Source organism: Oncorhynchus keta, chromosome 1 (genome assembly GCF_023373465.1).
Source record: "Oncorhynchus keta strain PuntledgeMale-10-30-2019 chromosome 1, Oket_V2, whole genome shotgun sequence".
Classification (NCBI taxonomy): Eukaryota; Metazoa; Chordata; class Actinopteri; order Salmoniformes; family Salmonidae; genus Oncorhynchus; species Oncorhynchus keta.
In genome coordinates this window covers 96,077,283-96,221,461 of record NC_068421.1, presented here as the reverse complement: position 1 = coordinate 96,221,461, position 144,179 = coordinate 96,077,283, and the positions used below count along the sequence as shown (strand labels likewise).

General features: G+C 46.1%; 3 protein-coding genes and 3 long non-coding RNA genes across 58 annotated transcripts; 5 read left to right on the top strand and 1 right to left on the bottom strand.

Moving 5' to 3' along the window:
* Positions 1–26,621: 26,621 nt before the first annotated feature.
* LOC118396078 (protein XRP2-like) lies at positions 26,622–54,704 on the top strand. Of its 5 annotated transcripts, none has more exons than XM_052467713.1 (7): positions 26,622–26,957; positions 30,654–31,322; positions 46,241–46,355; positions 53,398–53,483; positions 53,618–53,796; positions 54,343–54,381; positions 54,655–54,704. In XM_052467713.1, exons 1-5 carry the CDS (start codon positions 26,802–26,804, stop codon positions 53,699–53,701), a joined length of 1,110 nt encoding a protein of 369 aa, XP_052323673.1. In that variant the 5' UTR covers positions 26,622–26,801; the 3' UTR covers positions 53,702–53,796; positions 54,343–54,381; positions 54,655–54,704. The 5 variants fall into 5 exon arrangements, with proteins under 5 accessions (XP_052323673.1, XP_052323684.1, XP_052323662.1 ...); XM_052467724.1 differs by lacking the exons at positions 54,343–54,381; positions 54,655–54,704 and adding exons at positions 54,187–54,241; positions 54,593–54,631; XM_052467702.1 differs by lacking the exon at positions 54,655–54,704 and adding an exon at positions 54,499–54,625.
* A 10,799-nt stretch (positions 54,705–65,503) lies between these two features.
* On the top strand, positions 65,504–118,574 carry LOC118387411 (protein Jade-3-like). Its single transcript, XM_052525609.1, has 12 exons — positions 65,504–65,733; positions 82,022–82,080; positions 83,727–83,786; positions 86,237–86,319; positions 87,485–87,642; positions 90,142–90,332; positions 91,680–91,891; positions 95,686–95,853; positions 108,555–108,671; positions 110,227–110,763; positions 114,696–114,813; positions 116,954–118,574. The coding sequence occupies exons 3-12, from the start codon at positions 83,738–83,740 to the stop codon at positions 117,826–117,828; spliced, it is 2,508 nt and encodes an 835-aa protein (XP_052381569.1). The 5' UTR covers positions 65,504–65,733; positions 82,022–82,080; positions 83,727–83,737; the 3' UTR covers positions 117,829–118,574.
* Positions 74,699–77,071, top strand: LOC127931831 (uncharacterized protein pXO2-14/BXB0013/GBAA_pXO2_0013-like). The gene is made up of 3 exons (XM_052525673.1): positions 74,699–75,308; positions 76,248–76,328; positions 76,735–77,071. Exons 1-3 carry the CDS (start codon positions 74,725–74,727, stop codon positions 77,069–77,071), a joined length of 1,002 nt encoding a protein of 333 aa, XP_052381633.1. The 5' UTR covers positions 74,699–74,724.
* Positions 112,323–114,332, top strand: LOC127908693 (uncharacterized). Of its 5 annotated transcripts, none has more exons than XR_008068087.1 (5): positions 112,349–112,417; positions 112,834–112,896; positions 113,013–113,196; positions 113,800–113,904; positions 114,205–114,332. It is a non-coding gene; the product is annotated as an uncharacterized LOC127908693 (long non-coding RNA). The 5 variants fall into 5 exon arrangements; XR_008068085.1 differs by lacking the exon at positions 112,349–112,417 and adding an exon at positions 112,654–112,722; XR_008068086.1 differs by lacking the exons at positions 112,349–112,417; positions 113,013–113,196 and adding an exon at positions 112,654–112,722 and having other exon boundaries at positions 112,834–112,954.
* A 6,651-nt stretch (positions 118,575–125,225) lies between the features above and the next one.
* On the bottom strand, positions 125,226–132,814 carry LOC127908692 (uncharacterized). 3 transcript variants are annotated; one of them, XR_008068083.1, is made up of 5 exons: positions 132,032–132,208; positions 131,032–131,415; positions 130,383–130,445; positions 129,876–130,131; positions 125,226–126,106 (listed from the first exon to the last, which is right to left on the bottom strand). It is a non-coding gene; the product is annotated as an uncharacterized LOC127908692 (long non-coding RNA). The 3 variants fall into 3 exon arrangements; XR_008068082.1 differs by lacking the exons at positions 130,383–130,445; positions 131,032–131,415; positions 132,032–132,208 and adding an exon at positions 132,733–132,814 and having other exon boundaries at positions 129,876–130,191; XR_008068084.1 differs by lacking the exons at positions 130,383–130,445; positions 131,032–131,415; positions 132,032–132,208 and adding an exon at positions 131,797–131,867 and having other exon boundaries at positions 129,876–130,191.
* Positions 132,815–132,860: 46 nt separating this feature from the next.
* LOC127908681 (uncharacterized) lies at positions 132,861–137,918 on the top strand. 43 transcript variants are annotated; one of them, XR_008068043.1, is made up of 6 exons: positions 132,862–133,513; positions 133,712–133,759; positions 133,808–133,905; positions 134,009–134,906; positions 135,857–136,256; positions 136,454–137,543. It is a non-coding gene; the product is annotated as an uncharacterized LOC127908681 (long non-coding RNA). The 43 variants fall into 43 exon arrangements; XR_008068026.1 differs by lacking the exon at positions 133,712–133,759 and adding an exon at positions 133,664–133,711; XR_008068040.1 differs by adding exons at positions 137,550–137,699; positions 137,800–137,918 and having other exon boundaries at positions 132,863–133,905; positions 136,454–136,999.
* The last annotated feature ends 6,261 nt before the right edge of the window (positions 137,919–144,179 follow it).

Genomic DNA, 144,179 nt, shown 5'->3' with positions numbered 1-144,179 from the left:
GCCAGTGATAACCACATTGAGCTTCCTCCTATAGATGGTTATGCCAGTGATAACCACATTGAGCTCCCTCCTATAGGTGGTTATGCCAGTGATAACCACATTGAGCCTCCTCCTATAGATGGTTATGCCAGTGATAACCACATTGAGCTCCTCCTATAGATGGTTATGCCAGTGATAACCACATTGAGCTCCCTCCTATAGGTGGTTATGCCAGTGATAACCACATTGAGCTCCCTCCTATAGATGGTTATGCCAGTGATAACCACATTGAGCTTCTTCCTGTAGGTGGTTATGCCATTGATAACCACATTGAGCTCCCTCCTATAGATGGTTATGCCAGTGATAACCACATTGAGCTCCCTCCTATAGGTGGTTATGCCAGTGATAACCACATTGAGCTCCCTCCTATAGGTGGTTATGCCAGTGATAACCACATTGAGCTCCCTCCTATAGGTGGTTATGCCAGTGATAACCACATTGAGCTCCCTCCTATAGATGGTTATGCCAGTGATAACTGAGCTTCCTCCTATAGATGGTTATGCCAGTGATAGCCACATTGAGCTCCCTCCTATAAATGGTTATGCCAGTGATAACCACATTGAGCCTCCTCCTATAGATGGTTATGCCAGTGATAACCACATTGAGCCTCCTCCAATAGATGGTTATGCCAGTGATAACCACATTGAGCTCCTTCCTATAGGTGGTTATGCCAGTGATAACCACATTGAGCTCCCTCCTATAGATGGTTATGCCAGTGATAACTGAGCTTCCTCCTATAGATGGTTATGCCAGTGATAGCCACATTGAGCTCCCTCCTATAAATGGTTATGCCAGTGATAACCACATTGAGCTCCCTCCTATAGGTGGTTATGCCAGTGATAGCCACATTGAGCTTCCTCCTATAGGTGGTTATGCAAGTGATAACCACATTGAGCTCCCTCCTATAGGTGGTTATGCCAGTAATAACCACATTTATCTCCCTCCTTTAGGTGGTTATGCCAGTGATAACCACATTGAGCTCCCTCCTATAGGTGGTTATGCCAGTGATAACCACATTGAGGTCCCTCCTATAGGTGGTTATGCCAGTGATAACCACATTGAGCCTCCTCATATAGGTGGTTATGCCAGTGATAACTACATTGAGCTCCCTCCTATAGATGGTTATGCCAGTGATAACCACATTGAACTCCCTCCTATAGGTGGTTATGCCAGTGATAACCACATTGAGCCTCCTCCTATAGATGGTTATGCCAGTGATAACCACATTGAGCTCCCTCCTATAGATGGTTATGCCAGTGATAACTGAGCTTCCTCCTATAGGTGGTTATGCCAGTGATAACCACATTGAGCTTCCTCCTATAGATGGTTATGCCAGTGATAACCACATTGAGCTCCCTCCTATAGGTGGTTATGCCAGTGATAACCACATTGAGCTCCCTCCTATAGATGGTTATGCCAGTGATAACCACATTGAGCTCCCTCCTATAGATGGTTATGCCAGTGATAACCACATTGAGCTCCAGTGATAACCACATTGAGCTCCTCCTATAGATGGTTATGCCAGTGATAACCACATTGAGCTCCTCCTATAGATGGTTATGGTTATGCCAGTGATAACCACATTGAGCTCCCTCCTATAGATGGTTATGCCAGTGATAACCACATTGAGCTTCTTCCTATAGGTGGTTATGCCAGTGATAACCACATTGAGCTCCCTCCTATAGATGGTTATGCCAGTGATAACCACATTGAGCTCCCTGCCAGGTGGTTATGCCAGTGATAACCACATTGAGCTCCCTCCTATAGGTGGTTATGCCAGTGATAACCACATTGAGCTCCCTCCTATAGGTGGTTATGCCAGTGATAACCACATTGAGCTCCCTCCTATAGATGGTTATGCCAGTGATAACTGAGCTCCTATAGGTGGTTATGCCAGTGATAACCACATTGAGCTCCCTCCTATAGGTGGTTATGCCAGTGATAACCACATTGAGCTCTCCTCCTATAGATGGTTATGCCAGTGATAACCACATTGAGCTCCTCCTATAGATGGTTATGCCAGTGATAACCACATTGAGCTGGTGGTTATGCCAGTGATAACCACATTGAGCTCCCTCCTATAGATGGTTATGCCAGTGATAACTGAGCTGATGGTTATGCCAGTGATAACCACATTGAGCTCCCTCCTATAAATGGTTATGCCAGTGATAACCACATTGAGCTCCCTCCTATAGGTGGTTATGCCAGTGATAACCACATTGAGCTTCCTCCTATAGGTGGTTATGCCAGTGATAACCACATTGAGCTCCCTCCTATAGGTGGTTATGCCAGTAATAACCACATTTATCTCCCCTCCTTTAGGTGGTTATGCCAGTGATAACCACATTGAGCTCCCTCCTATAGGTGGTTATGCCAGTGATAACCACATTGAGCTCCCTCCTATAGATGGTTATGCCAGTGGAGCCTCCTATATAGCCAGTGATAACTACATTGAGCTCCCTCCTATAGATGGTTATGCCAGTGATAACCACATTGAGCTCCCTCCTATAGGTGGTTATGCCAGTGATAACCACATTGAGCCTCCTCCTATAGATGGTTATGCCAGTGATAACCACATTGAGCTCCCTCCTATAGATGGTTATGCCAGTGATAACCACATTGAGCTCCCTCCTATAGGTGGTTATGCCAGTGATAACCACATTGAGCTCCTCCTATAGGTGGTTATGCCAGTGATAACCACATTGAGCTCCCTCCTATAGGTGGTTATGCCAGTGATAACCACATTGAGCTCCCTCCTATAGGTGGTTATGCCAGTGATAACCACATTGAGCCTCCTCCTATAGATGGTTATGCCAGTGATAACCACATTGAGCTCCCTCCTATAGGTGGTTATGCCAGTGATAACCACATTGAGCTTCCTCCTATAGATGGTTATGCCAGTGATAACTGAGCTCCTCCTATAGATGGTTATGCCAGTGATAACCACATTGAGCTCCCTCCTATAGGTGGTTATGCCAGTGATAACCACATTGAGCTTCCTCCTATAGATGGTTATGCCAGTGATAACCACATTGAGCTTCCTCCTATAGGTGGTTATGCCAGTGATAACCACATTGAGCTCCCTCCTATAAGTGGTTATGCCAGTGATAACCACATTGAGCTCCCTCCTATAGGTGGTTATGCCAGTGATAACCACATTGAACTCCCTCCTATAGGTGGTTATGCCAGTGATAACCACATTGAGCCTCCTCCTATAGATGGTTATGCCAGTGATAACCACATTGAACTTCCTCCTATAGATGGTTATGCCAGTGATAACCACATTGAACTCCCTCCTATAGGTGGTTATGCCAGTGATAACCACATTGAGCCTCCTCCTATAGATGGTTATGCCAGTGATAACCACATTGAGCCTCCTCCTATAGATGGTTATGCCAGTGATAACCACATTGAGCTCCTTCCTATAGGTGGTTATGCCAGTGATAACCACATTGAGCTCCCTCCTATAGATGGTTATGCCAGTGATAACTGAGCTTCCTCCTATAGATGGTTATGCCAGTGATAGCCACATTGAGCTCCCTCCTATAAATGGTTATGCCAGTGATAACCAAATCAAATCAAATCAAATCAAATTTATTTATATAGCCCTTCGTACATCAGCTGATATCTCAAAGTGCTGTACAGAAACCCAGCCTAAAACCCCAAACAGCAAACAATGCAGGTGTATAACCACATTGAGCTCCCTCCTATAGGTGGTTATGCCAGTGATAGCCACATTGAGCTTCCTCCTATAGGTGGTTATGCAAGTGATAACCACATTGAGCTCCCTCCTATAGGTGGTTATGCCAGTGATAACCACATTGAGCTCCCTCCTATAGATGGTTATGCCAGTGATAACTGAGCTTCATCCTATAGATGGTTATGCCAGTGATAGCCACATTGAGCTCCCTCCTATAAGTGGTTATGCCAGTGATAACCACATTGAGCTCCCTCCTATAGGTGGTTATGCCAGTGATAACCACATTGAACTCCCTCCTATAGGTGGTTATGCCAGTGATAACCACATTGAGCCTCCTCCTATAGATGGTTATGCCAGTGATAACCACATTGAACTTCCTCCTATAGAAGGTTATGCCAGTGATAACCACATTGAACACCCTCCTATAGATGGTTATGCCAGTGATAACCACATTGAGCTCCTTCCTATAGGTGGTTATGCCAGTGATAACCACATTGAGCTCCCTCCTATAGATGGTTATGCCAGTGATAACTGAGCTTCCTCCTATAGATGGTTATGCCAGTGATAGCCACATTGAGCTCCCTCCTATAAATGGTTATGCCAGTGATAACCAAATCAAATCAAATCAAATTTATTTATATAGCCCTTCGTACATCAGCTGATATCTCAAAGTGCTGTACAGAAACCCAGCCTAAAACCCCAAACAGCAAACAATGCAGGTGTATAACCACATTGAGCTCCCTCCTATAGGTGGTTATGCCAGTGATAGCCACATTGAGCTTCCTCCTATAGGTGGTTATGCAAGTGATAACCACATTGAGCTCCCTCCTATAGGTGGTTATGCCAGTAATAACCACATTTATCTCCCTCCTTTAGGTGGTTATGCCAGTGATAACCACATTGAGCCTCCTCATAAAGGTGGTTATGCCAGTGATAACTACATTGAGCTCCCTCCTATAGATGGTTATGCCAGTGATAGCCACATTGAACTCCCTCCTATAAATGGTTATGCCAGTGATAACCACATTGAGCTCCCTCCTATAGGTGGTTATGCCAGTGATAACCACATTGAGCTTCCTCCTATAGGTGGTTATGCCAGTGATAACCACATTCAGCTCCTCCTACAGGTGGTTATGCCAGTAATAACCACATTTATCTCCTCCTTTAGGTGGTTATGCCAGTGATAACCACATTGAGCTCCCTCCTATAGGTGGTTATGCCAGTGATAACCACATTGAGGTCCCTCCTATAGGTGGTTATGCCAGTGATAACCACATTGAGCCTCCTCATATAGGTGGTTATGCCAGTGATAACTACATTGAGCTCCCTCCTATAGATGGTTATGCCAGTGATAACCACATTGAACTCCCCTATAGGTGGTTATGCCAGTGATAACCACATTGAGCCTCCTCCTATAGATGGTTATGCCAGTGATAACCACATTGAGCCTCCTCCTATAGATGGTTATGCCAGTGATAACCACATTGAGCTCCCTCCTATAGGTGGTTATGCCAGTGGAAACCACATTGAGCTCCCTCCTATAGATGGTTATGCCAGTGATAACCACATTGAGCTCCCTCCTATAGGTGGTTATGCCAGTGATAACCACATTGAGCTCCCTCCTATAGGTGGTTATGCCAGTGATAACCACATTGAGCTCCCACCTATAGATGGTTATGCCAGTGATAACCACATTGAGCCTCCTCATATAGATGGTTATGCCAGTGATAACCACATTGAACTCCCCCCTATAGGTGGTTATGCCAGTGATAACCACATTGAGCCTCCTCCTATAGATGGTTATGCCAGTGATAACCACATTGAGCTCCCTCCTATAGGTGGTTATGCCAGTGATAACCACATTGAGCCTCCTCCTATAGATGGTTATGCCAGTGATAACCACATTGAGCCTCCTCCTATAGATGGTTATGCCAGTGATAACCACATTGAGCTCCCTCCTATAGGTGGTTATGCCAGTGATAACCACATTGAGCTCCCTCCTATAGATGGTTATGCCAGTGATAACCACATTGAGCTTCTTCCTGTAGGTGGTTATGCCATTGATAACCACATTGAGCTTCCTCCTATAGATGGTTATGCCAGTGATAACCACATTGAGCTCCCTCCTATAGGTGGTTATGCCAGTGATAACCACATTGAGCTCCCTCCTATAGGTGGTTATGCCAGTGATAACCACATTGAGCTCCCTCCTATAGGTGGTTATGCCAGTGATAACCACATTGAGCTCCCTCCTATAGATGGTTATGCCAGTGATAACTGAGCTTCCTCCTATAGATGGTTATGCCAGTGATAGCCACATTGAGCTCCCTCCTATAAATGGTTATGCCAGTGATAACCACATTGAGCCTCCTCCTATAGACGGTTATGCCAGTGATAACCACATTGAGCCTCCTCCAATAGATGGTTATGCCAGTGATAACCACATTGAGCTCCTTCCTATAGGTGGTTATGCCAGTGATAACCACATTGAGCTCCCTCCTATAGATGGTTATGCCAGTGATAACTGAGCTTCCTCCTATAGATGGTTATGCCAGTGATAGCCACATTGAGCTCCCTCCTATAAATGGTTATGCCAGTGATAACCACATTGAGCTCCCTCCTATAGGTGGTTATGCCAGTGATAGCCACATTGAGCTTCCTCCTATAGGTGGTTATGCAAGTGATAACCACATTGAGCTCCCTCCTATAGGTGGTTATGCCAGTAATAACCACATTTATCTCCCTCCTTTAGGTGGTTATGCCAGTGATAACCACATTGAGCTCCCTCCTATAGGTGGTTATGCCAGTGATAACCACATTGAGGTCCCTCCTATAGGTGGTTATGCCAGTGATAACCACATTGAGCCTCCTCATATAGGTTGTTATGCCAGTGATAACTACATTGAGCTCCCTCCTATAGATGGTTATGCCAGTGATAACCACATTGAACTCCCTCCTATAGGTGGTTATGCCAGTGATAACCACATTGAGCCTCCTCCTATAGATGGTTATGCCAGTGATAACCACATTGCGCTCCCTCCTATAGATGGTTATGCCAGTGATAACCACATTGAGCTTCCTCCTATAGATGGTTATGCCAGTGATAACCACATTGAGCCTCCTCCTATAGATGGTTATGCCAGTGATAACCACATTGAGCTCCCTCCTATAGGTGGTTATGCCAGTGATAACCACATTGAGCTCCCTCCTATAGGTGGTTATGCCAGTGATAACCACATTGAGCTCCCTCCTATAGGTGGTTATGCCAGTGATAACCACATTGAGCCTCCTCAATAGGTGGTTATGCCAGTGATAACTACATTGAGCTCCCTCCTATAGATGGTTATGCCAGTCATAACCACATTGAGCCTCCTCCTATAGATGGTTATGCCAGTGATAACCACATTGAGCTCCTCCTATAGGTGGTTATGCCAGTGATAACCACATTGAGCTCCCTCCTATAGATGGTTATGCCAGTGATAACCACATTGAGCTTCTCCTGTAGGTGGTTATGCCATATAACCACATTGAGCTGATGGTTATGCCAGTGATAACCACATTGAGCTCCCTCCTATAGGTGGTTATGCCAGTGATAACCACATTGAGCTCCCTCCTATAGGTGGTTATGCCAGTGATAACCACATTGAGCTCCCTCCTATAGGTGGTTATGCCAGTGATAACCACATTGAGCTCCCTCCTATAGATGGTTATGCCAGTGATAACTGAGCTTCCTCCTATAGATGGTTATGCCAGTGATAGCCACATTGAGCTCCCTCCTATAAATGGTTATGCCAGTGATAACCACATTGAGCCTCCTCCTATAGACGGTTATGCCAGTGATAACCACATTGAGCCTCCTCCAATAGATGGTTATGCCAGTGATAACCACATTGAGCTCCTCCTATAGGTGGTTATGCCAGTGATAACCACATTGAGCTCCCTCCTATAGATGGTTATGCCAGTGATAACTGAGCTTCCTCCTATAGATGGTTATGCCAGTGATAGCCACATTGAGCTCCCTCCTATAAATGGTTATGCCAGTGATAACCACATTGAGCTCCCTCCTATAGGTGGTTATGCCAGTGATAGCCACATTGAGCTTCCTCCTATAGGTGGTTATGCAAGTGATAACCACATTGAGCTCCCTCCTATAGGTGGTTATGCCAGTAATAACCACATTTATCTCCCTCCTTTAGGTGGTTATGCCAGTGATAACCACATTGAGCTCCCTCCTATAGGTGGTTATGCCAGTGATAACCACATTGAGGTCCCTCCTATAGGTGGTTATGCCAGTGATAACCACATTGAGCCTCCTCATATAGGTTGTTATGCCAGTGATAACTACATTGAGCTCCCTCCTATAGATGGTTATGCCAGTGATAACCACATTGAACTCCCCCCTATAGGTGGTTATGCCAGTGATAACCACATTGAGCCTCCTCCTATAGATGGTTATGCCAGTGATAACCACATTGCGCTCCCTCCTATAGATGGTTATGCCAGTGATAACCACATTGAGCTTCTTCCTGTAGATGGTTATGCCAGTGATAACCACATTGAGCTCCCTCCTATAGGTGGTTATGCCAGTAATAACCACATTGAGCTCCCTCCTATAGGTGGTTATGCCAGTGATAACCACATTGAGCTTCCTCCTATAGGTGGTTATGCCAGTGATAACCACATTGAGCTCCCTCCTATAGGTGGTTATGCCAGTGATAACCACATTGAGCCTCCTCATATAGGTGGTTATGCCAGTGATAACTACATTGAGCTCCCTCCTATAGATGGTTATGCCAGTCATAACCACATTGAGCTCCCTCCTATAGGTGGTTATGCCAGTGATAACCACATTGAGCCTCCTCCTATAGATGGTTCCTCCTATAGGTGTATGCCAGTGATAACCACATTGAGCCTCCTCCTATAGGTGGTTATGCCAGTGATAACTACATTGAGCTCCCTCCTATAGGTGGTTATGCCAGTGATAACCACATTGAGCTCCTCCTATAGGTGGTTATGCCAGTGATAACCACATTGAGCTCCCTCCTATAGATGGTTATGCCAGTGATAACCACATTGAGCTTCCTCCTATAGGTGGTTATGCCAGTGATAACCACATTGAGCTCCTCCTATAGATGGTTATGCCAGTGATAACCACATTGAGCTCCCTCCTATAGGTGGTTATGCCAGTGATAACCACATTGAGCTCTCCTCCTATAGATGGTTATGCCAGTGATAACCACATTGAGCTCCTCCTATAGATGGTTATGCCAGTGATAACTGAGCTTCCTCCTATAGGTGGTTATGCCAGTGATAACCACATTGAGCTCTCTCCTATAGATGGTTATGCCAGTGATAACTGAGCTTCCTCCTATAGATGGTTATGCCAGTGATAGCCACATTGAGCTCCCTCCTATAAGTGGTTATGCCAGTGATAACCACATTGAGCTCCCTCCTATAGGTGGTTATGCCAGTGATAACCACATTGAACTCCCTCCTAGGTGGTTATGCCAGTGATAACCACATTGAGCTCCTCCTATAGATGGTTATGCCAGTGATAACCACATTGCGCCTCCTCCTATAGATGGTTATGCCAGTGATAACCACATTGAGCTCCCTCCTATAGGTGGTTATGCCAGTGATAACCACATTGAGCCTCCTCCTATAGATGGTTATGCCAGTGATAACCACATTGAGCCTCCTCCTATAGATGGTTATGCCAGTGATAACCACATTGAGCTCCTTCCTATAGGTGGTTATGCCAGTGATAACCACATTGAGCTCCCTCCTATAGATGGTTATGCCAGTGATAACTGAGCTTCCTCCTATAGATGGTTATGCCAGTGATAGCCACATTGAGCTCCCTCCTATAAATGGTTATGCCAGTGATAACCACATTGAGCTCCCTCCTATAGGTGGTTATGCCAGTGATAGCCACATTGAGCTCCTCCTATAGGTGGTTATGCAAGTGATAACCACATTGAGCTCCCTCCTATAGGTGGTTATGCCAGTAATAACCACATTTATCTCCCTCCTATAGGTGGTTATGCCAGTGATAACCACATTGAGCTCCCTCCTATAGTGGTTATGCCAGTGATAACCACATTGAGCTTCCTCCTATAGGTGGTTATGCCCACATTGAGCTCCCTCCTATAGGTGGTTATGCCAGTGATAACCACATTTATCTCCCTCCTTTAGGTGGTTATGCCAGTGATAACCACATTGAGCTCCCTCCTATAGGTGGTTATGCCAGTGATAACCACATTGAGGTCCCTCCTATAGGTGGTTATGCCAGTGAAAACCACATTGAGCCTCCTCATATAGGTGGTTATGCCAGTGATAACTACATTGAGCTCCCTCCTATAGATGGTTATGCCAGTGATAACCACATTGAACTCCCTCCTATAGATGGTTATGCTAGTGATAACCACATTGAGCTCCCTCCTATAGGTGGTTATGCCAGTGATAACCACATTGAGCCTCCTCCTATAGATGGTTATGCCAGTGATAACCACATTGAGCTCCCTCCTATAGGTGGTTATGCCAGTGATAACCACATTGAGCTCCCTCCTATAGGTGGTTATGCCAGTGATAACCACATTGAGCTCCCTCCTATAGGTGGTTATGCCAGTGATAACCACATTGAGCTCCCTCCTATAGGTGGTTATGCCAGTGATAACCACATTGAGCTCCCACCTATAGATGGTTATGCCAGTGATAACCACATTGAGCCTCCTCATATAGATGGTTATGCCAGTGATAACCACATTGAACTCCCCTATAGGTGGTTATGCCAGTGATAACCACATTGAGCCTCCTCCTATAGATGGTTATGCCAGTGATAACCACATTGCGCTCCCTCCTATAGGTGGTTATGCCAGTGATAACCACATTGAGCCTCCTCCTATAGATGGTTATGCCAGTGATAACCACATTGAGCCTCCTCCTATAGATGGTTATGCCAGTGATAACCACATTGAGCTCCCTCCTATAGGTGGTTATGCCAGTGATAACCACATTGAGCTCCCTCCTATAGATGGTTATGCCAGTGATAACCACATTGAGCTTCTTCCTGTAGGTGGTTATGCCATTGATAACCACATTGAGCTTCCTCCTATAGATGGTTATGCCAGTGATAACCACATTGAGCTCCCTCCTATAGGTGGTTATGCCAGTGATAACCACATTGAGCTCCCTCCTATAGGTGGTTATGCCAGTGATAACCACATTGAGCTCCCTCCTATAGGTGGTTATGCCAGTGATAACCACATTGAGCTCCCTCCTATAGATGGTTATGCCAGTGATAACTGAGCTTCCTCCTATAGATGGTTATGCCAGTGATAGCCACATTGAGCTCCCTCCTATAAATGGTTATGCCAGTGATAACCACATTGAGCCTCCTCCTATAGACGGTTATGCCAGTGATAACCACATTGAGCCTCCTCCAATAGATGGTTATGCCAGTGATAACCACATTGAGCTCCTTCCTATAGGTGGTTATGCCAGTGATAACCACATTGAGCTCCCTCCTATAGATGGTTATGCCAGTGATAACTGAGCTTCCTCCTATAGATGGTTATGCCAGTGATAGCCACATTGAGCTCCCTCCTATAAATGGTTATGCCAGTGATAACCACATTGAGCTCCCTCCTATAGGTGGTTATGCCAGTGATAGCCACATTGAGCTTCCTCCTATAGGTGGTTATGCAAGTGATAACCACATTGAGCTCCCTCCTATAGGTGGTTATGCCAGTAATAACCACATTTATCTCCCTCCTTTAGGTGGTTATGCCAGTGATAACCACATTGAGCTCCCTCCTATAGGTGGTTATGCCAGTGATAACCACATTGAGGTCCCTCCTATAGGTGGTTATGCCAGTGATAACCACATTGAGCCTCCTCATATAGGTTGTTATGCCAGTGATAACTACATTGAGCTCCCTCCTATAGATGGTTATGCCAGTGATAACCACATTGAACTCCCCCTATAGGTGGTTATGCCAGTGATAACCACATTGAGCCTCCTCCTATAGATGGTTATGCCAGTGATAACCACATTGCGCTCCCTCCTATAGATGGTTATGCCAGTGATAACCACATTGAGCTTCTTCCTGTAGGTGGTTATGCCAGTGATAACCACATTGAGCTTCCTCCTATAGATGGTTATGCCAGTGATAACCACATTGAGCTCCCTCCTATAGGTGGTTATGCCAGTGATAACCACATTGAGCTCCCTCCTATAGGTGTTTATGCCAGTGATAACCACATTGAGCTCCCTCCTATAGATGGTTATGCCAGTGATAACCACATTGAGCCTCCTCATATAGGTGGTTATGCCAGTGATAACTACATTGAGCTCCCTCCTATAGATGGTTATGCCAGTCATAACCACATTGAGCTCCCTCCTATAGGTGGTTATGCCAGTGATAACCACATTGAGCCTCCTCCTATAGATGGTTATGCCAGTGATAACCACATTGAGCCTCCTCATATAGGTGGTTATGCCAGTGATAACTACATTGAGCTCCCTCCTATAGGTGGTTATGCCAGTGATAACCACATTGAACTCCCTCCTATAGGTGGTTATGCCAGTGATAACCACATTGAGCCTCCTCCTATAGATGGTTATGCCAGTGATAACCACATTGAGCCTCCTCCTATAGATGGTTATGCCAGTGATAACCACATTGAGCTCCCTCCTATAGGTGGTTATGCCAGTGATAACCACATTGAGCTCCCTCCTATAAGTGGTTATGCCAGTGATAACTGAGCTGATGGTTATGCCAGTGATAGCCACATTGAGCTCCTCCTATAGATGGTTATGCCAGTGATAGCCACATTGAGCTTCCTCCTATAAGTGGTTATGCCAGTGATAACCACATTGAGCTCCCTCCTATAGGTGGTTATGCCAGTGATAACCACATTGAGCTCCCTCCTATAGGTGGTTATGCCAGTGATAACCCCATTTATCTCCCTCCTTTAGGTGGTTATGCCAGTGATAACCACATTGAGCTCCCTCCTATAGGTGGTTATGCCAGTGATAACCACATTGAGGTCCCTCCTATAGGTGGTTATGCCAGTGATAACCACATTGAGCCTCCTCCTATAGATGGTTATGCCAGTGATAACCACATTGAGCTCCCTCCTATAGATGGTTATGCCAGTGATAACCACATTGAACTCCCTCCTATAGATGGTTATGCCAGTGATAACCACATTGCGCCTCCTCCTATAGATGGTTATGCCAGTGATAACCACATTGCGCTCCCTCCTATAGGTGGTTATGCCAGTGATAACCACATTGAGCCTCCTCCTATAGATGGTTATGCCAGTGATAACCACATTGAGCCTCCTCCTATAGATGGTTATGCCAGTGATAACCACATTGAGCTCCTTCCTATAGGTGGTTATGCCAGTGATAACCACATTGAGCTCCCTCCTATAGATGGTTATGCCAGTGATAACTGAGCTTCATAGATGGTTATGCCAGTGATAGCCACATTGAGCTCCCTCCTATAAATGGTTATGCCAGTGATAACCACATTGAGCTCCCTCCTATAGGTGGTTATGCCAGTGATAGCCACATTGAGCTTCCTCCTATAGGTGGTTATGCAAGTGATAACCACATTGAGCTCCCTCCTATAGGTGGTTATGCCAGTAATAACCACATTTATCTCCCTCCTTTAGGTGGTTATGCCAGTGATAACCACATTGAGCTCCCTCCTATAGGTGGTTATGCCAGTGATAACCACATTGAGGTCCCTCCTATAGGTGGTTATGCCAGTGATAACCACATTGAGCCTCCTCATATAGGTGGTTATGCCAGTGATAACTACATTGAGCTCCCTCCTATAGATGGTTATGCCAGTGATAACCACATTGAACTCCCCCCTATAGGTGGTTATGCCAGTGATAACCACATTGAGCCTCCTCCTATAGATGGTTATGCCAGTGATAACCACATTGCGCTCCCTCCTATAGATGGTTATGCCAGTGATAACCACATTGAGCTTCTTCCTGTAGGTGGTTATGCCAGTGATAACCACATTGAGCTTCCTCCTATAGATGGTTATGCCAGTGATAACCACATTGAGCTCCCTCCTATAGGTGGTTATGCCAGTGATAACCACATTGAGCTCCCTCCTATAGGTGGTTATGCCAGTGATAACCACATTGAGCTCCCTCCTATAGATGGTTATGCCAGTGATAACCACATTGAGCCTCCTCATATAGGTGGTTATGCCAGTGATAACTACATTGAGCTCCCTCCTATAGATGGTTATGCCAGTCATAACCACATTGAGCTCCCTCCTATAGGTGGTTATGCCAGTGATAACCACATTGAGCCTCCTCCTATAGATGGTTATGCCAGTGATAACCACATTGAGCCTCCTCATATAGGTGGTTATGCCAGTGATAACTACATTGAGCTCCCTCCTATAGGTGGTTATGCCAGTGATAACCACATTGAGCTCCCTCCTATAGGTGGTTATGCCAGTGATAACCACATTGAGCCTCCTCCTATAGATGGTTATGCCAGTGATAACCACATTGAGCCTCCTCCTATAGATGGTTATGCCAGTGATAACCACATTGAGCTCCCTCCTATAGGTGGTTATGCCAGTGATAACCACATTGAGCTCCCTCCTATAGATGGTTATGCCAGTGATAACTGAGCTTCCTCCTATAGATGGTTATGCCAGTGATAGCCACATTGAGCTCCCTCCTATAAGTGGTTATGCCAGTGATAACCACATTGAGCTCCCTCCTACAGGTGGTTATGCCAGTGATAGCCACATTGAGCTTCCTCCTACAGGTGGTTATGCCAGTGATAACCACATTGAGCTCCCTCCTATAGGTGGTTATGCCAGTGATAACCACATTGAGCTCCCTCCTATAGATGGTTATGCCAGTGATAACTGAGCTTCCTCCTATAGATGGTTATGCCAGTGATAGCCACATTGAGCCTCCTCCTATAGATGGTTATGCCAGTGATAACCACATTGAGCTCCCTCCTATAGGTGGTTATGCCAGTGATAACCACATTGAGCTCTCTCCTATAGATGGTTATGCCAGTGATAACTGAGCTTCCTCCTATAGATGGTTATGCCAGTGATAGCCACATTGAGCCTCCTCCTATAGATGGTTATGCCAGTGATAACCACATTGCGCTCCCTCCTATAGATGGTTATGCCAGTGATAGCCACATTGAGCTCCCTCCTATAAGTGGTTATGCCAGTGATAACCACATTGAGCTCCCTCCTACAGGTGGTTATGCCAGTGATAGCCACATTGAGCTTCCTCCTACAGGTGGTTATGCCAGTGATAACCACATTGAGCTCCCTCCTATAGGTGGTTATGCCAGTGATAACCACATTGAGGTCCCTCCTATAGGTGGTTATGCCAGTGAAAACCACATTGAGCCTCCTCATATAGGTGGTTATGCCAGTGATAACTACATTGAGCTCCCTCCTATAGATGGTTATGCCAGTGATAACCACATTGAACTCCCTCCTATAGATGGTTATGCTAGTGATAACCACATTGCGCCTCCTCCTATAGATGGTTATGCCAGTGATAACCACATTGCGCTCCCTCCTATAGGTGGTTATGCCAGTGATAACCACATTGAGCTCCCTCCTATAGGTGGTTATGCCAGTGATAACCACATTGAGCCTCCTCCTATAGATGGTTATGCCAGTGATAACCACATTGAGCTCCCTCCTATAGGTGGTTATGCCAGTGATAACCACATTGAGCTCCCTCCTATAGGTGGTTATGCCAGTGATAACCACATTGAGCTTCCTCCCTATAGATGGTTATGCCAGTGACCACATTGAGCTTCCTCCTATAGGTGGTTATGCCAGTGATAACCACATTGAGCTTCCTCCTATAGATGGTTATGCCAGTGATAACTGAGCTTCCTCCTATAGGTGGTTATGCCAGTGATAACCACATTGAGCTCCCTCCTATAGATGGTTATGCCAGTGATAACTGGGCTTCCTCCTATAGGTGGTTATGCCAGTGATAACCACATTGAGCTCCCTCCTATAGATGGTTATGCCAGTGATAACCACATTGAGCTCCCTCCTATAGGTGGTTATGCCAGTGATAACCACATTGAGCTCCCTCCTATAGGTGGTTATGCCAGTGATAACCACATTGAGCTCCCTCCTACAGGTGGTTATGCCAGTGATAACCACATTGAGCTCCCTCCTATAGGTGGTTATGCCAGTGATAACCACATTGAGCCTCCTCCTATAGATGGTTATGCCAGTGATAACCACATTGAGCTCCCTCCTATAGATGGTTATGCCAGTGATAACCACATTGAGCTCCCTCCTATAGGTGGTTATGCCAGTGATAGCCACATTGAGCTTCCTCCTATAGGTGGTTATGCAAGTGATAACCACATTGAGCTCCCTCCTATAGGTGGTTATGCCAGTAATAACCACATTTATCTCCCTCCTTTAGGTGGTTATGCCAGTGATAACCACATTGCGCTCCCTCCTATAGGTGGTTATGCCAGTGATAACCACATTGAGCTCCCTCCTATAGGTGGTTATGCCAGTGATAACCACATTGAGCCTCCTCCTATAGATGGTTATGCCAGTGATAACCACATTGAGCTCCCTCCTATAGGTGGTTATGCCAGTGATAACCACATTGAGCTCCCTCCTATAGGTGGTTATGCCAGTGATAACCACATTGAGCTTCCTCCCTATAGATGGTTATGTCAGTGACAACTGAGCTTCCTCCTATAGGTGGTTATGCCAGTGATAACCACATTGAGCTTCCTCCTATAGATGGTTATGCCAGTGATAACTGAGCTTCCTCCTATAGGTGGTTATGCCAGTGATAACCACATTGAGCTCCCTCCTATAGATGGTTATGCCAGTGATAACTGGGCTTCCTCCTCCTATAGATGGTTATGCCAGTGATAATCCACATTGAGCTCCCTCCTATAGATGGTTATGCCAGTGATAACCACATTGAGCTCCCTCCTATAGGTGGTTATGCCAGTGATAACCACATTGAGCTCCCTCCTACAGGTGATTATGCCAGAGATAACTACATTGAGCTTCCTCCTATAGGTGGTTATGCCAGTGATAACCACATTGGCTCCCTCCTATAGATGGTTATGCCAGTGATAACCACATTGAGCTTCCTCCCTATAGATGGTTATGTCAGTGACAACTGAGCTTCCTCCTATAGGTGGTTATGCCAGTGATAACCACATTGAGCTTCCTCCTATAGATGGTTATGCCAGTGATAACATTGAGCTTCCTCCTATAGGTGGTTATGCCAGTGATAACCACATTGAGCTCCCTCCTATAGGTGGTTATGCCAGTGATAACCACATTGAGCTCCCTCCTATAGGTGGTTATGCCAGTGATAACCACATTGAGCTCCCTCCTACAGGTGGTTATGCCAGAGATAACCACATTGAGCTCCCTCCTATAGGTGGTTATGCCAGTGATAACCACATTGAGCCTCCTCCTATAGATGGTTATGCCAGTGATAACCACATTGAGCCTCCTCATATAGGTGGTTATGCCAGTGATAACTACATTGAGCTCCCTCCTATAGATGGTTATGCCAGTGATAACCACATTGAGCTCCCTCCTATAGGTGGTTATGCCAGTGATAACCACATTGAGCTCCCTCCTATAGATGGTTATGCCAGTGATAACTGAGCTTCCTCCTATAGATGGTTATGCCAGTGATAGCCACATTGAGCTCCCTCCTATAAGTGGTTATGCCAGTGATAACCACATTGAGCTCCCTCCTATAGGTGGTTATGCCAGTGATAGCCACATTGAGCTTCCTCCTATAGGTGGTTATGCAAGTGATAACCACATTGAGCTCCCTCCTATAGGTGGTTATGCCAGTAATAACCACATTTATCTCCCTCCTTTAGGTGGTTATGCCAGTGATAACCACATTGAGCTCCCTCCTATAGGTGGTTATGCCAGTGATAACCACATTGAGCCTCCTCATATAGGTGGTTATGCCAGTGATAACTACATTGAGCTCCCTCCTATAGATGGTTATGCCAGTGATAACCACATTGAACTCCCCCCTATAGATGGTTATGCCAGTGACAACTGAGCTTCCTCCTATAGGTGGTTATGCCAGTGATAACCACATTGAGCTTCCTCCTATAGATGGTTATGCCAGTGATAACTGATAGGTGGTTATGCCAGTGATAACCACATTGAGCTCCCTCCTATAGATGGTTATGCCAGTGATAACTGGGCTTCCTCCTATAGGTGGTTATGCCAGTGATAATCACATTGAGCTCCCTCCTATAGATGGTTATGCCAGTGATAATCACATTGAGCTCCCTCCTATAGGTGGTTATGCCAGTGATAACCACATTGAGCTCCCTCCTACAGGTGGTTATGCCAGTGATAACCACATTGAGCTTCCTCCTATAGGTGGTTATGCCAGTGATAACCACATTGAGCTCCCTCCTATAGATGGTTATGCCAGTGATAACCACATTGAGCTTCCTCCCTATAGATGGTTATGTCAGTGACAACTGAGCTTCCTCCTATAGGTGGTTATGCCAGTGATAACCACATTGAGCTTCCTCCTATAGATGGTTATGCCAGTGATAACTGAGCTTCCTCCTATAGGTGGTTATGCCAGTGATAACCACATTGAGCTCCCTCCTATAGATGGTTATGCCAGTGATAACTGGGCTTCCTCCTATAGGTGGTTATGCCAGTGATAACCACATTGAGCTTCCTCCTATAGATGGTTATGCCAGTGATAACCACATTGAGCTCCCTCCTATAGGTGGTTATGCCAGTGATAACCACATTGAGCTCCCTCCTATAGATGGTTATGCCAGTGGTAACTGGGCCAGGTGGTTATGCCAGTGATAACCACATTGAGCTCCCTCCTATAGATGGTTATGCCAGTGATAACCACATTGAGCTTCTTCCTGTAGGTGGTTATGCCAGTGATAACCACATTGAGCTCCCTCCTATAGGTGGTTATGCCAGTGATAACCACATTGAGCTTCCTCCCTATAGATGGTTATGTCAGTGACAACTGAGCTTCCTCCTATAGGTGGTTATGCCAGTGATAACCACATTAAGCTTCCTCCTATAGATGGTTATGCCAGTGATAACCACATGAGCTCCTCCTATAGGTGGTTATGCCAGTGATAACCACATTGAGCTCCCTCCTATAGATGGTTATGCCAGTGATAACTGGGCTTCCTCCTATAGGTGGTTATGCCAGTGATAATCACATTGAGCTCCCTCCTATAGATGGTTATGCCAGTGATAACCACATTGAGCTCCCTCCTATAGGTGGTTATGCCAGTGATAACCACATTGAGCTCCCTCCTATAGGTGATTATGCCAGAGATAACCACATTGAGCTTCCTCCTATAGATGGTTATGTCAGTGACAACTGAGCTTCCTCCTATAGGTGGTTATGCCAGTGATAACCACATTGAGCTTCCTCCTATAGATGGTTATGCCAGTGATAACTGAGCTTCCTCCTATAGGTGGTTATGCCAGTGATAACCACATTGAGCTCCCTCCTATAGATGGTTATGCCAGTGATAACTGGGCTTCCTCCTATAGGTGGTTATGCCAGTGATAACCACATTGAGCTCCCTCCTATAGGTGGTTATGCCAGTGATAACCACATTGAGCTCCCTCCTATAGGTGGTTATGCCAGTGATAACCACATTGAGCCTCCTCCTATAGATGGTTATGCCAGTGATAACCACATTGAGCCTCCTCATATAGGTGGTTATGCCAGTGATAACTACATTGAGCTCCCTCCTATAGATGGTTATGCCAGTGATAACCACATTGAGCTCCCTCCTATAGGTGGTTATGCCAGTGATAACCACATTGAGCTCCCTCCTATAGATGGTTATGCCAGTGATAACTGAGCTTCCTCCTATAGATGGTTATGCCAGTGATAGCCACATTGAGCTCCCTCCTATAAGTGGTTATGCCAGTGATAACCACATTGAGCTCCCTCCTATAGGTGGTTATGCCAGTGATAGCCACATTGAGCTTCCTCCTATAGGTGGTTATGCAAGTGATAACCACATTGAGCTCCCTCCTATAGGTGGTTATGCCAGTAATAACCACATGTATCTCCCTCCTTTAGGTGGTTATGCCAGTGATAACCACATTGAGCTCCCTCCTATAGGTGGTTATGCCAGTGATAACCACATTGAGCCTCCTCATATAGGTGGTTATGCCAGTGATAACTACATTGAGCTCCCTCCTATAGATGGTTATGCCAGTGATAACCACATTGAACTCCCCCCTATAGGTGGTTATTCCAGTGATAACCACATTGCGCCTACTCCTATAGATGGTTATGCCAGTGATAACCACATTGCGCTCCCTCCTATAGGTGGTTATGCCAGTGATAACCACATTGAGCCTCCTCCTATAGATGGTTATGCCAGTGATAACCACATTGAGCTCCCTCCTATAGGTGGTTATGCCAGTGATAACCACATTGAGCTCCCTCCTATAGGTGGTTATGCCAGTGATAACCACATTGAGCTTCCTCCCTATAGATGGTTATGTCAGTGACAACTGAGCTTCCTCCTATAGGTGGTTATGCCAGTGATAACCACATTAAGCTTCCTCCTATAGATGGTTATGCCAGTGATAACTGAGCTTCCTCCTATAGGTGGTTATGCCAGTGATAACCACATTGAGCTCCCTCCTATAGATGGTTATGCCAGTGATAACTGGGCTTCCTCCTATAGGTGGTTATGCCAGTGATAATCACATTGAGCTCCCTCCTATAGATGGTTATGCCAGTGATAATCACATTGAGCTCCCTCCTATAGGTGGTTATGCCAGTGATAACCACATTGAGCTCCCTCCTACAGGTGATTATGCCAGAGATAACCACATTGAGCTTCCTCCTATAGGTGGTTATGCCAGTGATAACCACATTGAGCTCCCTCCTATAGATGGTTATGCCAGTGATAACCACATTGAGCTTCCTCCCTATAGATGGTTATGTCAGTGACAACTGAGCTTCCTCCTATAGGTGGTTATGCCAGTGATAACCACATTGAGCTTCCTCCTATAGATGGTTATGCCAGTGATAACTGCCTCCTAGTGGTTATGCCAGTGATAACATTGAGCTCCCTCCTATAGATGGTTATGCCAGTGATAACTGGGCTTCCTCCTATAGGTGGTTATGCCAGTGATAACCACATTGAGCTTCCTCCTATAGATGGTTATGCCAGTGATAACTGAGCTTCCTCCTATAGGTGGTTATGCCAGTGATAACCACATTGAGCTCCCTCCTATAGATGGTTATGCCAGTGGTAACTGGGCTTCCTCCTATAGGTGGTTATGCCAGTGATAACCACATTGAGCTCCCTCCTATAGATGGTTATGCCAGTGATAACCACATTGAGCTTCTTCCTGTAGGTGGTTATGAAAGTGATAACCACATTGAGCTTCCTCCTATAGGTGGTTATGCCAGTGATAACCACATTGAGCTCCCTCCTATAGGTGGTTATGCCAGTGATAACCACATTGAGCTCCCTCCTATAGATGGTTATGTCAGTGACAACTGAGCTTCCTCCTATAGGTGGTTATGCCAGTGATAACCACATTGAGCTTCCTCCTATAGATGGTTATGCCAGTGATAACTGAGCTTCCTCATATAGGTGGTTATGCCAGTGATAACCACATTGAGATCCCTCCTATAGATGGTTATGCCAGTGGTAACTGGGCTTCCTCCTATAGGTGGTTATGCCAGTGATAACCACATTGAGCTTCCTCCTATAGATGGTTATGCCAGTGATAACTGAGCTTCCTCCTATAGGTGGTTATGCCAGTGATAACCACATTGAGCTCCCTCCTATAGATGGTTATGCCAGTGGTAACTGGGCTTCCTCCTATAGGTGGTTATGCCAGTGATAACCACATTGAGCTCCCTCCTATAGATGGTTATGCCAGTGATAACCACATTGAGCTTCTTCCTGTAGGTGGTTATGCCAGTGATAACCACATTGAGCTCCCTCCTATAGGTGGTTATGCCAGTGATAACCACATTGAGCTCCCTCCTATAAATGGTTATGCCAGTGATAACCACATTGAACTCCCCCCTATAGGTGGTTATGCCAGTGATAACCACATTGAGCCTCCTCCTATAGATGGTTATGCCAGTGATAACCACATTGAGCTCCCTCCTATAGGTGGTTATGCCAGTGATAACCACATTGAGCTCCCTCCTATAGATGGTTATGCCAGTGATAACCACATTGAGCTTCCTCCCTATAGATGGTTATGTCAGTGACAACTGAGCTTCCTCCTATAGGTGGTTATGCCAGTGATAACCACATTGAGCTTCCTCCTATAGATGGTTATGCCAGTGATAACTGAGCTTCCTCCTATAGGTGGTTATGCCAGTGATAACCACATTGAGCTCCCTCCTATAGATGGTTATGCCAGTGGTAACTGGGCTTCCTCCTATAGGTGGTTATGCCAGTGATAACCACATTGAGCTTCCTCCTATAGATGGTTATGCCAGTGATAACTGAGCTTCCTCCTATAGGTGGTTATGCCAGTGATAACCACATTGAGCTCCCTCCTATAGATGGTTATGCCAGTGGTAACTGGGCTTCCTCCTATAGGTGGTTATGCCAGTGATAACCACATTGAGCTCCCTCCTATAGATGGTTATGCCAGTGATAACTGGGCTTCCTCCTATAGGTGGTTATGCCAGTGATAACCACATTGAGCTTCCTCCTATAGGTGGTTATGCCAGTGATAACCACATTGAGCTCCCTCCTATAGATGGTTATGCCAGTGATAACCACATTGAGCTTCCTCCCTATAGATGGTTATGTCAGTGACAACTGAGCTTCCTCCTATAGGTGGTTATGCCAGTGATAACCACATTGAGCTCCCTCCTATAAATGGTTATGCCAGTGATAACCACATTGAACTCCCCCCTATAGGTGGTTATGCCAGTGATAACCACATTGAGCTCCCTCCTATAGATGGTTATGCCAGTGGTAACTGGGCTTCCTCCTATAGGTGGTTATGCCAGTGATAACCACATTGAGCTTCCTCCTATAGATGGTTATGCCAGTGATAACTGAGCTTCCTCCTATAGGTGGTTATGCCAGTGATAACCACATTGAGCTCCCTCCTATAGATGGTTATGCCAGTGGTAACTGGGCTTCCTCCTATAGGTGGTTATGCCAGTGATAACCACATTGAGCTCCCTCCTATAGATGGTTATGCCAGTGATAACCACATTGAGCTTCTTCCTGTAGGTGGTTATGCCAGTGATAACCACATTGAGCTCCCTCCTATAGGTGGTTATGCCAGTGATAACCACATTGAGCTCCCTCCTATAGATGGTTATGCCAGAGATAACCACATTGAACTCCCTCCTATAGGTGGTTATGCCAGTGATAACCACATTGAGCCTCCTCCTATAGATGGTTATGCCAGTGATAACCACATTGAGCCTCCTCCTATAGATGGTTATGCCAGTGATAACCACATTGAGCTCCCTCCTATAGGTGGTTATGCCAGTGATAACCACATTGAGCTTCCTCCTATAGATGGTTATGCCAGTGATAACTGAGCTTCCTCCTATAGATGGTTATGCCAGTGATAGCCACATTGAGCTTCCTCCTATAAGTGGTTATGCCAGTGATAACCACATTGAGCTCCCTCCTATAGGTGGTTATGCCAGTGATAACCACATTGAACTCCCTCCTATAGGTGGTTATGCCAGTGATAACCACATTGAGCCTCCTCCTATAGATGGTTATGCCAGTGATAACCACATTGAACTTCCTCCTATAGATGGTTATGCCAGTGATAACCACATTGAACTCCCTCCTATAGGTGGTTATGCCAGTGATAACCACATTGAGCCTCCTCCTATAGATGGTTATGCCAGTGATAACCACATTGAGCCTCCTCCTATAGATGGTTATGCCAGTGATAACCACATTGAGCTCCCTCCTATAGGTGGTTATGCCAGTGATAACCACATTGAGCTCCCTCCTATAGATGGTTATGCCAGTGATAACTGAGCTTCCTCCTATAGATGGTTATGCCAGTGATAGCCACATTGAGCTCCCTCCTATAAGTGGTTATGCCAGTGATAACCACATTGAGCTCCCTCCTATAGGTGGTTATGCCAGTGATAGCCACATTGAGCTTCCTCCTATAGGTGGTTATGCAAGTGATAACCACATTGAGCTCCCTCCTATAAGTGGTTATGCCAGTAATAACCACATGTATCTCCCTCCTTTAGGTGGTTATGCCAGTGATAACCACATTGAGCTCCCTCCTATAGGTGGTTATGCCAGTGATAACCACATTGAGGTCCCTCCTATAGGTGGTTATGCCAGTGATAACCACATTGAGCCTCCTCATATAGGTGGTTATGCCAGTGATAACTACATTGAGCTCCCTCCTATAGATGGTTATGCCAGTGATAACCACATTGAACTCCCCCCTATAGGTGGTTATGCCAGTGATAACCACATTGAGCCTCCTCCTATAGATGGTTATGCCAGTGATAACCACATTGCGCTCCCTCCTATAGGTGGTTATGCCAGTGATAACCACATTGAGCCTCCTCCTATAGATGGTTATGCCAGTGATAACCACATTGCGCTCCCTCCTATAGGTGGTTATGCCAGTGATAACCACATTGAGCTTCCTCCTATAGATGGTTATGCCAGTGATAACTGAGCTTCCTCCTATAGGTGGTTATGCCAGTGATAACCACATTGAGCTCCCTCCTATAGATGGTTATGCCAGTGATAACTGGGCTTCCTCCTATAGGTGGTTATGCCAGTGATAACCACATTGAGCTCCCTCCTATAGATGATTATGCCAGTGATAACCACATTGAGCATCTTCCTGTAGGTGGTTATGCCAGTGATAACCACATTGAGCTTCCTCCTATAGATGGTTATGCCAGTGATAACCACATTGAGCTTCCTCCTATAGGTGGTTATGCCAGTGATAACCACATTGAGCTCCCTCCTATAGGTGGTTATGCCAGTGATAACCACATTGAGCTCCCTCCTACAGGTGGTTATGCCAGAGATAACCACATTGAGCTTCCTCCTATAGGTGGTTATGCCAGTGATAACCACATTGAGCTCCCTCCTATAGATGGTTATGCCAGTGATAACCACATTGAGCTTCCTCCCTATAGATGGTTATGTCAGTGACAACTGAGCTTCCTCCTATAGGTGGTTATGCCAGTGATAACCACATTGAGCTCCCTCCTATAGATGGTTATGCCAGTGATAACCACATTGAGCTTCTTCCTGTAGGTGGTTATGCCAGTGATAACCACATTGAGCTTCCTCCTATAGGTGGTTATGCCAGTGATAACCACATTGAGCTCCCTCCTATAGGTGGTTATGCCAGTGATAACCACATTGAGCTCCCTCCTACAGGTGGTTATGCCAGAGATAACCACATTGAGCTTCCTCCTATAGGTGGTTATGCCAGTGATAACTGAGCTCCCTCCTACAGGTGGTTATGCCAGTGATAACCACATTGAGCTCCCTCCTATAGATGGTTATGACAGTGATAACCACATTGAGCTCCCTCCTATAGATGGTTATGCCAGTGATAACCACATTGAGCTTCCTCCTATAGGTGGTTATCATACCAAAACATAACCCACAGACATGGACCTTAATGTAAATTGTAATTAGATTTTTTATTTTTTATTTCACCTTTATTTAACCAGGTAGGCTAGTTGAGAACAAGTCCTCATTTACAACTGCGACCTGGCCAAGATAAAGCATAGCAGTGAGAACAGACAGCACAGAGTTACACATGGAGTAAACAATTAACAAGTCAATAACATAGTAGAAAAAATGGGCAGTCTATTTACAATGTGTGCAAAAGGCATGAGGAGGTAGGCGAATAATACAATTTTGCAGATTAACACTGGAGTGATAAATGATCAGATGGTCATGTACAGGTAGAGATATTGGTGTGCAAAAGAGCAGAAAAGTAAATAAATAAAAACAGTATGGGGATGAGGTAGGTGAAAATGGGTGGGCTATTTACCGATAGACTATGTACAGCTGCAGCGATCGGTTAGCTGCTCGGATAGCTGATGTTTGAAGTTGGCGAGGGAGATAAAAGTCTCCAACTTCAGCGATTTTTGCAATTCGTTCCAGTCACAGGCAGCAGAGTACTGGAACGAAAGGCGGCCAAATGAGGTGTTGGCTTTAGGGATGATCAGTGAGATACACCTGCTGGAGCGCGTGCTACGGATGGGTGTTGCCATCGTGACCAGTGAACTGAGATAAGGCGGAGCTTTACCTAGCATGGACTTTCCCACCAAAGTGGGAAAATGTGTGAAATGTGTCCCTCTGGGCCATGGACTCATGTGGGATGCATACTGTGTCTTTAATCATTGTGTAATCCATATTTGGCTCTTAATGTGTGTTTTTTTTATGTTAATTCAGAATGTATTATTGTAACTCCAAAACGCCATTCCTTCCCCAACAGGCTGAACAGGTTTAATGAACATGTGTAAAAGTGTGCAAGCGTTCTAATCACACACTGGACAGGTGAAAAAAAATCACGTGTACAAAAATGATATTTGACACTTGAAAAAAGCAAGTGAAAAATGATAATTACAAGTGTTCAGAAGAGTCCGGGTAAAAGACGATTTTGAGACTTTGTGACTGTGCTAACTAGTGTCGAGCACCAAAACGAGCACGGCACTGATTTGATTGGCTGCTATTGACCACGTTGCCCCATTCACGCCTGCCTGTTAGGTTACGCCCTCGCAAACCTTTTCTGTTCTGTGATTCGCTGTTACTAAGTAACGGATTGCAAAGTATCGATTGGTTGTTGACTGGGTAAGGAAACGGGAAGCTCAACTGCAGGTTTCGTGCGTGATAAGCCCGAAACTGAGGTGTCTCGAAGACAGAAATACCTGTATATTTCTTACAAAGTAGGCAAGGTAACTTCTCGGGACAGACTCTTAGTCATATATTACTATTCACCTTTGGTGGTTTTGTCGTTAATAGGACAAAATGGGTTGCTGGTTTTCCAAAAAATCTAAAAGAAAATCACCCGAAAAAGAACCGACGACGACGGTAGAAGAGAACACGACCAGCAACAACATTGCCGTCAGCAGCAATGCAACTGAGGATCCACCTAAACAATACAGCTGGGACAAACGTGAAAAGGTTTGAAGGAGATGCATGCATGGCCAGGGAGACTAACTAGCGACATGGTTGTAACTGTAGTTAACATGTCAAAGACTTTTCAAGGCAGGGATTTTCTCAGGTGCTTGTGAACCAATTATCTGGGTTTGTAATTACATTATTGTTGCTAACAGACTGCCTTGAAAACAGATTGTAGCAAACAAGGTTAGGGTGATACACGGGTATATTTTGTCTACCTAGCTAGCCTGGTAGCTCGATAGATAGAGCTCATTATCGGCTTAAAGTCAGTCCAAGACACGTAACAATTTTGTTTGGCAGCTAGTTGGTCATGTACCAGAATACACCGGATTTGCATATAAACAGTTACAACCGATATTCGCGCTTACAAACCTCAATAGCTGTGAAACTACTTGAGCTACAAACTCCAAATAAGTGTCATGATATTGGAAAAATTGTGCACAACAATGCATAGGTCTTATTTTCAAGATTTGGACATTAATATTCTTTCCAAAGCTAATAAACATGTGGAAATGTGAGCAGCATTTTGTATTCCTAGTTGAATTATTTAGGGAGCGTAAACAAAGTACACACTTTTTTTTTACATTAGAATTTCAGAAGCTCCTTGGTCATGTGACCTACTCAAATCAAATGCATTTATATAGCCCTTCGAACATCAGCTGATATCTCAAAGTGCTGTACAGAAACGCAGCCTAAAACCCTAAACAGCAAGCAATGCAGGTGTAGAAGCACGGTGGCTAGGAAAAACTCCCTAGAAAGGCCGAAACCTAGAGAGGAACCAGGCTATGTGGGGTGGCCAGTCCTCTTCTGGCTGTGCCGGGTGGAGATTATAACAGAACATGGCCAAGATGTTAAAATGTTCATAAATGATCAGCATGGTCGAATAATAATAAGGCAGAACAGTTGAAACTGGAGCAGCAGCACAGTCAGGTGGACTGGGGACAGCAAGGAGTCATCATGTCAGGTAGTCCTGGGGCACGGTCCTAGGGCTCAGGTCCTCCGAGAGAGATAGAAAGAGAGAATTAGAGAACGCACACTTAGATTCACACAGGACACCGAATAGGACAGGAGAAGTACTCCAGATATAACAAACAAACCTACTGACCTCAAACAAGGTTCAGAATGTCCACTCAGTGGCCCTACATGTTGCGCACCCTTTAGTTTGTCCATTTTCATCTCACACGATTTTACATTCATTTTGTAATCATGAGAATTTGAATAGCTCCTTGGTCATGTGACCTACTGACCTCCAACTACTTCGTAGCCTAGTGGTTAGAGCGTTGGACTAGTAACCGGAAGGTTGCAAGTTCAAACCCCCGAGCTGACAAGGTACAAATCTGTCGTTCTGCCCCTGAACAGGCAGTTAACCCACTGTTCCCAGGCTGTCATTGAAAATAAGAATATGTTCTTAACTGGTTAAATAAAGGTAAAATAAAAAAATATATTAAAAAAACTACTCCATGGACTGGCGGAGACGGGCGCCGCGAGGAGTCCAGCGCGATAAAGTGACCGATCCTGGAGAAGCGAGTTCTCTTTTCATTGTGAAGGGCGCCCTGGAATGGGTTCGCCCCGAGGGACCCTGGAAAGCTTTGTGGTTTCGGCGGCGTCTGGTGAGCTCTCGCTGGCCCTTGAAAATCCGGGAGAGAGGTTGTAAATCTCGCGCTGGGCCGTACCCATATCTGCAGCAGGTCTCCAAGGTGAACAGCCTCTAGCAGGTGGGGAGTTTGACTGGGGCGGTACACCTGTCAAACGGTAAGGCAGGTCTCAAGGTGAACAGCCTCTAGCAGGTGGGGAGTTTGACTGGGGGCGGTACACCTGTCAAACGGTAAGGCAGGTCTCAAGGTGAACAGCCTCTAGCAGGTGGGGAGTTTGACTGGGGCGGTACACCTGTCAAACGGTAAGGCAGGTCTCCAAGGTGAACAGCCTCTAGCAGGTGGGGAGTTTGACTGGGGTGGTACACCTGTCAAACGGTAAGGCAGGTCTCAAGGTGAACAGCCTCTAGCAGGTGGGGAGTTTGACTGGGGCGGTACACCTGTCAAGCGGTAAGGCAGGTCTCAAGGTGAACAGCCTCTAGCAGGTGGGGAGTTTGACTGGGGTGGTACACCTGTCAAACGGTAAGGCAGGTCTCAAGGTGAACAGCCTCTAGCAGGTGGGGAGTTTGACTGGGGTGGTACACCTGTCAAACGGTAACGCAGGTGTCCAAGGTGAACAGCCTCTAGCAGGTGGGGAGTTTGACTGGGGTGGTACACCTGTCAAACGGTAAGGCAGGTCTCAAGGTGAACAGCCTCTAGCAGGTGGGGAGTTTGACTGGGGTGGTACACCTGTCAAGCGGTAAGGCAGGTCTCAAGGGGAACAGCCTCTAGCAGGTGGGGAGTTTGACTGGGGCGGTACACCTGTCAAACGGTAAGGCAGGTCTCAAGGTGAACAGCCTCTAGCAGGTGGGGAGTTTGACTGGGGCGGTACACCTGTCAAGCGGTAAGGCAGGTCTCAAGGTGAACAGCCTCTAGCAGGTGGGGAGTTTGACTGGGGTGGTACACCTGTCAAGCGGTAAGGCAGGTCTCAAGGTGAACAGCCTCTAGCAGGTGGGGAGTTTGACTGGGGTGGTACACCTGTCAAACGGTAAGGCAGGTCTCAAGGTGAACAGCCTCTAGCAGGTGGGGAGTTTGACTGGGGCGGTACACCTGTCAAGCGGTAAGGCAGGTCTCCAAGGTGAACAGCCTCTAGCAGGTGGGGAGTTTGACTGGGGTGGTACACCTGTCAAACGGTAATGGTGTCCAAGGTGAACAGCCTCTGGCTGTAGATGTAGACAAGGGAAGTTGTCAAATCCTGTAACCGGGATAAGGATTGGCACTAAGGGCTGGGGTGCGAAGTGGGGCTCGAGCCGCGTCTGGGGAAGCAGTCACTCCGTCGTCCCTTTATATAATGTTTACATACCCTACATTACTCATCTCATATGTATATACTGTACTCTATACCATCTACTGCATCTTGTTTACATACCCTACATTACTCATCTCATATGTATATACTGTACTCTATACCATCTACTGCATCTTGTTTACATACCCTACATTACTCATCTCATATGTATATACTGTACTCTATATCATCTACTGCATCTTGTTTACATACCCTACATTACTCATCTCATATGTATATACTGTACTCTATACCATCTACTGCATCTTGTTTACATACCCTACATTACTCATCTCATATGTATATACTGTACTCTATATCATCTACTGCATCTTGTTTACATACCCTACATTACTCATCTCATATGTATATACTGTACTCTATACCATCTACTGCATCTTGTTTACATACCCTACATTACTCATCTCATATGTATATACTGTACTCTATACCATCTACTGCATCTTGTTTACATACCCTACATTACTCATCTCATATGTATATACTGTACTCTATATCATCTACTGCATCTTGCCTATGCTGTTCTATACCATCACTCATTCATATATGTTTATGTACATATTCTTATTCATTCCTTTACACTTGTGTGTATAAGGTAGTTGTTGTGAAATTGTTAGGTTAGATTACTTGTTAGATATTACTGCACTGTCGGAACTATAAGCACAAGCATTTAGCTACACTAGCATTAACATCTGCTAACCAGGTGTATGTGACAAATAAAAATGGCTTTGATTTGATTCTTGTCCTGTCCCCCTGCAGGTTGACCCGAAGGACTTCATGCTAACGGGGCTGAAGGATGCCACGGTGGGCCGTCTGCCAGGCAAGCTGAACGGACAGCAGTTTGTCATTCAGGACTGTGACAACTGTAAGATCTTCGTGTTGGACCACTCCGCCACCATCACCATCGACGACTGCACTAACTGCTGCATCGTTATGGGGCCAGTGAAGGGCAGTGTGTTCTTCAGGGACTGTAAGGACATCAAGTGTGTGGTGGCCTGCCAGCAGTTCAGGACCAGGGACTGTAAGAAGATGGAGGTGTTCCTGTGTTGCGCCACTCAGCCCATCATCGAGGCGTCCACGGGGATGAAGTTCGGCTGCTTCCAGTACTACTACCCCGAGCTGGCCTTCCACTTCAAGGACGCAGGCCTCAGCATCTTCAACAACAACTGGAGCAACGTCCATGACTTCACGCCCGTCTCAGGGGAGACCAACTGGAGCCTGCTGCCTGAGGACACTGTGGTGTTGGACCATGTTCCAGCCCCTGATCCGGAGTCAGAGTTTAAATCAGTCCGGATCTCAGCTGAGGCATCCCGCAGCATCGTACCCATGACCAAAGGAGGCAGACGCAAGGAGAGTGATGAGTCCTGTCTGTTTGTGTTCTTCTCTGGGGACTACACCACTGCTAACGCCCGGAAACTCATTGATGAGGTGAGGAGGAGGTAGAGGGGAGGAAGTCACTACAGGGTCGTTCCACCTCCAAAAAGAATCCCGTTGAATCCCACCATCTCAGATTTTTCTGGAATCGTTTCTGTTAGAAATAAGATTACTGTTCCTGCAATATTATTTAGGTGAAATATGTTCTCTGAGAAATTAAGATAATTGATTGCACCCAAATTAGCCATTTTTTTATTGATAAGATGAATCTAATATTTAATAAATATAGTACCGAACATCTGATTTGGACCAACATGTCTTCCCAACAATGAGTTAGACACGGGGTCAGACACGGGGTCAGACACGGGGTCCGACACAGGGTCATACACGGGGTCAGACACGGGGTTAGACAGGGTGTCAGACACAGGGTCAGACACGGGGTTACACAGGGTGTCAGACACAGGGTGTCAGACACGGGGTTAGACAGGGGTCAGACAAGGGGTCAGACGGGGTCAGACGGGGTCAGACGAGGGGTCAGACGAGGGGTCAGACGAGGGGTCAGAAACAGGGTCAGGCAAGGGGTCAAACACGGGGTCAGACAAGGGGTCAGACACGGGGTCAGACACGGGGTCAGACACAGGGTCAGACACGGGGTCAGACACGGGGTTAGACACGGGGTTAGACAGGGTGTCAGACACAGGGTCAGACACGGGGTTACACAGGGTGTCAGACACGGGGTGTTAGACAGGGGTTAGACAGGGGTTAGACAGGGTGTCAGACAGGGGGTTAGACAGGGGTTAGACACGGGTTAGACAGGGTGTCAGACAGGGGGTCAGACAGGGGGTCAGACAGGGTGTCAGACACGGGGTTAGACACGGGGTTAGACAGGGTGTCAGACAGGGGGTCAGACAGGGGGTTAGACAGGGGGTCAGACAGGGGGTCAGACATGGGGTCAGACACAGGGTCAGACACGGGGTTAGACAGGGTGTCAGACACAGGGTTAGACAGGGTGTCAGACACAGGGTTAGACAGGGGGTTAGACACGGGGTCAGACACAGGGTTAAACACAGACCCCCTACGCCCCGACACACGGACCCCCACGCCCGACACATGGACCCCCCACACCCCGACACATGGGACCCCCACGCCAGACACACGGATCCCCCGACACATGGACCCACCCCACGCCCGACACACGGACCCCCTCCGACACGTGGACCCACCCCACGCCCGACACATGGACCCACCCACGCCCGACACATGGACCCCGACACACGGACCCCCCGACACATGGACCCACCCCACGCCCCGACACATGGGACCCCCCCGCCAGACACACGGACCCCCTCCGACACGTGGACCCACCCCACGCCCGACACATGGACCCACCCACACCCGACACATGGACCCCCCACGCCCGACACACGGACCCCCCCACGCCCGACACACGGACCCCCTCACGCCCGACACACGGACCCCCACGCCCGACACACGGACCCCCTCCCCCACGCCTTGACACATGGACGACCCCCCACGCCCGACACATGGACTTCGCCCGACACATGGACCCCCACGCCCGACACATGGACCCCCACGCCCGAAACATGGACTTCACCCCACGCCCGACACATGGGACCCCCACGCCCGACACATGGACCCCCCACGCCCGACATATGGAGCCCCCACGCCCGACACGTGGACCCACCCCACGCCCGACACATGGACCCCCTCCCCCACGCCTTGACACATGGACCCCCACGCCCCGACACATGGACCCCCCACGCCCGACACATGGGACCCCCTCAGGCCCGACATGGACCCCCCACGCCCGACACATGGGACCCCCACGCCCGACACATGGGACCCCCCACGACAGACACATGGACCCCCCACACCCGACACATGGACACGCCCGACACATGGACCCCCCCACGCCCCAAAACATGGACCCCCCCACGCCCGACACATGGACCCCCACGCCAGACACATGGACCCCCCATGCCCGACACATGGACCCCCCAACACATGGACCCCCCAACACATGGACCCCCCAACACATGGAACCCCCCACGACAGACACATGGACCCCCCCACGACAGACACATGGACACCCCCACGCCCGACACATGGACCCTCCCCACGCCCGACACATGGAGCCCCCACGCCCGACACATGGAGCCCCCACGCCCGACACGTGGACCCACCCCACGCCCGACACATGGACCCTCCCCACGCCCGACACATGGAGCCCCCCACGCCCGACACATGGAGCCCCCACGCCCCGACACGTGGACCCACCCCACGACTGACACATGGACCCCCCCACGCCCGACACATGGACCCCCCACGCCCGACACATGGACCCCCAACACATGGACCCCCACGCCCGACACGTGGACCCACCCCACGCCCGACACATGAACCCCCTCCCCCACGCCTTGACACATGGACCCCCCACGCCCCGACACATGGACCCCCACGCCCGACACATGGGACCCCCCACGCCCGACACATGGACCCCCCACGCCCCAAAACATGGACCCCCACGCCCGACACATGGACACGCCCTACACATGGACCCCCCACGCCCCAAAACATGGACCCCCCACGCCCGACACATGGACCCCCCACGCCCGACACACATGGACCCCCCACGCCAGACACATGGACCCCCCCCACGCCCGACACATGGACACGCCCCGACACATGGACCCCCCCACGCCCGACACATGGACCCCCCAACACATGGACCCCCCACGCCCGACACATGGACCCCCCCACGCCAGACACATGGACCCCCCACGCCCTGACACATGGACCCCCCAACACATGGACCCCCACGCCCTGACACATGGACCCCCCAACACATGGACCCCCTCCACGCCCCAACACATGAACCCCCCTCCACGCCCCAACACATGGACCCCCCTCCACGCCCCAACACATGGACCCCCCCACGCCCCAAAACATGGACCCCCCACGCCAGACACTTGGACCCCCCACGCCCGACACATGGACACGCCCCGACACATGGACCCCCCACGCCCGACACATGGAACCCCCCAACACATGGGACCCCCACGACTGACACATGGACCCCCCCGCCCGACACATGGACCCCCAACACATGGACCCCCACGCCCGACACATGGACCCCCCACGCCAGACACATGGACCCCCCACGCCCTGACACATGGACCCCCCCCAACACATGGACCCCCCAACACATGGACCCCCCTCCACGCCCCAACACATGAACCCCCCTCCACGCCCCAACACATGGACCCCCCTCCACGCCCCAACACATGAACCCCCCTCCACGCCCCAACACATGAACCCCCCTCCACGCCCCAACACATGAACCCCCCTCCACGCCCCAACACATGGACTCCCCCTCCACGCCCCAACACATGAACCCCCTCCACGCCCCAACACATGGACCCCCCCCATCCACGCCCCAACACATGGACCCCCCATCCACGCCCCAACACATGAATCCACGCCCCAACACATGAACCCCCCTCCACGCCCCAACACATGGACCCCCATCCACGCCCCAACACATGGACCCCCCCATCCACGCCCCAACACATGAACCCCCCTCCACGCCCCAACACATGGACCCCCATCCACGCCCCAACACATGAACCCCCCATCCACGCCCCAACACATGGACCCCCCACGCCCTGACACATGGACCCACCCCAACACATGGACCCCCCTCCACGCCCCAACACATGAACCCCCGCCTCCACGCCCCAACACATGGACCCCCCACGCCCGACACATGGACCCCCACGCCAGACACATGGACCCCCCCACGCCCTGACACATGGACCCCCAACACATGGACCCCCTCCACGCCCCAACACATGAACCCCCCTCCACGCCCCAACACATGGACCCCCTCCACGCCCCAACACATGAACCCCCCCCTCCACGCCCCAACACATGAACCCCCCTCCACGCCCCAACACATGAACCCCCCTCCACGCCCCAACACATGAACCCCCCTCCACGCCCCAACACATGGACCCCCATCCACGCCCCAACACATGGACCCCCCATCCACGCCCCAACACATGGACCCCCCTCCACGCCCCAACACATGGACCCCCCCATCCACGCCCCAACACATGAACCCCCATCCACGCCCCAACACATGGACCCCCCCACGCCCCAACACATGAACCCCCGCCTCCACGCCCCAACACATGGACCCCCCCACGCCCCAACACATGAACCCCCGCCTCCACGCCCCAACACATGGACCCCCTCCACGCCCCAACACATGAACCCCCGCCTCCACGCCCCAACACATGGACCCCCCATCCACGCCCCAACACATTTTTCCAGAACGTTATCGACCGAATTAAGAAGGAATATCGCCGTAACTTGTAATGACATTAGAAGTTTGTCAAAATAATTATTATTTTGAGCTATGAGAATATGAATATGTTGCAAGTGAAAAGATCATTTGCCTTCATTAAACTCGCCAGATCATTTGCCTTCATTAAACTCGCCAGATCATTTTCCATCAATGGATGTCGATTTAACTCTTTTGACTACTATGATTAAGCAATAAGGCATGAGCGGTATGTTATATGGCCGGGTGGTGCCAGAATAACAACCCATGCCTCAACGTAACTAAGACTAAGGAGATCATTTTGGACTACAGGAGGACCGAGCACACCCCCATTCTAATTGACGGGGCTGTAGTGGAGCAGGTTGAGAGCTTCAAGTTCCTTGGTGTCCACATCACCAACAAACTAAAGTGGTCCAAACACAGTAGTGGCCCCAAGGCTCGGTCCCTCTCGGCCCCAAGGCTTCCCCCTCAGGAAACTAAAGATTTCGCATGGGTCCTAAGATCCTCAAAAGGTTCTACAGCTGCAACATCGAGAAGCCCAAACAGATATGTTTGACTAAAAACATAATAATTTCAACTCTTGCTTACATTTGCACACGTCACGTCTTATCTATTATTAAGCGTGGGAATCCTTGGGAACAGGAAATCAGCTCCAAGTGATTTTAATTGAAGAATTCTGTTCCCAAGGATTAATAGAGAGGTACAACGTGATCGTGTGCAAATGTAAGCAAGAGTTGAAATTATTATGTTTTTAGTCAAACATATCTGTTTGGGCTTCTTGCAGTCCATTTGCAGTCCACAAATTATTTGTAATTATGTTCCGGCCCCCAGGCCGCCCTCGGCCCCTCGACCCCAGGCCCCCTCGGCCTCAGGCCCCCCTCGGCCCTCGACCCCAGGCCCCCCTCGACCCCAGGCCCCCCTCGGCCCCTCGACCCCAGGCCCCCCTCGACCCCCTACCTACAACAGGTAAACAGGAGTCTCCATAATGACATGTTAAATAGTCCTACCTACAACAGGTAAACAGGAGTCTCCATAATGACATGTTAAATAGTCCCCCTACCTACAACAGGTAAACAGGAGTCTCCATAATGACATGTTAAATAGTCCCCCTACCTACAACAGGTAAACAGGTGTCTCCATAATGACACGTTAAATAGTCCCCCTACCTACAACAGGTAAACAGGAGTCTCCATAATGACATGTTAAATAGTCCTACCTACAACAGGTAAACAGGAGTCTCCATAATGACATGTTAAATAGTCCTACCTACAACAGGTAAACAGGAGTCTCCATAATGACATGTTAAATAGTCCCCCTACCTACAACAGGTAAACAGGTGTCTCCATAATGACATGTTAAATAGTCCCCCTACCTACAACAGGTAAACAGGAGTCTCCATAATGACATGTTAAATAGTCCCCTACCTACAACAGGTAAACAGGAGTCTCCATAATGACATGTTAAATAGCCCCCCTACCTACAACAGGTAAACAGGAGTCTCCATAATGACATGTTAAATAGTCCCCCTACCTACAACAGGTAAACAGGAGTCTCCATAATGACATGTTAAATAGTCCCCTACCTACAACAGGTAAACAGGAGTCTCCATAATGACATGTTAAATAGTCCCCTACCTACAACAGGTAAACAGGGTCTCCATAATGACATGTTAAATAGCCCCCCTACCTACAACAGGTAAACAGGAGTCTCCATAATGACATGTTAAATAGTCCTACCTACAACAGGTAAACAGGTGTCTCCATAATGACATGTTAAATAGTCCCCCTACCTACAACAGGTAAACAGGTGTCTCCATAATGACATGTTAAATAGTCCCCCTACCTACAACAGGTAAACAGGTGTCTCCATAATGACATGTTAAATAGTCCCCCTACCTACAACAGGTAAACAGGAGTCTCCATAATGACATGTTAAATAGTCCCCCTACCTACAACAGGTAAACAGGTGTCTCCATAATGACATGTTAAATAGTCCCCCTACCTACAACAGGTAAACAGGAGTCTCCATAATGACATGTTAAATAGTCCTACCTACAACAGGTAAACAGGTGTCTCCATAATGACATGTTAAATAGTCCCCCTACCTACAACAGGTAAACAGGAGTCTCCATAATGACATGTTAAATAGTCCCCCTACCTACAACAGGTAAACAGGAGTCTCCATAATGACATGTTAAATAGTCCCCCTACCTACAACAGGTAAACAGGAGTCTCCATAATGACATGTTAAATAGTCCTACCTACAACAGGTAAACAGGTGTCTCCATAATGACATGTTAAATAGTCCCCCTACCTACAACAGGTAAACAGGAGTCTCCATAATGACATGTTAAATAGTCCCCCTACCTACAACAGGTAAACAGGAGTCTCCATAATGACATGTTAAATAGTCCCCCTACCTACAACAGGTAAACAGGAGTCTCCATAATGACATGTTAAATAGTCCCCCTACCTACAACAGGTAAACAGGAGTCTCCATAATGACATGTTAAATAGCCCCCCTACCTACAACAGGTAAACAGGTGTCTCCATAATGACATGTTAAATAGTCCCCCTACCTACAACAGGTAAACAGGAGTCTCCATAATGACATGTTAAATAGTCCTACCTACAACAGGTAAACAGGTGTCTCCATAATGACATGTTAAATAGTCCCCCTACCTACAACAGGTAAACAGGTGTCTCCATAATGACATGTTAAATAGTCCCCCTACCTACAACAGGTAAACAGGAGTCTCCATAATGACATGTTAAATAGTCCCCCTACCTACAACAGGTAAACAGGAGTCTCCATAATGACATGTTAAATAGTCCCCCTACCTACAACAGGTAAACAGGAGTCTCCATAATGACATGTTAAATAGTCCCCCTACCTACAACAGGTAAACAGGAGTCTCCATAATGACATGTTAAATAGTCCCCCTACCTACAACAGGTAAACAGGAGTCTCCATAATGACATGTTAAATAGCCCCCCTACCTACAACAGGTAAACAGGAGTCTCCATAATGACATGTTAAATAGCCCCCCTACCTACAACAGGTAAACAGGAGTCTCCATAATGACATGTTAAATAGTCCCCCTACCTACAACAGGTAAACAGGAGTCTCCATAATGACATGTTAAATAGTCCCCCTACCTACAACAGGTAAACAGGAGTCTCCATAATGACATGTTAAATAGTCCCCCTACCTACAACAGGTAAACAGGAGTCTCCATAATGACATGTTAAATAGTCCTACCTACAACAGGTAAACAGGAGTCTCCATAATGATATGTTAAATAGTCCTACCTACAACAGGTAAACAGGAGTCTCCATAATGACATGTTAAATAGTCCTACCTACAACAGGTAAACAGGAGTCTCCATAATGACATGTTAAATAGTCCTACCTACAACAGGTAAACAGGAGTCTCCATAATGACATGTTAAATAGTCCTACCTACAACAGGTAAACAGGAGTCTCCATAATGACATGTTAAATAGTCCCCCTACCTACAACAGGTAAACAGGAGTCTCCATAATGACATGTTAAATAGTCCTACCTACAACAGGTAAACAGGAGTCTCCATAATGACATGTTAAATAGTCCCCCTACCTACAACAGGTAAACAGGAGTCTCCATAATGACATGTTAAATAGTCCTACCTACAACAGGTAAACAGGAGTCTCCATAATGACATGTTAAATAGTCCCCCTACCTACAACAGGTAAACAGGAGTCTCCATAATGACATGTTAAATAGTCCTACCTACAACAGGTAAACAGGAGTCTCCATAATGACATGTTAAATAGTCCTACCTACAACAGGTAAACAGGAGTCTCCATAATGATATGTTAAATAGTCCCCCTACCTACAACAGGTAAACAGGAGTCTCCATAATGACATGTTAAATAGTCCTACCTACAACAGGTAAACAGGAGTCTCCATAATGATATGTTAAATAGTCCTACCTACAACAGGTAAACAGGAGTCTCCATAATGACATGTTAAATAGTCCTACCTACAACAGGTAAACAGGAGTCTCCATAATGACATGTTAAATAGTCCTACCTACAACAGGTAAACAGGAGTCTCCATAATGACATGTTAAATAGTCCCCCTACCTACAACAGGTAAACAGGAGTCTCCATAATGACATGTTAAATAGTCCCCCTACCTACAACAGGTAAACAGGAGTCTCCATAATGACATGTTAAATAGTCCTACCTACAACAGGTAAACAGGAGTCTCCATAATGACATGTTAAATAGTCCCCCTACCTACAACAGGTAAACAGGAGTCTCCATAATGACATGTTAAATAGTCCCCCTACCTACAACAGGTAAACAGGAGTCTCCATAATGACATGTTAAATAGTCCCCCTACCTACAACAGGTAAACAGGTGTCTCCATAATGACATGTTAAATAGTCCCCCTACCTACAACAGGTAAACAGGAGTCTCCATAATGACATGTTAAATAGTCCCCCTACCTACAACAGGTAAACAGGAGTCTCCATAATGACATGTTAAATAGTCCCCCTACCTACAACAGGTAAACAGGTGTCTCCATAATGACATGTTAAATAGTCCCCCTACCTACAACAGGTAAACAGGAGTCTCCATAATGACATGTTAAATAGCCCCCTACCTACAACAGGTAAACAGGAGTCTCCATAATGACATGTTAAATAGTCCCCCTACCTACAACAGGTAAACAGGTGTCTCCATAATGACATGTTAAATAGTCCCCCTACCTACAACAGGTAAACAGGAGTCTCCATAATGACATGTTAAATAGTCCCCTACCTACAACAGGTAAACAGGAGTCTCCATAATGACATGTTAAATAGTCCCCCTACCTACAACAGGTAAACAGGTGTCTCCATAATGACATGTTAAATAGTCCCCCTACCTACAACAGGTAAACAGGAGTCTCCATAATGACATGTTAAATAGTCCCCCTACCTACAACAGGTAAACAGGAGTCTCCATAATGACATGTTAAATAGTCCCCCTACCTACAACAGGTAAACAGGAGTCTCCATAATGACATGTTAAATAGTCCCCCTACCTACAACAGGTAAACAGGAGTCTCCATAATGACATGTTAAATAGTCCTACCTACAACAGGTAAACAGGAGTCTCCATAATGACATGTTAAATAGTCCCCCTACCTACAACAGGTAAACAGGAGTCTCCATAATGACATGTTAAATAGTCCTACCTACAACAGGTAAACAGGAGTCTCCATAATGACATGTTAAATAGTCCCCCTACCTACAACAGGTAAACAGGAGTCTCCATAATGACATGTTAAATAGTCCCCCTACCTACAACAGGTAAACAGGTGTCTCCATAATGACATGTTAAATAGTCCCCCTACCTACAACAGGTAAACAGGAGTCTCCATAATGACATGTTAAATAGTCCCCCTACCTACAACAGGTAAACAGGAGTCTCCATAATGACATGTTAAATAGCCCCCCTACCTACAACAGGTAAACAGGAGTCTCCATAATGACATGTTAAATAGTCCTACCTACAACAGGTAAACAGGAGTCTCCATAATGACATGTTAAATAGTCCCCCTACCTACAACAGGTAAACAGGTGTCTCCATAATGACATGTTAAATAGTCCCCCTACCTACAACAGGTAAACAGGAGTCTCCATAATGACATGTTAAATAGTCCCCCTACCTACAACAGGTAAACAGGAGTCTCCATAATGACATGTTAAATAGTCCCCCTACCTACAACAGGTAAACAGGAGTCTCCATAATGACATGTTAAATAGTCCCCCTACCTAAAACAGGTAAACAGGAGTCTCCATAATGACATGTTAAATAGTCCCCCTACCTACAACAGGTAAACAGGAGTCTCCATAATGACATGTTAAATAGTCCCCCTACCTACAACAGGTAAACAGGTGTCTCCATAATGACATGTTAAATAGTCCCCCTACCTACAACAGGTAAACAGGAGTCTCCATAATGACATGTTAAATAGTCCCCCTACCTACAACAGGTAAACAGGAGTCTCCATAATGACATGTTAAATAGTCCTACCTACAACAGGTAAACAGGAGTCTCCATAATGACATGTTAAATAGTCCCCCTACCTACAACAGGTAAACAGGAGTCTCCATAATGACATGTTAAATAGTCCCCCTACCTACAACAGGTAAACAGGAGTCTCCATAATGACATGTTAAATAGTCCTACCTACAACAGGTAAACAGGAGTCTCCATAATGATATGTTAAATAGTCCTACCTACAACAGGTAAACAGGAGTCTCCATAATGACATGTTAAATAGTCCCCCTACCTTTTATTTATTTTTTATTTTTGTACCTTTATTTAACTCGGCAAGTCAGTTAAGAACAAATTCTTATTTTCAATGACGGCCTAGGAACAGTGGGTTACACGACAGATTTGTACCTTGTCAGGTCGGGGATTCGAACTTGCAACCTTTCGGTTACTAGTCCAACACTCTAACCACTAGGCTACCTGCTGGTTACTAGTACAACACTCTAACCACTAGGCTACCTGCTGGTTACTAGTCCAACACGCTAACCACTAGGCTACCTGCTGGTTACTGGTCCAACACTCTAACCACTAGGCTACCTGCTGGTTACTGGCCCAACACTCTAACCACTAGGCTACCTGCTGGTTACTGGCCCAACACTCTAACCACTAGGCTACCTGCTGGTTACTGGCCCAACACTCTAACCACTAGGCTACCTGCTGGTTACTGGCCCAACACTCTAACCACTAGGCTACCTGCTGGTTACTAGTCCAACACTCTAACCACTAGGCTACCTGCTGGTTACTAGTCCAACACTCTAACCACTAGGCTACCTGCTGGTTACTAGTCCAACGCGCTAACCACTAGGCTACCTGCTGGTTACTAGTCCAACACTCTAACCACTAGGCTACCTGCTGGTTACTGGCCCAACACTCTAACCACTAGGCTACCTGCTGGTTACTGGCCCAACACTCTAACCACTAGGCTACCTGCTGGTTACTGGCCCAACACTCTAACCACTAGGCTACCTGCTGGTTACTGGCCCAACACTCTAACCACTAGGCTACCTGCTGGTTACTGGCCCAACACTCTAACCACTAGGCTACCTGCTGGTTACTAGTCCAACACTCTAACCACTAGGCTACCTGCTGGTTACTGGCCCAACACTCTAACCACTAGGCTACCTGCTGGTTACTGGCCCAACACTCTAACCACTAGGCTACCTGCTGGTTACTAGTCCAACACTCTAACCACTAGGCTACCTGCTGGTTACTGGCCCAACACTCTAACCACTAGGCTACCTGCTGGTTACTGGCCCAACACTCTAACCACTAGGCTACCTGCTGGTTACTAGTCCAACACTCTAACCACTAGGCTACCTGCTGGTTACTAGTCCAACACTCTAACCACTAGGCTACCTGCTGGTTACTAGTCCAACACTCTAACCACTAGGCTACCTGCTGGTTACTAGACCAACACTCTAACCACTAGGCTACCTGCTGGTTACTAGTCCAACACTCTAACCACTAGGCTACCTGCTGGTTACTAGTCCAATACTCTAACCACTAGGCTACCTGCTGGTTACTAGTCCAACACTCTAACCACTAGGCTACCTGCTGGTTACTAGTCCTATACTCTAACCACTAGGCTACCTGCTGGTTACTAGTCCAACACTCTAACCACTAGGCTACCTGCTGGTTACTAGTCCAATACTCTAACCACTAGGCTACCTGCTAGTTACTAGTCCAACACTCTAACCACTAGGCTACCTGCTGGTTACTAGTCCAACACTCTAACCACTAGGCTACCTGCTGGTTACTAGTCCTATACTCTAACCACTAGGCTACCTGCTGGTTACTAGTCCAACACTCTAACCACTAGGCTACCTGCTGGTTACTAGTCCAATACTCTAACCACTAGGCTACCTGCTGGTTACTAGTCCAACACTCTAACCACTAGGCTAGGCTACCTGCTGGTTACTGGCCCAACACTCTAACCACTAGGCTACCTGCTGGTTACTGGCCCAATACTCTAACCACTAGGCTACCTGCTGCCGATTGAACTGATTGTAATGACCCAGGATTCCATGGGGTTTGTAATGACCCAGGATTCCATGGGGTTTGTAATGACCCAGGATTCCATGGGGTTTGTAATGACCCAGGATTCCATGGGGTTTGTAATGACCCAGGATTCCATGGAGTTTGTAATGACCCAGGATTCCATGGGGTTTGTAATGACCCAGGATTCCATGGGGTTTGTAATGACCCAGGATTCCATGGGGTTTGTAATGACCCAGGATTCCATGGGGTTTGTAATGACCCAGGATTCCATGGGGTTTGTAATGACCCAGGATTCCATGGGGTTTGTGAAATGACTCACTTTGTCTGAAAAGATTCCACTTATGTTTTCTTCACTTCCTTAAAATGCACTACTGTCTCTTTAACAACAAAATATACTATATATACAGTACTGTCTCTTTAACAACAACATATACTATATATACACTACTGTCTCTTTAACAACAACATATACTATATATACACTACTGTCTCTTTAACAACAACATATACTATATATACACTACTGTCTCTTTAACAACAACATATACTATATATACACTACTGTCTCTTTAACAACAACATATACTATATATACACTACTGTCTCTTTAACAACAACATATACTATATATACACTACTGTCTCTTTAACAACAACATATACTATATATACACTACTGTCTCTTTAACAACAACATATACTATATATACACTACTGTCTCTTTAACAACAACATATACTATATATACACTACTGTCTCTTTAACAACAACATATACTATATATACACTACTGTCTCTTTAACAACAACATATACTATATATACACTACTGTCTCTTTAACAACAACATATACTATATATACACTACTGTCTCTTTAACAACAACATATACTATATATACACTACTGTCTCTTTAACAACAACATATACTATATATACACTACTGTCTCTTTAACAACAACATATACTATATATACACTACTGTCTCTTTAACAACAACATATACTATATATACACTACTGTCTCTTTAACAACAACATATACTATATATACACTACTGTCTCTTTAACAACAACATATACTATATATACACTACTGTCTCTTTAACAACAACATATACTATATATACACTACTGTCTCTTTAACAACAACATATACTATATATACACTACTGTCTCTTTAACAACAACATATACTATATATACACTACTGTCTCTTTAACAACAACATATACTATATATACACTACTGTCTCTTTAACAACAACATATACTATATATACACTACTGTCTCTTTAACAACAACATATACTATATATACACTACTGTCTCTTTAACAACAACATATACTATATATATACAATACTGTCTCTTTTAACTACAAGATACACTATATATACAGCAGTATGCCATACTGTCCCTTTAACTACAAGATACTTATTTAGAAAAAAGACGGCCAAAATAAATGCTTAGTGGGAATAAAGTACAGTGGCCGTCGGTAAATGCTTAGTGGGAATGCCCTCGTAAACATGGACTACTGTCTCTTTCAAAACAAGATAGGTTACTGTCCTGTGAGGTCGTGGTGGATTCCTGCTGCTGCCCTGCTTTAGTGTGCTGCAGGGGCAAATCCATTTCAGTCTGGTCGCTTCAGAAAGTCGGCTAAACTGAAATTCCAAATTGAGTTCCTTCCTGGACTGACAGAATATAGTCAACCCTAGTGTGCAGTCAACAATAACACCAACTTCCTGTACAGATGTCGGTTAGTTAATGATGGAAAGGGTTTAACGGTGTCATTGCTTCCTGTCTGTATTAACTCCAGGCCTCTGGGAAAGGGTTTAACGGTGTCATTGCTTCCTGTCTGTATTAACTCCAGGCCTCTGGGAAAGGGTTTAACGGTGTCATTGCTTCCTGTCTGTATTAACTCCAGGCCTCTGGGAAAGGGTTTAACGTTGTCATTGCTTCCTGTCTGTATTAACTCCAGGCCTCTGGGAAAGGGTTTAACGGTGTCATTGCTTCCTGTCTGTATTAACTCCAGGCCTCTGGGAAAGGGTTTAACGTTGTCATTGCTTCCTGTCTGTATTAACTCCAGGCCTCTGGGAAAGGGTTTAACGTTGTCATTGCTTCCTGTCTGTATTAACTCCAGGCCTCTGGGAAAGGGTTTAACGGTGTCATTGCTTCCTGTCTGTATTAACTCCAGGCCTCTGGGAAAGGGTTTAACGGTGTCATTGCTTCCTGTCTGTATTAACTCCAGGCCTCTGGGAAAGGGTTTAACGTTGTCATTGCTTCCTGTCTGTATTAACTCCAGGCCTCTGGGAAAGGGTTTAACGGTGTCATTGCTTCCTGTCTGTATTAACTCCAGGCCTCTGGGAAAGGGTTTAACGGTGTCATTGCTTCCTGTCTGTATTAACTCCAGGCCTCTGGGAAAGGGTTTAACGTTGTCATTGCTTCCTGTCTGTATTAACTCCAGGCCTCTGGGAAAGGGTTTAACGGTGTCATTGCTTCCTGTCTGTATTAACTCCAGGCCTCTGGGAAAGGGTTTGTGCTGATCCAGACTAAGGAAGTGTCCATGCGCCCAGAGGATGTCAGCAGAGTGTTCCAGAACAATGCAGAGGGACTCCTGGAGTGGATCACCAACGGTAAGCAACACAAGACTGTGTCCCAAATGTCACTCTATTCCCTATATGGACCAGTGCCCAAAAGTAGTGCTCTATATTGGGAATAGGGTGCCATTTGGGTTGCATTCAATCTTGTCAAAAGTAGGGTACTATATAGGGATAACATGTGAAATGCTTGATAATGTATGTAGTATCAACAGAGGTACATTTTCTGGGTGATTTAAATATTGACTGGCTTTCATCAAGCTGCCCACTCAAGAAAAAGCTTCAAACAGTAACCAGTGTCTGCAACCTGGTTGAGGTTATCAGTCAACCTACCAGGGTAGTTACAAACAGCACAGGAATGACATCATCAACATGTATTGATCACATCTTTACTGATGCTGCAGAAATGTGCTTTAAAACAGTATCCAGATCCATCAGATGTAGTGATCACAATATAGTAGCCATATCTAGGAAAACCACAGTTCCCAAAGGCTGGGCCTAATATAGTGAATAAGAGGTCAGGCTGGGCCTAATATAGTGTATAAGAGGTCAGGCTGGGCCTAATATAGTGTATAAGAGGTCAGGTTGGGCCTAATATAGTGTATAAGAGGTCAGGCTGGGCCTAATATAGTATATAAGAGGACAGGCTGGGCCTAATATAGTGTATAAGAGGTCAGGCTGGGCCTAATATAGTGTATAAGAGGTCAGGTTGGGCCTAATATAGTGTATAAGAGGTCAGGTTGGGCCTAATATAGTATATAAGAGGTCAGGTTGGGCCTAATATAGTGTATAAGAGGTCAGGCTGGGCCTAATATAGTGTATAAGAGGTCAGGCTGGGCCTAATATAGTGTTTAAGAGGACAGGCTGGGCCTAATATAGTGTTTAAGAGGACAGGCTGGGCCTAATATAGTGTTTAAGAGGACAGGCTGGGCCTAATATAGTGTATAAGAGGACAGGCAGGGCCTAATATAGTGTATAAGAGGACAGGCTGGGCCTAATATAGTGTTTAAGAGGACAGGCTGGGCCTAATATAGTGTTTAAGAGGACAGGCTGGGCCTAATATAGTGTTTAAGAGGACAGGCTGGGCCTAATATAGTGTTTAAGAGGACAGGCTGGGCCTAATATAGTGTTTAAGAGGTCAGGCTGGGCCTAATATAGTGTATAAGAGGACAGGCTGGGCCTAATATAGTGTATAAGAGGTCAGGCTGGGCCTAATATAGTGTATAAGAGGACAGGCTGGGTCTAATATAGTGTATAAGAGGTCAGGCTGGGCCTAATATAGTGTATAAGAGGTCAGGCTGGGCCTAATATAGTGTATAAGAGGTCAGGCTGGGCCTAATATAGTGTATAAGAGGTCAGGCTGGGCCTAATATAGTGTATAAGAGGTCAGGCTGGGCCTAATATAGTGTATAAGAGGTCAGGCTGGGCCTAATATAGTGTATAAGAGGTCAGGCTGGGCCTAATATAGTGTATAAGAGGTCAGGCTGGGCCTAATATAGTGTATAAGAGGTCAGGCTGGGCCTAATATAGTGTATAAGAGGTCATACAATAAGTTTTGTAGTGATTCTTAAGTTGTTTATGTAAAGAATATTTGCTGGTCTGTGGTGTGTAATGAGGAACAACCAGATGCTGCTGGTCTGTGGTGTGTAATGAGGAGCAACCAGACGCTGCTGGTCTGTGGTGTGTAATGAGGAGCAACCAGACGCTGCTGGTCTGTGGTGTGTAATGAGGAACAACCAGACGCTGCTGGTCTGTGGTGTGTAATGAGGAGCAACCAGACGCTGCTGGTCTGTGGTGTGTAATGAGGAACAACCAGGCTGCTGGTCTGTTGTGTGTAATGAGGAGCAACCAGACGCTGCTGGTCTGTGGTGTGTAATGAGGAGCAACCAGACGCTGCTGGTCTGTGGTGTGTAATGAGGAGCAACCAGACGCTGCTGGTCTGTGGTGTGTAAAGAGGAGCAACCAGACAGCTGCTGGTCTGTGGTGTGTAATGAGGTAGCAACCAGACGCTGCTTGTCTGTGGTGTGTAATGAGGAGCAACCAGATAAGAGGTCGCTGCTGGTCTGTGGTGGTAATGAGGTATAAGAGGTCGCTGCTGGTCTGTGGTGTGTAATGAGGAGCAACCAGGTCGCTGCTGGTCTGTGGTGTGTAATGAGGAGCAACCAGACGCTGCTGGTCTGTGGTGTGTAATGAAGAGCAACCAGACGCTGCTGGTCTGTGTATAAGAGGTCAGTGGGCCTAATATAGGAGCAACCAGACGCTGCTGGTCTGTGGTGTGTAATGAGGAGCAACCAGACGCTCCTGGTCTGTGGTGTGTAATGAGGGCTGCAACCAGATAAGCTGCTGGTCTGTGGTATAGTGTAATGAGGATACAAATTTTGAGTGCTGCTGGTCTGTGGTGTGTAATGAGGAGGAACAACCAGACGCTGCTGGTCTGTGGTTTGTAATGAGGAGCAACCAGACGCTGCTGGTCTGTGGTTTGTAATGAGGAGCAACCAGACGCTGCTGGTCTGTGGTGTGTAATGAGGAGCAACCAGACGCTGCTGGTCTGTGGTGTGTAATGAGGAGCAACCAGACGCTGCTGGTCTGTGGTGTGTAATGAGGAGCAACCAGATGCTGCTGGTCTGTGGTGTGTAATGAGGAGCAAATAGACGCTGCTGGTCTGTGGTGTGTAATGAGGAGCAACCAGATGCTGCTGGTCTGTGGTGTGTAATGAGGAGCAACCAGACGCTGCTGGTCTGTGGTGTGTAATGAGGAGCAACCAGACGCTGCTGGTCTGTGGTGTGTAATGAGGAGCAACCAGACGCTGCTGGTCTGTGGTGTATAATGAGAGCAACCAGACGCTGCTGGTCTGTGGTGTGTAATGAGGAGCAACCAGACGCTGCTGGTCTGTGGTGTGTAATGAGGAGCAAATAGACGCTGCTGGTCTGTGGTGTGTAATGAGGAGCAACCAGACGCTACTGGTCTGTGGTGTGTAATGAGGAGCAACCAGACGCTGCTGGTCTGTGGTTTGTAATGAGGAGCAACCAGACGCTGCTGGTCTGTGGTGTGTAATGAGGAGCAACCAGACGCTGCTGGTCTGTGGTGTGTAATGAGGAGCAACCAGACGCTGCTGGTCTGTGGTGTGTAATGAGGAGCAACCAGATGCTGCTGGTCTGTGGTGTGTAATGAGGAGCAAATAGACGCTGCTGGTCTGTGGTGTGTAATGAGGAGCAACCAGATGCTGCTGGTCTGTGGTGTGTAATGAGGAGCAACCAGACGCTGCTGGTCTGTGGTGTGTAATGAGGAGCAAATAGACGCTGCTGGTCTGTGGTTTGTAATGAGGAGCAACCAGACGCTGCTGGTCTGTGGTGTGTAATGAGGACCAACCAGACGCTGCTGGTCTGTGGTGTGTAATGAGGAGCAACCAGACGCTGCTGGTCTGTGGTGTGTAATGAGGAACAACCAGACGCTGCTGATCTGTGGTGTGTAATGAGGAGCAACCAGACGCTGCTGGTCTGTGGTGTGTAATGAGGAGCAACCAGACGCTGCTGGTCTGTGGTGTGTAATGAGGAGCAACCAGACACTGCTGGTCTGTGGTGTGTAATGAGGAGCAACCAGACGCTGCTGGTCTGTGGTGTGTAATGAGGAGCAACCAGACGCTGCTGGTCTGTGGTGTGTAATGAGGAGCAACCAGATGCTGCTGGTCTGTGGTGTGTAATGAGGAGCAACCAGACGCTGCTGGTCTGTGGTGTGTAATGAGGAGCAACCAGACGCTGCTGGTCTGTGGTGTGTAATGAGGAGCAACCAGACGCTGCTGGTCTGTGGTGTGTAATGAGGAGCAACCAGACGCTGCTGGTCTGTGGTGTGTAATGAGGAGCAACCAGACGCTGCTGGTCTGTGGTGTGTAATGAGGAGCAACCAGACGCTGCTGGTCTGTGGTGTGTAATGAGGAACAACCAGACGCTGCACTTGACACATTTATGAAATTGCTTATTCCAGTTACTAATAAACATGCACCCATTAAGAAACGACCAAAAACTGTTGAATCCCAGTTGTAACGGGGTTCTTCCTGGGAAGGAGAGGCGGACCAAAATGCAGCGTGGTTGTTATTCATGGTTCTTTAATAAAGAAACTATACATGAATAAACTACAAAAACAGTCCTGTGTGGTACAAATACTGACACAGGAGACAATCACCCACAAACGCCAACACCAAACAGGCTACCTAAATATGGTTCCCAATCAGAGACAATGACTAACACCTGCCTCTGATTGAGTGTCCTTCTGTAGCACAGTTGGTAGAGCATGGCGCTTGTAACGCCAGGGTAGTGGGTTCGATTCCCGGGACCACCCATACGTAGAATGTATGCACACATGACTGTAAGTTGCTTTGGATAAAAGCGTCTGCTAAATGGCATATATTATTTATTATTATTATTATATTATTATATTATTGAGAACCATATCAGGCCAAACACAGAAACAGACAAACTATAGACACACAACATAGAATGCCCACTCAGCTCACACCCTGACCAAACAAAACATAGAAACATACAAACTAGACACACAACATAGAATGCCCACTCAGCTCACACCCTGACCAAACAAAACATAGAAACATAGAATGCCCACTAGACACACCCTGACCAAACAAAACATAGAAACATAGAATGCCCACTCAGCTCACACCCTGACCAAACAAAACATAGAAACATACAAACTAGACACACAACATAGAATGCCCACTCAGCTCACACCCTGACCAAACAAAACATAGAAACATACAAAGCAAACTATGGTCAGGGTGTGACACCAGTGGATTGATGAGGGATTAAAAAATGGTGTGGTTGAGAGGGATGAGGCTAAAGGAATGGCAAATAAGTCTGGCTGCACAACTGATTGGCAAACATACCGCAAACTGAGAATTAATGTGACTAAACTGAATGAAAAGAAGAAGAAACTACACTATGAGACAAAGATAAATTACAAAGAATGATAGTAAAAGTCTGTGGAGCACCTTTAATTAAATTTAGGGAAAAAAGGCAAACTCAGATGGCTCATTCATTATAAAACCGACGGATATTGCCAACTATTTGAATTATTTTTTTCATTGGCAAGATTAGCAAATGTAGGCATGACATGCAAGCAACAAATGCTGACATTACACATCCAAGTATGTCTGACCAAATTATGAAAGTCATTTCGCTACCCAAGAATAGTGAAGCCCCTTTTTACTGGCACAAATAGACGACCAATCAGCCTGTTTCCAACCCTTGGTAAAGTTTTGGGAAAAAATGTGTTTGACCAGATACAATACTATTTCACAGTAAACAAATTGACAACAGATTTTCAGCATGCTTACAGAGAAGGATATTCAACAAGCACAGCACTTACACTAATGACTGATGATTGGCTGAGAGAAATTGATGATAAAAAGATTGGGGCGACTGTTTTGTTAGACTTCAGTGTGGCTATTGACATTATTGATCAGTCTGCTGCTGGAGAACATATGTGTTATGTCTTTACACCCCCTGCTATAATGAGGGTAAAGAGTTACCTGTCTAACAGAACACAGTGGGTGTTATGTCTTTACACCCCCTGCTATATTGAGGGTAAAGAGTTACCTGTCTAACAGAACACAGCGGGTGTTATGTCTTTACACCCCCTGCTATATTGAGGGTAAAGAGTTACCTGTCTAACAGAACACAGTGGGTGTTATGTCTTTACACCCCCTGCTATATTGAGGGTAAAGAGTTACCTGTCTAACAGAACACAGTGGGTGTTATGTCTTTACACCCCCTGCTATATTGAGGGTAAAGAGTTACCTGTCTAACAGAACACAGTGGGTGTTATGTCTTTACACCCCCTGCTATATTGAGGGTAAAGAGTTACCTGTCTAACAGAACACAGCGGGTGTTATGTCTTTACACCCCCTGCTATATTGAGGGTAAAGAGTTACCTGTCTAACAGAACACAGCGGGTGTTATGGCTTTACACCCCCCTGCTATATTGAGGGTAAAGAGTTACCTGTCTAACAGAACACAGCGGGTGTTCTTTAGTGGAAGCCTCTCCAACATGGGGCGGCAGGTATCCTAGTGGTTAGAGCGTTGGACTGGTAACCAAAAGGTTGTAAGATCAAATAAAAATCTGTCATTCTGCCCCTGAACAAGGCAGTTAACCCACTGTTCCCAGGCCGTCATTGAAAATAAGAATTTGTTCTGAACTGACTTGCCCAGTTAAATAAAGGTAAAATAAAATTAAAATAAAAACATAATCCAGGTAGAATCAGAAATTCCCCAGGGCAGCTGTCTAGGCCCCTTACTTTTTTCAATCTTTAATAAAGGAAGAGTAGCTGCTGCCTTGGCAGGAACTAATGGGGTTCCATAATAAATACTTTTATTATTTTATTAACTTTTATCATCTGGGTTAATAATTCAATAATAAGGAAGGTGTGACATCATCTGGGTTAATAATTTAATAATTAGGAAGGTGTGACATCGTCTGGGTTAATAATTCAATAATTAGGAAGGTGTGACATCATCTGGGTTAATAATTTAATAATTAGGAAGGTGTGACATCGTCTGGGTTAATAATTCAATAATTAGGAAGGCGTGACATCGTCTGGGTTAATAATTAGGAAGGTGTGACATCATCTGGGTTAATAATTCAATAATTAGGAAGGTGTGACATCATCTGGGTTAATAATTCAATAATTAGGAAGGTGTGACATCATCTGGGTTAATAATTCAATAATTAGGAAGGTGTGACATCATCTGGGTTAATAATTTAATAATTAGGAAGGTGTGACATCATCTGGGTTAATAATTCAATAATTAGGAAGGTGTGACATCGTCTGGGTTAATAATTCAATAATTAGGAAGGTGTGACATCATCTGGATTAATAATTCAATAATTAGGAAGGCGTGACATTAGTTTGCTGTTTCTGGTTCTCTGTGATGTATGATGACCTTTGAACCAAGAGAAAGGGGGTATAAGATCCTCATAGTTGAAGGAAATAATTGTGTTAATGAGTTGGTTTAGTGCTTATGATGATTAGGCATGCATTTCTGAACTGCATCTCTTGTTGCCACAGGCCCAGTGACAGCTCTGGAGTTGAATGGGGACGGGGTAGTGGAGGCCTGCAAGAGCATGGCCAGTGACATGTTCAGTGGAACCAAGGTAACAGCATTCCTGACCTCTCGGTACAAAAACATCTCAAGATTGAATCGATTGTACTGAAAGTGTTAGTCAGAACTGAACTAGCTAATAATATAGTACCTGTATGTGAAGTAACTCTGTCCTATTCCCTGCAGATGTTTGTTTCAGACAACAGAAATACTTCCTCTCGAGATGTGGACAACTTCTTCAACTTCGCTGACATGCAGATGGGCTTGTGATTGAGTCACTGTATGACAATCAAAACTACACCACCGATACACTTTTGTATGTTGACATTTTTTATTGGTAGTATGACCACTGGATATACCGGTAGGTAGCAGAGAGGACAGGTTGATCAACATAGTGAATGTAGGTAGGAGAGAGGACAGGTTGATCAACATAGTGAATGTAGGTAGGAGAGAGGACAGGTTGATCAACATAGTGAATGTAGGTAGGAGAGAGGACAGGTTGATCAACATAGTGAATGTAGGTAGGAGAGAGGACAGGTTGATCAACATAGTGAATGTAGGTAGGAGAGAGGACAGGTTGATCAACATAGTGAATGTAGGTAGGAGAGAGGACAGGTTGATCAACATAGTGAATGTAGGTAGGAGAGAGGACAGGTTGATCAACATAGTGAATGTAGGTAGGAGAGAGGACAGGTTGATCAACATAGTGAATGTGGGTAGGAGAGAGGACAGGTTGATCAACATAGTGAATGTAGGTAGGAGAGAGGACAGGTTGATCAACATAGTGAATGTAGGTAGCAGAGAGGACAGGTTAATCAACATAGTGAATGTAGGTAGGAGAGAGGACAGGTTAATCAACATAGTGAATGTAGGTAGGAGAGAGGACAGGTTGATCAACATAGTGAATGTAGGTAGGAGAGAGGACAGGTTGATCAACATAGTGAATGTAGGTAGCAGAGAGGACAGGTTGATCAACATAGTGAATGTAGGTAGCAGAGAGGACAGGTTAATCAACATAGTGAATGTAGGTAGCAGAGAGGACAGGTTAATCAACATAGTGAATGTAGGTAGGAGAGAGGACAGGTTGATCAACATAGTGAATGTAGGTAGGAGAGAGGACAGGTTGATCAACATAGTGAATGTAGGTAGGAGAGAGGACAGGTTGATCAACATAGTGAATGTAGGTAGCAGAGAGGACAGGTTAATCAACATAGTGAATGTAGGTAGGAGAGAGGACAGGTTGATCAACATAGTGAATGTAGGTAGGAGAGAGGACAGGTTGATCAACATAGTGAATGTAGGTAGGAGAGAGGACAGGTTGATCAACATAGTGAATGTAGGTAGGAGAGAGGACAGGTTGATCAACATAGTGAATGTAGGTAGGAGAGAGGACAGGTTGATCAACATAGTGAATGTAGGTAGGAGAGAGGACAGGTTGATCAACATAGTGAATGTAGGTAGGAGAGAGGACAGGTTAATCAACATAGTGAATGTAGGTAGGAGAGAGGACAGGTTGATCAACATAGTGAATGTAGGTAGGAGAGAGGACAGGTTGATCAACATAGTGAATGTAGGTAGCAGAGAGGACAGGTTAATCAACATAGTGAATGTAGGTAGGAGAGAGGACAGGTTGATCAACATAGTGAATGTAGGTAGGAGAGAGGACAGGTTGATCAACATAGTGAATGTAGGTAGGAGAGAGGACAGGTTGATCAACATAGTGAATGTGGGTAGGAGAGAGGACAGGTTAATCAACATAGTGAATGTAGGTAGCAGAGTGGACAGGTTGATCAACATAGTGAATGTAGGTAGGAGAGAGGACAGGTTGATCAACATAGTGAATGTAGGTAGCAGAGAGGACAGGTTAATCAACATAGTGAATGTAGGTAGGAGAGAGGACAGGTTAATCAACATAGTGAATGTAGGTAGGAGAGAGGACAGGTTGATCAACATAGTGAATGTGGGTAGGAGAGAGGACAGGTTGATCAACATAGTGAATGTAGGTAGGAGAGAGGACAGGTTGATCAACATAGTGAATGTAGGTAGCAGAGAGGACAGGTTAATCAACATAGTGAATGTAGGTAGGAGAGAGGACAGGTTAATCAACATAGTGAATGTAGGTAGCAGAGAGGACAGGTTGATCAACATAGTGAATGTAGGTAGCAGAGAGGACAGGTTAATCAACATAGTGAATGTAGGTAGCAGAGAGGACAGGTTAATCAACATAGTGAATGTAGGTAGCAGAGAGGACAGGTTAATCAACATAGTGAATGTAGGTAGCAGAGAGGACAGGTTAATCAACATAGTAACAATATAGACTACCAGTCTGTCCTCTCCACTATTCATAGTAACAATATAGACTACCAGTCTGTCTATCCACCATTCATAGTAACAATATAGTCTACCAGTCTGTCTATCCACTATTCATAGTAACAATATAGACTACCAGTCTGTCCTCTATCCACTATTCATAGTAACAATATAGACTACCAGTCTGTCTATCCACCATTCATAGTAACAATATAGACTACCAGTCTGTCTATCCACCATTTGTAGTAACAATATAGTCTACCAGTCTGTCTATCCACCATTCATAGTAACAATATAGACTACCAGTCTGTCCTCTATCCACTATTCATAGTAACAATATAGTCTACCAGTCTGTCTATCCACCATTCATAGTAACAATATAGACTACCAGTCTGTCTATCCACCATTCATAGTGACAATATAGACTACCAGTCTGTCCTCTCCACTATTCATAGTAACAATATAGTCTACCAGTCTGTCTATCCACCATTCATAGTGACAATATAGTCTACCAGTCTGTCTATCCACCATTCATAGTGACAATATAGACTACCAGTCTGTCTATCCACCATTCATAGTAACAATATAGACTACCAGTCTGTCTATCCACTATTCATAGTAACAATATAGACTACCAGTCTGTCTATCCGCTATTCATAGTAACAATATAGACTACCAGTCTGTCTATCCACCATTCATAGTGACAATATAGACTACCAGTCTGTCCTCTCCACTATTCATAGTAACAATATAGACTACCAGTCTGTCTATCCACCATTCATAGTAACAATATAGACTACCAGTCTGTCTATCCACCATTCATAGTAACAATATAGACTACCAGTCTGTCTATCCACTATTCATAGTAACAATATAGACTACCAGTCTGTCTATCCACCATTCATAGTGACAATATAGACTACCAGTCTGTCTATCCACCATTCATAGTGACAATATAGACTACCAGTCTGTCTATCCACCATTCATAGTGACAATATAGACTACCAATCTGTCTATCCTGTCCTCTAGCCACCATTCATAGTGACAATATAGACTACCAGTCTGTCTATCCACCATTCATAGTGACAATATAGACTACCAGTCAGTCCTCTAGCAACCATTCATAGTGACAATATAGTCTACCAGTCTGTTTCCACCATTCATAGTGACAATATAGACTACCAGTCAGTCCTCTATCCACCATTCATAGTAACAATATAGTCTACCAGTCTGTCTATCCACCATTCATAGTAACAATATAGACTACCAGTCTGTCTATCCTGCCCTCTATCTATACCTAGAGGTCAGCTGATAGGCTGTGGAGAGGTCAGCTGATAGGCTGTGGAGAGGTCAGCTGATAGGCTGTGGAGAGGTCAGCTGATAGGCTGTGGAGAGGTCAGCTGATAGGCTGTGGAGAGGTCAGCTGATAGGCTGTGGAGAGGTCAGCTGATAGGCTGTGGAGAGGTCAGCTGATAGGCTGTGGAGAGGTCAGCTGATAGGCTGCGGAGAGGTCAGCTGATAGGCTGCGGAGAGGTCAGCTGATAGGCTGCGGAGAGGTCAGCTGATAGGCAGTGGAGAGGTCAGCTGATAGGCAGTGGAGAGGTCAGCTGATAGGCAGTGGAGAGGTCAGCTGATAGGCAGTGGATAAGGATCAGTAGAGGTCAGCTGATAGGCAGTGGAGAGGTCAGCTGATAGGCAGTGGAGAGGTCAGCTGATAGGCAGTGGAGAGGTCAGCTGATAGGCAGTGGAGAGGTCAGCTGATAGGCAGTGGAGAGGTCAGCTGATAGGCAGGCAGTGGAGAGGTCAGCTGATAGGCTGTGGAGAGGTCAGCTGATAGGCTGTGGAGAGGTCAGCTGATAGGCTGTGGAGAGGTCAGCTGATAGGCTGCGGAGAGGTCAGCTGATAGGCTGCGGAGAGGTCAGCTGATAGGCTGCGGAGAGGTCAGCTGATAGGCAGGCAGCGGAGAGGTCAGCTGATAGCTTTAAGGATCAGTAGTGGGTCTACTCTCTACAGTCTATAAGGATCAGTAGTGGGTCTACTCTCTACAGTCTATAAGGATCAGTAGTGGGTCTACTCTCTACAGTCTATAAGGATCAGTAGTGGGTCTACTCTCTACAGTCTATAAGGATCAGTAGTGGGTCTACTCTCTACAGTCTATAAGGATCAGTAGTGGGTCTACTCTACAGTCTATAAGGATCAGTAGTGGGTCTACTCTCTACAGTCTATAAGGATCAGTAGTGGGTCTACTCTCTACAGTCTATAAGGATCAGTAGTGGGTCTACTCTCTACAGTCTATAAGGATCAGTAGTGGGTCTACTCTGGACAGTTTATAAGGATCAGTAGTGGGTCTACTCTCTACAGTTTATAAGGATCAGTAGTGGGTCTACTCTCTACAGTCTATAAGGATCAGTAGTGGGTCTACTCTCTACAGTCTATAAGGATCAGTAGTGGGTCTACTCTCTACAGTCTATAAGGATCAGTAGTGGGTCTACTCTCTACAGTCTATAAGGATCAGTAGTGGGTCTACTCTGGACAGTTTATAAGGATCAGTAGTGGGTCTACTCTCTACAGTCTATAAGGATCAGTAGTGGGTCTACTCTCTACAGTTTATAAGGATCAGTAGTGGATCTACTCTCTACAGTCTATAAGGGTCAGTAGTGGGTCTACTCTCTACAGTCTATAAGGGTCAGTAGTGGGTCTACTCTCTACAGTCTATAAGGATCAGTAGTGGGTCTACTCTACAGTTTATAAGGATCAGTAGTGGGTCTACTCTCTACAGTCTATAAGGATCAGTAGTGGGTCTACTCTCTACAGTCTATAAGGATCAGTAGTGGGTCTACTCTCTACAGTCTATAAGGATCAGTAGTGGGTCTACTCTCTACAGTCTATAAGGATCAGTAGTGGGTCTACTCTCTACAGTCTATAAGGATCAGTAGTGGGTCTACTCTACAGTCTATAAGGATCAGTAGTGGGTCTACTCTCTACAGTTTATAAGGATCAGTAGTGGATCTACTCTCTACAGTCTATAAGGATCAGTAGTGGGTCTACTCTGTACAGTTTATAAGGATCAGTAGTGGGTCTACTCTCTACAGTCTATAAGGATCAGTAGTGGGTCTACTCTCTACAGTTTATAAGGATCAGTAGTGGGTCTACTCTCTACAGTTTATAAGGATCAGTAGTGGATCTACTCTCTACAGTCTATAAGGGTCAGTAGTGGGTCTACTCTCTACAGTCTATAAGGGTCAGTAGTGGGTCTACTCTGGACAGTTAATAAGGATCAGTAGTGGGTCTACTGGGAGAGTCAGGCAGGGAGAGTCTCGTCCATGGTGGACAGGCAGGGAGAGTCTCGTCCATGAGGGACAGGCAGGGAGAGTCTCGTCCATGGGGGACAGGCAGGGAGAGTCTCGTCCATGGGGGACAGGCAGGGAGAGACAGGCAGGGAGAGTCTCGTCCATGGGGGACAGGCAGGGAGAGTCTCGTCCATGGGGGACAGGCAGGGAGAGTCTCGTCCATGGGGGACAGGCAGGGAGAGTCTCGTCCATGGGGGACAGGCAGGGAGAGTCTCGTCCATGGGGGACAGGCAGGGAGAGTCTCGTCCATGGGGGACAGGCAGGGAGAGTCTCGTCCATGGGGGACAGGCAGGGAGAGTCTCGTCCATGGGGGACAGGCAGGGAGAGTCTCGTCCATGGGGGACAGGCAGGGAGAGTCTCGTCCATGGGGGACAGGCAGGGAGAGTCTCGTCCATGGGGGACAGGCAGGGAGAGTCTCGTCCATGGTGGACAGGCAGGGAGAGTCTCGTCCATGGTGGACAGGCAGGGAGAGTCTCGTCCATGGGGGACAGGCAGGGAGAGACAGGCAGGGAGAGTCTCGTCCATGGTGGACAGGCAGGGAGAGTCTCGTCCATGGTGGACAGGCAGGGAGAGTCTCGTCCATGGGGGACAGGCAGGGAGAGACAGGCAGGGAGAGTCTCGTCCATGGGGGACAGGCAGGGAGAGTCTTGTACATGGTGGTCAGCAAACCCTCAACCGTCTGGCCTGTTGGCCCTGCGTGGCATCAGCTGTGTCACAAAAGAATGCTGAAGTTGTAAAGGCGATATGTCCACGCTTATAAACACAGGCTTGCTACAGTTTATTTATGGTAGTAATCATCATTGTTGTACATTTTAGAAGGGGGGTCCATCCAGCTATGTGACATTGTTTGGTATGTTTCATGTGTTTTCTCTTCACGTATGTATTAGGGTGTTTAGTAGAGCAGCAAGTCAGCTGGACTTCCTTAGTGGTTACCTGGGTTACCTGGGTTGTTTCCAGACACGTTGTCAAGGTGATACAGGTGTAAATAGCTGACTGGACAGTTGATCTGATGAATGAGTACGAGAGTGTATTCACTAGGGAATAAACTGAAGCAAACAGGGCAAAACGGGGTTGTATCCACCTGAATATGTCAAATAGAAATCAGTTTGCACTAATGAATACACCCCATGCCACATGATTCAGGTTGTATCTGTAACACTGGTTACACCACTGTAATACGTTTGCACAAATGAATACATCCCACGCCACATCATTCAGGTAACACTTTGGTTACACCACTGTAATACGTTTGCACAAATGAATACATCCCATGCCACATCATTCAGGTAACACTTTGGTTACACCACTGAGATGAGTTTGGGGAAAGGCTTTTTATAAGTCTCGATTCTTATTTTGTATTTTTGTTTTCTGCTCTCAAGTTGTGAATATTTTTTTATTGAAAGCCAACCAGAATGTGCACAAATCAGCTTTCAAGACTATACACAATGTTAACTAAATAGATCTAAGGATTTGGAATGTATTGCAGAGAGGAAGAGGTGGTAATGTTGTTTTCTATGGGACCAGACAGGAAGAGATGGTAATGTTGTTTTCTATGGGACCAGACAGGAAGAGATGGTAATGTTGTTTTCTATGGGACCAGACAGGAAGAGGTGGTAATGTTGTTTTCTATGGGACCAGACAGGAAGAGATGGAGGTGGTAATGTTGTTTTCTATGGGACCAGACAGGAAGAGGTGGAGGTGGCAATGTTGTTTTCTATGGGACCAGACAGGAAGAGGTGGTAATGTTGTTTTCTATGGGACCAGACAGGAAGAGATGGAGGTGGCAATGTTGTTTTCTATGGGACCAGACAGGAAGAGATGTAGGTGGTAATGTTGTTTTCTATGGGACCAGACAGGAAGAGATGGTAATGTTGTTTTCTATGGGACCAGACAGGAAGAGATGGTAATGTTGTTTTCTATGGGACCAGACAGGAAGAGATGTCGATGGTAATTTTGTTTTCTTCTGTGATGAAATGTAAAGTGCCTTCGGAAAGTATTCAGACCCCTTGACTTTTTCCACATTTTGTTACGTAACAACCTTACTCTAAAATGGATTTTTAAAAATTGTTTCCTAAATCACAATACCTCCATAATGACAAAGAAAAAATGGGTTTTTAGACAATTTTGCTAATTTATTCAAAATAAACTGAAATATCATATTTCCATAAGTATTCAGACCCTTTACTCAGCACTTTGTTGAAGCACCTTTGGCAGCGATTACAGCCTCCAGTCTTCATGTGTATGAATATAACTTGGCACACCTGTATTTGGGGAGTTTCTCCTATTCTTCTCTGCAGATCCAAGCTCTGTCAGGTTCGATGGGGAGCGTCGCTGCACAGCTATTTTCAGGTCTCCAGAGATGTTCGATCGGGATGGTGCCAGATTTCCTCCAGACGTGACACTTGGCATTCTGGCTAAAGAGTTCAATCTTGGTTTCATCAGACCAGAGAATCTTGTTTCTCATGGTCAGAGTCCTTTCGGTGCATTTTGGTAAACTCTAATGTAAATATAAATAAGGTATTTCTGTTTTGTATTTGTTTTTACATTTGCCTAAAATAAAATAAAAATCAGTTTTTGCTTTGTCATTATGGGGTATTGTGTGTAGATTGCTGAGGATTTTTTATTCATTTAATCAATTTTAGAATAAGGCTGTAACATAACAAAATGTGGAAAAAGTCAAGGGGTCTGAATACTTTCCAAAGGCACTGTGTACTTCCTAAATGGCACCCTGTTCCCTTTATAGTACACTACTTTTGACCAGGGTAGTGCACTATAAAAGGACTAGGGTGCCATTTGGGATAGACAATATACTGTAATATTTGCTGAAGGAATGATATGATTGGACTTTGTAAAAAATAATTCCTTTTTGTATCTGCTTCTTTTGTAGAATCAACATGTCTAATATATTTGTCAAAAGATCAGTTCTATGTTCTGTGGTGTGTTTATTTTAGATTTTAGTGTGGCGTCATTGTGGGAGATTTTCTTGTTATACCGTACAGACTTTAACCAAATACATTTCAACTCAGTTTTTCACAATTCCTGACATTTAATCCTAGTAAAAATTCCCTGTCTTAGGTCAGTTAGGATCACCACTTTATTTTAAGAATATGAAATGTCAGAATAATAGTAGAGAGAATTATTTATTTCAGCTTTTATTTCTTTCATCACATTCCCAGTGGGTCAGAAGTTTACATACACTCAATTAGTATTTGGTAGAATTGCCTTTAAATTGTTTAACTTTGGCCAAACGTTTTGGGTAGCCTTCCACAAGCTTCCCACAATAAGTTGCGTGAATTTTGGCCCATTCCTCCTGACAGAGCTGGTGTAACTGAGTCAGGTTTGTAGGCCTCCTTGCTCACACACGCTTTTTCAATTCTGTTCACAACTTTTCTATAGGTTTGAGGTCAGGGCTTTGTGATGGCCACTTCAGTACCTTGACTTTGTTGTCCTTATGCCATTTTGCCACAACTTTGGAAGTATGCTTGGGGTCATTGTCCATTTGGAAGACCCATTTGCTACCAAGCTTTAACTTCCTGACTATCTTGAGATGTTGCTTCAATATATCCACATAATTTTCCCTCCCTCATGAAGCCATCTATTTTGTGAAGTGCACCAGTCCCTCCTGCAGCAAAGCACCCCCACAACATGATGCTGCCACCCCTGTGCTTCACGGTTGGGATGGTGTTCTTCGGCTTGCAAACCTCCCTTTTTTCCTCCAAACATAACAATGATCATTATGGCCAAACCATTCTAATTTTGTTTCATCAGACTAGAGGACATTTCTCCAAAAAGTATGATCTTTGTCCCCATGTGCAGTTGCAAACCGTAGTCTGGCTTTTTTATGGCGGTTTTGGAGCAGTGGCTTCTTCCTTGCTGAGCGGCCTTTCAGGTTATGTTGATATAGGACTCATTTTACTGTGGATATAGATACTTTTGTACCTATTTCCTCCAGCATCTTCACAAGGTCCTTTGCTGTTCTGCGATTGATTTGCACTTTTCGCACCAAAGTACGTTCATCTCTAGGAGACAGAACGCGTCTCCTTCCTGAGCGGTATGACGGCTGCGTGGTCCCAAGGTGTTTATACTTGCGTACTATTGTTTGTACAGATGAACGTGGTAGCTTCAGGCATTTGGAAATTTCTCCCAAGGAGGATCCAGACTTGTGGAGGTCTACAATTTATTTTCTGAGGTCTTGGCTGATTTCTTTTGATTTTCCCATGATGTCAAGCAAAGACGCACTGAGTTTGAAGGTAGGTCTTGAAATACATCCACATGTACACCTCCAATTGCATCAAATTATGTCATTTAGCCTATCAGAAGCTTCTAAAGCCATGACATAATTTTCTATAATTTTCCAAGCTGTTTAAAGGCACAGTCAACTTAGTGTATGTAAACTTCTGACCCACTGGAATTGTGATACAGTGAATTATAAATTAAATAATCTGTCTGTAAACAATTGTTGGAAAAATTACTTGTGTCATGCACAATGAAGATGTCCTATCCGACTTGCCAAAACTATAGTTTGTTAAAAATAAATTTGTGGAGTGGTTGAAAAACTAGTTTTACTGACTCCAACCTAAGTGTATGTAAACTTCCGACTTCAATCTGTACATGGTAGTTGGCTGGCAATAGCCGTAACCAGGTATAGTAAACAGATATACAGGATATCCTGTCTCAGGATAATAACTAGGCTCCTAAGTGGTGCAGCGGTCTAAGGCACTGCATCTCAGTGCTAGAGGCGTCACTACAGATCCTGGTTCGATTCCAGGCTGAATCACAACCGGCTGTGATTCGGAGTCCCATAGGGCGGCGCACAATTGACCCAGCATTGGCCGGGCTCGGCCTTCATTGTAAATAAGAATGTGTTCTTAACTGGCTTGCCTATTTAAATGAAGGTAAAAAAATATATATAATATATATGTATATATATATATGGTAGTTGGCTGATAATGGCCATAATCAGGTATAGTAAACAGAAATAAACTAAGCAAAAAAAAAAAGTGAACTTGCAGGTCCCTTGGTGGAAGAGTGAGGTTTATTTTTTTAACAACTCACAGCAAGAACTAGCAAATCTGGTGTAGTCCATGAGGAGGAGATGCACTGCAGTACTTAATGCAGCTGGTGGCCACACCAGATACTGACTGTTACTTTTGATTTTGACCCTTCCCCCTTTGTTCAAGGACACATTATTCCAGTTCTGTTAGTCACATGTCTCTGGAACTTGTTCAATTTATGTCTCAGTTGTTGAATCTGGTTATGTTCATACAAATATTTACACATGTTAAGTTTGCTGAAAATAAACGCAGTTGACAGTGAGAGGACGTTTCTTTTTGTGCTGAATTTATATGTTCGTTGGCCGACTGGCCATATCCAGATATAGTAAACAGATTTACAATATATAATCCACTTAAGACTTTCATCCTTCACATCTTCATTAAACTTAGTTTGTTGACATTTCTCTGCATTTGACAAACACATGTTTGTGTCAGGAGCAAATTATTGTTGACTGAAACGGACACATATGTAATGGATGTGAAACGGCTAGCTTAGTTAGCGGTGTGCGCTAAATAGCGTTTCAATCGGTTACGTCACTTGCTCTGAGACCTTGAAGTAGTAGTTCCCCTTTGCTCTGCAAGGGCCGCGGCTCTTGTGGAGCGATGGGTAACGATGCTTCGAGGGTGACTGTTGTCGTTGTGTGCAGAAGGTCCCTGGTTCGCGCCCGGGTATGGGCGAGGGGACGGTTTAAAATTATACTGTTACACATACACTGAGTGGAGAAAACATTAGGAACACCTTCCTACTGTTGAGTTGCACCTCCTCAATTCATCGGGGGATAGACTCTACAAGGTGTCAAGAGTTCCACAGGGATGTTGACTCCAATCCGTCCCACAGTTGTGTCAAGTTGTCTGGATGTCATTTGGGTGGTGCATCATTCTCGATACACACGGGGAACACTGTTGAGTGTGAAAAACCCAGCAGCATTGCAATTCTTGAAACACTCAAAATGGGGTGCCTGGCACCTACTACTGTACCCTGTCCAAAGGCACTTACATATGTTGTCTTACCCATTCACCTTCTGAATGCCACACATACACAATCCATGTCTCAAGGCTTAAAAAAAAAATATATCCTCTTTAACCTGTCTCCTCCCCTTCATCTACACTGATTGAAGTGGATTTAACAAGTGATGTCAATAAGGTATTGTTCACCTGGTTAGTCTACGTAAAGACCTGATTTTCCTAATGTGTTGTATGTGTATTCCGAGTGTTGTATGTTATCAAAAAAAATAACTCAGATATACAGTTCAATATATTTGACAGAATATCACCAGTTTAGTTCAGTACAGTAGCGCAGGCCAATGCTTTAACCAGAGACCGTAAATATAAATGCAATAGATTTGAAACCGAAGTAGTGTTGACCATCCAGCCCCAAGGCAGGCGGAGTCTATGACCCAGCGGACAGAGTGGTACAATAGCCCTGTTATGCCGTAATGCGGAGAGCTTGCTGCTAATTCTGGGAAATACTGTCCCCCCCCCCAAAAAAATACCGTTTTACTAAGAGTCTGCGGTGTTTTATATGTGAGGAATTGAGTGATAGAAATCACGAGTCTCAATAAGCTGCAGAATTTACCGCTGCCCCAAGGTAAGGTCGCTGAACAGTCTTGTCGTTGTGTGCCGAGTCTGCTTCCCATATGGTTCAGCCAGGCTCTATGGCCTGCTAACTAGATTACTTCCTCCTCTCTCATGGAGATATTTCACCCTCGTATGGCACAAATTATTAATGTGATACGCGGTCACATCGATACTCTAATGGATTAACGGCTGAATTAATTGAGACATTGAGGAAATGCCGCTGGGAGCTAAAATGGAGTGATATTTTAGGCATCGCAAGAAGCCGGAGTTGGTGGCGGCGCCGTTTGATTTCAGACACCGCGGTGCTGTAGTCCACGTCATGAAGAGAGGCCTGAGCCTGGCGCTAGGGCCGCCAGTGGTTTGTCCCGGTCTGGGTGTGTGTTTTGTCCCAGTCTGGGTGTGTGTGGTTTGTCCCAGTCTGGGTGTGTGTGGTTTGTCCCAGTGTGTGTGTTTGTCCCCCAGTCTGGATGTGTGTGGTTTTGTCCCAGTCCCGGTCTGGATGTGTGTGTTTTGTCCCGGTCTGGATGTGTGTGTTTTGTCCCGGTCTGGGTGTGTGTGTTTTGTCCCGGTCTGGATGTGTGTGTTTTGTCCCGGTCTGGATGTGTGTGGTTTGTCCCGGTCTGGATGTGTGTGGTTTGTCCCAGTCTGGATGTGTGTCTTTGTCCCAGTCTGTTTTGTCCCAGGATGTGTGTGTTTTGTCCCAGTCTGGATGTGTGTGTTTTCCCAGTCTGGATGTGTGTGTTTTGTCCAGTCTGGATGTGTGTGGTTTGTCCCAGTCTGGATGTGTGTGTTTTGTCCCAGTCTGGATGTGTGTGTTTTGTCCCAGTCTGGAGTGGATGTGTGTGTTTGTCCCCAGTCTGGATGTGTGTGGTTTGTCCCGGTCTGGGTGTGTGTGGTTTGTCCCGGTCTGGATGTGTGTGGTTTGTCCCGGTCTGGATGTGTGTGGTTTGTAGTTTTGGTGTTTTGTCCCAGTCTGGGTGTGTGTGGTTTGTCCCAGCTATATGCCCAGTCTGGATGTGTGCTGTTTTGTCCCAGTCTGGGTGTGTGTGGTTTGTCCCAGTCTGGGTGCATTGTTTTACAGAATCTATATTTTGAGTGACAGGGGCCGGGGTCTGTTGATCCGCTTCAGGAAACTGGTGATTTGTGGAGGTAAATGTAGGATAGGGGGTTTGTCGTTCTTATTTACATACTGGGATTCCATATTACTGTTAGCTAGTTATATATCAAATTGGGTTAGCCTATGCTTAGACTTGTTAGTTGATGGTGAATAACGTAATAAGTTAGACAATGCGTCCTGCCATAGTTATAAGAACAAAACACAATGATTTCATTTTCACTTTATTCTCATGAAAATAACTTTCCTTTTTCGTAGTTAATCTATGGAACTGGAGTAGCAAATATATTTATAACTAACCCAATATAGACCATAACTTGTCGTTTCCAATTGGAGTAAATGAATGATATCGGGAAGAACAAGCACGGATGTAGGCAGAGCCAAGCAGGAGCTAGTGAGATCCTATTTGTGCTTTGTAGCACTGGTTTGCATATTTCCGTTAGGGAACGCCTACTTGGAAGTGAGCCTGTGTAATACTTCTGTTTGCCCTGGCTTTCCTTCTAAACAATGACATTTTTTAAAAACTTTGACATAGGGTAAAGTCTACAAAATGCAGTCCACACCGTTTGTTACAGTTTCTAGTTTTGGAAACCGAAAACTGTATGGAGATCAAATGTTTTAATCTATGAGGAAATGTGTAGCATAACGGCCATCTTGCTCAATCTTCTCCCACTGCCGGTCACTGGACTTCCTCTCATCACCATATTTGGTAGTGAGTGTGAACGCCAACCGGATGCCTCACATTTATACATTCCGTGGAATATCTGTCTCATTGTTCTGTCTGTGGAAGTAGTGTCGGAGGAATTCTGGAGGAAACCTCATCTAACGTTGTAAACAAACATCATTATGTTGTCATCGAGTCACGGGTATTTATTTCCAAGCTATAGCACACAATATTTTACATACAGCAGGTTTTTAAAGGACCAAGGAGTTTGAATTGCTTCATGTTCTCATTTTTGCCATGGAAAAAATATTGTGATTATTGGTATCATCCTGGCCCTACTAATGGTGTACAGCTACGAACAGAATTGACTTTTCTAGAGTTCCTTAAAATTTGTTTTTTTATTTTTATAGGGGTAGAATAGCGGAAGCTTGAGAGAGCCACTTTCTCACAGATGGTACTTCAGGTGTGGACCTTAGTAACAATATGATTTTTTTTGGTTAAGTTTACAAGGTTATTGAGCAGATGTTCAGGATCAGGGTCAAGCACAATGTTACAATCAAAGTAGAGTGAAGACAAACCGGTGTAAAGTAGGTTCTATGAAGAAATGGAGTTGGTTGCTTATGGAGTTGCATTTTGGGTAGACCCGTTGGCATATAGAAGCCCATTCTTCCTCACCCATGTCCAATGTCTCTCTCCCAAACAGGTTTCAACGCAGCATAAGATGAGAAACTTCTGTCAAATCAAATGGAATATATGTCGGAGATTAAACCTCCCCGAACAGTAGGATTCGTAAATAGATTTAAAAAAAAATCTTCAGTCATTTGAAAACGTAGTTAATTGACTCCTATGAAGTGTCTTAAGATGTAGGTAAAACAAAAAATCTTTGTTGAGAAAGTCAATCTCAGTTTTTATCTGTTGGAACGATTTAAGAGTGTCCTGAGTAAATAAAGGCTTAAGGTCAGCAATCATCTTCTTCTTCTAGTCCAGAAGTCCAATACTCCTTATTTGGGGGGGGGGGATCTTGATTTAAGGGCAAACGGTGACCAGAGTGATACATCGTCTGGAATCTGCAGGTACCTCTTTGCATGTTTCCAAGCTAAGAGTGTATTATGGCACTGTTACAATTGTCAGATAAGGTCGGGATCTTTTCAATGCTATTAAAATACATGGTAAGGAAGCTAATGTGCTTGGTTGACCTGCTATTGATTCCATCCCAACCTAAATTGTGTGTTGTCTGTCTAGGCACCAATTAATCATGTGCAGACCAGTAATATAGTTGTGGTTTTGGCAAAGAGATCCCTGCTAAATCCTTAGGTTAATAGGTTTCTTATTGTTCCAGATATATTTAGATTGGCATTCATTTTCTGGCAAAAGGACTGCGATAGATGGCAGGGGATATTTGGGAGTAGATCATTTAGCCGATGAAGGATATTCATCCTGCCAAAAAGAGTCTGGTAGGGTGACCAGTTAATCAGGTCCTGTTTAATCTTTGTTTAGCCAAGGCATATCATGTGAAGTGAACAGGTTATTAATATTTGGAGCAACACAAGTATTTGAAACCTGTTTCAGTCTTTTGGAATGGAGATAAGATGTCTAAGTTGATTGTGGACTGGTTGCTTAGCAACTGCTCGGGCCTCCGACCACAAGGCACTACAGAGGGGAGTGCATATGGTCCAGTACATCACTGGGGCCAAGCCTCCTGCCAGGACCTCTATACCAGGCAGTGTCAGAGGAAGGCCCTATAGAGGGTGGTACGTACGGCCCAGGACATCACTGGGGCCAAGCTTCCTGCCAGGACCTCTATACCAGGTGGTGTCAGAGGAAGGCCCTATAGAGGGTGGTACGTACGGCCCAGTACATCACTGGGGCCAAGCTTCCTGCCATCCAGGACCTCTATACCAGGCAGTGTCAGAGGAAGGCCCTATAGAGGGTGGTACGTACGGCCCAGTACATCACTGGGGCCAAGCTTCCTGCCATCCAGGACCTCTATACCAGGCAGTGTCAGAGGAAGACCCTATAGAGGGTGGTACGTACGGCCCAGTACATCACTGGGGCCAAGCTTCCTGCCAGGACCTCTATACCAGGTGGTGTCAGAGGAAGGCCCTATAGAGGGTGGTACGTACGGCCCAGTACATCACTGGGGCCAAGCTTCCTGCCAGGACCTCTATACCAGGCAGTGTCAGAGGAAGGCCCTATAGAGGGTGGTACGTACGGCCCAGTACATCACTGGGGCCAAGCCTCCTGCCAGGACCTCTATACCAGGCAGTGTCAGAGGAAGGCCCTATAGAGGGTGGTACGTACGGCCCAGTACATCACTGGGGCCAAGCTTCCTGCCAGGACCTCTATACCAGGCAGTGTCAGAGGAAGGCCCTATAGAGGGTGGTACGTACGGCCCAGTACATCACTGGGGCCAAGCTTCCTGCCAGGACCTCTATACCAGGTAGTGTCAGAGGAAGGCCCTATAGAGGGTGGTACGTACGGCCCAGTACATCACTGGGGCCAAGCTTCCTGCCAGGACCTCTATACCAGGCAGTGTCAGAGGAAGGCCCTATAGAGGGTGGTACGTACGGCCCAGTACATCACTGGGGCCAAGCTTCCTGCCATCCAGGACCTCTATACCAGGCAGTGTCAGAGGAAGGCCCTATAGAGGGTGGTACGTACGGCCCAGTACATCACTGGGGCCAAGCTTCCTGCCAGGACCTCTATACCAGGCAGTGTCAGAGGAAGGCCCTAAAAATGGTCAGACTCCAGCCACCCCGGTCATAGACTGTTCTCTCTGCTACCGCACGGCAAGCGGTACCGGAGCGCCAAGTCTAGGCCCAAGAGGCTTCTAAACAGCTTCTACCCCCAAGCCATAAGACTCCTGAACATCTAGTCAAATGTCTACCCAGACTATTTGCATCCCCCCTCTTCCACGCTGCTGCTACTCTCTGTTATTATCTATGCATAGTCACTTTATTAACTCTACCTACCAGAGGTCGACCGATTAGGATTTTTCAACGCCGATACCGATTATTGGAGGACCAAAAAAAGCAGATACCGATTAATCGGACGATTTAAAAAAATATATTTCTTATTTGTTATAATGACAATTACAACAATACTGAATGAACACTTATTTTAACTTAATATAATGCATCGATAAAATCTATTTAGCCTCAAATAAATAATGAAACATGTTCAATTTGGTTTAAATAATGCAAAATCAAAGTGTTGGAGAAGAAAGTAAAAGTGCAATATGTGCCATGTAAGAAAGCTAACGTTTCAGTTTCTTGCTCAGAACATGAGAACATATGAAAGCTGGTGGTTCCTTTTAACATATCAAATCAAACATGAGTCTTCAATATTCCCAGCTGGTGAGTATCACCACTAAGGGAGGTCGTGGGGAAGGCACAGAGTATCACCACTAAGGGAGGTCGTGGGGAAGGCACAGAGTATCACCACTAAGGGAGGCCGTGGGGAAGGCACAGAGTATCACCACTAAGGGAGGCCGTGGGGAAGGCACAGAGGATCACCACTAAGGGAGGTCGTGGGGAAGGCACAGAGTATCACCACTAAGGGAGGTCGTGGGGAAGGCACAGAGTATCACCACTAAGGGAGGCTGTGGGGAAGGCACAGAGTATCACCACTAAGGGAGGTCGTGGGGAAGGCACAGAGTATCACCACTAAGGGAGGCTGTGGGGAAGGCACAGAGTATCACCACCAAGGGAGGCTGTGGGGAAGGCACAGAGTATCACCACCAAGGGAGGCTGTGGGGAAGGCACAGAGTATCACCGCTAAGGGAGGTCGTGGGGAAGGCACAGAGTATCACCGCTAAGGGAGGCCGTGGGGAAGGCACAGAGTATCACCACTAAGGGAGGCTGTGGGGAAGGCACAGAGTATCACCACCAAGGGAGGCTGTGGGGAAGGCACAGAGTATCACCACTAAGGGAGGTCGTGGGGAAGGCACAGAGTATCACCACTAAGGGAGGCCGTGGGGAAGGCACAGAGTATCACCACTAAGGAGGCCGTGGGGAAGGCACAGAGTATCACCGCTAAGGGAGGTCGTGGGGAAGGCACAGAGTATCACCAGCTAAGGGAGGCCGTGGGGAAGGCACAGAGTATCACCACTAAGGGAGGCCGTGGGGAAGGCACAGAGTATCACCACTAAGGGAGGCCGTGGGGAAGGCACAGAGTATCACCACTAAGGGAGGCCGTGGGGAAGGCACAGAGTATCACCACTAAGGGAGGCCGTGGGGAAGGCACAGAGTATCACCACTAAGGGAGGCCGTGGGGAAGGCACAGAGTATCACCACTAAGGAGGCCGTGGGGAAGGCACAGAGTATCACCACTAAGGAGGCCGTGGGGAAGACACAGAGTATCACCACTAAGGGAGGCCGTGGGGAAGGCACAGAGTATCACCACTAAGGGAGGCCGTGGGGAAGGCACAGAGTATCACCACTAAGGGAGGCCGTGGGGAAGGCACAGAGTATCACCAGCTAAGGGAGGCCGTGGGGAAGGCACAGAGTATCACCACTAAGGAGGCCGTGGGAAGGCACAGAGTATCACCAGCTAAGGGAGGCCGTGGGGAAGGCACAGAGTATCACCACTAAGGGAGGCCGTGGGGAAGGCACAGAGTATCACCACTAAGGGAGGCCGTGGGGAAGGCACAGAGTATCACCACTAATTATCGGTTGTTCTGGAAATTGTAGTTATGCTGTAGATGAGGGCAATACAGAAACTTCAACATGACACAAACGAGGAATCCTGTCGTATGACAAGCAACAACTCTAAAACATCCGTGTCACATCTTACAGCATATTAACAGGTTATAAAGTGGCTGAATTGTCAGTTTTGGTGCTGATAGATTCATATTTGAGGGCACTGCCACAGACATGGAAGTTGGTGTGATTTAGTCCAGTCAGCAAAATGGGACTTTGTCCTGTATTTCTTGGCTTTGTACATGGTTTCGTCCACAAGCTAGGTTGTTGTTCAATGTTAGTTTGGTTCTGCTGCTTCAACTGATAGCAGAGTGGCTGTCTACTACAAGTCACGTCCAACACCTCAGACATGTGACACCATTACCACGGTAACCTCCCGCCCTTAAAGGGGCAGCTGAACATTTTGTTTCTGATATTTTGATTAAAAGACTCTGGTCACATTAAATTGAGCAGTGTACCACATTACTTCTTACTAATACATTTCCTGTTTTAGAAACATTACAAAGCATGCTCATCTGGGGAGGGGGTTGATGTGATAATTGGGCAAACATATTTTGGCTGGTAAAAAGCCATAGGGCTTCGGTCTATAGTAGTGCACTATATAGGGAATAGGGTCTGGTCTATAGTAGTGCACTATATAGGGCTTCGGTCTATAGTAGTGCACTATATAGGGAATAGGGCTCTGGTCTAAAGTAGTGCACTATATAGGGAATAGGGCTCTGGTCTATAGTAGTGCACTATATAGGGAATAGGGCTCTGGTCTAAAGTAGTGCACTATATAGGGAATAGGGCTCTGGTCTATAGTAGTGCACTATATAGGGAATAGGGCTCTGGTCTAAAGTAGTGCACTATATAGGGAATAGGACTCTGGTCTATAGTAGTGCACTATATAGGGAATAGGGCTCTGGTCTATAGTAGTGCACTATATAGGGAATAGGGCTCTGGTCTAAAGTAGTGCACTATATAGGGAATAGGGCTCTGGTCTATAGTAGTGCACTATATAGGGAATAGGGCTCTGGTCTATAGTAGTACCACTATATAGGGAATAGGGCTCTGGTCTATAGTAGTGCACTATATAGGGAATAGGGCTCTGGTCTATAGTAGTGCACTATATAGGGAATAGGGCTCTGGTCTATAGTAGTGCACTATATAGGGAATAGGGCTCTGGTCTATAGTAGTGCACTATATAGGGAATAATTGCCATTTGACACATCCCCCACCACTTCCATTGTCAGCAGTCTCTCTCCAAATAGGACGTGTCAGTTACAGTAGATCATATTACAGGGGTTAGTAACATGGTCAGGGGTACTAGGGTTAGTAACATGGTCAGGGGGACTAGGTGTGTTACAGTAGACTATATTACAGGGGTTAGTAACATGGTCAGGGGGACTAGGGGTGTTACAGTAGACTATATTACAGGGGTTAGTAACATGGTCAGGGGGACTAGGGTGTTACAGTAGACTATATTACAGGGGTTAGTAACATGGTCAGGGTACTAGGGTTAGTAACATGGTCAGGGGACTAGGTGTGTTACAGTAGACTATATTACAGGGTTAGTAACATGGTCAGGGGGACTAGGGTTAGTAACATGGTCAGGGGGACTAGGTGTGTTACAGTAGACTATATTACAGGGGTTAGTAACATGGTCAGGGGACTAGGGTTAGTAACATGGTCAGGGGACTAGGTGTGTTACAGTAGACTATATTACAGGGGTTAGTAACATGGTCAGGGGGACTAGGGTTAGTAACATGGTCAGGGTACTAGGGGTGTTACAGTAGATCATATTACAGGGGTTAGTAACATGGTCAGGGGGACTAGGGTTAGTAACATGGTCAGGGGACTAGGGTTAGTAACATGGTCAGGGGTACTAGGGTTAGTAACATGGCCAGGGGTACTAGGGTTAGTAACATGGCCAGGGGGACTAGGGTTAGTGACATGGTCAGGGGGACTAGGTGTGTTACAGTAGACCATATTACAGGGGTTAGTAACATGGTCAGGGTACTAGGGTTAGTAACATGGTCAGGGGTACTAGGGTTAGTAACATGGTCAGGGGGACTAGGGTTAGTAACATGGTCAGGGGTACTAGGGTTAGTAACATGGTCAGGGGACTAGGTGTGTTACAGTAGACCATATTACAGGGGTTAGTAACATGGTCAGGGGGACTAGGGTTAGTAACATGGTCAGGGGTACTAGGGTTAGTAACATGGTCAGGGGACTAGGGGTGTTACAGTAGATCATATTACAGGGGTTAGTAACATGGTCAGGGGACTAGGGTTAGTAACATGGTCAGGGGGACTAGGTGTGTTACAGTAGACTATATTACAGGGGTTAGTAACATGGTCAGGGTACTAGGGTTAGTAACATGGCCAGGGGTACTAGGGTTAGTAACATGGCCAGGGGACTAGGGTTAGTAACATGGCCAGGGGGACTAGGGTTAGTAACATGGTCAGGGGGACTAGGGTTAGTAACATGGTCAGGGGGACTAGGGTTAGTAACATGGTCAGGGGTACTAGGGTTAGTAACATGGTCAGGGGGACTAGGGTTAGTTACATGGCCAGGGGGACTAGGTGTGTTACAGTAGACCATATGACAGGGGTTAGTAACATGGTCAGGGGTACTAGGGTTAGTAACATGGTCAGGGGGACTAGGGGTGTTACAGTAGATCATATTACAGGGGTTAGTAACATGGTCAGGGGGACTAGGGGTGTTACAGTAGATCATATTACAGGGGTTAGTAACATGGTCAGGGGGACTAGGTGTGTTACAGTAGACTATATTACAGGGGTTAGTAACATGGTCAGGGGTACTAGGGTTAGTAACATGGCCAGGGGTACTAGGGTTAGTAACATGGCCAGGGGGACTAGGGTTAGTAACATGGTCAGGGGGACTAGGGTTAGTAACATGGTCAGGGGGACTAGGGTTAGTAACATGGTCAGGGGGACTAGGGTTAGTAACATGGTCAGGGGTACTAGGGTTAGTAACATGGTCAGGGGGACTAGGGTTAGTTACATGGCCAGGGGGACTAGGTGTGTTACAGTAGACCATATGACAGGGGTTAGTAACATGGTCAGGGGTACTAGGGTTAGTAACATGGTCAGGGGGACTAGGTGTGTTACAGTAGATCATATTACAGGGGTTAGTAACATGGTCAGGGGGACTAGGGGTGTTACAGTAGATCATATTACAGGGGTTAGTAACATGGTCAGGGGGACTAGGGGTGTTACAGTAGACTATATTACAGGGGTTAGTAACATGGTCAGGGGGACTAGGGGTGTTACAGTAGACTATATTACAGGGGTTAGTAACATGGTCAGGGGGACTAGGGTTAGTAACATGGTCAGGGGTACTAGGGGTGTTACAGTAGACTATATTACAGGGGTTAGTAACATGGTCAGGGGGACTAGGGTTAGTAACATGGTCAGGGGTACTAGGGTTAGTGACATGGTCAGGGGGACTAGGGGTGTTACAGTAGACCATATTACAGGGGTTAGTAACATGGTCAGGGGGACTAGGGGTTACAGTAGACTATATTACAGGGGTTAGTAACATGGCCAGGGGGACTAGGTGTGTTAAAGTATACTATATTACAGGGGTTAGTAACATGGTCAGGGGTACTAGGGGTTACAGTAGACTATATTACAGGGGTTAGTAACATGGCCAGGGGGACATGGGGTTACAGTAGACTATATTACAGGAGTTAGTAACATGGTCAGGGGTACTGGGGGTGTTACAGTAGACTATATTACTGGGGTTAGTGACATGGTCAGGGGGACTAGGGGTGTTACAGTAGACTATATTACAGGGGTTAGTAACATGGTCAGGGGGACTAGGGGTGTTACAGTAGACTATATTACAGGGGTTAGTGACATGGTCAGGGGGACTAGGGTTAGTAACATGGTCAGGGGTACTGGGGGTGTTACAGTAGACCATATTACAGGGGTTAGTGACATGTTCAGGGGGACTAGGGGTGTTACAGTAGACCATATTACAGGGGTTAGTAACATGGTCAGGGGTACTAGGGTTCGTAACATGGTCAGGGGGACTAGGGGTGTTACAGTAGACCATATTACAGGGGTTAGTAACATGGTCAGGGGTACTAGGGTTCGTAACATGGTCAGGGGGACTAGGTGTGTTACAGTAGACCATATTACAGGGGTTAGTGACATGGTCAGGGGGACTAGGGGTGTTACAGTAGACCATATTACAGGGGGTTGGTAACATGGTCAGGGGTACTAGGGTTAGTAACATGGTCAGGGGGACTAGGGGTGTTACAGTAGACTATATTACAGGGGTTAGTAACATGGTCAGGGGTACTAGGGTTAGTAACATGGTCAGGGGTACTAGGGTTAGTAACATGGTCAGGGGGACTAGGGGTGTTACAGTAGACCATATTACAGGGGTTAGTAACATGGTCAGGGGTACTAGGGTTAGTAACATGGTCAGGGGGACTAGGGGTGTTACAGTAGACCATATTACAGGGGTTAGTAACATGGTCAGGGGGACTAGGGTTAGTAACATGGTCAGGGGGACTAGGTGTGTTACAGTAGACCATATTACAGGGGTTAGTAACATGGTCAGGGGTACTAGGGTTAGTAACATGGTCAGGGGGACTAGGGGTGTTACAGTAGATCATATTACAGGGGTTAGTAACATGGGCAGGGGTACTAGCGTTAGTAACATGGTCAAGTGTACTAGGGTTAGTAACATGGTCAGGGGGACTAGGGGTGTTACAGTAGACCATATTACAGGGGTTAGTAACATGGTCAGGGGGACTAGGTGTGTTACAGTAGATCATATTACAGGGGTTAGTGACATGGTCAGGGGGACTAGGGTTAGTAACATGGTCAGGGGACTAGGGGTGTTACAGTAGACTATATTACAGGGGTTAGTAACATGGTCAGGGGTACTAGGGTTAGTGACATGGTCAGGGGGACTAGGGGTGTTACAGTAGACCGTATTACAGGGGTTAGTAACATGGTCAGGGGACTAGGGTTAGTAACATGGTCAGGGGGACTAGGGTTAGTAACATGGTCAGGGGACTAGGGGTGTTACAGTAGACCATATTACAGGGGTTAGTAACATGGTCAGGGTACTAGGGGTTACAGTAGACTATATTACAGGGGTTAGTGACATGGTCAGGGGACTAGGTGTGTTACAGTAGACCATATTACAGGGGTTAGTAACATGGTCAGGGGTACTAGGGGTGTTACAGTAGACTATATTACAGGGGTTAGTGACATGGTCAGGGGGACTAGGGGTGTTACAGTAGACTATATTACTGGGGTTAGTGACATGGTCAGGGGACTAGGGGTGTTACAGTAGACTATATTACAGGGGTTAGTGACATGGTCAGGGGGACTAGGGTTAGTAACATGGTCAGGGGTACTGGGGGTGTTACAGTAGACTATATTACTGGGGTTAGTGACATGGTCAGGGGACTAGGGTGTTACAGTAGACTATATTACAGGGGTTAGTAACATGGTCAGGGGACTAGGGGTGTTACAGTAGACTATATTACAGGGGTTAGTGACATGGTCAGGGGACTAGGGTTAGTAACATGGTCAGGGGTACTGGGGGTGTTACAGTAGACCATATTACAGGGGTTAGTGACATGGCCAGGGGTACTAGGGTTAGTAACATGGTCAGGGGGACTAGGTGTGTTACAGTAGATCATATTACAGGGGTTAGTGACATGGTCAGGGGGACTAGGGTTAGTAACATGGTCAGGGGTACTAGGGTTCGTAACATGGTCAGGGGGACTAGGTGTGTTACAGTAGACCATATTACAGGGGTTAGTAACATGGTCAGGGGTACTAGGGTTAGTAACATGGTCAGGGGGACTAGGTGTGTTACAATAGACTATTACAGGGGTTAGTAACATGGTCAGGGGGGCTAGGTGTGTTACAATATACTATATTACAGGGGTTAGTAACATGGTCAGGGGGACTAGGGTTAGTAACATGGTCAGGGGTACTAGGGTTAGTAACATGGTCAGGGGGACTAGGGTTAGTAACATGGTCAGGGGGACTAGGGGTGTTACAGTAGACTATATTACAGGGGTTAGTAACATGGTCAGGGGGACTAGGGTTAGTAACATGGTCAGGGGGACTAGGGGTGTTACAGTAGACCATATTACAGGGGTTCGTTATTCAGTCGGGTATCAGGGGTGTTACAGTAGACTATTCAGTGACTGCAAGTTGCACTTTCACCAATGCTGAGTCCTGTGTTATTCAAGTTCATGAAATAACTATAGTATGAACACTCAACTAACAGTTTGAGCAATGTCTTTGGCAATGAACTGCCATGTCTTTGGCAATGAACTGCCATGTCTTTGGCAATGAACTGCCATGTCTTTGGCAATGAACTGCCATGTCTTTGGCAATGAACTTGGCAATGAACTGCCATGTCTTTGGCAATAGATAGAAAGTACAATAGTGTTTCTCGTGTTTATGTACAATACCAGATGGATTATATTGTCTAGGTGATCCAGCCCCCTACCAGCAGGATCATATTGTCTAGTGGTTCCAGCCCCCTATCATATTGTCTAGTGGTTCCAGATGGATCATATTGTCTAGTGGTTCCAGCCCCCTATCATAGTGTCTAGTGGTTCCAGCCCCCTATTATAGTGTCTAGTGGTTCCAGATGGATCATATTGTCTAGTGGTTCCAGATGGATCATATTGTCTAGTGGTTCCAGCCCCCTACCAGATGGATCATATTGTCTAGTGGTTCCAGCCCCCTACCAGCAGGATCATATTGTCTAGTGGTTCCAGCCCCCTATCATAGTGTCTAGTGGTTCCAGCCCCCTATTATAGTGTCTAGTGGTTCCAGCCCCCTATCATAGTGTCTAGTGGTTCCAGCCCCCTATCATATTGTCTAGTGATTCCAGATGGATCATATTGTCTAGTGATTCCAGCCCCCTATCATAGTGTCTAGTGGTTCCAGCCCCCTATCATATTGTCTAGTGATTCCAGATGGATCATATTGTCTAGTGGTTCCAGCCCCCTATTATAGTGTCTAGTGGTTCCAGCCCCTACCAGATGGATCATATTGTCTAGTGGTTCCAGCCCCCTACCAGATGGATCATATTGTCTAGTGGTTCCAGCCCCCTACCAGATGGATCATATTGTCTAGTGGTTCCAGATGGATCATATTGTCTAGTGGTTCCAGATGGATCATATTGTCTAGTGGTTCCAGATGGATCATATTGTCTAGTGGTTCCAGCCCCCTATTATAGTGTCTAGTGGTTCCAGCCCCCTACCAGCAGGGTCATATTGTCTAGTGGTTCCAGCAGGATCATATTGTCTAGTGGTTCCAGCAGGATCATATTGTCTAGTGGTTCCAGCAGGATCATATTGATGGATCTAGTGGTTCCAGCCCCTATTATAGTGTCTAGGATCATATTGTGGTTCCAGCAGGATCATATTGTCTAGTGGTTCCAGCAGGGTCATATTGTCTAGTGGTTCCAGCAGGATCATATTGTCTAGTGGTTCCAGCAGGATCATATTGTCTAGTGGTTCCAGCAGGATCATATTGTCTAGTGGTTCCAGATGGATCATATTGTCTAGTGGTTCCAGCAGGATCATATTGTGGAGTGGTTCCAAGTGGATCATATTTGACTAGTGGTTCCAGCCCCCTACCAGCAGGATCATATTGTCTAGTGGTTCCAGCCCCCTACCAGCAGGATCATATTGTCTAGTGGTTCCAGCCCCCTATCATATTGTCTAGTGGTTCCAGCCCCCTATTATAGTGTCTAGTGGATCCAGCCCCCTACCAGCAGGGTCATATTGTCTAGTGGTTCCAGCCCCCTATCATATTGTGTAGTGGTTCCAGATGGATTATATTGTCTAGTGGCTCCAGCCCCCTACCAGCAGGATCATATTGTCTAGTGGTTCCAGATGGATCATATTGTCTAGTGGTTCCAGCCCCCTACCAGTAGGATCATATTGTCTAGTGGTTCCAGCCCCCTACCAGATGGATCATATTGTCTAGTGGTTCCAGCCCCCTATCATAGTGTCTAGTGGTTCCAGCCCCCTATTATAGTGTCTAGTGGTTCCAGCCCCTACCAGATGGATCATATTGTCTAGTGGTTCCAGCCCCCTACCAGATGGATCATATTGTCTAGTGGTTCCAGCCCCCTACCAGATGGATCATATTGTCTAGTGGTTCCAGCCCCCTATCATAGTGTCTAGTGGTTCCAGCCCCCTATTATAGTGTCTAGTGGTTCCAGCCCCCTACCAGCAGGATCATATTGTCTAGTGGTTCCAGCAGGATCATATTGTCTAGTGGTTCCAGCAGGATCATATTGTCTAGTGGTTCCAGCAGGATCATATTGTCTAGTGGTTCCAGCAGGATCATATTGTCTAGTGGTTCCAGATGGATCATATTGTCTAGTGGTTCCAGATGGATCATATTGTCTAGTGGTTCCAGCAGGATCATATTGTGTAGTGGTTCCAAGTGGATCATATTTGACTAGTGGTTCCAGCCCCCTACCAGCAGGATCATATTGTCTAGTGGTTCCAGATGGATCATATTGTCTAGTGGTTCCAGCAGGATCATATTGTGTAGTGGTTCCAAGTGGATCATATTTGACTAGTGGTTCCAGCCCCCTACCAGTAGGATCATATTGTCTAGTGGTTCCAGCCCCCTACCATCGGGATCATATTGTCTAGTGGTTCCAGCCCCCTACCAGTAGGATCATATTGTCTAGTGGTTCCAGCCCCCTACCAGTAGGATCATATTGTCTAGTGGTTCCAGCCCCCTACCAGCAGGATCATATTGTCTAGTGGTTCCAGCCCCCTATCATATTGTCTAGTGATGCCAGATGGATCATATTGTCTAGTGGCTCCAGCCCCCTACCAGCAGGATCATATTGTCTAGTGGTTCCAGATGGATCATATTGTTCTCCTACCCACAGCTATTGACAGGGTTCTCCTACCCACAGCTATTGACAGGGTTCTCCTACCCACAGCTATTGACAGGGTTCTCCTACCCACAGCTATTGACAGGGTTCTCCTACCCACAGCTACCCCTACCCACAGCTATTGACAGGGTTCTCCTATTGACAGGGTTCTCCCACAGCTATTGACAGGGTTCTCCTACCCACAGCTATTGACACCCACAGCTATTGACAGGGTTCTCCTACCCACAGCTATTGACAGGGTTCTCCTACCCACAGCTATTGACAGGGTTCTCCCTACCCACAGCTATTGACTGGGTTCTCCTACCCACAGCTACCCACCCAGCTATTGACTGGGTTCTCCTACCCACAGCTATTGACTGGGTTCTCCTACCCACAGCTATTGACTGGGTTCTCCCCACAGCTATTGACCCACAGCTATTGACTGGGTTCTCCTACCCACAGCTATTGACTGGGTTCTCCTACCCACAGCTATTGACTGGGTTCTCCTACCCACAGCTATTGACTGGGTTCTCCTACCCACAGCTATTGACAGGGTTCTCCTACCCACAGCTATTGACAGGGTTCTCCTACCCACAGCTATTGACTGGGTTCTCCTACCCACAGCTATTGACAGGGTTCTCCTACCCACAGCTATTGACAGGGTTCTCCTACCCACAGCTATTGACTGGGTTCTCCTACCCACAGCTATTGACTGGGTTCTCCTACCCACAGCTATTGACAGGGTTCTGCTACCCACAGCTATTGACTGGGTTCTCCTACCCACAGCTATTGACTGGGTTCTCCTACCCACAGCTATTGACTGGGTTCTCCTACCCACAGCTATTGACTGGGTTCTCCTACCCACAGCTATTCCATCTATGGACTCATAATGACATGAGCTGTTGTAATCTGTCTACAGGGATGAGAGGAGGTTGGTTGCGGTGCACCAGAGGAAGACTTTGTGACGTGACATTTATGGTGAGTTGTCTCCGTGCTGCTTGCTGATGTGTCAGCATCAAGTACTTGTCTCTGTCCCCCTCCCAGTTAGGGGGAGTGGTGAGCTCTACAGCAGTAATTGTCTCTGTCCCCCTCCCAGTTAGGGGGAGTGGTGAGCTCTACAGCAGACTCGCACAACTCAATCGCTGGTTGAAAACTGTTTTCTGCCCTCTCCCAAAATATAGAATTTTGTAGATAACTGGCCACAGTGTGTCCTCTGGAAAATGTGTTAGCCGTTGGGAGGGTCCCCCTGTTTTTGGGGGTTTCCGAGGACCCCCCCCCCCAAAAAAAAACATGTTTACGTTTTGAAAAGCTTGATTCTGGTGAACTTTTTTTTTAAACAAAACAAAATACTCATCTAAAATATAATTTCCACACCCAGAAATGAGCTCAATAACATATTGGTAAAGTGATTCAAGTATGCAGGATGTCATTTAAGGGTGAGTGCTGCAGCTATCTAAAGAAACACAAGAGACCTTCTTTCTGAAATTAAAATGTTTTGTTTTGACAAAATGAACAGAGGAGCATTTGACTGAACATCCAATTCAAGCCCACTAATTCATGTTCATCACAAACGGAGGGCATTGAAAATCTCTCTAGGTTCTGACAAAAACCTCGTTCTGACATAGTTTACAGCCTTTTGACAGAGCACTTTTGTTTTTCTGGGCTTTCAGAAAAATAAGTCAAATGTATCACCCCTTACAGCTTCCAAATATAAAGAAGATGGTATGAACGATGTTATTGGATAGGATGGAAGTTCTTTAGTCTCCCGTTGGGCTCATATACAGTTATTCTACGTCTCATTGCTCAGCTTCTCGTGCCTCTTCTCGTGCCTCTTCTCGTGCCTCTTCTCGTGCCTCTTCTCGTGCCTCCTCTCATGCCTCTTCTCGTGTCTCTTCTCGTGCCTCTTCTCGTGCCTCTTCTCGTGCCTCCTCTCATGCCTCTTCTCGTGTCTCTTCTCGTGTCTCTTCTCGTGTCTCTTCTCGTGTCTCTTCTCGTGCATCTTCTCGTGCCTCCTCTCGTGCCTCCTCTCATGCCTCCTCTCATGCCTCCTCTCATGCCTCCTCTCGTGCCTCCTCTCGTGCCTCCTCTCGTGCCTCCTCTCGTGCCTCCTCTCGTGCCTCCTCTCGTGCCTCTTCTCGTGCCTCCTTCTCGTGCCTCCTCTCATGCCTCCTCTCATGCCTCTTCTCGTGCCTCTTCTCATGCCTCTTCTCGTGTCTCTTCTCGTGCCTCTTCTCGTGCCTCTTCTCGTGCCTCCTCTCGTGCCTCTTCTCGTGCCTCCTCTCGTGCCTCCTCTCGTGCCTCCTCTCGTGCCTCCTCTCGTGCCTCCTCTCGTGCCTCCTCTCGTGCCTCCTCTCGTGCCTCCTCTCGTGCCTCCTCTCGTGCCTCCTCTCGTGCCTCCTCTCGTGCCTCTTCTCGTGCCTCTTCTCGTGCCTCCTCTCGTGCCTCCTCTCGTGCCTCCTCTCGTGCCTCCTCTCGTGCCTCCTCTCGTGCCTCCTCTCGTGCCTCCTCTCGTGCCTCCTCTCGTGCCTCCTCTCGTGCCTCCTCTCGTGCCTCCTCTCGTGCCTCCTCTCGTGCCTCCTCTCGTGCCTCCTCTCATGCCTCTTCTCATGCCTCTCCCCCTGTAGGATACGTCAGGATGAAACGGCTCAGGTCTACAAGCAGCAGTGACAGTTCTGACAATGAGAGTGAGTTCACTTTCTGCATAAACTTCATGACTTTTAAAACGACATGTGATTGTTTTTTATATATTTTATACCTAGTACACAGTGCCTAGTACACAGTGCCTAGTACACAGTGCCTAGTACACAGTGCCTAGTACACAGTGCCTAGTACACAGTGCCTAGTACACAGTGCCTAGTACACAGTGCCTTCCGGAAAGCATTAAGACCCCTGGACCTTTTCCACATTTTGTTACGTTACAGCCTTATTCTAAAATGCTGAGGGAATGTTATTTAATACATGTTATATGTTATGTTATTTAATACACACACTACCCCATAATAAATAAGAGCGAACCAACTTTTTTTGACATTTTGATTGGACACCACCTGTGGTAAATTCAATTGATTGGACATGGTTTGGAAAGGCACACACCTGTCAATATAAGGTCCCACAGTTGACAGTGCATGTCAGAGCAAGAACCAAGCCATGAGGTCGAAAGAATTGTCCGTAGAGCTCAGAGACAGGATTGTGTCGATGGACCAGATCTGGGGAAGGGTAACAAAACATTTTCTGCAGCATTGAAGGTCCCCAAGAACACAGTGGCCTCCAAATGGAAGTAGTTTGGAACCACCAAGACACTTCCTATAGCTGGCCGCCCGTCCAAACTGAGCAATCGGGAGAAGGACCTTGGTCAGGGAGGTGACCAAGAACCCGATGGTCACTCTGGAGCGCTGTCAGAGTTCCTCTGTGGAGATGGTTGTCTTTTTGGAAGGTTCTTCCATCTCTGCAGCGCTCCACCAATCAGACCTTTATGGTAGAGTGGCCAGTTGGAAGCCACTCCTCAGTAAAAGACACATGCCAGCCCACGTGGAGTTTACCAAAAGGCACCTAAAGACTCTCAGACTATGAGAAACAATATTCTCTGGTCTGATGAAACCAAGATTGAAATCTTTGGCCAGAATGCCAAGTGTCACGTCTGGAGGAAACCTGGCACCATCCCTACAGTGAAGCATGGTAGTGGTAGCAGCATGCTGTGGGGATGTTTTTCAGGGACTGGGAGACTAGTCAGGATCAAGGGAAAGATGAACGGAGCAAAGTACACAGAGATTCTTGATGAAAACCTGCTCCAGAGCGCTTAAGACCTGAGACTGGGCGGCGAAGGTTCACCTTCTAACAGGACACCGACCTTAAGCACACATCAAAGACAACGCAAGGAGGGGCTTTGGGACAAGTCTCTGAATGTCCTTGAGTGGCCCAGACAGAGCCTGGACTTGAGCCCGATCTAACATCTCTGGAGAGACCTGAAAATAACTGTGCAGCGATGCTCCCCATCCGGCCTGACCGAGCTTGAGAGGATCTGCAGAGAAGAATGGGAGAAACTCCCCAAATACAGGTGTGCCAAGTGATCTTCATACCCATGAAGACTGGAGGCTGTAATCGCTGCTAAAGGTGCTTCAACAAAGTGCTGAGTAAAGGGTCTGAATACTTATGGAAATGTGATATTTCAGTTTATTTTATTTGACAAATTAGCAACCATTTCTAAAAACATATTGTTGTTTTGACATTATGGGGTATTGTGTGTAGATTGAAGGGGGATACATATTAATTTTAGAAAATGGCTGTAATGTAACCAAATCTGGAAAAAAGTCAAGGGGTCTGAATACTTTCCGAAGTGTTTGTTGCATGTTTTGCATTTTCATTTTCATCTTGACAAAAAAAACAGGTCAAACATGTACCAGGGTTGGCTCAATTTGAAATGAAGCCAGTCAATTCAGGAAGATTTAAAACATGTACCAGGGTTGGCTCAATTTGAAATGAAGCCAGTCAATTCAGGAAGATTTAAACATGTAACAGGGTTGGCTCAATTTGAAATGAAGCCAGTCAATTCAGGAAGATTTAAACATGTACCAGGGTTGGCTCAATTTGAAATGAAGCCAGTCAATTCAGGAAGATTTAAACATGTACCAGGGTTGGCTCAATTTGAAATGAAGCCAGTCAATAAGATTTAAAACATGTACCAGGGTTGGCTCAATTTGAAATGAAGCCAGTCAATTCAGGAAGATTTAAAACATGTACCAGGGTTGGCTCAATTTGAAATGAAGCCAGTCAATTCAGGAAGATTTAAACATGTACCAGGGTTGGCTCAATTTGAAATGAAGCCAGTCAATTCAGGAAGATTTAAACATGTACCAGGGTTGGCTCAATTTGAAATGAAGCCAGTCAATTCAGGAAGATTTAAAACATGTACCAGGGTTGGCTCAATTTGAAATGAAGCAAGTCAATTCAGGAAGTTTTAAAATGTTTGAAATAAATAGCTACTAAATTTCAGTTTATTGAAAAGCCATTGAAAATAAAGGACATTTTTTTCCGATTTAATTGTAATTTTAGTTTACTTCCTGAAATGACTGCCTCCAATTAGAATTGACCCTGGTTTGTATGCCTTGTTCGTCTCTCAAACTCTCTTTTCCTTCAGGTCCTTCCACCTCATTCTGCTCCTCCAACACGTATGGAAGCAAACCTGGAACCCCTGCTCCCATGCCCAAGAAACCAGCAGAGGTACAGTAAGAGAAGGACACTGTTTCCTGTCTATAGGCTGGTTCTCAGGTTGTTCCCTGATGACAACTCCATAGGGCTCTGGTCAATAGTAGTGCACCCTAGGGTAGAATGTCTGTCAGCCTGTTGATACCCCCTCTCCTCCCTCCCTAGGGTAGAATGTCTGTCAGCCTGTTGATACCCCTCTCCTCCTCTCTAGGGTAGAATGTCTGTCAGCCTGTTGATACCCCCTCTCCTCCCTCCCTAGGGTAGAATGTCTGTCAGCCTGTTGATACCCCCTCTCCTCCCTCCCTAGGGTAGAATGTCTGTCAGCCTGTTGATATCCCTCTCCTCCCTCCCTAGGGTAGAATGTCTCTGTCAGCCTGTTGATACCCCTCTCCTCCCTCCCTAGGGTAGAATGTCTGTCAGCCTGTTGATACCCCTCTCCTCCCTCCCTAGGGTAGAATGTCTGTCAGCCTGTTGATACCCCTCTCCTCTCTCCCTAGGGTAGAATGTCTGTCAGCCTGTTGATATCCCTCTCCTCCCTCCCTAGGGTAGAATGTCTCTGTCAGCCTGTTGATACCCCTCTCCTCCCTCCCTAGGGTAGAATGTCTGTCAGCCTGTTGATATCCCTCTCCTCCCTCCCTAGGGTAGAATGTCTCTGTCAGCCTGTTGATACCCCTCTCCTCCCTCCCTAGGGTAGAATGTCTCCCTCCCTAGTCAGCCTGTTGATACCCCTCTCCTCCCCCCTAGGGTAGAATGTCTCTGTCAGCCTGTTGATACCCCTCTCCTCTCTCCCTAGGGTAGAATGTCTGTCAGCCTGTTGATACCCCTCTCCTCCCTCCCTAGGGTAGAATGTCTCTGTCAGCCTGTTGATACCCCTCTCCTCCCTCCCTAGGGTAGAATGTCTCTGTCAGCCTGTTGATATCCCTCTCCTCCCTCCCTAGGGTAGAATGTCTCTGTCAGCCTGTTGATACCCCTCTCCTCCCTCCCTAGGGTAGAATGTCTCTGTCAGCCTGTTGATACCCCTCTCCTCCCTCCCTAGGGTAGAATGTCTCTGTCAGCCTGTTGATACCCCTCTCCTCCCTCCCTAGGGTAGAATGTCTCTGTCAGCCTGTTGATACCCCTCTCCTCCCTCCCTAGGGTAGAATGTCTGTCAGCCTGTTGATACACCTCTCCTCCTCTCTAGGTGTTCAGGAAAGACCTGATCAGTGCCATGAAGCTGCCAGACTCTCACCATGTCTCCCCTGAAGACTATTACCTGCTGGGGGACACCTGGAGACAGGAGTGGGAGAAGGGGGTGCAGGTGCCCGCCTTCCCTGAAACCATCCCACACGCCTCTATCAGGTAACCCTCCCACACGCCTCTATCAGGTAACCCTCCCACGTGAGAGGACAGACTGGTGTCTCCAAGTGGCCACACCTCTCCAGACTGTGGGTTTGAGTGAGAGGTCTGACTGGTGTTTGGTTTGGAACACAGCCCTGCATCCCTGCCTGTTTGGTTTGGAACACAGCCCTGCAAACACACAACTACTGTTGTTTACACAATCCACAAATTGTCTACTCATAAATGTGGGCATAATTTGGAAGCTTGTTCTATTGCCAACATGACGAGATAAATGCTAAAATACTATCTTACAGTTTTAGGCATTCACAAGGCAATTCAGAGAAGCAGGTTGTAATTTTGGTGTCATGCGTTCCTATGCGATGTGTGGTCAGCGCCAAATGTTCTTCACAATGCACACACAGGCTCATCCTGTTCAGGACAGGCCAGGGTACGACGCCGTGTCGTCCTGTTCAGGACAGGCCAGGGTACGACGCCGTGTCACCCTGTTCAGGACAGGCCAGGGTACGACGCCGTGTCGTCCTGTTCAGGACAGGCCAGGGTACGACGCCGTGTCACCCTGTTCAGGACAGGCCAGGGTACGACGCCGTGTCACCCTGTTCAGGACAGGCCAGGGTACGACGCCGTGTCGTCCTGTTCAGGACAGGCCAGGGTCAGGCCAGGCCGTGTCGTCCTGTTCAGGACAGGCCAGGGTACGGGTGTCACCCTGTTCAGGACAGGCCAGGGTACGACGCTGTGTCGTCCTGTTCAGGACAGGCCAGGGTACGACGCCGTGTCAGGACAGGCCAGGGTACGACGCCGTGTCAGGCCAGGCCAGGGTCGTCCTGTTCAGGACAGGCCAGGGTACGACGCCGTGTCGTCCTGTTCAGGACAGGCCAGGGTACGACGCCGTGTTCAGGCCAGGCCAGGGTACGACGCGTGTCAGGCCAGGCCAGGGTACGACGCCGTGTCAGGCCTGTTCAGGACAGGCCAGGGTACGACGCCGTGTCACCCTGTTCAGGACAGGCCAGGGTAGGCCGTGTCAGGACAGGCCAGGGTCGTGTCACCCTGTTCAGGACAGGCCAGGGTACGATGCCGTGTCAGGACAGGCCAGGGTACGACGCCGTGTCAGGACAGGCCAGGGTACGTTGCCGTGTCAGGACAGGCCAGGGTCGATGCCGTGTCAGGACAGGCCAGGGTACAACACTGTGTCATCCTGTTCAGGACAGGCCAGGGTACGATGCCGTGTCAGGACAGGCCAGGGTACGACACCGTGTCAGGACAGGCCAGGGTACGACACCGTGTCAGGACAGGCCAGGGTACGACACCGTGTCAGGACAGGCCAGGGTACGACACCGTGTCAGGACAGGCCAGGGTACGACACCGTGTCAGGACAGGCCAGGGTACGACACCGTGTCAGGACAGGCCAGGGTACGACACCGTGTCAGGACAGGCCAGGGTACGACGCCGTGTCAGGACAGGCCAGGGTAACGTTGACGCCGTGTCGGGACAGGCCAGGGTAACGTTGACGCCGCGTCGGGACAGGCCAGGGTAACGTTGACGCCGCGTCGGGACAGGCCAGGGTAACGTTGACGCCGCGTCGGGACAGGCCAGGGTAACGTTGACGCCGCGTCGGGACAGGCCAGGGTACGACGCCGCGCCGGGTCAGGCCAGGGTACGACGCCGCGTCGGGACAGGCCAGGGTACGACGCCGCGTCGGGACAGGCCAGGGTACGACGCCGCGTCGGGACAGGCCAGGGTACGACGCCGCGTCGTGACAGGCCAGGGTACGACGCCGCGTCGTGACAGGCCAGGGTACGACGCCGCGTCGTGACAGGCCAGGGTACGACGCCGCGTCGTGACAGGCCAGGGTACGACGCCGCGTCGTGACAGGCCAGGGTACGACGCCGAGTTTTACTGTATGGAAATGTGACGTGTGTTTGGATTACTTGTATGACATCATCATTATAAACATAAACGGCATCTTCTCAAAATACGTAGAGTAATTTACAGCAATTCCCTCACTCGAAGTGTGCAGAAGTTGCCCAATTAGCGGGCCGGATAGGGGAACTTCTTGTGCTCTCGTTCAGAACAGCTGTCAGTCAAAACCCGTACAGCGCTGTGAAGCTCAGAGCCTGAGCATGTTACTGTACAGCCACTGCGTTCCAATTTCAGTGCTTCTCAGTGTCCACGTCTGCCGTCATCAACCTGTGTATGGGTATGATTGTAGAGTGTTATTGGTTCTCTGTTTTGTCTTGGTACTGTACGACTTGGGGGCGGCAGGGTAGCCTAGTGGCTAGGGCATTGGACTAGTAACCGGAAGGTTGCAAGTTCAAACCCCCGAGCTGACAAGGTAAAAATCTGTCGTTCTGCCCCTGAACAGGCAGTTAACTCACTGTTCCCAGGCCGTCATTGAAAATAAGAATTTGTTCTTAACTGACTTGCCTGGTTAAATAAAGGTAAAATAAAAATAATAAACTTCCCAAACTGCTAGTGATTCCTGACAATTGTTTGTGTCTGTAGGAACATAGAGGAGAAGCCTAAGGAGACGGTGTTCACCCTACAGAAGAGGTATATCCAGTGTTGGAGCCAGGCCTCTACAGAGACGGGTTACGTTAACATCAAGGAGCTGGCTGAGGCCATGTGCTCTTATGACCTGGATAACATGGACCTCTACTGGCTGCAGGCACTCAACGCTGAGCTGGAACACATGGGTAAGGACTCAACGCTGAGCTGGAACACATGGGTAAGGACTCAACGCTGAGCTGGAACACATGGGTAAGGACTCAACGCTGAGCTGGAACACATGGGTAAGGACTCAACGCTGAGCTGGAACACATGGGTAAGGACTCAACGCTGAGCTGGAACACATGGGTAAGGACTCAACGCTGAGCTGGAACACATGGGTAAGGACTCAACGCTGAGCTGGAACACATGGGTAAGGACTCAACGCTGAGCTGGAACACATGGGTAAGGACTCAACGCTGAGCTGGAACACATGGGTAAGGACTCAACGCTGAGCTGGAACACATGGGTAAGGACTCAACGCTGAGCTGGAACACATGGGTAAGGACTCAACGCTGAGCTGGAACACATGGGTAAGTAAGGACTGGAACACATCAACGCTGAGCTGGAACACATGGGTTAGGACTCCACATACTTGCTGAGCTGGAACACATGGTCTGTGTTCGTGTGACTCCCTTAAAAGACCTCGCTTGAATAACAAGATAAAAAGGGTAATTTGACTGTTTGTCCCTCTTGAGACGCCGTAGCAGCAACACAGACAATATACTACTTCCTCAATAGTCCAAATGAATCTAAGTTGAATACAACACATTGTCTGAGGTCATATTCATTCTATTTTACATTTAAATATATTTGGGTATTTTTCAAGTGAAAACTACTATTTGCTGAATGAGGACAAACAATGAATTCAAGAAAACCCATCCATAGTGCCACATACTTGGAGTAGGACTGTTGACCAATCACAGACAAGGGGCAGGGGGAGGGGCTTGCACCTCCCAGGGGACAGAACTCTGTCTCTCAGGGGAGGGTCCCGGAGACGACTGTTATTCTGTGAATGTCTGTGTTATTCTGTCTGGGGAGGGTCCCTTAAAAGACCTCACCTTCAGGACGTCTCTCAGAATAACAAGATAAATTTTGTCTCTCAGGGGAGTGGTCATTTGACTGTTTGTCCCTCTTGAGACGAGCCAACTGTTATTCTGTCTCTCAGGGGAGGGTCCCTGGGACGAGCCAACTGTTATTCTGTCTCTCAGGGGAGGGTCCCGGAGACGAGCCAAGTGTTATTCTGTCTCTCAGGGGGGGTCCAACTGTTATTCTGTCTCTCAGGGGAGGGTCCCTGGGACGAGCCAACTGTTATTCTGTCTCTCAGGGGAGGGTCCCGGAGACGAGCCAAGTGTTATTCTGTCTCTCAGGGGAGGGTCCCGGAGACGAGCCAACTGTTATTCTGTCTCTCAGGGGAGGGTCCCGGAGACGAGCCAACTGTTATTCTGTCTCTCTGTGTCTAACTGTTTGTCTAACTGTGTTACGTCATTCCCCAGGGGAGGGGCCTGTAGACGAGCTGACAATGGAGCGCACCATGGAGGCATTGGAGCGTCATTGCCATGACAACATGAACCACGCCATCGACACGGTAGAAGGGCTGGGCATCGAGTACGACGAGGATGTCATCTGTGATGTGTGTCGCTCCCCCGACAGCGAGGAGGGCAACGACATGGTCTTCTGTGACAAATGTAACATCTGTGTTCATCAGGTAGGAACCTGACCACCTGATGACTATAGAAATGTGATACTAATGATAAACTGGGTGGTCCCTGAATGCTGATTGGCTGACAGCCATGGTATATCAGACCGTATTCCACAGTTATGACAAAACATTTATTTTTACTGCTCTAATTATGTTGATAACCAGTTTATAATAGCAATAAGGCACCTTGGAGGTTTGTGGTATGTGGCCAATATACCACGGCTAAGGGCCGTGGTATATTGCCGTGGTATATTGGTCATATACCACACCTAATTGGGCCTTATTGCTTAAATATACTCTGAGCAGTGGAGGCTCCTCAGCAGAGAACGGGGAGGACTATCCTCCTTAGTGAATTTGCTGAAGTCATTTTTAGATAAAACTATACTAAATATATTCACGTCACCACATAATTGATTTAAAACACACTGTTTTGCAATAGTCTACAGTATCTTCAACAGCACTCTGTATGGTAGCACCATGGTGTAGCCGGAGGACAGCTAGCTTCCGTCCTCCTCTGGGTACATTGACTTCAATACAAAACCTAGGAGTCTCATGGTTCTCACCCCCCTCCATAGACTTACATAGTAATTATGACAACTACCGGAGGAAGTCCTCCAACCTATCAGAGCTCTTGCAGCATGAACTGACATGTTGTCCACCCAATCAAAGGATCAGAGAATGAATCTAGTACTGAAAGCATAAGCTACAGCTAGCTAGCACTGCAGTGCATAAAATGTGTTGAGTAGTTGACTCAAAGAGAGAGGAAGACAATAGTTGAACCGTTTTGAACAAATACATTGCTTCAAAAAGCTTTTGTTTTTACAGATGTTTTGCCTCCGGGGCCTGCCGGTGGAACTGCTAAACTGCTTACTGACTGTACACTGTACTGCATGTTTTTAGCGGGTTTTTAACACATTAGTTCTATTAGCTATGTTGACTATGACGTTACTTTAGTAAATATGGTGACAACGATGTAGGCTGTGTGTAGCGGTTATGATATGAAAGTTTTTGGTAAGGATTTTTCGACAGCTGATGTGTTGTATATTGAAGTCTACAAGTGAAGGGAAACGGTGAGCGGAGGAGAGCTCGTAGAGGTCGAGAAGGAATACAACGTGGCTGCTATGAAAGTGAACTGTGTTTACGTGTGATCAGGGGTGTATTCATTCCTCCTATTCTGTTGAAAAACATTTCTTAAACGGAAGCAAACAAAATGGGGATAAACATACCTGAATTTGGCCTAGCTGTTGGACTAATGCTTACTCCCTAGATCAGCTAGATGCAGGCAAGGCGCTATTGAATGTATGACTGTCTGACACCTCAAATTTGTCTCTCAACTTGTGTGTATCTACGTTGTAAACTTTCATTCATTATGCTAGGTTGTAGCAACCTCATGATGGGTATAGCGGAAGTTAGAGTATCATGTAGTAGCATGAACCTATCACTGTTAAATTGAGCTGGGTGAATGACAGTAACCTAAACCTATCACTGTTACATTGAGCTGGGTGAATGGAATATGAATGACAGTCATCCAATATGCTGTAATAGAAATTAGGCCATGCTCATGAAAAAATACTATTAATCGTCCTCCCTCATCTTAAACATCACCGACCGACACTGACAGTGAATTAAATATGAAGGCAACATGAAATAATTTCAGAGATTTTACAGTTACAGTTAAAATAATGAAATCAGTCAATTCATTAGACCCTAATCTATGCACGTAAATATCAAATGGAGGTCGCTTTTCCCATTGTTCATTCTCATGCCAGCCAGGTAGGCTATACTCCTGTTGTAAAGACAAGCAATGTACTTAATATTAGGAAAGTTGAGAAGTAAATATAGTAGGCCTGGCCTATAGAAAGCTGGTAAGATCCTCCTCTTTTTATTAGAGGCCATCACTCTGTTTTCTCGCGCAATTGCGTAGCCTATAGAAATGTTGTGTAACATGAGCTCATGGGCTCTCATGAAGTGTTTGATTAGATTTTAGGTTTGCATTGATGTCAGAGTGATTAGAGGGAGAATAGAGTGCTGAGTACCAGGCAGTTAGCAAGTTTGGTAGGCTACTAATGACCATCAGTAGCATTAGAGCTTTGGAGAAGCCTAATTACCGTGACTAAACGGTCACATAGAATTTGACTGCCTTTATGACATGTGACTGCCGGTGTGGCGGTAATACGGTCACTGCAACAGCCCTAGGTGAGACATTTACATTACATTTACATTTAAGTCATTTGGCAGACGCTCTTATCCAGAGCGACTTACAAATTGGTGCATTCACCTTATGACATCCAGTGGAACAGTCACTTTACAATAGTGCATCTAAATCTTTTAAGGACTGGGTGTGAGAAGGATTACTTTATCCACAGCGGGACACGTCTCCTTTGCATAGAGTTGATCAGGCTGTTGTTTGTGGCCTGTGGAATGTTGTCCCACTCCTCTTCAATGGCTGTGTGGAGTTATTGGATATTGTCAGGAACTGGAACACGCTGTCGTGCAGGTCGATCCAGAGCATCCCAAACATGCTGAATGGGTGACATGTATGGTAAGGGTAGGCCATGGAAGAACTGGGACATTCTCAGCTTCCAGGAATTGTGTCCAGATCCTTGCGACATGGGGCCGTACATTATCATGCTGAAACATGAGGTGATGGCGGCTGATGAGTAGAACAACAATGGGCCCCAGGATCTCGTCACTCGATCTCGTATCTCTGTGCATTCAATTTGGCATTAATAGAATGCAATTGTTTTCATTGTCCGTAGCTTATTCCTGCCCATGCCATAACCCCACCGCCAGCATAGGGCACTCTGTTCACCATGTGACATCAGCAAACCTCTCGCTCAGACGACGCCATACAAGCTGTCTGCTATCTGCCCGGGACAGTTGAACAGGGAAGAGCACACTTCTCCAGCATGACAGTGGCCATCGAAGGTGAGCATGAAGTCTGTTACGACGCAGAACTGCAGTCAGATCAAGACCCTGGCGAGGACGACGAGCTTCCCTGCGCTGGTTTGTGGCAGTGTGTGCTGAATTTCACAATTTCATCAGCTGTCCAGGTGGCTGGTCTCAGACGTTCCTTGCAGGTGAAGAAGCTGAATGTGGATTGGTTGGCTTGGTTTACATGGTCTGCGGTTGTGATGCCTGTTGGATATACTGTTAAGTTCTCTAAAATGACTTTGGAGGTGGCTTATGGTAGAGAAATTAACATTTTAATTCTGGTGGACGTTCCTGCAGTCAGCATGCCAATTACACACTCCCTCAACTTGAGACATCTGTGGCATTGTGTTGTGAGACACAACTTCACATTTTAGAGTGGCCTTTTATTGTCCCCAGAACAAGGTGCACCTGTGTAATGATCATGCTGTTAAATCAGTTTCTTGATATGCCACACCTGTCAGGTGGATGGATTATCTTGGCGAAGGAGAAATGCTCACTAAACAGGGGATGTAAACACATTGTGCAGAAAATGAGAGCGAGAAGCTTTTTGTGCGTATGGAACATTTCTGGGATCTTTTATATCGGCTTGGAACCAACACTTCACGTGTTACACTTATATTTTTGTTCAGTATAGATGAGTGTATCTAATAAACTGGCCACGGAGTATATTTAGTTTTGAGGAGGGCAACGTCATGGTCTTCTGTGACAAGGCAACATCTGTTTACCAGGTAGGAATCTATGTCCTCATTTAGTATGGCTGTTGAAGGGGCCGTCTGTCTCTCCCCCTGCCCCGGCGTGTTATGGTATAGTGAAGATACCATGTGTAGTCCTAACTCTCTCTCTCTCTCCCCTGCCCCCCTACCCAGGCGTGTTATGGTATAGTGAAGGTACCAGATGGTAACTGGCTGTGCAGGACGTGTGTCTTGGGCATCGACCCCCAGTGTCAGCTGTGCCCCATCAAGGGAGGGGCGATGAAGGCTACGCGGGCGGGCACCAAGTGGGCACACGTCAGCTGTGCCCTGTGGATCCCTGAGGTAAAGGATGACTTCCGAATTACACCCAATTGCCTTTATAAACTCAGCAAAACAAGAAACGTCCTCTCACTTTCAACTGCGTTTATTTTCAGTGTAAATATTTGTATGAACATAAGATTCAACAACTGAGACATGAACTGAACAAGTTCCACAGACATGTGACTAACAGAAATGGAATAATGTGTCCCTGAACAAAGGGGGGTCAAAAAGTAACGGTCAGTATCTGGTGTGGCCACCAGCTGCATTAAGTACTGCAGTTTTTTTATTTTACCTTTATTTAACTAGGCAAGTCAGTTAAGAACAAATTCTTATTTTCAATGACGGCCTAGGAACAGTGGGTTAACTGCCTGTTCAGGGGTAGAACAACAGATTTGTACCTTGTCAGCGCGGGGGTTCGAACTTGCAACCTTTCGGTTACTAGTCCAACGCTCTAACCACTAGGCTACCCTGCCGCCCCAGTGCATCTCCTCCTCATGGACTGCACCAGATTTGCTAGTTCTTGCTGTGAGATGTTAAAAAAAATAAACCTCACTCTTCTACCAAGGCACCTGCAAGTTCCCGGACACTTCTGGGGGGAATGGCAGAACACTGACATTCCTGTCTTGCAGGAAATTACGCTCAGAACGAGCAGTTTGGCTGGTGGCATTGTCATGCTGGAGGGTCATGTCAGGATGAGCCTGCAGGAAGAGTACCGCATGAGGGAGGAGGATGTCTTCCCTGTAAAGCACAGCGTTGAGATTGCCTGCAATGACAACAAGCTCAGTCTGATGATACTGTGACACACCGCCCCAGACCATGACAGACCCTCCACCTCCAAATCGATCGCACTCCAGAGTACAGGCCTCGGTGTAACGCTCATTCCTTCGATGATAAACGCGAATCTGACCATCATCCAATGTGAGACAACCGCAACTCGTCAGTGAAGAGCACTTTTTGCCAGTCCTGTCTGGTCCTGCGAAGCGACGGTGGGTTGGGCCCATAGGCGACGTTGTTGCCGGTGATGTCTGGTAAGGACCTGCCTTACAACAGGCCTACAAGCCCTCAGTCCAGCCTCTAGCAGCCTATTATTGCAGACAGTCTGAGCACTGATGGAGGGATTGTGGCAGTTGTTGCCATGCTGTACCTGTCCCGCAGATGTGATGTTCGGATGTACCGATCCTGTGCAGGTGTTGTTACACGTGGTCTGCCACTGAGGACGATCAGATGTCCGTCCTGTCTCCCTGTAGCGCTGTCTTAGGCGTCTCACAGTACAATTTGGGTTCCCAGTAGATTACAGCGGTGATAGACAAAACGTGAACACCTTCAACATGTTGACACGTCAGTAGACCGGAGCTAAAAGCCAAAGGAACAACAGCATCTCCCCTCAGCATTCAAGCTGTCCTTGGCAGCTGATTCTGACCGGGACAAATACATTACAAGAGTGATAGGTAGGCTATGTTTAGTCTTTGGGCGCATATCCGCAGCTATAAACCAATTCTCAGTGGTTGAGAATAAGGGGTTTCAGCACCCTGATAAAGTGCTCAAGCCACATTATAAACTTCCCTCTTGCACCCATTTCAGCAAACCGGTGTGGTATCCTCTATATAAACAAACCAAACCGGTGTGGTATCCTCTCTATATAAACAAGCCAAACCGGTGTGGTATCCTCTCTATATAAACAAGCCAAACCGGTGTGGTATCCTCTATATAAACAAGCCAAACCGGTGTGGTATCCTCTCTATATAAACAAGCCAAACCGGTGTGGTATCCTCTCTATATAAACAAGCCAAACCGGTGTGGTATCCTCTCTATATAAACAAGCCAAACCGGTGTGGTATCCTCTCTATATAAACAAGCCAAACCGGTGTGGTATCCTCTATATAAACAAGCCAAACCGGTGTGGTATCCTCTCTATATAAACAAGCCAAACCGGTGTGGTATCCTCTATATAAACAAGCCAAACCGGTGTGGTATCCTCTCTATATAAACAAGCCAAACCGGTGTGGTATCGTCTCTATATAAACAAGCCAAACCGGTGTGGTATCCTCTCTATATAAACAAGCCAAACCGGTGTGGTATCCTCTCTATATAAACAAGCCAAACCGGTGTGGTATCCTCTATATAAACAAACCAAACCGGTGTGGTATCCTCTCTATATAAACAAGCCAAACCGGTGTGGTATCCTCTCTATATAAACAAGCCAAACCGGTGTGGTATCCTCTATATAAACAAGCCAAACCGGTGTGGTATCCTCTATATAAACAAGCCAAAGTTTCCATTGAATTGGTCCATGCACCCTGTGTTGCACGTAACAATGACAGCCATCATATGACCCCGGATTGTCAAGATGGCGCCGACAGACATGGCAGCTCTGCTACTAGCTCCTAAGACATGACAGCTCTGCTACTAGCTCCTAAGATATGACAGCTCTGCTACTAGCTCCTAAGACATGGAAGATCTGCTACTAGCTCCTAAGACATGGAAGCTCTGCTACTAGCTCCTAAGACATGGAAGCTCTGCTACTAGCTCCTAAGATATGGCAGCTCTGCTACTAGCTCCTAAGACATGACAGCTCTGCTACTAGCTCCTAAGACATGGCAGCTCTGCTACTAGCTCCTAAGACATGGCAGATATGACAGCTCTGCTACTAGCTCCTAAGACATGGCAGCTCTGCTACTAGCTCCTAAGACATGACAGCTCTGCTACTAGCTCCTAAGACATGGCAGCTCTGCTACTAGCTCCTAAGACATGGCAGATATGACAGCTCTGCTACTAGCTCCTGAGACATGGCAGCTCTGCTACTAGCTCCTAAGACATGGCAGATATGACAGCTCTGCTACTAGCTCCTAAGACATGACAGCTCTGCTACTAGCTCCTAAGACATGACAGCTCTGCTACTAGCTCCTAAGACATGACAGCTCTGCTACTAGCTCCTAAGACATGGCAGCTCTGCTACTAGCTCCTAAGACATGGCAGCTCTGCTACTAGCTCCTAAGACATGGCAGATATGACAGCTTTGCTACTAGCTCCTAAGACATGGCAGCTCTGCTACTAGCTCCTAAGACATGGCAGATATGGCAGCTCTGCTACTAGCTCCTAAGACATGGCAGCTCTGCTACTAGCTCCTAAGACATGGCAGATATGACAGCTCTGCTACTAGCTCCTAAGACATGGCAGCTCTGCTACTAGCTCCTAAGACATGGCAGCTCTGCTACTAGCTCCTAAGACATGACAGATATGGCAGCTCTGCTACTAGCTCCTAAGACATGACAGATATGGCAGCTCTGCTACTAGCTCCTAAGATATGGCAGCTCTGCTACTAGCTCCTAAGATATGACAGATATGACAGCTCTGCTACTAGCTCCTAAGATATGGCAGCTCGGCTACTAGCTCCTAAGATATGACAGCTCTGCTACTAGCTCCTAAGATATGACAGCTCTGCTACTAGCTCCTAAGACATGGCAGCTCTGCTACTAGCTCCTAAGATATGGCAGCTCTGCTACTAGCTCCTAAGATATGGCAGATATGGCAGCTCTGCTACTAGCTCCTAAGACATGACAGATATGGCAGCTCTGCTACTAGCTCCTAAGATATGACAGCTCTGCTACTAGCTCCTAAGATATGGCAGCTCTGCTACTAGCTCCTAAGACATGACAGATATGGCAGCTCTGCTACTAGCTCCTAAGATATGGCAGCTCTGCTACTAGCTCCTAAGACATGGCAGCTCTGCTACTAGCTCCTAAGACATGGCAGCTCTGCTCTGCTACTAGCTCCTAAGACATGACAGCTCTGCTACTAGCTCCTAAGATATGACAGCTCTGCTACTAGCTCCTAAGACATGACAGCTCTGCTACTAGCTCCTAAGACATGACAGATATGACAGCTCTGCTACTAGCTCCTAAGACATGGCAGCTCTGCTACTAGCTCCTAAGACATGACAGATATGACAGCTCTGCTACTAGCTCCTAAGACATGGCAGCTCTGCTACTAGCTCCTAAGATATGGCAGCTCTGCTACTAGCTCCTAAGACATGACAGATATGGCAGCTCTGCTACTAGCTCCTAAGACATGACAGATATGACAGCTCTGCTACTAGCTCCTAAGACATGACAGATATGACAGCTCTGCTACTAGCTCCTAAGACATGGCAGACATGACAGCTCTGCTACTAGCTCCTAAGATATGACAGATATGGTAGCTCTGCTACTAGCTCCTAAGACATGACAGCTCTGCTACTAGCTCCTAAGACATGACAGCTCTGCTACTAGCTCCTAAGACATGACAGATATGACAGCTCTGCTACTAGCTCCTAAGACATGGCAGACATGACAGCTCTGCTACTAGCTCCTAAGATATGACAGATATGGCAGCTCTGCTACTAGCTCCTAAGACATGACAGCTCTGCTACTAGCTCCTAAGACATGGCAGCTCTGCTACTAGCTCCTAAGACATGACAGCTCTGCTACTAGCTCCTAAGATATGGCAGCTCTGCTACTAGCTCCTAAGACATGGCAGCTCTGCTACTAGCTCCTAAGACATGACAGATATGACAGCTCTGCTACTAGCTCCTAAGACATGACAGATATGGAAGCTCTGCTACTAGCTCCTAAGACATGACAGATATGACAGCTCTGCTACTAGCTCCTAAGACATGACAGCTCTGCTACTAGCTCCTAAGATATGGCAGCTCTGCTACTAGCTCCTAAGACATGACAGCTCTGCTACTAGCTCCTAAGATATGGCAGCTCTGCTACTAGCTCCTAAGATATGGCAGCTCTGCTACTAGCTCCTAAGATATGGCAGCTCTGCTACTAACTCCTAAGATATGACAGCTCCTAAGCAACTATGCACTAATTCGTTTTTTTTTGTGTGTTATTTCATACATTATTAGCCCAGAATGTTTTTTTTGTTATGACATACAGACGGAAATAACTTTGGGATATCAGAGCGGTGATAACTCACCAGGAAAAATACGACTTCTCCGAATTGTATCCTTTGTTAGAACTCCCAACTGAACTTATCCCAGATGCTGCTCGAAGACTGCACCGGTGGAGAAGAGGTATTCGGACTTGTAGTCCGGCTCAGGAGGCGTGCACACCACCCACCGCTTCCGAGTATATTACTCGCTAATGTTTAGTCTCTGGATAGTAAAGTAGACGAGCTCAGGGAGAGGATCTCCTTCTTCTGTCTTGTTGCTTTTTGTTCTATGTTGCTCTGTCTGTATGCTAAGTTTTGCTAGTCCTATGTTGCTCTGCGTGTGCTCAATGATAGTCTCTATTGGAATTGTTTTTAATAACCTGCCCTTTACTGAAACGTTGATTAATGTGCACTGTCCCTGTAAAAATAAAATAAACTCAAACTAGAAAGGCATCCGGGACTGTAACATGCTTTGTTTCACGGAATCATGGCTCTCTCCGGATATACTGTCCATACAGCCAGCTGGGTTCTCAGTACATCGCGCAAACAGGAATAAAGAACTCTCCAGGAAGAAGAAAGGCGGGTGGTGTATGTTTCATGACTGTAGTACCTCCCAAGAGAATTCTCTTTGGTTATAGTCACAGCCGTGTATATTCCCCTCAAGCAGATACCACGACGGCCCTCAAATAACTAACCTGGACTTTATGCAAACTCAAAACCATATATCCTGCGGCTGCATTTATTTTAGCTGGGGATTTTAACAAAGAAAATTTGAGGAAAAAGCTACCAAAGTTCTATCAACACACTGCCTGTCTTACTGCATCAAAAACTCTTGATCATTGTTACTCCCCCTTCCTAGATGGCTTAAAGGCCCTCTCTTTGGCAAATCAGATCACCACTCCACTCTGCTCCTCCCTTCCTATAGGCAGAAACTCAAACAGGAAGTACCTGTGCTAAGGCCTATTCAATGCTGGTCTGACCAATCAGAATCCACGCTTCAAGATTGTTTTGATCACGCGGACTGGAATATGTTCCGGGTAGCCTCCGAGAATAACATTGACAAATACACAGATGCGGTAACGGAGTTCTTTAGGAAGTGACTGAGTTTATCAGGAAGTGTATAGGAGATGTTGTACCCACTGTGACTATTAAAACCTACTCAAACGAGAAACTGTGGATAGATGGCAGCATTCGTGCAAAACTGAATGCGCGAACCACCATATTTAACCACGGCAAGGTGACTGGGAATATGGTTGAATACAGTGTTGTTATTCCCTCCGTAAGGAGACCCTATTCCCTCAAACAGGCTAAACGTCAGTACAGAGACAAGGTGGAGTCGCAATTTAACGACTCCGTCACGAGACTTATATTGCACAGTCTACAGAAAATCACGGATTACAATGGGAAAACCAGCCACGTCTCAAACACCGTCTTGCTCCCGGACAAGCTAAACACCTTCTTCTCTCGCTTTGAGGATAACACAGTGCCACTGACGTCTTGCTCTGGACAAGCTGAACACCTTCACATTTAAGCGTGTTAACCCTCGCAAGACTGCTGGCCCAGAAGGCATCCCTAGTCACGTCCTCGGAGCATGCACAGACCAGCTGGCTGGAGTGTTTACAGACATATTCAATCTCTCCCTATCCCAAGTCTGCTGGCCCCACATGCTTCAAGAAGTCCATCATTGTTCCTGTACCCAAGAAGGCAAAGGTAACTGAACTGACTATCGCCCCGTAGCACTCACTTCTGTTATCATGAAGTGCTTTGAGAGACTAGTTAAGGATCATATCACCTCTCCTACCTGAAATCCTAGACCCCCCACTTCAATTTGCTTACATTCCTAATAGATCCACAGACGACGCAATCGCCATCGCTATAGACAAGAAGGATATCTATGTGAAAATGCTGTTCATTGACACTAGCTCAGCCTTCAACACCATAGTACCCTCCAAGCTCATCATTAAGCTTGGTGCCCTCGGTCTCAACCCTGCCCTGTACAACTGGGTCCTGGACTTCCTGATGGGCCGCCCACAGGTGGTGAAGGAAGGAAACAACACCACTACTACGCCAATCAACACTGGGGCCCCACAAGAGTGTGTTCTCAGACCTCTCCTGTATTCCCTGTTCACCCATGACTGCGTGGCCACGCACGCCTCCAATTCAATCACCAAGTTTGCAGGTGACACAACAGTAGTAGGCCTGATTACCAACAATGACGAGACTGCTTACAGGGAGGAGGTGAGGCCTCTCGGAGTGTGGTGTCAGGAAAGTAACCTCACACTCAACGTCAACAAAACAAAGAGGATGATCGTGGACTTCAGGAGACAGCAGAGGGAACAACCCTCTATCCACATCGATGGGACAACAGTGGAGAAGGTGGAAAGTTTGAAGTTCCTCGGCGTACACATCACGGACAAACTGAATTGGTCCACCCACACAGACTGTGTGGTGAAGAAGGCGCAACAGTGCTTCTTCAACCTCAGGAGGCTGAAGAAATTGGCTTGTCACCAAAACACTCAGATGCACAATTGAGGACTTCCTGTCAGGCTGTATCACTGCCTGCCCTACAGGACACCTACAGTCCTACAGGACAGCACCCGTTGTCACAGAAAGGCAAAAAGTTCAAGGACAACCACCCGAGCCACTGCCTGTTCACCCCGCTATCATCCAGAAGGCGAGGTCAGTGCAGCTGCATCAAAGCTGGGACCGAGAGACTGAAAAACAGCTTCTATCTCAAGTTCATCCGATTGTTAAATAGCCATCACCAGCCAGCTACACTGGTTACTCAAACCTGCATATTAGTCTCTGCTGCCCCATATACATAGACATGGAATCACATGCCACTTTAATAATGTTTACATACTGCTTTACTCATTTCATATGTATATACTTTATTTTAGTCAATGCCACTCCTACTTTGCTCGTCTTAATATTTATATATTTCTTAATTCCGTTCTTTTACTTTTAAATGTGCGTATTGTTGTGAATTGTTAGATACTACTGCACTGTTGGAGCTAGGAACACAAGCATTTAGTTAGATACTACTGCACTGTTGGAGCTAGGAACACAAGCATTTAGTTAGATACTACTGCACTGTTGGAGCTAGGAACACAAGCATTTAGTTAGATACTACTGCACTGTTGGAGCTAGGAACACAAGCATTTAGTTAGATACTACTGCACTGTTGGAGCTAGGAACACAAGCATTTAGTTAGATACTACTGCACTGTTGGAGCTAGGAACACAAGCATTTAGTTAGATACTACTGCACTGTTGGAGCTAGGAACACAAGCATTTAGTTAGATACTACTGCACTGTTGGAGCTAGGAACACAAGCATTTAGTTAGATACTACTGCACTGTTGGAGCTAGGAACACAAGCATTTAGTTAGATACTACTGCACTGTTGGAGCTAGGAACACAAGCATTTAGTTAGATACTACTGCACTGTTGGAGCTAGGAACACAAGCATTTAGTTAGATACTACTGCACTGTTGGAGCTAGGAACACAAGCATTTAGTTAGATAGTACTGCACTGTTGGAGCTAGGAACACAAGCATTTAGTTAGATACTACTGCACTGTTGGAGCTAGGAACACAAGCATTTAGTTAGATACTACTGCACTGTTGGAGCTAGGAACACAAGCATTTAGTTAGATACTACTGCACTGTTGGAGCTAGGAACACAAGCATTTAGTTAGATACTACTGCACTGTTGGAGCTAGGAACACAAGCATTTAGTTAGATACTACTGCACTGTTGGAGCTAGAAACACAAGCATTTAGTTAGATACTACTGCACTGTTGGAGCTGGGAACACAAGCATTTTGCTAAATTTGTGTATGTGACCAATAGAATGAGATGTTATTTGAGTGGGGGATGTAATGCCCTACAGATACGCCCCCTTTAAGAGAGTCACAAGTGGGAAGCTGGCACAGGAAGCAGTGTCATGCTGCGTTCGTAACCAGGATGGAAGTGGGAAGCTGGCACAGGAAGCAGTGTCATGCTGCGTTCGTAACCAGGATGGAAGTGGGGAGCTGGCACAGGAAGCAGTGTCATGCTGCGTTCGTAACCAGGATGGAAGTGGGGAGCTGGCACAGGAAGCAGTGTCATGCTGCGTTCGTAACCAGGATGGAAGTGGGAAGCTGGCACAGGAAGCAGTGTCATGCTGCGTTCGTAACCAGGATGGAAGTGGGGAGCTGGCACAGGAAGCAGTGTCATGCTGCGTTCGTAACCAGGATGGAAGTGGGGAGCTGGCACAGGAAGCAGTGTCATGCTGCGTTCGTAACCAGGATGGAAGTGGGGAGCTGGCACAGGAAGCAGTGTCATGCTGCGTTCGTAACCAGGATGGAAGTGGGAAGCTGGCACAGGAAGCAGTGTCATGCTGCGTTCGTAACCAGGATGGAAGTGGGGAGCTGGCACAGGAAGCAGTGTCATGCTGCGTTCGTAACCAGGATGGAAGTGGGGAGCTGGCACAGGAAGCAGTGTCATGCTGCGTTCGTAACCAGGATGGAAGTGGGAAGCTGGCACAGGAAGCAGTGTCATGCTGCGTTCGTAACCAGGATGGAAGTGGGGAAATACCACATACGACTGACGCCCCTCCAACTGGTAATTACTAGTGGGGAAACTGTCATCCTGAGCTCACACCTCTCCCACATGGTGACCTCTGACCTCATCTAAGGAAATGACCTCGATAACAGCATTTTCCATAGGGTTAGCCCAAATGAAGGGTCCCTGAGGTTTGCTCAGAGCCCATAGGGTTAGCCCAAATGAAGGGTCCCTGAGGTTTGCTCAGAGCCCATAGGGTTAGCCCAAATGAAGGGTCCCTGAGGTTTACTCAGAGCCCATAGGGTTAGCCCAAATGAAGGGTCCCTGAGGTTTACTCAGAGCCCATAGGGTTAGCCCAAATGAAGGGTCCCTGAGGTTTACTCAGAGCCCATAGGGTTAGCCCAAATGAAGGGTCCCTGAGGTTTACTCAGAGCCCATAGGGTTAGCCCAAATGAAGGGTCCCTGAGGTTTACTCAGAGCCCATAGGGTTAGCCCAAATGACGGGTCCCTGAGGTTTACTCAGAGCCCATAGGGTTAGCCCAAATGAAGGGTCCCTGAGGTTTACTCAGAGCCCATAGGGTTAGCCCAAATGAAGGGTCCTTCAGCTCCAATAAAACGTTTTATTTATTATTATATTATTTATTACCACACGGTGAAGAATGGCCAGAACAGTACATCTGACAGTGTGTTCTTCATGTCTCTAGGTGAGGATAGCGTGTTGACAGTGTGTTCTTCATGTCTCTAGGTGAGCATAGCGTGCTGACAGTGTGTTCTTCATGTCTCTAGGTGAGCATAGCGTGTTGACAGTGTGTTCTTCATGTCTCTAGGTGAGCATAGCGTGCTGACAGTGTGTTCTTCATGTCTCTAGGTGAGCATAGCGTGTTGACAGTGTGTTCATGTCTCTAGGTGAGCATAGCGTGTTGACAGTGTGTTCTTCATGTCTCTAGGTGAGCATAGCGTGTTGACAGTGTGTTCTTCATGTCTCTAGGTGAGCATAGCGTGTTGACAGTGTGTTCTTCGTGTCTCTAGGTGAGCATAGCGTGTTGACAGTGTGTTCTTCATGTCTCTAGGTGAGCATAGCGTGTTGACAGTGTGTTCTTCATGTCTCTAGGTGAGCATAGCGTGTTGACAGTGTGTTCTTCATGTCTCTAGGTGAGCATAGCGTGTTGACAGTGTGTTCTTCATGTCTCTAGGTGAGCATAGCGTGTTGACAGTGTGTTCTTCATGTCTCTAGGTGAGCATAGCGTGTTGACAGTGTGTTCTTCATGTCTCTAGGTGAGCATAGCGTGTTGACAGTGTGTTCTTCATGTCTCTAGGTGAGCATAGCGTGTTGACAGTGTGTTCTTCATGTCTCTAGGTGAGCATAGCGTGCTGACAGTGTGTTCTTCATGTCTCTAGGTGAGCATAGCGTGTTGACAGTGTGTTCATGTCTCTAGGTGAGCATAGCGTGTTGACAGTGTGTTCTTCATGTCTCTAGGTGAGCATAGCGTGTTGACAGTGTGTTCTTCATGTCTCTAGGTGAGCATAGCGTGTTGACAGTGTGTTCTTCATGTCTCTAGGTGAGCATAGCGTGTTGACAGTGTGTTCTTCATGTCTCTAGGTGAGCATAGCGTGTTGACAGTGTGTTCTTCATGTCTCTAGGTGAGCATAGCGTGTTGACAGTGTGTTCTTCATGTCTCTAGGTGAGCATAGCGTGTTGACAGTGTGTTCATGTCTCTAGGTGAGCATAGCGTGTTGACAGTGTGTTCTTCATGTCTCTAGGTGAGCATAGCGTGTTGACAGTGTGTTCTTCATGTCTCTAGGTGAGCATAGCGTGTTGACAGTGTGTTCATGTCTCTAGGTGAGCATAGCGTGTTGACAGTGTGTTCATGTCTCTAGGTGAGCATAGCGTGTTGACAGTGTGTTCTTCATGTCTCTAGGTGAGCATAGCGTGTTGACAGTGTGTTCTATGTCTCTAGGTGAGCATAGCGTGTTGACAGTGTGTTCTTCATGTCTCTAGGTGAGCATAGCGTGTTGACAGTGTGTTCTTCATGTCTCTAGGTGAGCATAGCGTGTTGACAGTGTGTTCTTCATGTCTCTAGGTGAGCATAGCGTGTTGACAGTGTGTTCATGTCTCTAGGTGAGCATAGCGTGTTGACAGTGTGTTCATGTCTCTAGGTGAGCATAGCGTGTTGACAGTGTGTTCTTCATGTCTCTAGGTGAGCATAGCGTGTTGACAGTGTGTTCTTCATGTCTCTAGGTGAGCATAGCGTGTTGACAGTGTGTTCTTCATGTCTCTAGGTGAGCATAGCGTGTTGACAGTGTGTTCTTCATGTCTCTAGGTGAGCATAGCGTGTTGACAGTGTGTTCTTCATGTCTCTAGGTGAGCGTAGCGTGTTGACAGTGTGTTCTTCGTGTCTCTAGGTGAGCATAGCGTGTTGACAGTGTGTTCTTCATGTCTCTAGGTGAGCATAGCGTGTTGACAGTGTGTTCTTCATGTCTCTAGGTGAGCATAGCGTGTTGACAGTGTGTTCTTCATGTCTCTAGGTGAGCATAGCGTGTTGATAGTGTGTTCTTCATGTCTCTAGGTGAGCATAGCGTGTTGACAGTGTGTTCTTCATGTCTCTAGGTGAGCATAGCGTGTTGACAGTGTGTTCTTCATGTCTCTAGGTGAGCATAGCGTGTTGACAGTGTGTTCTTCATGTCTCTAGGTGAGCATAGCGTGTTGACAGTGTGTTCTTCATGTCTCTAGGTGAGCATAGCGTGTTGACAGTGTGTTCTTCATGTCTCTAGGTGAGCATAGCGTGTTGACAGTGTGTTCTTCATGTCTCTAGGTGAGCATAGCGTGTTGACAGTGTGTTCTTCATGTCTCTAGGTGAGCATAGCGTGTTGACAGTGTGTTCATGTCTCTAGGTGAGCATAGCGTGTTGACAGTGTGTTCTTCATGTCTCTAGGTGAGCATAGCGTGTTGACAGTGTGTTCTTCATGTCTCTAGGTGAGCATAGCGTGTTGACAGTGTGTTCTTCATGTCTCTAGGTGAGCATAGCGTGTTGACAGTGTGTTCTTCATGTCTCTAGATGATCATAGCGTGTTGACAGTGTGTTCTTCATGTCTCTAGATGATCATAGCGTGTTGACAGTGTGTTCTTCATGTCTCTAGGTGAGCATAGCGTGTTGACAGTGTGTTCTTCATGTCTCTAGATGAGCATAGCGTGTTGACAGTGTGTTCTTCATGTCTCTAGGTGAGCATAGCGTGCTGACAGTGTGTTCTTCATGTCTCTAGGTGAGCATAGCGTGTCCAGAGAGGATGGAGCCCATCACCAAAGTGTCTCACATCCCCCCCTCCCGCTGGTCTCTCATCTGCAGCCTCTGTAAACTGAAGACTGGTGCCTGTATACAGGTGAGTAATGCTGTCTATGTGGAGGGTAGTGCCTGCTGTCTATGTGGAGGGTAGGGCCCGCTGTCTATGTGGAGGGTAGGGCCCGCTGTCTATGTGGAGGGTAGGGCCTGCTGTCTATGTGGAGGGTAGGGCCCGCTGTCTATGTGGAGGGTAGGGCCTGCTGTCTATGTGGAGGGTAGGGCCTGCTGTCTATGTGGAGGGTAGGGCCTGCTGTCTATGTGGAGGGTAGGGCCTGCTGTCTATGTGGAGGGTAGGGCCCGCTGTCTATGTGGAGGGTAGGGCCCGCTGTCTATGTGGAGGGTAGGGCCCGCTGTCTATGTGGAGGGTAGGGCCCGCTGTCTATGTGGAGGGTAGGGCCCGCTGTCTATGTGGAGGGTAGGGCCCGCTGTCTATGTGGAGGGTAGGGCCCGCTGTCTATGTGGAGGGTAGGGCCCGCTGTCTATGTGGAGGGTAGGGCCTGCTGTCTACGTGGAGGGTAGGGCCTGCTGTCTACGTGGAGGGTAGGGCCCGCTGTCTACCTGGAGGGCAGGGCGGGCCCGCTGTCTACCTGGAGGGCAGGGCCCGCTGTCTACGTGGAGGGCAGGGCCCGTTGTCTACCTGGAGGGCAGGGCGGGCCCGCTGTCTACCTGGAGGGCAGGGCGGGCCCGCTGTCTACCTGGAGGGCAGGGCGGGCCCGCTGTCTACCTGGAGGGCAGGGCGGGCCCGCTGTCTACCTGGAGGGCAGGGCGGGCCCGCTGTCTACCTGGAGGGCAGGGCGGGCCCGCTGTCTACCTGGAGGGCAGGGCGGGCCCGCTGTCTACCTGGAGGGCAGGGCGGGCCCGCTGTCTACCTGGAGGGCAGGGCGGGCCCGCTGTCTACCTGGAGGGCAGGGCGGGCCCGCTGTCTACCTGGAGGGCAGGGCGGGCCCGCTGTCTACCTGGAGGGCAGGGCGGGCCCGCTGTCTACCTGGAGGGCAGGGCGGGCCCGCTGTCTACCTGGAGGGCAGCTAGTAAAATGTTTGTATTAGTTGTGTATCAGGCTCAGTCAATGAACTCTCCTTATCCTCCTCCATCCCCCAGAGTTCAACTCTCCTTGTCCTCCTCCATCCCCCAGAGTTCAACTCTCCTTGTCCTCCTCCATCCCCCAGAGTTCAACTCTCCTTGTCCTCCTCCATCCCCCAGAGTTCAACTCTCCTTGTCCTCCTCCATCCCCCAGAGTTCAACTCTCCTTGTCCTCCTCCATCCCCCAGAGTTCAACTCTCCTTGTCCTCCTCCATCCCCCAGAGTTCAACTCTCCTTGTCCTCCTCCATCCCCCAGAGTTCAACTCTCCTTGTCCTCCTCCATCCCCCAGAGTTCAACTCTCCTTGTCCTCCTCCATCCCCCAGAGTTCAACTCTCCTTATCCTCCTCCATCCCCCAGAGTTCAACTCTCCTTATCCTCCTCCATCCCCCAGAGGGCTGAGTGAAGAACTGCAGCATCCTGTTCCATGTGACGTGTGTCTTGGAGTAATATGTTTATATTATTCTGATTTAGTTAATGATGTGTATATTCTGTTGTTTTGGGTCTCATCCCTCAGTGCTCAGTGAAGAACTGCACCATCCCGTTCCATGTGACGTGTGCCTTTGAGCACAGCCTGGAGATGAAGACTGTCCTGGATGAAGGAGATGAGGTGAAGTTCAGGTCCTACTGCCTGAAGCACAGCAAGCCCAAGAACCAGGCCTCCTCCGACCCACCAGCCCCCGGCCTCAGCCCCTGTCAACCAGCCCACAACAAGCAGTCCAAGGCAGGGGAGCCAGGCTCCGGTCTCAGTCCGGCCCGGCCCAAACCCCCCGTAGACCCAGAGAGGGGGGGCCTGAGGGCCCAGAGGTTACTTGAACTAGAGGAGGAGTTTTCTACTCTGATTCACCCTGAGGAGCTGGCCCTGAACCTGGGCCTCCCTCCCAGTCTGCTGGACTTCATCTACCAGTACTGGAAACTGAAGAGGAAGAGCAACTTCAACCGTGCTCTGCTGCCCCCTAGTGAGGAGGAGGGTAACCTGCTGCTGTTGCCTCATGAAGACAGCATCCACACACGGATGAGGATGTTCATGCACCTCAGACAGGACTTGGAGAGGGTTAGTATTACTTATCAGTTAGATATTTAAAACCAAAATATTAGCAGACAGCATCCACACACGGATGAGGATGATCATGCACCTCAGACAGGACTTGGAGAGGGTTAGTATTACTTATCAGTTAGATATTTAAAACCAAAATATTAGCAGACAGCGGCCACACACGAATGAGGATGATCATGCACCTCAGACAGGACTTAGTGTGTGACTGGTTGATTATATTATGGCAGGGCTCGTCAACCTTGTTCCTGGAGAGAGACCCTCCTGTAGGTTTTAACTCCAACCCTGTTCCTGGAGAGATACCCTCCTGTAGGTTTTAACTCCAACCCTGTTCCTGGAGAGATACCCTCCTGTAGGCTGTCACTCTAACCCTGTTCCTGGAGAGAAACCCTCCTGTAGGTTTTAACTCCAACCCTGTTCCTGGAGAGATACCCTCCTGTAGGTTTTAACTCCAACCCTGTTCCTGGAGAGATACCCTCCTGTAGGTTTTAACTCCAACCCTGTTCCTGGAGAGAAACCCTCCTGTAGGTTTTAACTCCAACCCTGTTCCTGGAGAGATACCCTCCTGTAGGTTTTAACTCCAACCCTGTTCCTGGAGAGATACCCTCCTGTAGGCTGTCACACTAACCCTGTTCCCGGAGAGAGACCCTCCTGTAGGTTTGAACTCCAATGAGGCTCATCCATATGGTTTCTAGGTTAGCTCCAGGTACAGGGTTGGAGAGATATAATGTAATGAAGCTCATCCATATGGTTTCTAGGTTAGCTCCAGGTACAGGGTTGGAGAGATGTAATGAAGCTCATCCATATGGTTTCTAGCTTAGCTCCAGGTACAGGGTTGGAGAGATGTAATGAAGCTCATCCATATGGTTTCTAGGTTAGCTCCAGGTACAGGGTTGGAGAGATGTAAATGAAGCTCATCCATATGGTTTCTAGGTTAGCTCCAGGTACAGGGTTGGAGAGATGTAATGAAGCTCATCCATATGGTTTCTAGGTTAGCTCCAGGTACAGGGTTGGAGAGATGTAAATGAAGCTCATCCATATGGTTTCTAGGTTATCTCCAGGTACAGGGTTGGAGAGATGTAATGAAGCTCATCCATATGGTTCCTAGGTTAGCTCCAGGTACAGGGTTGGAGAGATGTAATGAAGCTCATCCATACGGTTTCTAGGTTAGCTCCAGGTACAGGGTTGGAGAGATGTAATGAAGCTCATCCATATGGTTTCTAGGTTAGCTCCAGGTACAGGGTTGGAGAGATGTAATGAAGCTCATCCATACGGTTTCTAGGTTAGCTCCAGGTACAGGGTTGGAGAGATGTAAATGAAGCTCATCCATATGGTTTCTAGGTTAGCTCCAGGTACAGGGTTGGAGAGATATAATGTAATGAAGCTCATCCATATGGTTTCTAGGTTAGCTCCAGGTACAGGGTTGGAGAGATGTAATGAAGCTCATCCATATGGTTTCTAGGTTAGCTCCAGGTACAGGGTTGGAGAGATGTAAATGAAGCTCATCCATATGGTTTCTAGGTTAGCTCCAGGTACAGGGTTGGAGAGATGTAAATGAAGCTCATCCATATGGTTTCTAGGTTAGCTCCAGGTACAGGGTTGGAGAGATATAATGTAATGAGGCTCATCCATATGGTTTCTAGGTTAGCTCCAGGTACAGGGTTGGAGAGATATAATGTAATGAAGCTCATCCATATGGTTTCTAGGTTAGCTCCAGGTACAGGGTTGGAGAGATGTAATGAAGCTCATCCATATGGTTTCTAGGTTAGCTCCAGGTACAGGGTTGGAGAGATGTAATGAAGCTCATCCATATGGTTTCTAGGTTAGCTCCAGATACAGGGTTGGAGAGATATAATGTAATGAGGCTCATCCATATGGTTTCTAGGTTAGCTCCAGGTACAGGGTTGGAGAGATATAATGTAATGAGGCTCATCCATATGGTTTCTAGGTTAGCTCCAGGTACAGGGTTGGAGAGAGTCCTCTGGATAAGGTCTGCTAAATGACTTAAATGTAAATGTAAATGATATAATGTAATGAGGCTCATCCATATGGTTTCTAGGTTAGCTCCAGGTACAGGGTTGGAGAGATGTAATGTAATGAAGCTCATCCATATGGTTTCTAGGTTAGCTCCAGGTACAGGGTTGGAGAGATGTAATGAAGCTCATCCATATGGTTTCTAGGTTAGCTCCAGGTACAGGGTTGGAGAGATGTAATGAAGCTCATCCATATGGTTTCTAGGTTAGCTCCAGGTACAGGGTTGGAGAGATATAATGTAATGAGGCTCATCCATATGGTTTCTAGGTTAGCTCCAGGTACAGGGTTGGAGAGATATAATGTAATGAAGCTCATCCATATGGTTTCTAGGTTAGCTCCAGGTACAGGGTTGGAGAGATGTAATGAAGCTCATCCATATGGTTTCTAGGTTAGCTCCAGGTACAGGGTTGGGGAGATATAATGAAGCTCATCCATATGGTTTCTAGGTTAGCTCCAGGTACAGGGTTGGAGAGGTATAATGTAATGAGGCTCATCCATATGGTTTCTAGGTTAGCTCCAGGTACAGGGTTGGAGAGATATAATGTAATGAGGCTCATCCATATGGTTTCTAGGTTAGCTCCAGGTACAGGGTTGGAGAGATATAATGTAATGAGGCTCATCCATATGGTTTCTAGGTTAGCTCCAGGTACAGGGTTGGAGAGAGTCGCTCTGGATAAGAGCGTCTGCAAATGGTTTAAATGTAAATGTAAATGATATAATGTAATGAAGCTCATCCATATGGTTTCTAGGTTAGCTCCAGGTACAGGGTTGGAGAGATGTAATGTAATGAAGCTCATCCATATGGATTCTAGGTTAGCTCCAGGTACAGGGTTGGAGAGATATAATGAAGCTCATCCATATGGATTCTAGGTTAGCTCCAGGTACAGGGTTGGAGAGATGTAATGAAGCTCATCCATATGGTTTCTAGGTTAGCTCCAGGTACAGGGTTGGAGAGATATAATGTAATGAGGCTCATCCATATGGTTTCTAGGTTAGCTCCAGGTACAGGGTTGGAGAGATATAATGAAGCTCATCCATATGGTTTCTAGGTTAGCTCGAGGTACAGGGTTGGAGAGATGTAATGAAGCTCATCCATATGGTTTCTAGGTTAGCTCGAGGTACAGGGTTGGAGAGATATAATGAAATGAGGCTCATCCATATGGTTTCTAGGTTAGCTCCAGGTACAGGGTTGGAGAGATATAATGTAATGAAGCTCATCCATATGGTTTCTAGCTTAGCTCCAGGTACAGGGTTGGAGAGATGTAATGAAGCTCATCCATATGGTTTCTAGGTTAGCTCCAGGTACAGGGTTGGAGAGATGTAATGAAGCTCATCCATATGGTTTGTAGGTTAGCTCGAGGTACAGGGTTGGAGAGATGTAATGAAGCTCATCCATATGGTTTCTAGGTTAGCTCCAGGTACAGGGTTGGAGAGATATAATGAAGCTCATCCATATGGTTTCTAGGTTAGCTCCAGGTACAGGGTTGGAGAGATGTAATGAAGCTCATCCATATGGTTTCTAGGTTAGCACCAGGTACAGGGTTGGAGAGATATAATGTAATGAGGCTCATCCATATGGTTTCTAGGTTAGCTCCAGGTACAGGGTTGGAGAGATGTAATGAAGCTCATCCATATGGTTTCTAGGTTAGCTCCAGGTACACGTTTTCTGTGCCAGGTATAGGACCGGTCTATTATATTCTAGTTACTGAGGATCCTTCCAGGTATTTAAATGTCTGTCTAGAAATGGGCCGGGCAAACTACGGATCTCCGTTGAATTTCAAAATCCCGAACTGACCCCTGAGCCAAAAAGTTTGCCCACCCCTGATTTAGAACATAGCCTTCTCTACCGTGTTGGGTCAATGTCTGCTCTCTTGACGGCCATGTTGTGTCCCCTACAGGTGAGGAACCTGTGTTACATGGTGAGTCGGAGGGAGAAGCTGAAACTGTCTCAGAGCAAGGCCCAGGAGCAGATCTTCAACCTCCACGTCAAACTGCACAACCAGGAGATCTCCGCTGGTAAGATACTGGTTGTGTGTCTGTGTGTCCTCTGTCCAGAAGAGGAACAGGTTAATGTTCTATCCTAGGGTGGAGTTGGGACTCATGGTGTTTGTCTCCAGGTTAATGTTCTATCCTAGGGTGTGGGAGGAGTTGGGGACTAACCCATCATTCTGATTGGCCCTCATCGTCTTTTCTCTCCAGGTTAATGTTCTATCCTAGGGTGTGGGAGGAGTTGGGGACTAACCCATCATTCTGATTGGCCCTCATGGTGTTTGTCTCTCCAGGTTAATGTTTTATCCTAGGGTGTGGGAGGAGTTGGGGACTAACCCATCATTCTGATTGGCCCTCATGGTCTTTTACATTACATTACATTTAAGTCATTTAGCAGACGCTCTTCTCTCCAGGTTAATGTTCTATCCTAGGGTGTGGGAGGAGTTGGGGACTAACCCATCATTCTGATTGGTCCTCATGGTCTTTTCTCTCCAGGTTAATGTTCTATCCTAGGGTGTGGGAGGAGTTGGGGACTAACCCATCATTCTGATTGGCCCTCATGGTCTTTTCTCTCCAGGTTAATGTTCTATCCTAGGGTGTGGGAGGAGTTGGGGACTAACCCATCATTCTGATTGGCCCTCATGGTCTTTTCTCTCCAGGTTAATGTTCTATCCTAGGGTGTGGGAGGAGTTGGGGACTAACCCATCATTCTGATTGGCCCTCATGGTGTTTGTCTCTCCAGGTTAATGTTCTATCCGAGGGTGGAGTTGGGACTCATGGTGTTTGTCTCCAGGTTAATGTTCTATCCTAGGGTGGAGTTGGGACTCATGGTGTTTGTCTCTCCAGGTTAATGTTCTATCCTAGGGTGGAGTTGGGACTCATGGTCTTTGTCTCCAGGTTAATGTTCTATCCTAGGGTGGAGTTGGGACTCATGGTGTTTGTCTCTCCAGGTTAATGTTCTAGGAGTTGGGGTTACTGTTCTATCCGAACCCATCAGGTTAATGTTCTGAGGGTTTGGGACTCATGGTGTTTGTCTCTCCAGGTTAATGTTCTATCCTAGGGTGGAGTTGGGACTCATGGTGTTTGTCTCCCAGGTTAATGTTCTATCCTAGGTCCTCATGTTTTTCTCTCCAGGTTAATGTTCTATCCTATGGTGGGAGGAGTCTGGGGACTAATGGTGTTTGTCTCTCCAGGTTAATGTTCTATCAGGTGGAGTTGGGACTCATGGTGTTTGTCTCTCCAGGTTAATGTTCATCATGGTGTTTGTCTTTGTCTCCAGGTTAATGTTCTATCCGAGGGTGGAGTTGGGACCATCATGGTGTTTGTCTCTCAGGTTAATGTTCTATCCTAGGGTGAGTTGGGACTCAGTTTTGGGTTAACCCATCATTCTGATTGGTCTCTGTTCTATGGTGTTTGTCTCTCTATCCTAGGGTGGGTTGGGACTCAGGTTAATGTTCTATCCTAGGGTGGAGTGGGACTCATGGTCTTTGTCTCCAGGTTAATGTTCTATCCTAGGGACTAACCCATCATTCTGATTGGCCCTCATGGTGTTTGTCTCTCCAGGTTAATGTTCTATCCGAGGGTGGAGTTGGGACTCATGGTGTTTGTCTCCAGGTTAATGTTCTATCCTAGGGTGGAGTTGGGACTCATGGTGTTTGTCTCCAGGTTAATGTTCTATCCTAGGGTGTGGGAGGAGTTGGGGACTAACCCATCATTCTGATTGGCCCTCATGGTGTTTGTCTCTCCAGGTTAATGTTCTATCCTAGGGTGTGGGAGGAGTTGGGGACTAACCCATCATTCTGATTGGCCCTCATGGTGTTTGTCTCAGGTCTGCCGGTGGAAGCATGTTGTTCGTCCTCCCAGAATCACCCTGACGGAAGATGCCCAAAGTGTCGGGGTAGGGAAGACCGGGCTCAGTCAACGGCCCCCTGTGTCCAGATAACAGTGGAAACGTTCACCGACGGGGGGGGAGGGAGGGGAAGGGTGGGGGCTGGGGAAGGAGGGAGGGGGCTGGGGAAGGAGGGTGGGGGCTGGGGAAGGAGGGAGGGGGCTGGGGAAGGAGGGTGGGGGGCTGGGGAAGGAGGGTGGGGGGCTGGGGAAGGAGGGTGGGGGGCTGGGTAAGGAGGGAGGGGGCTGGGTAAGGAGGGAGGGGGACTGGGTAAGGAAGGAGGGGGGCTGGGAAAGGGTAAGGGGGGAGGGTTGGGTAAAGGAGGAGGGAAGCCTCAGCTCCATGGGCGAGGCAGGAGAGAGGAGCGCTCCAATGGCAGTCTACTGTCAACCTCTACCTCAGGTCAGTCATTTAGAGAGAGCAGTACCACCACTGGACCAGCACTGACCAACAGCATGTCCAGAGGCTCAGCCCTGCCTATCAAATCTACTGGAAAGCCCCTGACTGGCAAAACCTTAACGGGTAAAACCTTAACGGGTAAACAACTGGTGCTCCAACTGGACCCAGACGGAACGGGCCACATCCCCAAATCCAACGGTGTGATGGAGAAGATGGTGGGCGTGACCCAGAAGGACACCGCCTGTCAGACCCCCAATGAACAGGAAGCTGGTGAGGGGTCAGGGGGCAAGGGCAGCCAGTCAGCCAGCTTCAGGAGGTCAACCATGGAGCACTTCAGCCGGTCATTCAAGGAGGCGACGGTCAGTTTGGTGCGGACCACGGAGGACCTGCGGGGGGACAAGGTGTCTCAGGGGGGTAAAGGCTCCAGATCAGCCCAGGACCGGCCCTGGGCCAAACCAGCTCCTGGAGGCCCCCAGGGACTCTGTGGTACCAGATCAGCCCAGGACAGACCCTGGGCCAAACCAGCTCCTGGAGGCCCCCAAGGAGCCAGTGGTACCAGACCACCACCCAACCAGGAGACGGATGGATACTGCCCTGACCTGGAGCTCAGTGACTCGGAGCCAGAGGCTCAAGGTCAGAGGTGGAGGCAGGGTAGGGGTGACTCGGGGGGCCAGGCAGGAGGAGACTACAGCAGGGGGAACAGCAGAGGGAAGCAGGGCCTGGGGGGGTCCAGTAGAACCTCAGCACAGAGGTGACATCCCTGACCCCTCACCTACTGTAGACACTGGCCCCAGTTCTGTCACCGCTCTGTCATTCCCTCTCTGACTACTGGAGCCCTGACCAGCCATAGAGCAGCAGGGGCCAATCGCAGCCATCTATTGGTCAACTGGGACCAGGGCCCCCTACACTGGCTGGGGCAACTATCTATCTATTGGTCAACTGGGACGTTGGCCCCCGACACTGACTGGGGCATCTATCTATTGGTCAACTGGGACCAGGGCCCCCTACACTGGCTGGGGCATCTATCTAATGGTCAACTGGGACCTGGGCCCCATACACTGGCTGGGGCATCTATCTATTGGTCAACTGGGACCAGGGCCCCCTACACTGGCTGGGGCATCTATCTATTGGTCAACTGGGACCAGGGCCCCCTACACTGGCTGGAGCATCGATCTAATGGTCAACTGGGACCAGGGCCCCCTTACACTGGCTGGAGCATTGATCTATTGGTCAACTGGGACCAGGGCCCCCTACACTGGCTGGAGCATCGATCTATTGGTCAACTGGGACCAGGGCCACCTACACTGGCTGGAGCATCTATCTATTGGTCAACTGGGACACATACAGACAGGAGGACTGATGCATGGTGGGGGTCCAGATCATCACCTCAATGGGACTGTGACGTTTGTCCTCCTGTTACGGATCCTCGATCTCTCTCCATGCTCACTGTGAGCGGAGCAGTGTTGTACCATCTTCTGAGATTAAACCACTTGTCTGTTTATTTCTGTCTTCTCTGTTTTGCTTAGAAATGTTTTTCTGTATCTGTTAGGGGTTTAACAGTATACATATTCATACAGAACCTTGTTTCGGTCGCACTGTGAGCCTGAAAGAAAACAAAACAACAAATATAACCGCTACCTACAGGCTAAACCTACGCTGTTGTCTGCCTCCTAATCAGAGTTAAACTAATATAACCACTACCTACAGGCTAAACCTACGCTGTGTTGTCTGCCTCCTAATCAGAGTTAAACTAATATAACCACTACCTACAGGCTAAACCTACGCTGTGTTGTCTGCCTCCTAATCAGAGTTAAACTAATATAACCACTACCTACAGGCTAAACCTACACTGTGTTGTCTGCCTCCTAATCAGAGTTAAACTAATATAACCACTACCTACAGGCTAAACCTACGCTGTGTTGTCTGCCTCCTAAACAGAGTTAAACTAATATAACCACTACCTACAGGCTAAACCTACGCTGTGTTGTCTGCCTCCTAAACAGAGTTAAACAAATATAACCACTACCTACAGGCTAAACCTATGCTGTGTTGTCTGCCTCCTAAACAGAGTTAAACAAATATAACCACTACCTACAGGCTAAACCTATGCTGTGTTGTCTGCCTCCTAATCAGAGTTAAACAAATATAACCACTACCTACAGGCTAAACCTATGCTGTGTTGTCTGCCTCCTAATCAGAGTTAAACAAATATAACCACTACCTACAGGCTAAACCTACGCTGTGTTGTCTGCCTCCTAAACAGAGTTAAACAAATATAACCACTATCTACAGGCTAAACCTACACTGTTGTCTGCCTCCTAAACAGAGTTAAACAAATATAACCACTACCTACAGGCTAAACCTACACTGTGTTGTCTGCCTCCTAATCAGAGTTAAACTAATATAACCACTATCTACAGGCTAAACCTACACTGTTGTCTGCCTCCTAAACAGAGTTAAACATATATAACCACTACCTACAGGCTAAACCTACGCTGTTGTCTGCCTCCTAATCAGAGTTAAACTAATATAACCACTACCTACAGGCTAAACCTACGCTGTTGTCTGCCTCCTAAACAGAGTTAAACTAATATAACCACTACCTACAGGCTAAACCTACGCTGTGTTGTCTGCCTCCTAAACAGAGTTAAACTAATATAACCACTACCTACAGGCTAAACCTACGCTGTGTTGTCTGCCTCCTAAACAGAGTTAAACAAATATAACCACTATCTACAGGCTAAACCTACACTGTTGTCTGCCTCCTAAACAGAGTTAAACAAATATAACCACTACCTACAGGCTAAACCTACACTGTGTTGTCTGCCTCCTAATCAGAGTTAAACTAATATAACCACTATCTACAGGCTAAACCTACACTGTTGTCTGCCTCCTAAACAGAGTTAAACAAATATAACCACTACCTACAGGCTAAACCTACGCTGTTGTCTGCCTCCTAATCAGAGTTAAACTAATATAACCACTACCTACAGGCTAAACCTATGCTGTGTTGTCTGCCTCCTAATCAGAGTTAAACTAATATAACCACTACCTACAGGCTAAACCTACACTGTTGTCTGCCTCCTAATCAGAGTTAAACTAATATAACCACTACCTACAGGCTAAACCTACGCTGTGTTGTCTGCCTCCTAAACAGAGTTAAACTAATATAACCACTACCTACAGGCTAAACCTACACTGTGTTGTCTGCCTCCTAATCAGAGTTAAACTAATATAACCACTACCTACAGGCTAAACCTACACTGTGTTGTCTGTAATCAGAGTTAAACAAATATAACCACTACCTACAGGCTAAACCTACACTGTTGTCTGCCTCCTAAACAGAGTTAAACTAATATAACCACTACCTACAGGCTAAACCTACGCTGTGTTGTCTGCCTCCTAATCAGAGTTAAACTAATATAACCACTACCTACAGGCTAAACCTACGCTGTGTTGTCTGCCTCCTAAACAGAGTTAAACAAATATAACCACTACCTACAGGCTAAACCTACACTGTGTTGTCTGCCTCCTAATCAGAGTTAAACTAATATAACCACTACCTACAGGCTAAACCTACACTGTTGTCTGCCTCCTAATCAGAGTTAAACTAATATAACCACTACCTACAGGCTAAACCTACGCTGTGTTGTCTGCCTCCTAATCAGAGTTAAACAAATATAACCACTACCTACAGGCTAAACCTACACTGTGTTGTCTGTAATCAGAGTTAAACAAATATAACCACTACCTACAGGCTAAACCTACGCTGTGTTGTCTGCCTCCTAATCAGAGTTAAACTAATATAACCACTACCTACAGGCTAAACCTATGCTGTTGTCTGCCTCCTAATCAGAGTTAAACATATATAACCACTACCTACAGGCTAAACCTACACTGTTGTCTGCCTCCTAATCAGAGTTAAACTAATATAACCACTACCTACAGGCTAAACCTACACTGTGTTGTCTGCCTCCTAATCAGAGTTAAACTAATATAACCACTACCTACAGGCTAAACCTACGCTGTTGTCTGCCTCCTAATCAGAGTTAAACTAATATAACCACTACCTACAGGCTAAACCTACGCTGTTGTCTGCCTCCTAATCAGAGTTAAACTAATATAACCACTACCTACAGGCTAAACCTACACTGTGTTGTCTGTAATCAGAGTTAAACTAATATAACCACTACCTACAGGCTAAACCTACGCTGTGTTGTCTGCCTCCTAATCAGAGTTAAACTAATATAACCACTACCTACAGGCTAAACCTACTGTGTTGTCTGTAATCAGAGTTAAACTAATATAACCACTACCTACAGGCTAAACCTACGCTGTGTTGTCTGCCTCCTAATCAGAGTTAAACTAATATAACCACTACCTACAGGCTAAACCTACGCTGTGTTGTCTGCCTCCTAAACAGAGTTAAACATATATAACCACTACCTACAGGCTAAACCTACGCTGTTGTCTGCCTCCTAATCAGAGTTAAACTAATATAACCACTACCTACAGGCTAAACCTACGCTGTTGTCTGCCTCCTAAACAGAGTTAAACTAATATAACCACTACCTACAGGCTAAACCTACGCTGTGTTGTCTGCCTCCTAAACAGAGTTAAACTAATATAACCACTACCTACAGGCTAAACCTACGCTGTGTTGTCTGCCTCCTAAACAGAGTTAAACAAATATAACCACTATCTACAGGCTAAACCTACACTGTTGTCTGCCTCCTAAACAGAGTTAAACAAATATAACCACTACCTACAGGCTAAACCTACACTGTGTTGTCTGCCTCCTAATCAGAGTTAAACTAATATAACCACTATCTACAGGCTAAACCTACACTGTTGTCTGCCTCCTAAACAGAGTTAAACAAATATAACCACTACCTACAGGCTAAACCTACGCTGTTGTCTGCCTCCTAATCAGAGTTAAACTAATATAACCACTACCTACAGGCTAAACCTATGCTGTGTTGTCTGCCTCCTAATCAGAGTTAAACTAATATAACCACTACCTACAGGCTAAACCTACACTGTTGTCTGCCTCCTAATCAGAGTTAAACTAATATAACCACTACCTACAGGCTAAACCTACGCTGTGTTGTCTGCCTCCTAAACAGAGTTAAACTAATATAACCACTACCTACAGGCTAAACCTACACTGTGTTGTCTGCCTCCTAATCAGAGTTAAACTAATATAACCACTACCTACAGGCTAAACCTACACTGTGTTGTCTGTAATCAGAGTTAAACAAATATAACCACTACCTACAGGCTAAACCTACACTGTTGTCTGCCTCCTAAACAGAGTTAAACTAATATAACCACTACCTACAGGCTAAACCTACGCTGTGTTGTCTGCCTCCTAATCAGAGTTAAACTAATATAACCACTACCTACAGGCTAAACCTACGCTGTGTTGTCTGCCTCCTAAACAGAGTTAAACAAATATAACCACTACCTACAGGCTAAACCTACACTGTGTTGTCTGCCTCCTAATCAGAGTTAAACTAATATAACCACTACCTACAGGCTAAACCTACACTGTTGTCTGCCTCCTAATCAGAGTTAAACTAATATAACCACTACCTACAGGCTAAACCTACGCTGTGTTGTCTGCCTCCTAATCAGAGTTAAACAAATATAACCACTACCTACAGGCTAAACCTACACTGTGTTGTCTGTAATCAGAGTTAAACAAATATAACCACTACCTACAGGCTAAACCTACGCTGTGTTGTCTGCCTCCTAATCAGAGTTAAACTAATATAACCACTACCTACAGGCTAAACCTATGCTGTTGTCTGCCTCCTAATCAGAGTTAAACATATATAACCACTACCTACAGGCTAAACCTACACTGTTGTCTGCCTCCTAATCAGAGTTAAACTAATATAACCACTACCTACAGGCTAAACCTACACTGTGTTGTCTGCCTCCTAATCAGAGTTAAACTAATATAACCACTACCTACAGGCTAAACCTACGCTGTTGTCTGCCTCCTAATCAGAGTTAAACTAATATAACCACTACCTACAGGCTAAACCTACGCTGTTGTCTGCCTCCTAATCAGAGTTAAACTAATATAACCACTACCTACAGGCTAAACCTACACTGTGTTGTCTGTAATCAGAGTTAAACTAATATAACCACTACCTACAGGCTAAACCTACGCTGTGTTGTCTGCCTCCTAATCAGAGTTAAACTAATATAACCACTACCTACAGGCTAAACCTACACTGTGTTGTCTGTAATCAGAGTTAAACTAATATAACCACTACCTACAGGCTAAACCTACGCTGTGTTGTCTGCCTCCTAATCAGAGTTAAACTAATATAACCACTACCTACAGGCTAAACCTACGCTGTTGTCTGCCTCCTAATCAGAGTTAAACATATATAACCACTACCTACAGGCTAAACCTACACTGTGTTGTCTGCCTCCTAATCAGAGTTAAACTAATATAACCACTACCTACAGGCTAAACCTACGCTGTGTTGTCTGCCTCCTAATCAGAGTTAAACTAATATAACCACTACCTACAGGCTAAACCTACACTGTTGTCTGCCTCCTAATCAGAGTTAAACTAATATAACCACTACCTACAGGCTAAACCTACGCTGTTGTCTGCCTCCTAAACAGAGTTAAACATATATAACCACTACCTACAGGCTAAACCTATGCTGTTGTCTGCCTCCTAATCAGAGTTAAACAAATATAACCACTACCTACAGGCTAAACCTACACTGTGTTGTCTGCCTCCTAATCAGAGTTAAACTAATATAACCACTACCTACAGGCTAAACCTACACTGTTGTCTGCCTCCTAATCAGAGTTAAACTAATATAACCACTACCTACAGGCTAAACCTACGCTGTGTTGTCTGCCTCCTAATCAGAGTTAAACAAATATAACCACTACCTACAGGCTAAACCTACACTGTGTTGTCTGTAATCAGAGTTAAACAAATATAACCACTACCTACAGGCTAAACCTACACTGTTGTCTGCCTCCTAAACAGAGTTAAACTAATATAACCACTACCTACAGGCTAAACCTACGCTGTGTTGTCTGCCTCCTAAACAGAGTTAAACTAATATAACCACTACCTACAGGCTAAACCTACACTGTGTTGTCTGCCTCCTAATCAGAGTTAAACTAATATAACCACTACCTACAGGCTAAACCTACACTGTGTTGTCTGTAATCAGAGTTAAACAAATATAACCACTACCTACAGGCTAAACCTACACTGTTGTCTGCCTCCTAAACAGAGTTAAACTAATATAACCACTACCTACAGGCTAAACCTACGCTGTGTTGTCTGCCTCCTAATCAGAGTTAAACTAATATAACCACTACCTACAGGCTAAACCTACGCTGTGTTGTCTGCCTCCTAAACAGAGTTAAACAAATATAACCACTACCTACAGGCTAAACCTACACTGTGTTGTCTGCCTCCTAATCAGAGTTAAACTAATATAACCACTACCTACAGGCTAAACCTACACTGTTGTCTGCCTCCTAATCAGAGTTAAACTAATATAACCACTACCTACAGGCTAAACCTACGCTGTGTTGTCTGCCTCCTAATCAGAGTTAAACAAATATAACCACTACCTACAGGCTAAACCTACACTGTGTTGTCTGTAATCAGAGTTAAACAAATATAACCACTACCTACAGGCTAAACCTACGCTGTGTTGTCTGCCTCCTAATCAGAGTTAAACTAATATAACCACTACCTACAGGCTAAACCTATGCTGTTGTCTGCCTCCTAATCAGAGTTAAACATATATAACCACTACCTACAGGCTAAACCTACACTGTTGTCTGCCTCCTAATCAGAGTTAAACTAATATAACCACTACCTACAGGCTAAACCTACACTGTGTTGTCTGCCTCCTAATCAGAGTTAAACTAATATAACCACTACCTACAGGCTAAACCTACGCTGTTGTCTGCCTCCTAATCAGAGTTAAACTAATATAACCACTACCTACAGGCTAAACCTACGCTGTTGTCTGCCTCCTAATCAGAGTTAAACTAATATAACCACTACCTACAGGCTAAACCTACACTGTGTTGTCTGTAATCAGAGTTAAACTAATATAACCACTACCTACAGGCTAAACCTACGCTGTGTTGTCTGCCTCCTAATCAGAGTTAAACTAATATAACCACTACCTACAGGCTAAACCTACACTGTGTTGTCTGTAATCAGAGTTAAACTAATATAACCACTACCTACAGGCTAAACCTACGCTGTGTTGTCTGCCTCCTAATCAGAGTTAAACTAATATAACCACTACCTACAGGCTAAACCTACGCTGTTGTCTGCCTCCTAATCAGAGTTAAACATATATAACCACTACCTACAGGCTAAACCTACACTGTGTTGTCTGCCTCCTAATCAGAGTTAAACTAATATAACCACTACCTACAGGCTAAACCTACGCTGTGTTGTCTGCCTCCTAATCAGAGTTAAACTAATATAACCACTACCTACAGGCTAAACCTACACTGTTGTCTGCCTCCTAATCAGAGTTAAACAAATATAACCACTACCTACAGGCTAAACCTACGCTGTGTTGTCTGCCTCCTAATCAGAGTTAAACTAATATAACCACTACCTACAGGCTAAACCTACACTGTGTTGTCTGCCTCCTAAACAGAGTTAAACTAATATAACCACTACCTACAGGCTAAACCTACACTGTGTTGTCTGTAATCAGAGTTAAACTAATATAACCACTACCTACAGGCTAAACCTACGCTGTGTTGTCTGCCTCCTAATCAGAGTTAAACTAATATAACCACTACCTACAGGCTAAACCTACGCTGTGTTGTCTGCCTCCTAAACAGAGTTAAACATATATAACCACTACCTACAGGCTAAACCTACGCTGTTGTCTGCCTCCTAATCAGAGTTAAACTAATATAACCACTACCTACAGGCTAAACCTACGCTGTTGTCTGCCTCCTAAACAGAGTTAAACTAATATAACCACTACCTACAGGCTAAACCTACGCTGTGTTGTCTGCCTCCTAAACAGAGTTAAACTAATATAACCACTACCTACAGGCTAAACCTACGCTGTGTTGTCTGCCTCCTAAACAGAGTTAAACAAATATAACCACTACCTACAGGCTAAACCTACACTGTTGTCTGCCTCCTAAACAGAGTTAAACTAATATAACCGCTACCTACAGGCTAAACCTACACTGTTGTCTGCCTCCTAAACAGAGTTAAACTAATATAACCGCTACCTACAGGCTAAACCTACACTGTTGTCTGCCTCCTAAACAGAGTTAAACTAATATAACCACTACCTACAGGCTAAACCTACGCTGTGTGTCTGCCTCCTAATCAGAGTTAAACTAATATAACCACTACCTACAGGCTAAACCTACACTGTGTTGTCTGCCTCCTAATCAGAGTTAAACTAATATAACCACTACCTACAGGCTAAACCTACACTGTTGTCTGCCTCCTAATCAGAGTTAAACTAATATAACCACTACCTACAGGCTAAACCTACGCTGTGTTGTCTGCCTCCTAAACAGAGTTAAACTAATATAACCACTACCTACAGGCTAAACCTACACTGTGTTGTCTGCCTCCTAATCAGAGTTAAACAAATATAACCACTACCTACAGGCTAAACCTACACTGTGTTGTCTGCCTCCTAATCAGAGTTAAACTAATATAACCACTACCTACAGGCTAAACCTACACTGTTGTCTGCCTCCTAATCAGAGTTAAACTAATATAACCACTACCTACAGGCTAAACCTACGCTGTGTTGTCTGCCTCCTAATCAGAGTTAAACAAATATAACCACTACCTACAGGCTAAACCTACACTGTGTTGTCTGCCTCCCAAACAGAGTTAAACAAATATAACCACTACCTACAGGCTAAACCTACACTGTGTTGTCTGCCTCTAATCAGAGTTAAACTAATATAACCACTACCTACAGGCTAAACCTACACTGTTGTCTGCCTCCTAATCAGAGTTAAACTAATATAACCACTACCTACAGGCTAAACCTACGCTGTGTGTCTGCCTCCTAATCAGAGTTAAACAAATATAACCACTACCTACAGGCTAAACCTACACTGTGTTGTCTGCCTCCTAATCAGAGTTAAACAAATATAACCACTACCTACAGGCTAAACCTACGCTGTGTTGTCTGCCTCCTAATCAGAGTTAAACTAATATAACCACTACCTACAGGCTAAACCTACACTGTTGTCTGCCTCCTAATCAGAGTTAAACTATATATAACCACTACCTACAGGCTAAACCTACACTGTTGTCTGCCTCCTAATCAGAGTTAAACTAATATAACCACTACCTACAGGCTAAACCTACACTGTGTTGTCTGCCTCCTAATCAGAGTTAAACTAATATAACCACTACCTACAGGCTAAACCTACGCTGTTGTCTGCCTCCTAATCAGAGTTAAACTAATATAACCACTACCTACAGGCTAAACCTACACTGTTTGTCTGCCTCCTAATCAGAGTTAAACTAATATAACCACTACCTACAGGCTAAACCTACACTGTGTCTGCCTCCTAATCAGAGTTAAACTAATATAACCACTACCTACAGGCTAAACCTACCTACGCTGTGTTGTCTGCCTCCTAATCAGAGTTAAACTAATATAACCACTACCTACAGGCTAAACCTACACTGTTGTCTGCCTGTAATCAGAGTTAAACTAATATAACCACTACCTACAGGCTAAACCTACGCTGTGTTGTCTGCCTCCTAATCAGAGTTAAACTAATATAACCACTACCTACAGGCTAAACCTACACTGTTGTCTGCCTCCTAATCAGAGTTAAACTAATATAACCACTACCTACAGGCTAAACCTACACTGTGTTGTCTGCCTCCTAATCAGAGTTAAACTAATATAACCACTACCTACAGGCTAAACCTACGCTGTTGTCTGCCTCCTAATCAGAGTTAAACATATATAACCACTACCTACAGGCTAAACCTATGCTGTTGTCTGCCTCCTAATCAGAGTTAAACAAATATAACCACTACCTACAGGCTAAACCTACGTGTTGTCTGTTGTCTATAACCACTACCTACAGGCTAAATATAACCTACAGAGTTAAACAGAGTAAACTATAACCACTACCTACAGGCTAAACCTACGCTGTGTTGTCTGCCTCCTAATCAGAGTTAAACAAATATAACCACTACCTACAGGCTAAACCTACACTGTGTTGTCTGTAATCAGAGTTAAACTAATATAACCACTACCTACAGGCTAAACCTACGCTGTTGTCTGCCTCCTAATCAGAGTTAAACTAATATAACCACTACCTACAGGCTAAACCTACGCTGTGTTGTCTGCCTCCTAAACAGAGTTAAACTAATATAACCACTACCTACAGGCTAAACCTACACTGTGTTGTCTGCCTCCTAATCAGAGTTAAACTAATATAACCACTACCTACAGGCTAAACCTACACTGTTGTCTGCCTCCTAATCAGAGTTAAACTAATATAACCACTACCTACAGGCTAAACCTACACTGTTTGTCTGCCTCCTAAACAGAGTTAAACTAATATAACCACTACCTACAGGCTAAACCTACACTGTGTTGTCTGCCTCCTAATCAGAGTTAAACTAATATAACCACTACCTACAGGCTAAACCTACTGTGTTGTCTGCCTCCTAAACAGAGTTAAACAAATATAACCACTACCTACAGGCTAAACCTACACTGTGTTGTCTGCCTCCTAATCAGAGTTAAACTAATATAACCACTACCTACAGGCTAAACCTACACTGTTGTCTGCCTCCTAATCAGAGTTAAACTAATATAACCACTACCTACAGGCTAAACCTACACTGTTGTCTGCCTCCTAATCAGAGTTAAACAAATATAACCACTACCTACAGGCTAAACCTACACTGTGTTGTCTGTAATCAGAGTTAAACAAATATAACCACTACCTACAGGCTAAACCTATGCTGTGTTGTCTGCCTCCTAATCAGAGTTAAACTAATATAACCACTACCTACAGGCTAAACCTATGCTGTTGTCTGCCTCCTAATCAGAGTTAAACTAATATAACCACTACCTACAGGCTAAACCTACACTGTGTTGTCTGCCTCCTAATCAGAGTTAAACTAATATAACCACTACCTACAGGCTAAACCTACACTGTGTTGTCTGCCTCCTAATCAGAGTTAAACTAATATAACCACTACCTACAGGCTAAACCTACGCTGTTGTCTGCCTCCTAATCAGAGTTAAACCAATATAACCACTACCTACAGGCTAAACCTACACTGTTGTCTGCCTCCTAATCAGAGTTAAACTAATATAACCACTACCTACAGGCTAAACCTACACTGTTGTCTGCCTCCTAAACAGAGTTAAACATATAACTGCCTACAGGCTAATCAGAGTCTAAACTAATATAACCACTACCTACAGGCTAAACCTACACTGTGTGTCTGCCTCCTAATCAGAGTTAAACAATATAACCACTACCTACAGGCTAAACCTACGCTGTTGTCTGCCTCCTAATCAGAGTTAAACTATATAACCACTACCTACAGGCTAAACCTACACTGTTGTCTGCCTCCTAATCAGAGTTAAACTAATATAACCACTACCTACAGGCTAAACCTACGCTGTGTTGTCTGCCTCCTAATCAGAGTTAAACTAATATAACCACTACCTACAGGCTAAACCTACGCTGTTGTCTGCCTCCTAATCAGAGTTAAACTAATATAACCACTACCTACAGGCTAAACCTACGCTGTTGTCTGCCTCCTAAACAGAGTTAAACTAATATAACCACTACCTACAGGCTAAACCTACACTGTGTTGTCTGCCTCCTAATCAGAGTTAAACTAATATAACCACTACCTACAGGCTAAACCTACGCTGTTGTCTGCCTCCTAAACAGAGTTAAACTAATATAACCACTACCTACAGGCTAAACCTACACTGTGTTGTCTGCCTCCTAAACAGAGTTAAACTAATATAACCACTACCTACAGGCTAAACCTACACTGTGTTGTCTGTAATCAGAGTTAAACTAATATAACCACTACCTACAGGCTAAACCTATGCTGTTGTCTGCCTCCTAATCAGAGTTAAACAAATATAACCACTACCTACAGGCTAAACCTACACTGTGTTGTCTGCCTCCTAATCAGAGTTAAACATATATAACCACTACCTACAGGCTAAACCTATGCTGTTGTCTGCCTCCTAATCAGAGTTAAACAAATATAACCACTACCTACAGGCTAAACCTACACTGTTGTCTGCCTCCTAATCAGAGTTAAACAAATATAACCACTACCTACAGGCTAAACCTACACTGTGTTGTCTGTAATCAGAGTTAAACTAATATAACCACTACCTACAGGCTAAACCTATGCTGTGTTGTCTGTAAACAGAGTTAAACTAATATAACCACTACCTACAGGCTAAACCTACACTGTGTTGTCTGCCTCCTAATCAGAGTTAAACTAATATAACCACTACCTACAGGCTAAACCTACGCTGTGTTGTCTGCCTCCTAATCAGAGTTAAACTAATATAACCACTACCTACAGGCTAAACCTACGCTGTGTTGTCTGCCTCCTAATCAGAGTTAAACTAATATAACCACTACCTACAGGCTAAACCTACGCTGTGTTGTCTGCCTCCTAATCAGAGTTAAACCAATATAACCACTACCTACAGGCTAAACCTACACTGTTGTCTGCCTCCTAAACAGAGTTAAACTAATATAACCGCTACCTACAGGCTAAACCTACGCTGTTGTCTGCCTCCTAAACAGAGTTAAACATATATATATATATATATATATATATATATATATATATATATATATATATATATATTATTATTATTATTATTATTATTACATATATAACCACTACCTACAGGCTAAACCTACACTGTTGTCTGCCTCCTAATCAGAGTTAAACAAATATAACCACTACCTACAGGCTAAACCTACGCTGTGTTGTCTGCCTCCTAAACAGAGTTAAACTAATATAACCACTACCTACAGGCTAAACCTACGCTGTTGTCTGCCTCCTAAACAGAGTTAAACAAATATAACCACTACCTACAGGCTAAACCTACGCTGTGTTGTCTGCCTCCTAAACAGAGTTAAACTAATATAACCACTACCTACAGGCTAAACCTACGCTGTGTTGTCTGCCTCCTAATCAGAGTTAAACTAATATAACCACTACCTACAGGCTAAACCTACGCTGTTGTCTGCCTCCTAAACAGAGTTAAACTAATATAACCACTACCTACAGGCTAAACCTACACTGTTGTCTGCCTCCTAAACAGAGTTAAACTAATATAACCACTACCTACAGGCTAAACCTACACTGTTGTCTGCCTCCTAAACAGAGTTAAACAATATAACCACTACCTACAGGCTAAACCTACACTGTTGTCTGCCTCCTAATCAGAGTTAAACAAATATAACCACTACCTACAGGCTAAACCTACACTGTGTTGTCTGCCTCCTAATCAGAGTTAAACTAATATAACCACTACCTACAGGCTAAACCTATGCTGTTGTCTGCCTCCTAATCAGAGTTAAACAATATAACCACTACCTACAGGCTAAACCTACACTGTGTTGTCTGCCTCCTAATCAGAGTTAAACATAATATAACCACTACCTACAGGCTAAACCTATGCTGTGTTGTCTGCCTCCTAATCAGAGTTAAACTAATATAACCACTACCTACAGGCTAAACCTACGCTGTGTCTGTCTCCTAATCAGAGTTAAACAAATATAACCACTGCCTCCTAAACAGAGTTAAACAAGTTAAACTAATATAACCACTACCTACAGGCTAAACCTACGCTGTGTTGTCTGCCTCCTAATCAGAGTTAAACTAATATAACCACTACCTACAGGCTAAACCTACACTGTGTTGTCTGCCTCCTAAACAGAGTTAAACTAATATAACCACTACCTACAGGCTAAACCTACACTGTGTTGTCTGTAATCAGAGTTAAACTAATATAACCACTACCTACAGGCTAAACCTATGCTGTGTTGTCTGCCTCCTAATCAGAGTTAAACTAATATAACCACTACCTACAGGCTAAACCTACGCTGTTGTCTGCCTCCTAAACAGAGTTAAACAAATATAACCACTACCTACAGGCTAAACCTATGCTGTTGTCTGCCTCCTAAACAGAGTTAAACAAATATAACCACTACCTACAGGCTAAACCTACGCTGTGTTGTCTGCCTCCTAATCAGAGTTAAACAAATATAACCACTACCTACAGGCTAAACCTACACTGTGTTGTCTGCCTCCTAATCAGAGTTAAACTAATATAACCACTACCTACAGGCTAAACCTACGCTGTGTTGTCTGCCTAATCAGAGTTAAACTAATATAACCACTACCTACAGGCTAAACCTATGCTGTTGTCTGCCTCCTAAACAGAGTTAAACAAATATAACCACTACCTACAGGCTAAACCTACACTGTGTTGTCTGCCTCCTAAACAGAGTTAAACTAATATAACCACTACCTACAGGCTAAACCTACACTGTGTTGTCTGCCTCCTAATCAGAGTTAAACTAATATAACCACTACCTACAGGCTAAACCTATGCTGTGTTGTCTGCCTCCTAATCAGAGTTAAACTAATATAACCACTACCTACAGGCTAAACCTACACTGTTGTCTGCCTCCTAAACAGAGTTAAACAAATATAACCACTACCTACAGGCTAAACCTATGCTGTTGTCTGCCTCCTAAACAGAGTTAAACAAATATAACCACTACCTACAGGCTAAACCTACGCTGTGTTGTCTGCCTCCTAATCAGAGTTAAACAAATATAACCACTACCTACAGGCTAAACCTACACTGTGTTGTCTGCCTCCTAATCAGAGTTAAACTAATATAACCACTACCTACAGGCTAAACCTACGCTGTGTTGTCTGTAATCAGAGTTAAACTAATATAACCACTACCTACAGGCTAAACCTACGCTGTGTTGTCTGCCTCCTAAACAGAGTTAAACAAATATAACCACTACCTACAGGCTAAACCTACACTGTGTTGTCTGCCTCCTAATCAGAGTTAAACATATTTCAGGCTGATCTGATAGAACAACTAGAGCCTATATGTAATAAAAGGTTTGCGCATTTCAAACTGTCCTTTTGTGAGGCGCAGCCGGGAACTAGTTCTGTAAGATGGAGAGGTGGGGAGGATAAACAGGGAGCATTTCCTGTCATCGTTCACATCTCCAGTTTGACAACATTTTGGGTTCCTAGTAGATTACAGTGGTGATGGACAGAGAGCATGTCTCCACGCTCATCTAGAATAGATTACAGTGGTGATGGACAGAGAGCATGTCTCCACGCTCATCTAGACTAGATTAGAGGTGATGGACAGAGAGCATGTCTCCACGCTCATCTAGAATAGATTACAGTGGTGATGGACAGAGAGCATGTCTCCACGCTCATCTAGAATAGATTACAGTGGTGATGGACAGAGAGCATGTCTCCACTCTCATCTAGAATAGATTACAGAGGTGATGGACAGAGAGCATGTCTCCACTCTCATCTAGAATAGATTAGAGGTGATGGACAGAGAGCATGTCTCCACTCTCATCTAGAATAGATTAGAGGTGATGGACAGAGAGCATGTCTCCACGCTCATCTAGACTAGATTAGAGGTGATGGACAGAGAGCATGTCTCCACTCTCATCTAGAATAGATTACAGAGGTGATGGACAGAGAGCATGTCTCCACTCTCATCTAGAATAGATTAGAGGTGATGGACAGAGAGCATGTCTCCACGCTCATCTAGAATAGATTAGAGGTGATGGACAGAGTTAAACATGTCTCCACGCTCATCTAGAGGCTAGATTACAGAGGTGATGGACAGAGAGCATGTCTCCACGCTCATCTAGAGTAGATTACAGAGGTGATGGACAGAGAGCATGTCTCCACGCTCATCTAGAATAGATTACAGTGGTGATGGACAGAGAGCATGTCTCCACGCTCATCTAGAGTAGATTACAGTGGTGATGGACAGAGAGCATGTCTCCACGCTCATCTAGAGTAGATTACAGTGGTGATGGACAGAGAGCATGTCTCCACGCTCATCTAGAATAGATTACAGTGGTGATGGACAGAGAGCATGTCTCCACGCTCATCTAGAATAGATTACAGTGGTGATGGACAGAGAGCATGTCTCCACGCTCATCTAGAATAGATTACAGTGGTGATGGACAGAGAGCATGTCTCCACGCTCATCTAGAATAGATTACAGTGGTGATGGACAGAGAGCATGTCTCCACGCTCATCTAGAATAGATTACAGTGGTGATGGACAGAGAGCATGTCTCCACGCTCATCTAGAATAGATTAGAGGTGATGGACAGAGAGCATGTCTCCACGCTCATCTAGAATAGATTACAGAGGTGATGGACAGAGAGCATGTCTCCACGCTCATCTAGAATAGATTACAGAGGTGATGGACAGAGAGCATGTCTCCACGCTCATCTAGAATAGATTACAGAGGTGATGGACAGAGAGCATGTCTCCACGCTCATCTAGAGTAGATTACAGAGGTGATGGACAGAGAGCATGTCTCCACGCTCATCTAGAGTAGATTACAGAGGTGATGGACAGAGAGCATGTCTCCACGCTCATCTAGAATAGATTACAGAGGTGATGGACAGAGAGCATGTCTCCACGCTCATCTAGAATAGATTACAGTGGTGATGGACAGAGAGCATGTCTCCACTCTCATCTAGAATAGATTACAGTGGTGATGGACAGAGAGCATGTCTCCACGCTCATCTAGAATAGATTACAGTGGTGATGGACAGAGAGCATGTCTCCACGCTCATCTAGAATAGATTACAGTGGTGATGGACAGAGAGCATGTCTCCACGCTCATCTAGAATAGATTACAGTGGTGATGGACAGAGAGCATGTCTCCACGCTCATCTAGAATAGATTACAGTGGTGATGGACAGAGAGCATGTCTCCACGCTCATCTAGAATAGATTACAGTGGTGATGGACAGAGAGCATGTCTCCACGCTCATCTAGAATAGATTACAGAGGTGATGGACAGAGAGCATGTCTCCACGCTCATCTAGAATAGATTACAGAGGTGATGGACAGAGAGCATGTCTCCACGCTCATCTAGAATAGATTACAGTGGTGATGGACAGAGAGCATGTCTCCACGCTCATCTAGAATAGATTACAGTGGTGATGGACAGAGAGCATGTCTCCACGCTCATCTAGAATAGATTACAGTGGTGATGGACAGAGAGCATGTCTCCACGCTCATCTAGAATAGATTACAGTGGTGATGGACAGAGAGCATGTCTCCACGCTCATCTAGAATAGATTACAGTGGTGATGGACAGAGAGCATGTCTCCACGCTCATCTAGAATAGATTACAGTGGTGATGGACAGAGAGCATGTCTCCACGCTCATCTAGAATAGATTACAGTGGTGATGGACAGAGAGCATGTCTCCACGCTCATCTAGAATAGATTACAGTGGTGATGGACAGAGAGCATGTCTCCACGCTCATCTAGAATAGATTACAGTGGTGATGGACAGAGAGCATGTCTCCACGCTCATCTAGAATAGATTACAGTGGTGATGGACAGAGAGCATGTCTCCACGCTCATCTAGAATAGATTACAGTGGTGATGGACAGAGAGCATGTCTCCACGCTCATCTAGAATAGATTACAGAGGTGATGGACAGAGAGCATGTCTCCACGCTCATCTAGAATAGATTACAGAGGTGATGGACAGAGAGCATGTCTCCACGCTCATCTAGAATAGATTACAGTGGTGATGGACAGAGAGCATGTCTCCACGCTCATCTAGAATAGATTACAGTGGTGATGGACAGAGAGCATGTCTCCACGCTCATCTAGAATAGATTACAGTGGTGATGGACAGAGAGCATGTCTCCACGCTCATCTAGAATAGATTACAGTGGTGATGGACAGAGAGCATGTCTCCACGCTCATCTAGAATAGATTACAGTGGTGATGGACAGAGAGCATGTCTCCACGCTCATCTAGAATAGATTACAGTGGTGATGGACAGAGAGCATGTCTCCACTCTCATCTAGAATAGATTACAGTGGTGATGGACAGAGAGCATGTCTCCACGCTCATCTAGAATAGATTACAGTGGTGATGGACAGAGAGCATGTCTCCACGCTCATCTAGAATAGATTACAGGGTGATGGACAGAGAGCATGTCTCCACGCTCATCTAGAATAGATTAGAGGTGATGGACAGAGAGCATGTCTCCACGCTCATCTAGAATAGATTACAGAGGTGATGGACAGAGAGCATGTCTCCACGCTCATCTAGAATAGATTACAGAGGTGATGGACAGAGAGCATGTCTCCACGCTCATCTAGAATAGATTACAGTGGTGATGGACAGAGAGCATGTCTCCACGCTCATCTAGAATAGATTACAGAGGTGATGGACAGAGAGCATGTCTCCACGCTCATCTAGAATAGATTACAGTGGTGATGGACAGAGAGCATGTCTCCACGCTCATCTAGACTAGATTACAGTGGTGATGGACAGAGAGCATGTCTCCACGCTCATCTAGAATAGATTACAGAGGTGATGGACAGAGAGCATGTCTCCACGCTCATCTAGAATAGATTAGAGGTGATGGACAGAGAGCATGTCTCCACGCTCATCTAGAATAGATTACAGTGGTGATGGACAGAGAGCATGTCTCCACGCTCATCTAGAATAGATTACAGTGGTGATGGACAGAGAGCATGTCTCCACGCTCATCTAGAATAGATTACAGAGGTGATGGACAGAGAGCATGTCTCCACGCTCATCTAGAATAGATTAGAGGTGATGGACAGAGAGCATGTCTCCACGCTCATCTAGAATAGATTACAGTGGTGATGGACAGAGAGCATGTCTCCACGCTCATCTAGAATAGATTACAGAGGTGATGGACAGAGAGCATGTCTCCACGCTCATCTAGAATAGATTACAGTGGTGATGGACAGAGAGCATGTCTCCACGCTCATCTAGAATAGATTATAGTGGTGATGGACAGAGAGCATGTCTCCACACTCATCTAGAATAGATTATAGTGGTGATGGACAGAGAGCATGTCTCCACGCTCATCTAGAATAGATTACAGTGGTGATGGACAGAGAGCATGTCTCCACGCTCATCTAGAATAGATTACAGTGGTGATGGACAGAGAGCATGTCTCCACGCTCATCTAGAATAGATTACAGTGGTGATGGACAGAGAGCATGTCTCCACGCTCATCTAGAATAGATTACAGTGGTGATGGACAGAGAGCATGTCTCCACGCTCATCTAGAATAGATTACAGTGGTGATGGACAGAGAGCATGTCTCCACGCTCATCTAGAATAGATTACAGAGGTGATGGACAGAGAGCATGTCTCCACGCTCATCTAGAAGAGATTACAGTGGTGATGGACAGAGAGCATGTCTCCACGCTCATCTAGAAGAGATTACAGTGGTGATGGACAGAGAGCATGTCTCCACGCTCATCTAGAATAGATTACAGTGGTGATGGACAGAGAGCATGTCTCCACGCTCATCTAGAATAGATTACAGTGGTGATGGACAGAGAGCATGTCTCCACGCTCATCTAGAATAGATTACAGAGGTGATGGACAGAGAGCATGTCTCCACGCTCATCTAGAAGAGATTACAGTGGTGATGGACAGAGAGCATGTCTCCACGCTCATCTAGAATAGATTACAGAGGTGATGGACAGAGAGCATGTCTCCATCTGACATGTTCTCATCTAGACTAGATTACAGTGGTGATGGACAGAGAGCATGTCTCCACGCTCATCTAGAATAGATTACAGTGGTGATGGACAGAGAGCATGTCTCCACGCTCATCTAGAATAGATTACAGTGGTGATGGACAGAGAGCATGTCTCCACGCTCATCTAGAAGAGATTACAGTGGTGATGGACAGAGAGCATGTCTCAGCTCATCTAGAATAGATTACAGAGGTGATGGACAGAGAGCATGTCTCCACGCTCATCTAGAATGATTAGTGGTGATGGACAGAGGCATGTCTCCACGCTCTAGAATAGATTAGAGGTGATGGACAGAGAGCATGTCTCCACGCTCATCTAGAATAGATTACAGTGGTGATGGACAGAGAGCATGTCTCCACGCTCATCTAGAATAGATTACAGTGGTGATGGACAGAGAGCATGTCTCCACGCTCATCTAGAATAGATTACAGTGGTGATGGACAGAGAGCATGTCTCCACGCTCATCTAGAATAGCCTCTGCATCTGCCAACACCTCAGACATGTTGACACATTTACACCAACATCACCTCAGTATTCCATGGGAGCAAGACTGAAACGCACGTACATAACACAACTAAACCCTCAGCTGATTCGGATCAGGCCAAAATAATCAAGAGCGATATGTGCGGCCATTCTCAGTGGTTAGAAGGTCAGGGGTCAGGATGTCGGGGTTAGGGGGTTAGGATGTCGGGGTTAGGGGGTCAGGATGTCGGGGTTAGGGGGTCAGGATGTCGGGGTTAGGGGGTCAGGATGTCGGGGTTAGGGGGTCGGGATGTCGGGGTTAGGGGGTCGGGATGTCGGGGTTAGGGGGTCAGGATGTCGGGGTTAGGGGGTCGGGATGTCGGGGTTAAGGGGTCGGGATGTCGGGGTTAGGGGGTCGGGATGTCGGGGTTTAGGGGGTCAGGGATGTCGGGGTTAAGGGGTCAGGGGTTATGTGTCGGGGTTAGGGGGTCAGGATGTCGGGGTCAGGATGTCGGGGTTAGGGGGTCAGGATGTCGGGGTCAGGATGTCTGGGGGGGTTAATGGGGTCAGGGCTTTAGGGGGTCAGGATGTCTGGATTAAGGGGTCGGGCTTAGGGGGTCAGGATGTCGGGCTTAAGGGGTCAGGGTGTCTGGGTTCAACATGACACTGGATCTGCAGGGGAACCTCAACATGACACTGGATCTGCAGGGGAACCTCAACATGACACTGGATCTGCAGGGGAACCTCAACATGACACAGAGGTTGGTGGTGTACACCTGAGCTCACACCGAGTCTCATGGCAACGGGTCTGAATACTTATGTAAATAAGCTATTTGTTTTCTATTTGTAATAAATTTACAACAACAAAAACTGTTAACTTTGTCATATCGTTATAGCCGCGTCCTCAGAGCATGCGCAGACTGTTGGAAAAGCATTCCAGATGATGCTGGTTGAGAGAATGCCAAGAGTGTGCAAAGCTGTCACCGTAAAGGGTGTCTTCTTTGAAGAATCTCAAATATAAAATATATTTAGATTTGTTTGAAAAGTAACCACTTTTTTTGGTTACTACATGATTCCACATGTGTTATTTCATAGTTGTCATGTCTTCACTATTATTCTACAATGTAGAAAATAGTAAAAATAAAGAAAAGCCTTGATGTTGTGAAACTTATGACCGGTAGTGTATAAGCTGGAATCAGAAGCCCAAGTAGTGTTTTTCATTAGTTTACTCTAATTAGGGGAGGGGTGGTAGGGTTAGGGGAAAATAATGAAGGAAAATGGATTTTTAAAAGATAACCACACCCAGTGCATTCAGAAAGTATTCAGACCCCTTGACTTTTTCCACATGTTGTTACTTTACAGCCTTTATTCTGAAATGGATTCAATAAACAAAAAAATAAACGTTCCATTTTCAGGTCCATTTTCAGGTCCATTTTCAGGTCCATTTTCAGGTCCCGGTCTTTAAAAGATCATTAGTAAAAATCCAAATAACTTCACAGATCTTCATTGTAAAGGGTTTAAACACTGTTTTCCATGCTTGTTCAATGACCCATAAACAATTAATGAACATGCACCTGTGGAACGGTCGTTAAGACACTAACAGTTTACAGACGGTAGGCAATTAAGGTCACAGTAATGAAAACTTAGGACACTATAAAGAGGCCTTTCTACTGACTCTGAAAAACACCAAAAGAAAGTTGCCCAGGGTCCCTGCGTGAACTTGCCTTAGGCACGCTGCAAGGAGGATGCAGATTTAGCCAGGGCAATAAATTGCAATGTCCGTACTGAGACGCCTAAGACAGCGCTACAGGGAGACAGGACGGACAGCTGATCGTCCTCACAGTGGCAGACCATGTGTAACAACTCCTGCACAGGATCGGTACATCCGAACATCACACCTGCGGGACAGTTACAGGATGGCAACAACAACTGCCCGAGTTACACCAAGAACGCACAATCCCTCCATCAGTGCTCAGACTCTCTGCAATAGGCTGCTAGAGGCTGGACTGAGGGCTTGTAGGCCTGTTGTAAGGCAGGTCCTCACCAGACATCACCGGCAACAACGTTGGCTATGGGCACAAACCCACCGTCGCTGGACCAGACAGGACTGGCAAAAAGTGCTCTTCACTGACGAGTTGTGGTTTTGCCTCACATGGGATGATGGTCAGATTCTAGGTGGAGGGTCCGTCATGGTCTGGGGCGGTGTGTCACAGCATCATTAGACTGAGCTTGTTGTCATTGCAGGCAATCTCAACGCTGTGTGTTACAGGGAAGACATCCTCCTCCCTCATGTGGGACCCTTCCTGCAGGCTCATCCTGACATGACCCTCCAGCATGACAATGTCACCAGCCATACCGCTACGTTTCTGTGCGTGATTTCCTGCAAGACAGGAATGTCAGTGTTCTGCCAGAGCCTGGATCTCAATCCCATTGAGCACGTCTGGGACCTGTTGGATCGGAGGGTGAGGGCTCGGGCCATTCAATATACAACCATGTATAATTACATTACTATAGTAACAACCTACAACCATGTATAATTACATTACTATAGTAACAGAACCTACAACCATGTACAATTACATTACTGTAGTAACAGAACATACAACCATGTATAATTACGTTACTATAGTAACACAACCTACAACCATGTATAATTACATTACTATAGTAACAGAACATACAACCATGTATAATTACGTTACTATAGTAACAGAACCTACAACCATGTATAATTACATTACTATAGTAACAGAACCTACAACCATGTATAATTACATTACTATAGTAACACAACCTACAACCATGTATAATTACGTTACTATAGTAACAGAACATACAACCATGTATAATTACGTTACTGTAGTAACAGAACATACAACCATGTATAATTACGTTACTGTAGTAACAGAACATACAACCATGTATAATTACGTTACTGTAGTAACAGAACATACAACCATGTATAATTACGTTACTGTAGTAACAGAACATACAACCATGTATAATTACGTTACTATAGTAACAGAACATACAACCATGTATAATTACGTTACTATAGTAACAGAACATACAACCATGTACAATTACGTTACTATACTGTGATGACCCTCCCACTCTGTATTCTTTCTCTTTGCTCTTGTTTTCCTTATTAGGATGTCGGTGGGCGGAGCCTGGAGGGTCGTCAGACACATGGGAAACACCTGGGCTCGGGTGTGTCCCGGGATAAATACACCTCTTCCCCATTCATTGAGGAGACTCCATGCAGACACACTGATAGATTTAGGTTGTGGCATTTCGTGGCTGGTTTTGTTTGTTTGCTTTGGCACCTTTCAACGCCCCTCATTATCACATTTATGCGTGCAAACACTCACTACTGACTACACACACCATTGTTAATTGTATTTACATTACTTCAGGTAATAAATATATTTTGTTATTCGTTGTCTCCCTTTTTATTCTGAACTTGGAGCCGGTTCGTGACCGAACTCACCTAAAGAAGAGGATGAAACTGCAGCATGATGAAATAAAACGTGGCTCGTTTTCAAAATAAAATAATATCATTGACTTGAACATCATTATCTGCTAAGATATATTTGCTCAAAATTATTGACAACAGTGAACTGTTTCTTCCTGTGTTGAGCTGCTCTCTCCACTTCCTGTCTGTTGAGCTGCTCTCTCCACTTCCTGTCTGTTGAGCTTCTCTCTCCACTTCCTGTCTGTTGAACTGCTCTCTCCACTTCCTGTCTGTTGAGCTGCTCTCTCCACTTCCTGTCTGTTGAGCTGCTCTCTCCACTTCCTGTCTGTTGAGCTGCTCTCTCCACTTCCTGTCTGTTGAGCTGCTCTCTCCACTTCCTGTATGTTGAGCTGCTCTCTCCACTTCCTGTCTGTTGAGCTGCTCTCTCCACTTCCTGTCTGTTGAGCTGCTCTCTCCACTTCCTGTCTGTTGAGCTGCTCTCTCCACTTCCTGTCTGTTGAGCTGCTCTCTCCACTTCCTGTCTGTTGAGCTGCTGTCTTCCTGACCTGCACGGATATATTGATGTATCTGTTTACGTGAACTTTTGTAATCTTTAGTCCTCTCTTTATGCAATGTATGTATTTTCATATCTCAGGCAGTGGCCACATGTTTTAAAATGCTCCTTTGACCTAAGCGATAATGATATGACTAATGTTTTCACGAAAACCTCTGTCGGTGTCTTAGACCACAACAAGCACTTCACACAGCACTGGTTTAAAGTAGCATATACAGAATGGGCACTTCAATGGTTAGCACACTTTGAGGTTAAAAAACCCACCTACCATGTTTTTCCATTAGATATCCCATATCTGTGGTTAAAATGTTTCTCTAGTTATAACACTGTACCAACTGAAGAGCATGGCTGGGCCCTGGTCAAAAGTAGGGCACTATAAAGGGAATGGGGCCCTGGTCAAAAGTAGGGCACTATAAAGAGAATAGGGCCCTGGTCAAAAGTAGGGCACTATAAAGAGAATAGGGCCCTGGTCAAAAGTAGGGCACTATAAAGGGAATAGGGCCCTGGTCAAAAGTAGGGCACTATAAAGGGAATAGGGCCCTGGTAAAAATAGGACACAATATAGGGAATAGGGCTCTGGTCTATAGTAGTGTACTATATAGGGAATAGGGCTCTGGTCTAAAGTAGTTTACTATAAAGGGAATAGAGCTCTGGTCTGAAGTAGTGTACTATATAGGGAATAGGGCTCTGGTCTAAAGTAGTGCACTATAAAGGGAATAGGGCTCTGGTCTAAAGTAGTTTACTATAAAGGGAATAGGGCTCTGGTCTAAAGTAGTTTACTATAAAGGGAATAGGGCTCTGGTCTATAGTAGTGTACTATATAGGGAATAGAGCTCTGGTCTGAAGTAGTGTACTATATAGGGAATAGGGCTCTGGTCTAAAGTAGTGCACTATATAGGGAATAGGGCTCTGGTCTAAAGTAGTTTACTATAAAGGGAATAGGGCTCTGGTCTAAATTAGTACCACTATATAGGGAATAGGGCCCTGGTAAAAGTAGGGCACTATAAAAAAGTGAATAGGGCTCTGGTCTATAGTAGTGCACTATATAGGGAATAGTGATCTGGTCTAAAGTAGGGCACTATAAAAAGGGAATAGGGTGCCATTTGGAACACACAAGATCAAACGTACATGAACCACTGCTTGATATCAGAGGCACAACTCTCAGCACGACCAATGACTTCTTATGACTGTTCTGCAGTTGAGGTATGACCAGTGATGTAGTGATAAAAACAGTTGAGGTATGACCAGTGATGTAGTGGTAAAAACAGTTGAGGTATGACCAGTGATGTAGTGGTAAAAACAGCTGAGGTATGACCAGTGATGTAGTGGTAAAAACAGCTGAGGTATGACCAGTGATGTAGTGGTAAAAACAGTTGAGGTATAACCAGTGATGTAGTGGTAAAAACAGCTGAGGTATGACCAGTGATGTAGTGGTAAAAACAGCTGAGGTATGACCAGTGATGTAGTGGTAAAAACAGTTGAGGTATAACCAGTGATGTAGTGGTAAAAACAGCTGAGGTATGACCAGTGATGTAGTGGTAAAAACAGTTGAGGTATAACCAGTGATGTAGTGGTAAAAACAGTTGAGGTATAACCAGTGATGTAGTGGTAAAAACAGCTGAGGTATGACCAGTGATGTAGTGGTAAAAACAGTTGAGGTATAACCAGTGATGTAGTGGTAAAAACAGCTGAGGTATGACCAGTGATGTAGTGGTAAAAACAGTT

What these genes read in the sequence shown, in the direction of transcription:
- LOC118396078 (XM_052467713.1), top strand. Translation starts at nt 26,802, where the DNA reads ATGGGTTGCTGGTTTTCCAAAAAATCTAAAAGAAAATCACCCGAAAAA. An exon ending in CCCGGAAACTCATTGATGAG is followed by an intron (nt 31,323 to 46,240) that starts GTGAGGAGGAGG and finishes TATTAACTCCAG; the next exon opens with GCCTCTGGGAAAGGGTTTGT. An exon ending in CCTGGAGTGGATCACCAACG is followed by an intron (nt 46,356 to 53,397) that starts GTAAGCAACACA and finishes TTGTTGCCACAG; the next exon opens with GCCCAGTGACAGCTCTGGAG.
- LOC127931831 (XM_052525673.1), top strand. Translation starts at nt 74,725, where the DNA reads ATGGTCAGGGGGACTAGGGTTAGTTACATGGCCAGGGGGACTAGGTGT. An exon ending in AACATGGTCAGGGGGACTAG is followed by an intron (nt 75,309 to 76,247) that starts GTGTGTTACAGT and finishes CAGGGGGACTAG; the next exon opens with GGGTGTTACAGTAGACCATA. An exon ending in AACATGGTCAGGGGGACTAG is followed by an intron (nt 76,329 to 76,734) that starts GTGTGTTACAGT and finishes CAGGGGGACTAG; the next exon opens with GTGTGTTACAGTAGACCATA.
- LOC118387411 (XM_052525609.1), top strand. Translation starts at nt 83,738, where the DNA reads ATGAAACGGCTCAGGTCTACAAGCAGCAGTGACAGTTCTGACAATGAG. An exon ending in AGACTGGTGCCTGTATACAG is followed by an intron (nt 108,672 to 110,226) that starts GTGAGTAATGCT and finishes CTCATCCCTCAG; the next exon opens with TGCTCAGTGAAGAACTGCAC. An exon ending in CAACCAGGAGATCTCCGCTG is followed by an intron (nt 114,814 to 116,953) that starts GTAAGATACTGG and finishes TGGGTAAGGAAG; the next exon opens with GAGGGGGGCTGGGAAAGGGT.